Source organism: Tachyglossus aculeatus, chromosome 5 (assembly GCF_015852505.1).
Source record: "Tachyglossus aculeatus isolate mTacAcu1 chromosome 5, mTacAcu1.pri, whole genome shotgun sequence".
In the NCBI taxonomy this organism is placed as follows: domain Eukaryota; kingdom Metazoa; phylum Chordata; class Mammalia; order Monotremata; family Tachyglossidae; genus Tachyglossus; species Tachyglossus aculeatus.
This window is the reverse complement of record NC_052070.1, coordinates 58,934,260-59,036,499: the sequence shown is the minus strand read 5'-3', so window position 1 is coordinate 59,036,499 and position 102,240 is coordinate 58,934,260. Positions and strand designations below refer to the sequence as shown.

General features: G+C 46.1%; 2 protein-coding genes and 2 non-coding genes across 5 annotated transcripts; 2 read left to right on the top strand and 2 right to left on the bottom strand.

The window, feature by feature from the left end:
- Positions 1-11,558: 11,558 nt before the first annotated feature.
- Positions 11,559-21,816, bottom strand: LOC119928613 (phospholipase A2, membrane associated-like). 2 transcript variants are annotated; one of them, XM_038747020.1, is made up of 5 exons: positions 21,765-21,816; positions 16,602-16,652; positions 15,592-15,736; positions 14,673-14,779; positions 11,559-12,070 (listed from the first exon to the last, which is right to left on the bottom strand). In XM_038747020.1, exons 2-5 carry the CDS (start codon positions 16,639-16,641, stop codon positions 11,928-11,930), a joined length of 435 nt encoding a protein of 144 aa, XP_038602948.1. In that variant the 5' UTR covers positions 16,642-16,652; positions 21,765-21,816; the 3' UTR covers positions 11,559-11,927. The 2 variants fall into 2 exon arrangements, with proteins under 2 accessions (XP_038602948.1, XP_038602949.1); XM_038747021.1 differs by lacking the exon at positions 21,765-21,816 and adding an exon at positions 19,700-19,718.
- A 146-nt stretch (positions 21,817-21,962) lies between these two features.
- Positions 21,963-80,598, top strand: LOC119928789 (neutral phospholipase A2 agkistrodotoxin-like). The gene is made up of 7 exons (XM_038747305.1): positions 21,963-21,972; positions 22,572-22,603; positions 23,349-23,431; positions 69,965-70,017; positions 72,064-72,208; positions 75,616-75,713; positions 80,333-80,598. The coding sequence occupies exons 1-7, from the start codon at positions 21,963-21,965 to the stop codon at positions 80,503-80,505; spliced, it is 594 nt and encodes a 197-aa protein (XP_038603233.1). The 3' UTR covers positions 80,506-80,598.
- On the bottom strand, positions 55,506-55,643 carry LOC119929009. Its single transcript, XR_005451153.1, has one exon. It is a non-coding gene; the product is annotated as a small nucleolar RNA SNORA7 (small nucleolar RNA).
- Positions 80,599-83,356: 2,758 nt separating the features above from the next.
- Positions 83,357-83,494, top strand: LOC119929284. The gene has a single exon (XR_005451416.1). It is a non-coding gene; the product is annotated as a small nucleolar RNA SNORA7 (small nucleolar RNA).
- The last annotated feature ends 18,746 nt before the right edge of the window (positions 83,495-102,240 follow it).

Here is a 102,240-nt window from a genome sequence, read left to right as displayed (position 1 = left end):
CTCTGTATACTTTTCCAGTCCTTAGTACAGAGCACTGCATACAATAAGCACTTAATAAATATTATTACTGCCGTTGCAACCTTCAGAAATGTCCACATGTTTTAACTGCAGATCCCTTCAGTTCTGGGCTGAGAATCTAGAATTTCCTGTCCTTCCCAGGGATATTTTTCTTCTTTCTAGGAGGGAAGAGGAGGGAAAAGGAGTTGGCAGATATAATGGCAGAATCTTCACCATGTCTTTTATACTCACCCAAGCATTGAGTATAAGGTTCTGCATATAATGAGTGCTCCATAAAGACCATTAATTAACTGAGAAGCAGCATGGCTTAGTGGAAAGAGCATGTACTTGGGAGTCAGAGGACCTGAACTCTAATCCTCACTTCTTTACTGTGTCCTTGGACAAGTCACTTCACTTCTCTGCTTCATAGAGAAGCAGCGTAGCTCAGTAGGAAAGAGCCCGGGCTTTGGAGTCAGAGGTCATGGGTTCATATCCCAGCTCCACCACTTGTCAGCTGTGTGACTTTGGGCAAGTCACTTAACTTCTCCGGGCCTCAGTTCCCTCATCTGTAAAATGGGGATTAAATCTGTGAGCCCCACGAGGGACAACCTGATCACCTTGTAACCTCCCCAGTGCTTAGAACAGTGCTTTGCACATAGTAAGCACTTAATAAATGCCATCATTATTATTATTATTATTATTATTATTATCTTCAGACTGTGGATTCAATACCTGCTTTTTCCCCTATTCAGGCTGTGAACCCCATGTGGGACCTTATTATCTTTTTTTAATGGCATTTATTAAGCACTTACTATGTGCAAAGCGCTGTTCTAAGCACTGGGGAGGTTACAAGGTGATCAGGTTGTCCCATGGGGGACTCACAGTCTTAATCCCCGTTTTATAGATGGGGTAACTGAGTCACAGAGAAGTGAAGTGACTTGCCCAGAGTCACACATCTGACAATTGACAGAGCTGGGATTATCTGTAAATCAGGATTAAGACTGAGAGCCTCATGTGGGACATGGACTGTGTCCAACCTTATTATCTTATATCTGCCCCAGCGCTTAGAACAAATACCATTAAAAAAAAACATTTAATATAGTGTTCCACACCCAGTAGGCTCTCAATAAATGAATTTGATTGATTGATTGATCTATTGAACTTGAGACAAGTGACTGATGTTTCTCCATTCTTTCTTTGTTTCAGTAATTTTTATGAACTGTTATTGGCTCCCTCCTTTTCCCTATCCTAGGGCACTGAAAAATGATCCCTAATTATTTTTTTTAGAAAGGCAGAGTGGTCTTGTGGAAAGAGCCCAGGCCTGGGAATCGGAGGACTTGGTTTCTAATCCCAGCTCTGCCACCCATCTGCTGTGTGACCTTGGGCAAGTCACTTCACTTTTCTATAAAATGGGCACTAAGACCATGAACCCTATGGGGAACAGGGACCGTGCCCAAGATAATTATCTTGTATCTAACTCAGCACTTGTTGCAATGTCTGATACAAAATGGGGGTTTAACAATTGAAAAAAAAATCTATCATACACACAGGTCAAGTGTGTTTGCCTGGAAGAAGCTTATCAGTCCACGGGCGCTTCATCATCATCATAATAATGATAATGATGGTATCTGTTAAGCGCTTACTATAATAATAATAATAATGATGGCATTTATTAAGCGCTTACTATGTTCAAAGCACTGTTCTTTAGAGACTTCCCGTCTCTAAATACGATTGAATGAATGAATGGGGAGGTGATCAGGTTGTCCCTCGTGGAGCTCACAGTCTTAATCCCCATTTCCAGATGAGGGAACTGAGGCACAGAGAAGTTGTGACGCCCCAAATCACACAGCTGACAACTGGCGGAGCCGGGATTTGAACCCATGACCTCTGACTCCAAAGCCCGGGCTCTTTCCTACTGAGCCATGCTACTATGTGTGAAGCACTGTTCTAAGCACTAGGGGGGGGGAATGCAATGTGATCAGGTTGACCCACGTGAGGCTCACAGTCTTAATCCCCATGTTACAGATGAGGTAACTGAGGCACAGAGAAGTTAAGTTCTCTATCATGTGATCAGTAGGGGGCACCACATGGCCACGTATTTATGTTCACTTCAAAATCTGAATGCCTTGCTTCCTTCTGCTTCAAATTCCCTTCCTTTAACTTATCAGTGTTATCTGTGCTTAATAGTACTCGAAACCACGTTCAGATACTCTAAGAGTAACATAATTCTTTCTATAACACTAACACTTGTCATCCTGGCGTGGTGCCTGGAACTCTGACCACGAAAGGTGCCAGAGGAGGCACAGCGGGGAGAGACCAAAGGCCCACAGAGGCTGGAGATTTTTTAACAATCAATTCCATCATAAATGCTGTTCTCGGGGTGGGGAAAGGAATCTGCTTGGATAATATAACTCCCAGTGGGGTCACAGCTGGGATACATGCACTGTCAGGAAGTGTCTGGATGTGGAGATGCAAATTCAGAGCAAGAGGAGAGATTGAAATTTCATCACCACATCCATTCCCCCGCCCCCCTCAATCTGTTTCCCTCAATCAATCAATCAATCAATCGTATTTATTGAGCACTTACTGTGTGCAGAGCACTGTACTAAGCGCTTGGGAAGTACAAGTTGGCAACATATAGAGACAGTCACTACCCAACAGTGGGCTCACAGTCTAAAAGGGGGAGACAGAGAACAAAAACCAAACATACTAACAAAATAAAATATATAGAATAGATATCTACAAGTAAAATAAATAAATAAACAGAGTAATAAATATGTACAGGCATATATACATATATACAGGTGCTGTGGGGAAGGTTAGGAGGTAAGATGGGGGGATGGAGAGAGGGGCGAGGGGGAGAGGAAGGAAGGGGCTCAGTCTGGGAAGGCCTCCTGGAGGAGGTGAGCTCTCAGTAGGGCCTTGAAGGGAGGAAGAGAGCTAGCTTGGCGGATGGGCAGAGGGAGGGCATTCCAGGCCCGGGGGATGACGTGGGCCGGGGGTCGATGGCGGGACAGGCGAGAACGAGGCACGGTGAGGAGATTAGCCCTCCTTCACCCTGACAACCCCTGTGACTCTTATCAACTGCTCCGGCCGCTTTCCCTGGACCAATCAGCCATGGCATAGTGGATAGAGCAGGGACCTGACAGTCACGAGGTCATGGGTTCTAATCCTGAGTCATTCATTCATTCACTTGTATTGATTGAGCACTTACTGTGTGCAGACACTGTACGAAGCGCTTGGGAAGTACAAGTTGGCAACATCTAGAGACGGTCCCTACCCAACGACGGGCTCACAGTCTAGAAGGGGGAGACAGACAACAAAAGGGGGAGACAGACAGCAAAACAAAGCATGTGGACAGGTGTCATCAGAATAACTAGAAATAAAGCTAGATGCACATCACTAACAAAATAAATAGAATAGTAAATATGTACAAGTAAAATAAATACAGTAATAAATCTGTACAAACATATACCCAGGTGTTGTGGGGAGGGGAAGGAGGTAGGGCGGGGGGGGATGAGGAGGAGGAGAGGAAAAAGGGGACTCAGTCTGGGAATCCTGGTTCCACCACTTGTCTGCTGTGTGACCTTGGGTGAGTCACTTCATTTCTCTGGGCCTCAGTTCCCTCATCTGTAAAATGGAGATTGAATCTGTAAGCCCCACACAGGACAGGGACTGCATCCAACCTGATTTGTTTGAATCCACCCCAGCGCTTAGTACAGTGCCTGGCACATAGTAAATGCTTAACAAATAGCATAATTATTATTATTATTATCTGCTTGCCTTCCCTCCCTAAGATGGAGCCTGGTGGGTAGGCGTGGGGCTAGGTGGTCCTGACTATAAAGCTGAAATGGATCCCTGAGATAGAGGGAAGAAAAGGCAAACACTTGAAGTCAGCATCTAATAATAATTATAATAATACTATTTATTAAACATTTACTCTGTAGCAAGCACTGTATTAAGTGCTGGGGCAGGTATAAGATAACTAGTTCCCACATGGGACTCCCAGTCTAAGGAGGAGGGAGAACAGGGATCATATCCCCATTTTTTATATGAGGGAACTGAGGCACAGAGAAATGATTTGAGTTGCCCAAGGTCACCTAGCAGACAAGTAGTGGAGCCAGGATTAGAACCCATGTCCTTTGACTCCTAGGCCCATGGCCTTTCTGATAGGCCACATTCACTCATTCATTCAATCATATTTATTGAGCGCTTACTGTGTGCAGAGCACTGTACTAAGTGCTTGGGAAGTACAAGTTGGCAACATTGCTTCCTGAGGATTTGTGTAGGAGAACCTCCTGGACTTTGATCCACAGGAAGCCCGGAAGTCTGCTCCTCTAGCCACTGCCCTATCCCTGCTTTGTGGCTTTGGGCCTCAGTTTCCTCATCTGTAAAACAGGAATTAAATACCTGATCTCCCTCACCCTTAGACTATGAGCTCCATGCAGGACAGGGACTGTGTCTGATCTGATTATCCTGTATTATCCCCAGCACTTGGTACAATAGTAAGTGCTTAATAACCATCACAATTATCGTTATTATCCCTATTGTATAGCATTGTCCTTATCTTTTATTGGGTATTTTTTAAAGGCTTACTATGTGCCAAGCACTGTACTAAGTGCTGGGATCAATACAGTACAACTGGCTTATACCAATCACAGTTCCACTTGGAATAATAGTAAGTGCTTAAGAAATGCCATATTAAGAAGTACTGGGGTAGGTATAAGATAGTAGGGTTGGACACAGTCCCTGCCCCACATAATAATAATAATAATAATAATAATAATAATAATAATAGTATTTATTAAGTGCTTACTATGTGCAAAGCACTGTTCTAAGCACTGGATAGGGCTCACAGTCTGAATCCCCTGAACTTCTGAATTCAGTTTGAATATTAGACTGTGAGCCCACTGTTGGGTAGGGACTGTCTCTATATGTTGCCACCTTGTACTTCCCAAGCGCTTAGTACAGTGCTCTGCACACAGTAAGTGCTCAATAAATACGATTGATGATCCCCATTTGACAGATGAGGTAACTGAGGCCGAGAGAAGTGAAGTGACTTGCCCAAGATCACACAGCAGACAAATGGGGGAGCTGGGATTAGAATCCATGACCTTCTGATTCCCAGGCCCATGCTCTATCCACTAGTCCATGCTGCTTCTAAGAGGGAGAACAGGTATTTAATACTCGTTATACAGATGAGAAAACTGAGGCCCTGAAAAGTGACCCACTCAAGGTCACACAGCAGACAAGTGGTGGGGCTAAGTCTAATCAATCAATCAATTAATGCTTAATGTGTGCAGAGCACTACACTAAGCATCTGGGAAAGTACAATACAATAGAGTTGGTAGTCAATTCCTGCTCACAAATGTCTGTCTCTCTCTGCCTCTCCAGGGAGAATAGGCATTAAAATAAACTTGTCTTGTTTTATGCTGTCGAGTCATCTCCGACCCATAGCAATGCCATGGATACATCTCTCCCCGAACTCCCCACTTCCATCTGCAATTGTTAGTAATGTATTCATAGAGCAGAGCATGTATCCATAGTGTATCTGTTAGTGTATCCATAGAGTTTTCTTGGTATAATATGGAAGTGGTTTACCATTGCCTCCTTCCACATATTCAACTTGATTCTCCACCCCTCATTCTCTACCGTGCTGCTGCCCAGCACGGATGAGTTTTGACTTGCAGCAGATTCGCTAGCCATTTTCCAAACTACAAATGGATTGAGTATGCCTCTGCTTGACTCTCCTTCCCATAGTCAATACTGGAATAGTACTGGAAACTCTCCAGGTGCAACCCTGAGAGGGGTAAGATAAAGTGCAGATGTACAGATTCATCCTCTAGACTGTAAACTCATTGTGGGCAGGGAATGTATCTACCAACTCTGTTATATTGTACTCTCCCAAGTGCTTAACTCTCTCCCCCTCCACAAAGTGAGCTCCTTGTAGGCAGGGAATGCATCTGTTTACTGTTATACTCTCCCAAGTACTTGCTGCCAACTTGTACTTCCCAATCGCTTAGTACAGTGCTCCGCACACAGTAAGCGCTCAATAAATATGATTGAATGAATTGAATGAATAAATGCACACAGTAAGTGCTTACTATGTGCAAAGCACTGTTCCAAACACTGGGGAGGTTACAAGGTGATAAGGTTGTCCCACGTGGGGCTCACAGTCTTAATCCCCATTTTGCAGATGAGGGAACTGAGGCCCAGAGAGGTGAAGTGACTTGCCCAAAGTCACAAAGCTGACAGTTGGCGGAGCCGGGATTTGAACTCATGACCTCTGACTCCAAAGCCCGTGCTCTTTCCACTGAGCCACACTGCTTTTTGAATGCTTATTGTGTGTAGAGTACACTCTCACCTTCCCACCCTGGTTTCAATCAATCGATCAATCATATTTATTGAGCGCTTACTGTGTGCAGAGCACTGTACTAAGCGCTTGGGAAGTACAAGTCAGCAACACATAGAGACAGTCCCTACCCAACAGCGGGCTCACAGTCTAGAAGGGGGAGACAGAGAACAAAACCAAACATAATAACAAAATAAAATAAATAGAATAGATATGTACAAGTAAGATAAATAGAGTAATAAATATATACAAACATATATACAAACATATATACATATATACAGGTTTCCTCCTCACTAGGTCACCAGTGAGCTTGAATTCTAATCCCCTAAACACTTCACACTCTCCCTTCCTCCTCTTCCCATAACACTTCAGTGCATATCTTTAAACTCAGTTGTTTCTCTCTATCGAAGATACTTATTGAGCACTTACTGAGCGTAAAGCACTGTAAACCTCTTGGTCTTGTCTTATGCCATCGAGTTGTCTCTGACCCACAGTGACTCCACGGACACATCTCTCCCAGAACGCCCCGCCTCCATCTGCAATCATTCTGGTAGTGTGTCCAATAGAGTTTTCTTGGAAAAAATACGGAAAAGGTCTACAATTGCCACCTTCCGCACAGTCAATTACCTGCCATTTATTTTAGTTTCTGTCTCTTTCCTCACACCCCTTCTAGACTGTAAACTCCTTGAGGGTAGGCTCTTAGTACAGTGCTCTGCACAGACTAAATGTCCAACAAATACTATTTTGATTGATTGCTCTTTGCTGTGTCCTGACTCGCTCAGCATTGTCAGGGCCCAGAACCCCCCATCTTTCATGGTAACAGTGAAAAATGGTTTCTGACTAATAGCTGTGGTCTTTGAGCTGGAGAATGCACAATAATTGTGGTATTTGCAAAGCACTTACTATGTGCCTGCACTGTACTAAGCACTGGGGTAGATCCAAGATAATCAGGTTGAACACAGTCCCTGCCCCTCATGGACCTCATAGTCTAAGTGGGAGGGAGAACATGTTTTTAATCCCCATTTTACAGATGAGGAAACTGAGACCAGAGAAGTGAAGTGACTTGCCCGATGTCACCCAGGAGGGCATGTGGAAGAGCTAGAATGAGAGCCCAGGTCCTCTGAGCCCCAAGGCTGTGCTCTTTCTACTGGGCCATAAATCTGCAGGGAGAAAAGTCCTCCTCAGCCAGCTCAGGTAGGAAAGAGAATTTTAACACACTTTTGGAGACACTACCAATATAAGGGAGGCAATTTTGCTGAATTGTATTTTTCAAGTGCTTAGTACAGTGCTCTGCTCACAGTAAGCACTCAATAAATACAATTGAATGAATTGAGTGAATTAAGAATGTAGAAGCAGTGTTGTCTAGTGGATAGAGCATGGGCCTGAGAGTCAGAAGGACCTGGGTTCAAATCCTAACTCCGCCACTTGCCTACTTTGAATCAATCAATCGGTGGTATTTACTGAGTCCGTACTATGTGCAGAGCATCCTTCTAAACTCTTCTGGAGAGTACAATAAAAGATAAATTAGCAGACACATATCCTGCCCACAGTGAGTTTACAACCTTGGGAAAGTCATTTAACATCTCTGAGCTTCAGTTATCTCATTTGTAAAATAGGGATTAAGACTGTGAGCCCCATATGGGACATGTACTATGTCCAACTTGATTAACTTGAATGTACGCCAGCACTTAGTATAGTGCCCTGCACAAAGTAAGTACTTAACTAATAACATAAAAAAAAAACCCTCACTGCTTTTAGTCTCAAATCCCTTCTGGCCCAAAGCCTGTCTATTTCCACACAGTCCACAGGTCTTGGAGAATATGGAGGTTTCAGTTGCACCCCTGGAATTTCCCCCTCTAAAATCCCCTCCATTTCAACAGAGACCAAGCCCCTCCATTTCAACATTGACTCCTGCCATCACCAGCCAGAAATTTTCCAACCTGTACTTTCACAGTTTTTTTAGTGATCCCCAGGGCCTGGCTTTCTGCCAGGGATGATTTCCAGCTAGCACACCCCAACATTGCTCCAGTAAAACTTGTGGAGTTTTAGCCTTCTCTCTTTTTATCCTTCTCTCTTTTTCTCCTTCCCTCTCTCTCTCCTTCCTTCTCTCTCCTTCCCTCTCTCTTTCTCCTTCCCTCCCTCTCTCTCTCCTTCCCTCTCTCTCCTTACCTCCCTCTAATTCTCCTTCCCTCTCTCTCTCCTTCCCTCTCTCTCTCCTTCCCTCCCTCTCATTCTCCTTCCCTCCCTCTCTCCTTCCCTCCCCCTCCTTCCCTCTCTCTCTCTCCTTCCTTCCTTCTCTCTCCTTCCCTCTCTCTTTCTCCTTCCCTCCCTCTCTCTCTCCTTCCCTCTCTCTCCTTACCTCCCTCTAATTCTCCTTCCCTCTCTCTCTCCTTCCCTCTCTCTCTCCTTCCCTCCCTCTCATTCTCCTTCCCTCCCTCTCTCCTTCCCTCCCCCTCCTTCCCTCTCTCTCTCTCCTTCCCTCTCCCTCTCTCCTTCCCTCTCCTTCCTTCCCTCTCTTTCCCTCTCCCTCTCTCTCCTTCCCTCTCCCTCCTTTCCTCACTCTCCCTTCTTCCCTTTCTCCTCCACTCTCTCCCTCTCCCTCCCTCCCTCTCTTCTTCCTCTCTCTTTCTCCTTCCCTCTCTTCCCCTCCCTCCCTCTTTCTCGCTTTCTCTTTTTTTCTCTCCCTTTGAAACCAGCTCCTTCCCCCTCCACATGGCATCTCCTAAACTACTCTGTCATGGCCATCCTTGGCATTTCTCCCTCATGGCAAAACAATTTTTGGGCAACAGCTGTTGATTTCTTGTTTCGTTTGGACCCCCTTCTCCCCTGACTCCTGACCCAGCCCTGTCCCTACTTTTCACATGCCACAGCTTGAGTTTGGCTGTCTAAGCCACTCAACTGGCTCTGTACCCCACCTAATCAAGGTTCCTGCTCGAAGACCTGAGGAAATTCACAAGTCCGTCCTCTACCACCATGCCAGTTCTGACCTTCAGTGGACTGTATGTATCTGTAATTTACTAATCTATTTATATTAATGTCTGTCTCCCCCTCTAGACTGGGAGCTCACTGTAGGCAGGAATTTGTCTATTTGTTGTTATAGTGTACTCTCCCAAAAGCTTAGTAGAGTGCTTTGCCCACAGTAAGCACTCAATAAATGCAATTGAATGAATGAATGAATGAATGAATGAATAAATGAATGAACAGGCCAGGAGTCTGGAATACAGTCCTCAGCTCTCAGCCCCTTTGAGAAGATCCCTAAGAGGTCTGGTGAACAGCCATAAGAGCGAGGTTTCGGGGAGCCCAAAGTCAAACTAAAGCTGACCTAAGTCTAAACACTTGGGTGGAACTAGATTCATTCATTCAGCTCTCCATCCCCTCGCCCCCTCCTACCTCACCTCCCATCTCTCCTTCTCCAGCCCAGCCTGCACCCTCTGCTCCTCTGCCGCTAACCTCCTCACTGTGTCTCGTTCTCGCCTGTCCTGCCGTCGACCCCCGGCCCACGTCCTCCCCCTGGCCTGGAATGCCCTCTCTCCGCACATCCACCAAGCTAGCTCTCTTCCTCCCTTCAAAGCCCTACTGAGAGCTCACCTTCTCCAAGAGGCCTTCCCAGACTGAGACCCGTTTTTCCTCTCCTCCTCCCCATCCCCCCCGCCCTACCTTCCCCCCACACAGCACTTGTATATATTTGTACAGATTTATTACTCAATTTATTTTATTTGTACATATTTACTATTCTGTTTATTTTGTTAATGATGTGCATACAGCTATAATTCTATTTGTTCTGACAGTTCTGACACCTGTCTACATGTTTGGTTTTGTTGTTTGTATCCCCCTTCTAGACTGTGAGTCCACTGATGGGTAGGGACCATCTCTATACATTGCTGACTTGTACTTCCCAAGTGCTTAGTACAGTGCTCTGCACACAGTAAGCGCTCAATAAATACGATTGAATGAATGAATATTGAGCGCTTCTGTGGGCAGAGCACTGTGCTAAGCACTTGGAAGAGTACAATATAACAATAAACAGACACATTCCCTGCCCACAACTAACTCTTGAGGAGTCAGCCATACCAGGGGGTAGGGGGGAGCTGAAACCCCTTCCTGCTCCTTGGATTGGGAACAGTTTGCCTTGGATTCAGCCTATGCTTCCTCCTCAGACTCTGGCTAGTCTAGAATCGCCCACCCCACTTCTCAGAGTGATGCCGGCAACTTCCTCTCCTCTCCCTTCCTGAATCTCTCCAGAGTTTTCCCTTGGTGTGAGTCCACCTCGGACTCCCGCCTCACCCCCATTCAATCATACTTACTGAACGTTTATTGTGTGTGAAGCATTCGTTTGTTCATTCAATCTCATTTATTCGATCCGCCGCATGTCTGCTGTGTGACCTTGGGCAAGTCAATTAACTTCTCTGAGCCTCAGTTACCTCATCTGTAAAATGGGGATTACGACTGTGAGCCCCATGTGGGACAACCTGATCACCTTGTGCCCCCCCTCAGCACTTAGAACAGTGCTTTGCACATAGTAAGTGCTTAACAAATGCCATCATTATTATTATTATTTATTGAGCACTTACTGTGTGCACAGCACTGTACTAAGTGCTTGAAGCACTGTACTAAGTGCTTGGGAGAGTTCAATATCATAATAAACAGGCACCTTCCTTGCCCACAGCAAGCTTACATTCTGACCTTCTCAGCCAAGGTTGCGGCTCAGGACTTCCCCCCGCTCCCCGTCTTTTAAGACTTCTGAGCCTAATCTCCACAGTTCGAGCCCACGTGCCCCCCGGATTCAGAGATGCCCAAAAGACTCAGGGGATGGGAGCTCTCATGGTCACTCACCTCACACCCTCACTATGCCTTCACTGCTGGGCTGGTTTCCAGGGACTCTGGACCAGCATACTTCTGCCCTTATATTCATTCATTCAATCGTATTTATTGAGCACTTACTGTGTGCAGAGCACTGTACTAAGCACTTGGGAAGTACAAGTTGGCAACATAATTATATCTCCTAGGACATTCCCCATGTTGCATCATTGTAACTTCGTACAACAAATTCATCCTATTAAGAGTCCCCATTTTTTCCCTCTGTGGAAGGCAGGAGGAAGAAAGGCCTAGGTTTTGCGGTAGATAAACCCACCAGGCCTCAGATCCATCCTCAAAGCAAGCTCCCGGGCAATTCCTTCCCTAAGGACGCACACATATACACAAGGACTGCTGCTCTGTGATTTTATTTCGAGAAAAGACACTGTACAGAGAGGTAGAAGGGGAAGGGAGAGGGAGGTAGGGGTGAGGCTTGATGGCAAGGGTGTTCCTCAGGGTCATGCTTGGAAACCGGTCCCCGCTACCCCAACCCCAAAAGGCAAATCTCCTGGCTTCAAAAACAGTCACAGAAAGGAAGGAGTGGGATTGGATTTCAGGGGAGCCTGGTTGAAGTAGAACTGAATCCTTGGGATCATCAGTGGGGGATCACCATTGGGGAATCGCCAAAGGGGAATACTCGAGGGTGCAGAGCCGGCTGGGACCTGGAGCCTCTGATAGCTGGTCCTCTCGACTCTGCCTCCTCTCCCGGGAGAGGGGGTTCTCAGCAGGAGGGATCTCTTCCTGAGCACTGCCAGTTTGGGAAGTATTTTAATCTGTCATTGTAGCTCCTCAGGTTGCTCCGCATACAGTAGGCAGCTGCTTTGTCACAAGCACAAAGCATCCTCTCACACGAGGTTCCCCCACCTGAAACACAGAGAGCCCTGTAGGTAGTCATTCGTTCATTCAGTCCTGTTTATTGAGCACTTACTGTGTGTAGAGCACTGTACTAAGTGCTTGGGAGAGTACAATGTAGAAATTAACAGACACATTCCTTTCCCACAACCAGGTAGGCATACCCACTGAGTGGAGAGGTGGCTAATATATGTTGGAATTTGCAGAGAGAAGTATGGAGGTGGAACAGGAGAGCAAGAGGAGGCAGAAAACTACTCCCAGGTTTTGTTTTCTTAATTCTGTTTGATAAAAATAATAATAATAATAATGGCATTTATGAAGCGCTTACTATGTGCAAAGCACTGTTCTAAGCACTGGGGAGGTTACAAGGTGATCAGATTGTCCCACGGGGGGCTCACAGTCTTAATCCCCATTTTACAGATGAGGAAACTGAGGCACAGAGAATAATAATAATAATAATTTTGGTATTTGTTAAGCACTTACTATGTGCCAAGCGCTGTTCTTAGTGCTGAGGGAGATACAAGGTAATCAGGTTGTCCCACATGGGGCTCACCGTCTTAATCTCCATTTTCCAGATGAGGTAACTGAGGCACAGAAAAGTTAGGTGACTTTCCCAAAGTCACACAGCTGACAATTGGCGGAGCTGGGATTTGAACCCATGACCTCTGACTCAAAAGCTCGTGCTCTTTCCACTAAGCCATGCTGCTTCTCTAACCATGCTGCTTCTCTTTTGATAAGTGCTTGCTCTGTTTCAGGCACTGTGCTAAGCGCTGAAGTAGATACAAGATAATCAGGTTGGACACAGTCCACGTCCCACATGGGGTTCACAGCGTTAATCCCCATTTTACAGATGAGGTAACTGAGGTACAAAGAACAAAGAAGTTAGGTACAAAGGTAGGTAGGTAGAAGGTACAAAGAAGTTAGATAACTTGCCCAAAGTCACACAACAGACAAGTGGCAGAAGCATAATTAGAAGCCAGGCCTTCTGCGTGGCTCAGTGGAAAGAGCCCGGGCTTTGGAGTCAGAGGTCATGGGTTCGAATCCCGGCTCTGCCACATGTCTGCTGTGTGACCTTGGGCAAGTCACTTAACTTCTCAGAGCCTCAGTTACCTCATCTGTAAAAAGGGGATGATGACTGTGAGCCCCACGCGGGACAACCTGATCACCTTGTATCCCCCGCAGGCACTTAGAACAGTGCTTTGCACATAGTAACCGCTTAACAAATGCCATTATTATTATTATTATTCTACAACTCCCCCTTCTAGACTGCGAGCCTGCTGTTGGGTAGGAATTGTCTCTGTTGCTGAATTGTAGTTTCCAAGAACTTAGTGCAGTGCTCTGCACACAGAAAGTGCTCAATAAATATGATTGAATGAATGAATGAATGAAAGTCCTCTAGCTCCCAGGCCTGTTCTCTTTCCACTAGGCCAGTTTGGGATCAAATCACCGCACACGCTCACGAGGAATACTCTGGCATGCTTAGGAGCTTCCAAGTTGGTGGGCCAAATGGTGGGAAGATTTAGCTCTGCCACCTCCTGACTTCTACCAGCCTTACCCAGCGTCTCCACCTTCTCCAAGCCCTGCCCTGGGGTGGAACATGGAGGTAAAAAAGAGGTCACAGAAGTCACAGAAGAAAACAGAGCACAGGAGACGGGGCCGTTAGGGGCCTGGCGATGCTGAGACGCGACGCGGCAACCCTTCGTCAATCAATCAATCATCAATGCTATTTATTGAACGCGTACTATGCGCAGAGCCCTTGAATAAGCGCTTGGGAGAACCATCACCGTGATAGTCCTCCGGGACGGCCCTGTGAACTGAGGCCTTGGAGGACGCTGGTCCCGGGATTAGCAGGGAAGCCACCTCATGGCCTAGTGCTTAAGACCATGCGCCTAAGAGTCAGGAGGACCTGGGTTCTAATCCCACCTCTGCCACTTGTCTGCTGGGTGACCCTGGGCAAGTGACTTCACTTCTGTGGACCTCAGTTACCTCATCTGTAAAATGGGGATTAAGAATTGTGAGCTTCTTGTGGGACAGGAACTGTTTCCAACCCGATTACCTTGTATCTACCCCAGCGCTTAGTGCAGTGCCTGGCACATTCATTCATTCAATCATATTTATTGAGCGCTTACTGTAGGCAGAGCACTGTACTAAGTGCTTGGGAAGCACAAGTTGGCAACATATAGAGATGGTCCCTACCCAACAGTGGGCTCACAGTCTAAAAGGGGGAGACAGAGAACAAAACAAAACATATTAACAAAATGAAATAAATAGAATAAATACGCACAAATAAAATAGAGTAATAAATTCATACAATCGTGGCTCAATGGAAAGTGCAGGGGCTTGGAGGTCAGAGGTCATGGGTTCAAATCTTAACTCTGCCAATTGTCAGCTGTGTGACTTGGGCAAGTCACTTCACTTCTCTGTGCCTCAGTTCCCTCATCTGTAAAATGGGGATGAAGACTGGGAGCCCCATGTGTGGCAACCTGATCACCTTGTATCCTCCCCAGAGCTTAGAACAGTGCTTTGCACATAGGAAGTGCTTAACAAATGCCATCATCATCATCATCAAGTGCTTAACAGATAGATACCACCATTATTATTATTATGATCTTACCACAGGTGACGGTGCCGGAGCTGTATGAATATCTGTACCGATCGGTTTTGATGCGGCACCCTCTCTTCTCCGCCCTTTTGTAGCAGCAGTCGTGGGTCGCACAGCAGCTGCAGTGGGTGGAGAACAAAGTCTGACCCTTGGCCATCCCTCAGAGAAGAAAGAAGACTGTCCCAAACGCCCAACCCTGACACGCTGTAGTCTCCCCCAGGCTCCGGCCCCTCTCTCTCTCTGGCCAGTGGGGACTGTGCCAAGTGCCGCCTCATTCATTCATTCATTCAATCACAGTAATTGAGCACTTCCTGTGTGCAGAGCACTGTACTAAGCGCTTGGGAAGTCCAAGTCAACAACATATAGAGACGGTCCCTACCCAACAACGGGATCACAGTCTAGAAGGGGGAGACAGACAACAAGACAAAACAAGTAGACAGGTGTCAGTACCATCAGAATAAATGGAATTAGAGCTATGTAAACATCATTAATAAAATAAATAGAGTAATAAATAGGTACAAATATACACCAGTGCTGTGGGGAGGGGAAAGGGGTAGGGCAGAGGGAGGGAAGGGGGGTGATGAGGAGGGGAGAGAAGCAGAGGAAAAGGGGGGACTCAGTCTGGGAAGGCCCCCTGGAGGAGGTGAGCTCTCAGTAGGGCTTTGAAGGGAGGAAGAGAGCTAGTTTGGTGGATGTGTGGAGGGAGGGCATTCCGGGCCAGAGGTAAGATGTGGGCCAGGGGTCGACAACGGGACAGGCGAGAATGAGGCACAGTAAGGAGGTTAGCGGCAGAGGAGCGAAGGGTGTGGGCTGGGCTGGAGAAGGAGAGAAGGGAGGTGAGGTAGCAGGGGGTGAAGTGATGGAGAGATCACCGGCTCCTCCTCATCCCTCCCCGCATCGAAGCAAGGCCCCGTGAGGAGCAGCCACTCACCGGTCTGTGGCATCTTTGGGCGTCCCTCTGCCACCCCAGCCGCAGTGGCAGCCATAGGTAGAGTAGTCGGGCACGGCGTTCCGCCCAGTGACCTTCTTAATCATATCCTGGAACTCCAGCAGGCTCCCCTGGACCATGAACATTCCTGCAACACAGCCCCGCCCATTTCAGGGGAATCTGAGTCTTTGAGGGAACCCCAAGGGGTCTTTGTCACTGACACAGATCTCCCTTTGGGCTGTAACACCTCTGAAGACTGCCATAGTTCCCCATGCCCCACATTTTCAGCCTCGTTTTTCCAGGTGATTTGTGCGGGGAGGCCATGGGGAGGGTCTTCCCCATTCTCACACTGAGAAGCAGCATGGCTTAGTGGATAGAGCATCGGCCCGGGAGTCAGAAGGACCTGGGTTCTAATCCCCGTTCTGCCAATTCCTTCATGTGAGCTTGGGCAAGTCGCTCAGTTTCCTCAACTGTAAAATGGGGATCCCGTTCTCCCTCCTACTTAGACTGTAAACCCCATGAGGGAAAGGGACTATGTCCAACCTAATTAACTGGTACCTACCCCGGCAACTTAAAATAGTATTTGACACATAGTAAGCACTTAACAAATACCATGAAATAACATAAAAAATCTGTGTGGAGCCCTACACAGCTCCACATCCAGTGTGGGAGCTCACAACAGAGCCCCAGGGTATGGGAGGGCTCAGTCTCCAGGGGAGGTGGGCATCGTTGCCACCGGGAGGGAGAGAGGCCCTGTGTCTGAGAGCTGGACTGTCAGCTCCCCTGGTCTAGATGTCCCAGAGGACACAGGGTGGACACAGCCCCGGGGGACGGACTCCGATTCTAGGTCCCTCAATCTATTGATCAATCGATCATTAGTATTTGTAGAGCACTATACTAGTCCCTTGGCACTGTACTAAACACTTGATCTGATCAGTGTTTACTCCTTCTTGGCAGGGGTCAGTACTGGAGAGGGGGCCCAGAGAGGTGGGGGTGTCCAGATCTGTGCTTACCGTAGACAACCAGGACGGCAAGGATCATGAGAGTCTTCATGGTGGCAGATTCTGGAGAAAAAACAAAGCGAACACAAACGTCCTTCAGTGGATACCAAAACCTAAGCAGGAGGGCAGGGCCACTGGGCCAACCTGGCCCTTCCTGCTCTCGTCTTCTGTGGCCTCGGCACCTCTGGGTCTGAAGAAGAGGATGACGGCTTTGTGAAAGCTTCCTGTGGGAGCAGAGTCCTCGGGGTCTGAGGCTGCTTGGTCGGGGAAGGACAAGGCAGCTGTGAGAATGTGTGGTGGTTGGTCGGTTTATATATATATACTTGCATCAGTGTGCGAATGGGAGTGTGTAGAAATGGGTCACACAAGCACACACGTCAAGAGCACACTTGAGCGCACATGTGCATACATCCCCTCCCCCTATTCCCCCCCTCCGGTGCCACAGGAATCTTTTGTCTCCACCACAGAGCAGGAAAACAACCAGGGCAGAGAAACAAATTTGCCAGCCCTCAAGGTCTGGGACAAGGGATGTTAGTCTGAATTCTGAACAAGATAATAATAAAAATCATGGTACTTGTTAAACACTTACTGTGTGCCAGACACTGTAATAAACGCTGGGGTGGATGCAAGCAAATTTAGTCGGACATAGTGCCTGTCCCATGTGGGGCTCACAATCTCAATCTCCATTTTAATAATAATAATAATGATGGCATTTATTAAGTGCTTACTATGTGCAAAGCACTGTTCTAAGTGCTGGGGAGGTTACAAGGTGATCAGGTTGTCCCACGGGGGGCTCACAGTCTTCATCCCCATTTTACAGATGAGGGAACTGAGGCCCAGGGAAGTTAAGTGAGTTGTCCAAAGTCACACAGCTGACAAGTGGTGGAGCCAAGATTTGAACCCATGACCTCTGACTCCAAAGCCCGGGCTCATCAGGTAACTAAGGCACAGAGAATGAAGTGACTTGCCCAAGGTCACACAGCAGATAAGCGGTGGAGTCAGGATTAGAATACATGATCTTCTGACTCCTGGAGCCGTGCTTTAATAATAATAATAATTATAGTATTCATTAAGCACTTACTATGTGCCAGGCACTGTACTAAGCACTGGGGTGGATACAAGCAAATCGGGTTAGATGCCGCCCCTTGTCCCCCGTAAGGCTTGCAGTCTCGATCCCCATTTTACAGATGAGGCAACTGAGGCTCAGAGAAGTGAAGTGACTTGCCCAAGGTCACACAGCAGACAAGTGGAGGAGCTGGGATTAGAACCCATGACCTCTTGAATCCCAGGAGTGTGCTCTAGCCACTACGCCAGAGCAGAGACACCTCTGTCTGGTCCACACTGAGGGGTAGTGGGTTCTCCTGAGAACCTTAAAGTCATAACTCTCCCAAATGGTCAACCAACAGGTCAACCCTGCTTTCTTGTTTTGTGTTCTTGGTAATGTGAGTTTGTTGATGGAAAAAGTAGCCCCCAGGCAGCTACACTTTCACCAGGAAGCGTGGCTATAATATAGCCTCCTCCATGCCAACTCCCTAGAGAAATTTCATCAACCCCAACTCAAATATCAACCCACTCAGAAAGAATATTCACTCACACCCCAGTCTCACACTTAGTACAGTGCTCTGCACACAGTAAGCGCTCAAAAAATACGATTGATTGATTGATTGATTGATTTCCCACATCCTCGTCCTTGCGGGGTGAGATTTCTGGGCTGACGGTCTGGGCTCTCTGGCTTGCTATGTTTTCCCTTAAATTTAAAATTCAATCTCAGAGTTTTCCTTCATGGAACCCCTGCTCTGGGGGAAGATCCATGAGGAGCATGTCTGAGGAAAATCCTTGAGAAATAGCATTAATTTAGAAACACACTGGGAGAAGTGACAGCCTCTCTCCTTGGTGTCCACATGATCCTGGACACCAAATGCTTAGTACAGCACTCTGTACCCAGTAAGTGTTCAATAAGTACCATTGAATGATAATGTGCAGGTTGCCATTTCCTAATCATAAGGGCATTTAGAAGTCACTTAACTTCTTTTAACTTAATGATTCGCTTGCCTCATCTGCAAAATGGGAATTAAGGCTGTGAGGTCCATATGGGACAGGGACTATGCCCAACCTGATTATCTTGAATCTATTCCAGCGCTTCCAGTGCCTGGCACGTAATAGGTGCTTAATAAACACCATTAAAAAAAAGTTAACTATCAAGTAGATTTGCATATGTAATTCCCAAATGTGCATTCTTTCCTGGTATTTAGTACTGTGCTCTGCACACAGTAAGTAAGTATTAAGTACTATTTATACTACTACAACTAGCGATGGTGTTGAGAATTAATCGGGAAGGTTTGATGGTGGTCAGTTGTCTCCCACAGCTCAGATTGTCCTGGTTTTGATCATCTCAAACCTGGTGGGATTCCCTTAATTTCTCAGCCACATACAGCCTGCTCCATTCCAACCTCTTAGAGAAATGGTATAATTTTATAACCCAACGAGATGAGTGACCAACCCCTCCCTAATTCCCCCTGTCTTTTCTTCCTCATTTCAGGCAATCCATTCTCTTTCCATCCCACTTCCTTCCTTTTCTGCTTTTCAGAGGCTACCAGAGGTTGCACGTGATTTCCACAAAGATGTGGAGTCTGCTGCCATCCTCATAGCCAACAGGATATCGATTACATCAACCAGTCTGTGAGAGAATTATTATCATTTTCATTATCATTATTATTGTTATTATTATTTTATTTGTTAAACATTTGCAATATGTCAACCACTGTTCTAAGCTCTGAGGCAAATGCAAAGTTAATCAGTTTAGGCACAGTCCCTGGCCCACATGTGACTCACAGGGAAGGATTTTACAGTTGAGGAAACTCAAGCACAGAGAAGTTAAATGACTTGCCCAAGGTCACACAGCAGGCAATTGACAGAGCCAGGATTAGAACCCAGGTCCTCTGAATCCCAGGCCCGTGTTTTTTCCATTAGGCTAGGCTGTTTCTAGGGCTTGGGTTATGTTTAGGATTAAGGCTAAGGTTAGGATATCTGGTTAGAAAGTCCCTGAGCAATCAAACAATCAATCAATCAAGTGGTATTTATTGAGCACTTACTAAATTCAGAGCACTTACTAAGTGCTTGGGGGAGAGTAGTCGAAATCCCGTAGATGATCCCTGCTGACTAGGGGTTTACTGACTAGAGGGGAAGGCAGATAACTGCAGATGGATTATATGCATAAATGCTGTGGACCTTGGGGAGGGGTGAATATCAAAGTGATTAAGGAGAACAAACCCAAGTACACAAGCTTTGCAGAAGTGTGGGCTTAATCAGGGAGTGAGGGTTTAGTCTGGGATTTTAGAAAGGCTTTGAAGATGGGGAGAGAGGGTAGTCTGTTGGATATGAAGAGGGAGGGAATGCTATACCAGAGGGAGGATGTGGGCAAATTCTCATTGCCTGGGAAATTAAGCTGCTTTTATTTGAGGCTTTAAGAGACTAACTATTCAGTCCATGTCTCCCCTCTCCTCAAGAACCTCCAGTGGTTGCCCATCCACATCCACGTCAAACAAAAACCCCTTGCCATTGGCTTTAAAGCATTCGATCACCTTGACCTCTCTGATGCCTTACTACATCCCAGCCCACAGACTTCACTCTTCTAAACCCAACCTACTGGATCTGATCTATCTCACTGCTTTCCCTTTGCTCTCACCCAGCTTCTGACCTGAAACTCCCTCTCACTTCATATCCATCAATCGCTTTCCCCTCCTTCAAAGCCTTACTGAAGGCACATCTCCTCCAAGAGCTCTTCCCTAAGCCTTCATTTCCTCTTCTCCCACTCCCTTCTGCATCACCCTTATGCTTGGATTTGCCCTCTTTATTCACCCTGCACTCAACCCCACAGCATTTATGTTCATATACTTAATTTAGTTATTATGTTAATGTCTTTCTCCCCCTCTAGAATGCAAGTTTACTGTGGGCAGGGAACATGTCTACCAACTCTGTTGCACTGTAATAATAATAATAATAATAATGATGATGATAGCATTTGTTAAGCACTTACTATGTGCAGAGCACTGTTCTAAGCGCTGGGGGGATACAAGGTGATTAAGTTGTCCCACGTGGGGCTCACAGTCTTAATCCCGATTTTACAGATGAGGTAACTGAGGTTCAGAGAAGTTAAGTGACTTGCCCAAGGTCACACAGCAGACATGTGGCGGAGTCAGAATTTGAACACATGACCTCTGACTCCAAGGCCCGTGCTCTTTCCACTGAGCCACACTGCTTCTCACTGTACTCCCCCAAGCACTTAGTTCAGCGGTCTGCACCTGGAAAGTTCTCAGGAAATACGACTGGTCGATTTTGATTTTGATTCTGATGGATGTAATTCATTCATTCAATCATATTTATTGAGCACTTACTTTGTGCAGAGCCTGGACTAAGCGCTTGGGAAGCCCAAGTCGGCAACATATAGAGATGATTCCTACCCAACAACGGGCTCACAGGCTAGAAGGGGGAGACAGACAACAAAACAAAACATGTAGACAGGTGTCAAAACCATCAGAATAAATAGAATTACAGCTATAGGCCCATCATTAACAAAATAAATAGAGTAGTAAATATGTACAAGTAAAATAGAGTAATAAATCTGTACAAATATATACAAGGGCTGTGGGAAGGGGACAGGGCCAGCGGGGGGATGGGGAGGAGGAGAGGAAAAAGGGAGCTCAGTCTGGGAAGACCTCCTGGAGGAGGTGAGCTCTCAGTAGGGCTTTGAAGGGAGGAAGAGAGCTAGTTTGGTGGATCGTGGCTGTCTAGACTATGGGAAATCAGGGAGCCAAACAGGGCTGAAAGGCTTTCCTGCTCCTTGGATTAAGATCAGTCCACCCTGGGGCCCAACCTTCACTTCCTCCTCAGACTCTGTCTTGTCTAGAGTAACACCCACCTCACTTCTCAGAGTGAAGCCAGAAACTTCCTCTTCTCTCCTTTCCTGGGTCTCTCCAGAGTTTTCCTGGGATTCCACGTCAGACCCCCACCTCACCCCCACCTTGCTCAGCCAAACTCCAGGCTCAGGACCTCCCTCTACCCTCCTGAGACCTCGGAGACTTGCCACTCCAATCTGAGACCAGTTGCCCCCAGGTTCAGAGGTGCCTATGAAAAGCAAGAAAGACTCAGAGGATTGGAGCCCTCCTGGACACTCACCTCTTTGGCCTCACAAAACTTTTTCCGCTGGGCTGGTTTCCAGTGACTCTGACCAGCATCCATTCGCTCTTATATAGTCTTCTCAATCCCTATCCAGAGACACTCCCCGGGTTGCACAATATTTACTTGTTTTGATAAAGTGTTTGGATTTGAATTCCCCATTTTTCCCCATCCTGGAAGGCAGGGGAATAAAGTGAGATGACTTTCCGTAAGTAAACCATTTAATATTTAAATTTGTGGCCCAAATAAACTCTCCACCACTTCATTCTTTTTCCATTTCATTTCATTCTTCATTCCATAAAAACAGCCAGTGTATTTGATTCAGAGCCACGGAATTCCCTAAATTTGGATCCAGCAGGCATAGAAAATGATCAGTTTGTCTGGCTGAAGCCCAGAGCTGAGAGTGGGGTTTTTTTTTGGATTTTTTGAATGGTATTTTAAAGTGCTACTATGTACCAGGCACTGTACTAAAAGCTGGAGTAGACATACTCTAATCAGGTTGGACATAGCCCAGCTCCCACTCGGCACTCACTGTCTTAATCTCCAGTTTACAGATGAGATAACTGAGGCACAGAAAATTGAAATGACTCACCCAAGGTCACACAGCAAATAAGTGGTAGGGACCATCTCTATATGTTGCCAACTTGTACTTCCCAAGCACTTAGTACGGTGCTCTGCACACAGTAAGCGCTCAATAAATACAATTGAAGGAATGAATGAATGGTGGGGTCAGGATTAGAACTTTAGTTCTTCTGACTCCCAAACTCACGCTCTAAACACTAGGCCACTCTGCTTCTTGTTTTGAAGGATTGGAGGACACTGAAGAAAAGGGGGTCACGGTAATTTGGGATCATTTTTTTATTGTATTTGTTAAGCGCTTATTGTTTGTAAAGTACTGTTCTATGCACTGGGGTAGATACAAGTTAATCAGGCTAAATACAGTCCCTGTCCCACATGGGGCTCACAATCTAAGCAGGAGGGAGAACATGTATTGAATCCCCATTTTTGCAGTTGAGGAAACTGAGGTACAGAGAAGTTAAGTGATTTGCCCAAGGTCACACAGCACACAAGTGGCAGAGACAGGATTAGAACCCAGGTCCTCTGGCTCCGGGGTCCATGCCTTATTTAGTAGTCAATGCTGCTTCCCTGCTTTGGTTAGGGCCAGAGATTTTTTTTTGCATCAGGTAGCCGGGAAAATTTGATCCATAAGAAAGTTTTGATATAGCTCATGAGAGGTTAGATTTCCACTTCTATCTAGGATTTGTCAGATTCTGAGTTTGGTATCCTGTTCTGGGTTAGACAATCCGGACACTCTGGCTGGGTTTTGGCATCATGGAGACTTTGGAAAGAGTGCAGAGCTCCAGGAAGGGGTTGACAGGGTTAGAAACTTAGAACCAGTAGTAGATTTAGTGGGAACATTATGGCTTTATTCTTGGCCTCTTCTCTCAGCCCAGCTCCAAACTCTGCAGCAAAGCCACTTCTCCCCAAAAAGAGATAATGATGTGCTTCAGGGTTCTCTCTCCCTCCTCTCTGGGTCTCACGGTGTCTCTGGCCTCTACTTGGGTCTGTTTCTCTTTTCTGTAGGTCTGCCTGTCTGCCTGCCTTTGTCTGTCGTGGCTGGCTGAGTCTGAGTATTGGTTGCTGAGACAGTATACCTACGCTTTACGGTAATAATTAATAGTAATTGGGGTATTTGTTAAGTGCTTACAATGTGCCGTGTACTGTACTGGCACTGTACATTCATACATGAATACTGTATATTCATTCGTGTACTGTTACAAGATCATCAGTCCCTGTCTCATATGGGGTTCACAGTCCAAGTGGAGGGAGAACAGATCATGAATCCACATTGCATAGATGAGGACACTTGGGCGCAGAGGAGTTAAGTGACTTACCCAAGGTCACACAGCAAGTAAATGGGGAGATGAGATTAGAACTCTGGTGCTCTGTCTCCCAGACCTGTGATTCGTCCACTAGGCAGGTCAGTCAGTCAGTCAATCATATTTATTGAGTGCTTACCATGTGCAGAGCACTGTACTAAGAGCTTGGGAGGGTACAGTATAACAATAAACAGACATATTCCCTGCCCACAGTGAGCTTACAGTCTTGAGGGGTAGACAGACATAAATATTAATAAATAAAACAGATATGGACATAAATGCTGTGGGGCTATGGGGGAATGAATAGAGGCCTTCCCAGATCGAGCCCCCTCCTTCCTCTCCCCCTCCACCCCCTCCATCCCCCCAGCCTTACCTCCTTCCCTTCCCCACAGCACCTGTATATATATATATATATATGTTTGTACATATTTATTACTCTATTTATTTTACTTGTACATATCTATTCTAGTATTTTATTTTGTTAATATGTTTTGTTTTGTTCTCTGTCTCCCCCTTCTAGACTGTGAGCCCACTGTTGGGTAGGGACCATCTCTATATGTTGCCAACTTGTACTTCCCAAGCTCTTAGTACAGTGCTCTGCATACAGTAAGCGCTCAATAAATACAATTGATTGATTGATTGAATAAAGGGAGAAAGTCAGGATGACGCAGAAGGGAGTGGGAGAAGAGGAAAGGAGGGCTTAGTCAGAAAAGGCCTCTTGGGGGAAAAGTGCCTTCAATAAGGCCTTGAAGGGGAAGAAGCAGGCCTCACTGCTACTTGGTGCCTCTGAGTGCCTGAGAAGGGAGACTGTGGGAAATCCAGACCGAGGGGACAGAAGTAGCTCAAAAGAAAATTTGGATCCTGAGATCCCAGTGGTGCTTCACGGATATCCAGGACCAATGATTTGCCAGCCACAGACCAGGTTTCATTCATTCATTCAGTCCTATTTAATGAGCACTTACTGTGTGCAGAGCATTGTACTAAGTGCTTGGGAGAGTCCAATATAGAAATTAACAGACACATTCCTTGCCCACAACGAGTTTACCGTCTAGAGGGCAATGATGACGTCCGCATGTGGCGAGCAGACCAACCTGAGAGGAATGAACAAAGCCACAAAATGAACCCAGAGTTCCCCAAAATTCCATCCCAGTCTGGGTGAACCCAGGAGGGATACACGAAGCGAACGTGGTGTCCATGACATCACTCACTGACAGGCTTTCAGACCGACATGCAAACGGATAATAATAATAATAATAATGGTATTTGTTAAGTGCTTACTATGTTCAAAGCACTGTTCTAAGCACTGTGGGGGATGCAAGGTGATCAGGCTGTCCCACGGGGGGCTCACAGTCGTCATCCCCATTTTTCGGATGAGGCTCAGATAATTTAAGTGACTTTCCCAAGGTCACACAGCAGACATGTGGCAGAGCAGGGATTAGAACCCATGACCTCTGACTCCAAAGCCCGTACTCTTTCCACTGAGCCACGCTGCTGCCCATGTAGACTATCACTAATGCTATGGGGCATGGCCTAGGGGATAGGGTGTGGACTGGGGAATCAGAAGGACCTGGGTTCTAACCCCTGCTTCACCACTCGTCTGATGTGTGACCTTGGGCAAGTCACTTAACTTCTCTGGGCCCCAGTTACCTCATCCGTAAAATGGGGATTTAGACTGTGAGCCCAATATGGGACTGTGTCCATCCTGTCCAGCACCTAGTAAGACCTTCACAAATCTCATTTAATGAGATAAAGACAGATGAAACACAGAGCTTATTCAGACAGGAGAACAAGAGTCAGACAGGGACATATGGCCACCAAACATAGCGTAGTCTTTATGTTAGAACAGTGTGTACTTCTGCAACTGTCCCATATGTTTGAGAGTTCTACCCTCCAAAACAAATGGTTTGTGTAAGTATAATCACGTATTTACAGAGATTTTATCATAAACTGGAGTCACAAAGAGCAGAACAAAAGAAAGGGATTAGGTCTCTTAAAAACAGCAATCAATTTCAATAGACTGTTTGAGGTTTATGTGTAGCAGTTTATGTGACACTTTGCCTGAAGTCAGCGGGATTGGCTAACTGCCCTATCAAAGACCTTTTCCTGCCCAACCTGCTGGGAATGAAACCATGGAACTCATTTATCCTCAGCACTCCAGCCTCTCCTGATGTAATTTACGCTATTAGTTCATTAAGGGGATTCAGAGCATTATTCATTCATTCATTCATTTCGATCATATTTATTGAGCACTTACTCTGTGCAAAGCACTGTACGGAGCACTTGGGAGAGTACAATATAACAATAAACACACACTCCCTGCCCACTGTGAGCTCAGTCAAGAGAGCTCACATTATTGAGCAGTACAGAAGCAGTATGGTGTGGTGGATCCAGCGCTTAGAACAGTGCTTTGCACATAGTAAGTGCTTAATAAATGCCATCATTATTATTATTACTATAGAACACTGGCCTGGGAGTCATGGGTCGTGGGTTCCAATCCTGCCTCCACCGCTTGTCAGCTGTGTGACTTTGGGTAAGTCACTTCTCTGTGCCTCAGTTCCATCATCTGTTAAATGGGGATTGAGATGGTGAGCCCCCACCTGGGAAAGGGACCATGTCCAACCCAAATTTGCTTGCATCCAACCCCGCACTTAGTACAGTGTGTGGCACATAGTGAGCATTTCATAAATAGCAAAATATAGATTATTGCTTTTTATGGAGCTTTGGACCTGAACTTTTTAGTATTCTGATATAGAGGTGTTCCTCTGAAGAGCCCCAAACCATACAGGAACAACTTCAAGCAGATATGTCTAGCAGGAGTGCTTCTAAATTATTCTCTTGTGATTTGAAAGAGCGAATGGGCTTCCCTAAGTGCTTAATTAACTTCCAAGGAGAATCTTATGAGAGTTGGGCTCACAGAATCCCAAGCAGTGTGGCTCAGAGGAAAGAACCCGGGCTTTGGAGTCAGAGGTCATGGGTTTGAACCCTGGCTCTGCCAACTGTCAGCTGTGTGATTTTGGGCAAGTCACTTAACTTCTCTGTGCCTCAGTTCCCTCATCTGTAAAATGGGGATGATGACTGTGAGCTCCCTGTGGGACAACCTGATCACCTTGTGTCCTCCCCAGCGTTTAGAACAGTGCTTTACACATAGTGAGTGCTTAAGAAATGGCATTATTATTAGTAGGGGAGGTAGTAGTAGTAGAGGTAGTAGCAGGAGTAATAGTAATAATAATAATAATAATGATGGTATTTGTTCAGTGCTTACAATGTGCCAAGCACTGTTCTAAGCACAGGGATAGATACAAGGAAATCTGGTTGTCCCACATAGGGCTCCCAGTCTTAATCCCCATTTTACAGATGAGGTCACTGAGGCATAGAAAAGTGAAGTGACTTGCCCCAAGTCACACAGCCGACATAGCCTGCTGTTGGGTAAGGACCGTCTCTATATGTTGCCAACTTGTACTTCCCAAGCGCTTAGTATAGTGCTCTGCACACAGTAAGCACTCAATAAATACGATTGAATGAATGTGGCGAGTCCGGATTAGAACCCATGACCTCTGATTCCCAAACCCATGCTCTTCCCACTGAGCCACACTTCTTTTCTAGTAGTAGTGCTTGAGAGTCTTCTGCCTCCCAAAGGGCTGCCATTAAGTCTTTCCAGTGCAACGGAGTTTGAACTTATTCATAAAGGAAAGGATGTACCTTTTCTGGGGCCGGTTTCAGATCCCAACCATTCATTCATTCATTCATTTATTCATTCATTCATTCATTCAATCGTATTTATTGAGCGTTTACTGTATGCAGAGCACTGTACTAAGCGCTTGGGAAGTACAAGTTGTCAACATATAAAGACGGTCCCTACCCAACAGTGGGCTCACAGTCTAGAAGGGGGAGACAGAGAACAAAACAAAACATATTAACAAAATTAAATAAATAGAATAAATATGTACAAATAAAATAAATAAATAAATAGAGTAATAAATACGTACAAACATATATGCATATATACAGGTGCTGTGGGGAGGGGAAGGAGGTAAGGCGGGGGGATGAGGAGTGGGAAGAGGGAGAGATGAAAGAGGGGGCTCAGTCTAGGAAGGGCTCCTGGAGGAGGTGAGCTCTCAGTAGGGCTTTGAAGGGAGGAAGAGAGCTAGCTTGGCGGATGGGCAGAGGGAGGGCATTCCAGGCCAGGGGGAGGACGTGGGATGGGGGTCTATGGCAGGACTGGCAAGAACGAGGCCCGGTGAGAAAGTTAGCGGCAGCAGAGGTGCGGAGGATGTGGGCTGGGCTGGAGAAGGAGAGAAGGGACGTGCGGTAGGCGGGGGCGAGGTGATGGACAGCCTTGAAGCCCAGGGTGAGGAGTTTTTGCCTGATGCGTAGGTTGATTGGTAGCCACTGGAGATTTTTGAGGAGGGGAGTAACATGCCCAGAGCGTTTCTGGACAAAGACAATCTGGGCAGCGGTGTGAAAACCATCTGTTTTGTAATAGTATTTACTGGGCTTTTATCAATCAATCAATCAATCAATCAATCATATTTATTGAGCGTTTACTATGTGCAGAGCACTGTACTAAGCGCTTGGGAAGTACAAATTGGCAACATATAGAGACAGTCCCTACCCAACATTGGGCTCGCAGTCTAAAAGGGGGAGACAGAGAAAAAAAAAACAAAACCAAACATACTAACAAAATAAAATAAATAGAATAGATATGTACAAGTAAAATAAATAAATAAATAAATAGAGTAATAAATATGTACAAACATATATACATATATACAGGCACTGTGGGGAAGGGAAGGAGGTAAGATGGGGGGATGGAGAGGGGGACGAGGGGGAGAGGAGCTCCCCCTACTCTACTGTGTGGGTAGCATTTTACTAGGTGTTTGGGAGAGTGAAACAGAAACATAACACAAATTATGTGCCCTCAAGGAGCTTGCATTTTAATAGGGGAGATGGACAGAAATGATTTGCAGAAACAGCATGGCCTAATGGAAAGAGCCCAGGCCTGGGAGTTAGAGGTCCTGGGTTCTAATCCCAGCTATGCCAAATGTTTGCTGTGTGATCTTGGGCAAGTCGCTTAACTTCTCTGGGCCTCAGATCTCTTGTTCTCCCTCCTACTTAGACTGTGAGCCCCATCATCATCATCATCAATCATATTTATTGAGTGCTTACTGTGTGCAGAGCACTGTACTAAGCGCTTGGGAAGTACAAGTTGGTAAGATATAGAGACAGTCCCTACCCAGGGACTGTCCAATCTAATTCATTTATATCTACCCCCGTGCTTATATAAGTGTTTGACACGTAGTAAATGCTTAACAAATACCATTAAAAATACATAATGGGAACAGAAGGGAAATCAAGGTTATAACAGGTAGTAGTACAAATATGTAAGGATGAACAACCCGGTCCAGAAGTGATTTCTTTTATATCTAACCTACATCTCTTGCTGCAATTTACATTCTGTCTTAAATGGGGGTGTAGAGCAGCTAATCGGAGTCAACCTAATAACCCAACTTTTAACACCTCTTCTCTCTCTTTCCTCTTTTTGTCCCCTCCCGGCATCTATTAGCAATATAATATGAAATGTTGTCCATTTGAGGTTGGACACCCTGACCTGAAGAAGGAGCCCTTGAAAAACTCAAAGTCAACAGCAGTGATTTAGTTTTGGATGGAGTCAGTCCAGTACTTTCTGAGGGTCAAGTGGGTGAGATCTGAGCTCAGCATTCTGGGATTGGGCAAGATTTTTGGGAAGGGGAGAAATCAGGGCTGGAGAGAGTTGGGAAATAGCCGCAGAAGTGGGGGATCAAATCATTTGGACAGAACGCACCTCCCTCCCCAAGAGTGAGCGGAGACCCCAGGGCTGAGCCTTGAGGACACACTATCAGTCCAATGTCAAAACACTGGAGAGAACCAGAAACTGGTTCTGGGAAATTGAGTCATCTCCCAGTGTAGCTGGCCAAATGTCCACACCCTCTCCAGGGGGGTCAACCTTAGGGCAGAAGTCCTGCTTACTGGATCAATAGGCAGAGGAAACAACAAAACAACTCAGGAGGACCAAAAGTGAGGTCCCTTCTGGGCCTGGATTTTAACCTTCTGTCCCCTCATCAATCAATCAATCAATCAATCAATGGTATTCATTGAGCCTTACTGTTTGCAGAACACTGTACTAAATTCATTCATTCAATCGTATTTATTGAGCGCTCACTGTGTGCACAGCACTGTACTGAGTGCTTGGGAAGTACAAGTTGGCAACATATAGAGATGGTCCCTACCCAACAGCGGGCTACTAAATGCTTGGAAGAGTTCAGTGGAGTAATGGACACAATCCCTGTTCTCAAGCAGCATGGTGTGGTGGATAGAGCCCAGGCCTGGGATTCATGGGTTAGAATTTGAACAACCCACCTCTGCCACTTTCCTGCTGTGTGACCTTGGGCAAGTCACTCAACCTCTCTGTGCCTCAGTTACCTCCTCCGTAAAATGGGGATTGAGACTGTGAGCCCCATGTGGGGGGACAGGGACTGTGTCCTGTGTCCTTGATTTGCTTGTATTCACCCCAGTGCGTAGTACAGTGCCTGGCACATAGTAAGTGCTTAACTAATGCTAGTAGTAGTAGTAGCAGTAGTAGTAGTAGTAGTAGTAGTAGTAGTAGTAGTAGTAGTTGTAGTAAGGCTTGGAAGCTGGGCTGGGTAGTGGACTGCTGGATATGATGGGGAGGGTTCTTTCATTCATTCATTCATTCATATTTATTGAGCACTCACTGTGTGCAAAGCACTTTAATAAGCATTTGGGAGAGTAGTTCCAGCTAGTCTTCCCCCGGTGTGGGGAACTTACCTATTTGCAAGCCGCCCTTTTAAGAGGGTGAGTTTTGTGGCATTAAAACCAGCAACATTCCTCGCACCACAGAGGGGGACACAGTGCTGAAAAGAGAACAGAGACTGTTAACACAGCTATGGAGTCTTGGATCTAGAAGAAATTGGGAAGCAGGTCCCAGCGGGGAGAAATTAATTCTACTCTGCCTTTCCATTTGATTTCTTCTGGGTTTGAATGACCAGTGATTACTGGATCAGTGTCCATGCTTGCTGAATTCCTTCTAGCGTAAGGCTGAGCACACTGTAAGAAGGGATTGGGGGATTGAAGGGGTGGGGGTGATATTCATCTCACCCACAGCCCCACAGCACTTACATACATCGGCAACATTGATTTTGATAGATTGTAGACTAGGGAATGTGTCTACCAACTCTGTTGTATTGTACTCTCCTAAAAGCTTAGTACAATGCTGTGCATCTAGTAAGTCACTGATTTATTGCAAATACAATTGATTTATTCAATGATTGAGAGAGAAAGCCACCACCTTACAGTGCTTGGCGCATAGTAAGCACTTAACAAATACCATTCTTCTTCTTCTTCTTCTTCTTCTTCTTCTTCTTCTTCTTCTTCTTCTTCTTCTTCTTCTTCCTCCTCCTCCTCCTTCTTCTTCTTCTTTCTTCTTCTTCTTTTCTTCTTCCTCTTTGTTCTTCTTCTTTCTTTCTTTCTTTCTTCTTCTTTCTTCTTCTTCTTCTTCTTCTTCTTCTTCTTCTTCTTCTCCTTCTCCTTCTTCTTCCTCTTCTCCTTCCTCTTCTCCTTCTTCTTCTTCTTCCTCTTCCTCTTCTTCTTCTTCTTCTTCTTCTTCTTCTTCTCACTATCCTTCTTCTCCTTCTTTCTTTTTTTCTTCTTCTTCTCTTCTTCTTCTTCTTCTTCTTCTTCTTCTTCTTCTTCTTCTTCTTCTTCTTCTTCTTCTTCTTCTTCTTCTTCTTCCCTCCTTCTACAACCCAGCCCTCAAGCTTCACTCCTCTAAAGCCAACCTTCTCACTGTGCCTCAATCTCACCTATCTCACGGCTGATCCCTATCCCACATCCTGCCTCTGGCCTGGAATGCCTTCCCTCCTCAAATCTGACAGACAATTACTCTCCCTGACTTTAAAGACTTATTGAGGGCACATCTCCTCCAAGAGGCCTTCCCAGATTAAGCCTTTCTTTTCCTCTTCTCCCACTCCTTTCTGCACCGCCTTGATTTCTTCCCTTTGTTCTCCCCCCCCACCTTTCCAGCCCCACAATGTACATATTTGTTATTTATTTATTTGCACTGAGGTCTGTTTCTCTCCCTCTAGACAGTAAGTTTGTTGTGGGCAGGTAATGTGTTCTATGAATACGAATGTATTTCATTCAATCCAAGTTTATTGAGCGCTTACTGTGTTCAGCGCCCTGTACTAGGTGCTTGGGAAGTACAATTCATAAAGGAAGAGGATGGAGAGGATCTTGAGATTCTCCTCTAGGCATATGATTAAATGTCCTGAAGCTAATAAGATGAGAGCTGGAGGAGTTGGTATTTTCCAGAAGGGGACCAGAGGTGATGGCCAATAGGCTAGAATTTTTCCATTCACGCCGTTTTGGTAGAGTTGTGTTCTCAGCACTTTACGGGATGACATTTCATTTCAGACTCAGGGTTGAGTTGCACAGAGCCACCAGAAGAACATGTTGTTCTCATCCTCCCCCCTAGCAGGAAGCACAGAACTTCCCTCGGTTTCCTGGGACAACAGTGTTGAACAATCCTCCTTGCTCTGGCTGAGTCCTTCCTGCTTAATAATAATTATTATGGCATTTGTTAAGCGCTTACTGTGTGCCAGGCATTATACTAAGCTCTGGGGTAAAATGAGGATTAGGACTGTGAGCCCCATGTAGGGCAGGGACCGTGTCCAACCAGAAAACTTTGTATCTACCCCAGTGCTTAGAACAGTGCCTGGCACATAGTAGGCATTTAACAAATACCATTAAATAAAAAAGAAGGGAGAGTGAGCCAGGGAAAAGTGGGATTAATTGGGGATGGCTTCTTGGCAAAGATGTGACTTTAATAATGTTTTGAAGGTGAGAGAGTGGTGATGGCTTAGGGCCAGAAACCAAAGAGCCCAGTGAGGAGAGGCCTTGGCAAACCATCAGGGAAGAACGGAAGCCAAAGCAAACACTGCGGCTTTCAGTTTGAAAACTGCACCAGATGCTTCTTCCAAATGCCCAGTTGCTTCCATCTGGCTTGACGAGCCCTTCCTGATGCACTACTGATGATGTGGCAGCAGCAGGGAATGTGTCTGTTCCATTGCACTCTCCCAAACGCTCAGTTCAGCATGTTGCACAGAGTAAGCACTCAATAAATACCACAGATTGATTGTCTGATTGATCTGGGTCGCTGCTGGAGTCACAGTGGGGAGAAGCAGGGTCAGGAGGCTGGAATACAGTGATAGTCTGGGATGAAGGAACAGAGTTGGGACTAGGGAAGCAGTGTGGCCTAATGGAAAGATCTTGGGCCCGAGAGTCAGAGGACCTGGGATCTAATCCTGGCTCTGCCACTTGTCCACTATCTGACTTTGGACAACTTACTTCACTTCTCTGTTCTCTTTCCCACTTACACTGCCAGCCACATGCTGGACCTGGTAATTTCAAGTTTACCCCAGTGGTTATAACACTGATTGGTACATTTTAAACATTTAACAAATTCTACAGTTATTATTATTATTACAGCTCAGAATAGAGGTGGAATGGTGGAATCTAGAAAAACCTCCTCTCAGGAATATGGTGGATCAGTCAATCAATGGCATTTCCTTTCATTCAATCGTATTTATTCAGCACTTACTGTGTGCAGAGCACTGTACTAAGCGCCTGGGAAGTACAAGTTGGCAACATTATAGAGATGGTCCCTACCCAACAGCGGGACTTGCAAAGCTGGGAAAAGAATCCCACTCGCTCAGTTTTGTGGAAAAGTCTTTAGGGGGACCGGATCGGAAAGCAGCGTGGCTTAGTGGCAAGAGCCCGGGTTTGGGATTCAGAGGTCATGGGTTCTAATCCTGACCCGGCCACTTGTCAGCTGTGTGACTTTGGGCAAGTCACCACTTCTGGGCCTCAGTTCCCTCATCTGGAAAATGCGGATGAAGATGTGAGCCCCACGTGGGACAATCTGATGACCTTGTGTCTCCCCCGGTGCTTAGAACAGTGCTTAGCACATAGTAAGCGCTTCACAAATACCACCATTATCATTATCACCTCCGTGGGCAAGTAGCCTCTCTTGGAAGCAGCGTGGCTCAGTGGAAAGAGTAAGGCCTCTGGAGTCAGAGGTCATGGGTTCAAATCCAGGCTCCACCAATTGTCAGCTGTGTGACTTTGGGCAAGTCATTTCTCTGCTTTAATTCTATTTGTTCTGACGATTTTGACACCCGTCGACATGTTTTGTGTTGTTGTCTGTCTCCCCCTTCTAGAGTGTGAGCCTGTTGTTGGGTAGGGACCCTCTCTACATGTTGCTGACTTGCACTTCCCAAACACTTAGTACAATACTCTGCACACAGTAAGCGCTCAATAAATATGATTGAATGACTGAATTTACTGAGCACCTACCCTGTGCAGAGCACTGCTCTAAGCCATGAGGACCTTGGGTGTTATTCTGTAAATTATTTTAATGCTGTCTCCCGCTCTAAACTGTAAGCTCTCTGAGGCCAGAGATTAGGTCTGCCAACTGTGAGAAGCAGTGTGGTCTCCCGGTAGATAGGAAGTGAGAAGGACCTGGGTTCTACTCCCAGCTCCGCCACTCATCTGCTGTGGGACTGTGGGCAAGTCACTTCAATTCTCTGTGCCTAAGTTACCTCATCTGTAAAATGGGGATGAAAGTTGTGAGCCCTATGTGGGATAGAGGCTGGGTCCAATCTGATTAACTTGAATCTACCTCAGCACTTAGAACAGTGCCTAGCACCTGATAAGCACTTAAATAACACCATAAAAGAAATGCCGACTCCTTCATATGCCTGTTGTGTGATCTTGGGCAAGTCACTTAATTTCCCTGGGCCTGAAAATTAAAAAAATGCCATTAAAAAAATGAAAAAACTCTATTGTATAGTACTCCCCAAATGTGGAATATAGTGATTTGCACACAGTAAGCACTCAGTTAATGAGATCCTCCATTAGATTATCAGCACTGTTATATTTTTATGATATTTATTAAATATTAAATGCCTACTATGTGCCAGGCACTGTACTAAGTGCTGGGGAAGACACAGGTTAATCAACTATAATAATAATAATGATGGCACTTATGAAGTGCTTACTATATGCAAAGCAAACTATGACACACTCTCTGTCTCACATAGGGCTCACAGTCTTAATCCTCATTTTACAGATGAGGTAACTGAGGCACAGAGAAGTTAGGTGACTTGCCCAAGGTCACAAAGCAGACATGTGGCAGAGCTGGGATTAATGTACTCTCCCAAGTGCTCAGTATAGTGCTCTGCATACAGTAAGCATTCTATAAAAACTATTTTAAAATGGTATTCGTAAAGCACTTACTACCTGTCAAAAACTATTCTAAACACTGAGGGGCAGGTACAAGTTAATTAAGTCAGATACAGTCCCTGCCTCACATGGGACTCACAGGTAATGAACAGGTCTTGAATCCCCATTTTAAAGTTGAGGAAACTGAGGCATAGAGAAATTAAGTGGCTTGCCCAAGGTCACACAGTAAGTAATTGGGCAGAGCCAGGATTAGTCCTCTGACACCCAGACCTGTGCTCTTTCCACTAGGCCATTCTGCTTCTGATTGATAAATACCAATGACTGATTGATTATTATTTCCTTGGGCCACGAAGATTTGTTAGCAGGCATCCTCGAGTGGGAATTCTATATCTCGGCAACCACCTGATCAGAGAGAGGTGGGAGCTGGGAAGGGGGAGAGAACATATATTCAGGGGAAACTCCTCACAGGGAGAATTGAGCTACTCTTGCTAAGTTTCTGACTTCAGTCTAAAGAAACTGTCCATCATCCAGGCTAGAGGACAACTGGGATTTACCTTTTCCAGGGAATATCGATAATAACGATGATGGTGGTCCTTGTTAAGCATGCACTATGTTCTAAGCACTGGTGTGAATACAAGATAATCAATCAATCAATCAATCGTATTTATTGAGTGCTTACCATGTGCAGAGCACTGTACTAAGCACCTGGGAAGTACAAGTTGGCAACATATAGAGACAGTCCCTACCTAACAGTGGGCTTACAATCTAAAAGGGGGAGACAGAGAACAAAACCAAACATACTAACAAAATAGAATAAATAGAATAGATATGTACAAGTAAAATAAATAAATAAATAGAGTAATAAATATGTACAAACATATATACAGGATAGATAATCAGGTTAGACAGGGTCCCTGTCCCACAAGGGGCTCAAGTCTCAATCCTCATTTTACAGATGAGGCAAATGAGGACCAGAGAAGTAAAGTGACCTGCCCAACATCACCCATCAGACAAGCGGAGGAACTGGGATTAGAACCCGTGACTTTCTGGCTCCCAGGCTGGGTCTCTATCCACTACGCCATGCTACTTCATCAGTGAGGGAGGGGAGACCTCCTAAGCTTCTACGCTGTGATCCCATTGTTGGGTAGGGACCGTCTCTATATGTTGCCAACTTGTACTTCCCAAGCGCTTAGTACAATGCTCTGCACACAGTAAGCGCCCAATAAATACAACTGAATGAATGAACTGAATAAGCTAAGTTAGAAGCAGGATAGGTGGGGGGAGTCTGGTCTAGGAAGTGAAGCTTCCCTGACTTTCTCTATCCAAAGAGCAGTTACGTCCTTGATTATTTCTCTCTGAACCTCAGCGATAACTTTGAGAGCCGGCCAGCGTATCATTTCAGACTCCTAAATGCCTTAGTTTCCTTTGGAAAAACACTTTCCCCCCCAGCAGCCATGTGCTTTTCAGAAAATGCTGACCTAGAACAGCGTGGCTCAGTGGAAAGGGCACAGGCTTTGGAGTCAGTGGTCAGGGGGTTCAAATCCCGGCTCCGCTAATTGTCAGCTGTGTGACTTTGGACAAGTGACTTAACTTCTCTGTGCCTCAATTACCTTATCTGTAAATGGGGATTGACTGTAAGCTCCCTGTGGGACAACCTGGTCACCTTGTAACCTCCCTAGCGCTTAGAACAGTGCTTTGCACATAGTAAGTGCTTAATAAATGCCATCATTATTATTATTAACTCAGTCAATCAATAGTATTTACTGAGCCTCTCCTGATTGCCTACTTGGAGGATACAATGGAAAGAGTAGACATGAGCCCTGCTCTCAAGGAGCTTACAATCTAGTAGGGGAGACAGAAACGTAAATGAATTTTACAACTAGGAAGATATAGCTTAGTGGAAAGAGCATGGGTATTGGAGCCAGAGGATCTAGTTTCTAATCCCAGCTCCTCCACTTGTTTGTTTACATGACCTTCACTTCTTCTTCCTCTTCAAATGCCTTCCAGTCATTTCCACCCCATAGTGTCTTCGTGCACACATCCTCCTCAGCACATCAGATCTTTTGTCATAAAGTTGTTCTAGTATATGTATACATAGTCTTCTTGTAAAGATATGTCATCCCCCTGGCCTGGAATGCCCTCCCTCCGCACATCCGCCAAGCTAGCTCTTTTCCTCCCTTCAAAGCCCTACTGAGAGCTCACCTCCTCCAGGAGGCCTTCCCAGACTAAGCCCCCTTTTTCCTCTCCTCCCCATCCCCCCGCCCTACCTCCTTCCTCTCCCCAAAGCACCTGTATATATGTATATATGTTTGTACGTATTTACTACTCTATTTATTTTACTTGTACATATTTATTCTATTTATTTTATTTTGTTGATATGTTTTGTTTTGTCATCTGTCTCCCCCTTCTAGACTGTGAGCCTGCTGTTGGGTAGGGACCGTCTCTATATGTTGCCAACTTGGACTTCCAAAGCACTTAGTACAGTGCTGTGCACACAGTAAGCGCTCAATAAATATGATTGAATGAATGAATGAAATGTGGTTTACTATTGCCTTCTTCCATGCAGTAAAATCTTGAGTTGCTTCCACTGTCTTTGATCAGCGTTTTGATCACTCGATTATCTGCCTTTGACTCTTTCCCATACGGCTGCTGCCTAGCACAGGTGAATTGACTTTGTCTGACACTTTGGCTTAGCCCTTTCCTTTATGGGTAAAGCGCTTAGTACAGTGCTCTGCACACAGTAAGCGCTCAATAAATATGATTGAATGAATGAATGGGTAGCCTCAGAGAAGCAGCGTGGCTCAGTGGAAAGAGCATGGGCTTAGGAGTCAGAGGTCATGGGTTCAAATCCCGGCTCAGCCGCTTGTCAGCTGTGTGACTTTGGGCAAGTCACTTCACTTCTCTGTGCCTCAGTTACCTCATCTGTAAAATGGGGATTAAGATCGTGAGCCCCACATGGGACAACCTGATCACCTTGTATCCTCCTCAGTGCTTAGAACAGTGCTTTGCACATAGTAAGCACTTAACAAATACCAAAATTATTATTATTCATCAGCATATGTAAACAATAAGACCTCGATTCATAGGAGTGACTCAGTTACCTCATCTGTAAAATGGAGCCCCATGTGGGACAGGAGCTGTGTCTAACCTAATGATTTTGTGCTACCCTAGTGCTTAAAACAGTGCCTGGCACATAGTAAGTGCTTAACAAATACCATATAAAAATATAAATCCACATTAGTGGTACGGGTAGTAGGGTGCCACTTCAACAATCAATCAATCATTTTTATTGAGCACTTATTGTATGCAGAGAACTGTATTAAGTGCTAGGGAAAGTGCAATATAACAGGAGCCCGTAAGAAGCTTGCAGTCTGGACGGGGAGACAGACATTGATATGACTCCTTCCCTTCTCACAGCAGTCTGGGAGTCAGAGGACTTAGATTCTAATCCTGGCTCTGCTAATTGCTTGCTGTGTGACCTTGGGTAGGTCACTTAACTTCTCCGTGCCTCAGTTCCCTCAACTGTAAAATGGGGATTAAACACCTTTTCTCCCTCCTACTTTGACAGTGAGACCTGGGAGGGCCAGGGACTGTGTCCTATCTAAGTAACCTGTACTACCCCAGTACTTCAAACATTGCTTGACACATAGTAAGTGCTTAACAAATAACATAAAAATCAGTCATTCATATTTATTGAATATTTACTGTGGGCAGAGCATTCTACTAAGTGTTTGGGAAAACGCAATATGAAGGAGTTGGCAAGACTTGTTCCCTGCTCACAAGGAGCTTTCAAGGCACTTATCTACATCTCTTTATACTAGGTTAGAGCTCGGGTTTGGGAGTCAGAAGGTCATGGGTTCTAATCCGAGCTCTGCCACTTGTCTGCTGCGTGACTTTGGGCAAGTCACTTCACTTCCCTGTGCCTCAGTTCCCTCATCTGTAAAATGGGGATTAAGACCGTGAGCTCTGTATGGGATAGGGACTGTGTCCAACCAGGTTATCTTGTATCTACTCCAGAACTTAGAACAGTGCCTGGCACATAGTAGGTGCTTAACAAATACCATAAGGTTGGGGTTTTTTTAGGTTGCTTCCCCCTACCTGTAATTTTTTTAAGAGTCTGTCTTCCTTGTAGAATGTAAATTCCCTGAGGGAAGAGATCTTATCTAATAACTCTACTGTGCTTTCCCTCCCTTCAAAGCCTTATTGAAGGCATACGGCTTCCAAGAGGCCTTCCCTGACAAACGCCTCATTTTGTCTTCTCCCATTCCTTTCTGCAACACCCTGATTTGATAGCACTTATCTGTAATAAATCCATTACTCACTTATTGATATTAATGTCTTCCTTCCCTTCTAGACTCTAAGCTCCTTGTGGGCAGGGAATGTGCCTACCAATTCTATGGTATTATACTCTCCTAAGTGCTTAGTACAGTGTTCTGTACACGGTAAGTGCTCAAGAAACATGATTGATTGATGGATTGAAAAACTCCTGGTGTAGTGCTCTGCACAGAGTAAGCTCTCAATAACTACTACTGATTGATTGATTGATTGATTGATTAAGTGCTTATGTTGGATAAAAGGATTCAAGTGGCAGCTAGAGGAAATAAAGTGAGAAGGTAAGAGATTACTGGGAAAAACTCCCAGGAGGAGATAAGGACTTTTGAAGATAGGAAGGAGGAAAGAGTTCAGGCAGGGGGAAGTGTGTGAACTAGAGGTCTACAGCTTTAGACTGTGAGCCCACTGTTGGGTAGGGACTGTCTCTATATGTTGCCAACTTGTACTTCCCAAGTGCTTAGTACAGTGCTCTGCACACAGTAAGTGCTCAATAAATATGATTGATGATCGATGATGATGGGTAAAGATGAAAGGAAGGCACAGTGAGTAGATTAGCTTTAGAGCTTGTTAGCTGGATATGTTGTACTCTCCCCAGCACTTAGTACAGTATTCTGCACATAGTAAGTGCTCAATAAATATGACTGACTGACTGTCTGAGAATAATATTAGGAACTGAGGTAATGGGAGGTGAGTGAATCAGTAGGAGGGAGAGGGCTGATTGTTTTAAAGATGTTAATGCGGAAATTTCCCTTGATTTGGAGAAAAATGGGCAACCACAGGAGGTTTAGAGGGAGTAGGGAGCGGCAATAATTTTAGAGATATGGTCTGGGTAATAATTGTGGTATTTCTTAAGCTCTCAACCATGGGCCAAGCACCATTCTCAATTCTGGGGGAGATACAAGATAATTGGGTCAGACATAGTTCCTGTTCTACACAGGGCTCACAATATAAGTAGGAAGGAGAACGGGTATAGAATGCTCATTTTGCAGATAAAGTAACGAGGCTCAGAGAAGTGAAGTGACTGGCCTAAGATCACACAGCAGGCAAGTGGTCAAGCTAGGATTAAAACTCAGGTCCTTTGACTCTTAGACCCGGCTCTTTCCACTAGGCCTTGCTGCTCAAGAATGAATTATGGATTGAAGAGGGGAGATACTGAAAGCAGAGAGACCTGTGAGGAGGCTCGTACAGTAGTCATTCCAAGATATGACCTAGAAAAGTGTGGTGGCCATTTGGATGGATAGGAAGGGCTAAAAGCAGTATGGCCTAGGGGGTAAAAGAATGGGCTTGGGATAGAGAAGCAGCGTAGCTCAGTGGAAAAGAGCAAAGGCTTTGGAGTCAGAGGTACTGGGTTCAGATCCCAGATCCACCAGTTGTCAGCTGTGTGACTTTGGGCAAGTCACTTAACTTCTCTGGGCCTCAGTTACCTCATCTGTAAAATGGGGATTAAGACTGTAAGCCCCCAGTGGGACAGTTTGATCACTTGTAACCTCCCCAGTGCTTAGAACAGTGCTTTGCACATAGTAAGTGCTTAATAAATGTCATCATTATTATTATTACTATTTTTGCTGCTGCATGTGGGAACTCACAACCCATCTTTTTCATCTCTCTCAGTAAACATAATTCACACAGGCAATTCCACACCTCTACCTCTCAATCGATCAATCAATAGTGTTTACTGTGTGAAGAGCACTGTACTAAGTGCTTGGAAGAGTATACTATAAGAGACACATTCCCTGCCCACAACGAGTTTACAGTCTAGAGAGGGAGACAGCGATATAAATAAATAAATTATGGATATGTACATCAGTGCTTTGGGGCTGAGGGAGGGGTGAATAATGGGAGCAAATTCAAGTGTAAGTACAATGAGGAAGGGAGCAGGAGAATTGGAAATAGGGGATAGTCAGGGAAGACCTTTTGGAGGAGACGTGCCTTGAATAAAGCTTTGAAGGTGGGGCAATCGATTGTCTGTGGGATATGAAAAGGGAGGCCATTCCAGGCCAGAGCCAGGATGTGGGTGAGGGGTTAGTGGCAAAATAGACAAGATCGAGGTACAGTGAGTTGGGATGGCATTAGAGGAGCGAAGTGTGAGCCCTGGGTTGTATAAGGAAATCAGAGAGGTAAGGTAGGAGGGTCAAGGTGACTGAGTGCTTTAAAGCCAAATCTAAGGAGCTTTTGTGTGAGGCGGAGGAGGATGAGCAACCACTGGAAGTTCTTGAGGAGTGAAGAAACATGGGCTGAACATTTTCGGAGAAAAATGAGTCAAATATGGACTGTAGTAAGGAGAGACAGGAGGCAGGAAGGTTAGCATGGAGTAATTAAGGAGCAATAAGATAAGTGCTTGACATGGCAGCAGTTTGGGTGGAGATGAAAGGGAGGATTTAGCGATGTTGTGAAGGTTGAATTGATATAATTTAGTGACAGATTAAATACATGAGTTGAATGAGAGAGATGACTCAATGATAACACCAAGGATATAGACTTGTGAGACAGGAAGGATGGTGACGCTGTCTACAATGATAGGGAAGTCAGGGGAAGACAGAGTTTGGATGGAAAGATGAGTTTTGGACATGTTAAGGGAAGGGAAGGCAAGGGAATGTGTCTGATTATTGTTATACTGTACTCACCCAAGAGCTTAGTACAGTGATCTGCACACAGTAGGTGCTCAGTAAATATGACTGAGTGAATGAATGAGATTAGAAGGGGACCCAGAACTGAACCCTGAGGTACTCCCACAGATAGGGACTGGGAGGCAGAGGAGGAGCCTGCGAAAGATACGAAAATGGACGGGCCAGAGAGATAAGAGAACCACGAGAGGACAATGTCAGTGAGGCCAAGGTGGGATAACATTTCCAGGAGAAGGTGGTGTTTGACAGTGTTGAAGACAGCCGAGAAGTTGAGGAGGATTAGGATGGAGTACAGGCCATTGGATTTGGCAAGAAGGAGAGCATTTATGAACTTTTAGTAGGAAATTTCTGTGGAATGAAGGGGGCAGAAGCCAGCCTGGAGGTGTCAGGAGAGAATTAGAGAAGAGCAACTTGAAAGAGTGGGTATAAGCAACTTGCTCAAGGAGTTTGGAAAGGAAGGGTAGGAAGGAGATGGGGCGATAACTGGAGGGAGCCATAGGGTCAAGGGAGGCTTTTTTTAGGAAGGGAAGACATGAGCATGTTTGAAAGCAGTGGGAAAAATGCTTATTGGAGAGTGAAAAGTTGAAGAAGGTGGTCAGGGAGGGAAGAAGGAGGGGGCAAGTGCTTTGATAATGTGAAGGGATGGGGTCAGATGCGCAGGTGGAGGAGGTGGATTTTGAGAGAAGGCAGGCGATTTCTTCTTGAGCTACTGCTAGGATAGTAGGAGGGAGGAATTGGAGAGGAGCAGGGGAGATTTTAGGGAGACCAAACCTGATAGTTTAAATTTTCTCCACAAAGTATGAGGTTGGGTAATTCATTCATTCATTCACTCAATTATATTTATTGAGCGCTCACTGTGTGCAGAGCACTGTACTAAATGCTTTGGAGAGTACAAGTATAGTCTTATTCTCACCCCATAGTAAATATAATACCTCTTGGAAATGGTACAGAGGGGTCCATGAATTAGACCCTAAGATCATTTCGTTTTATAACAGACAGCCTGGTTTTCAGATAGTCTGTCCTTTCCTGGTAAGAATTTGGAATCAGATCCTTTTTTTTAAACCAGTATTTATTAAGCACTTCCTATGTGCCAGGTACTGTACTAGGCAGTGGGGTAGATACAAGTCCAATCAGGTTGGACACAATAATAATAATAACGTTATATATTAAGCGTTTACTATGTGCCAAGCACTATTCTAAGTGTTGGGTAGATACAAGGTAATCAGGTTGTCCTACGAGGGGCTTATAGTCTTAATCCTCATTTTACAGGTGAGGGAACTGAGGCACAGAGAAGTTATGTGGCTTGCCCAAGGTCACACAGCAGACAATACATGCGTACATGTCCCACATGGGGCTCATAATCTTAATCTGTATTTTACACATGAGGTATCTGAGACTCAGGGAAGTGAAATGATTTGCCGAAGGTCACACAGCAGACAAGTGGCAGAGTAGAATTAAAACCCAGTTTCCCTGACTCCCGGGCCCAATCTCTGTCTACTGGGTCACGCTGCTTTTATGTCCTGCATTCAACTTTTCAGCACCACGGCTCCCACCTCTGAGTTCCGCAGCTCAGACACAATGCCTGTGTTCACCAGGACCTCAGAGGAGAAAGTAACAGCTCTGGAGCAGAGGGACTTAGGAAAATCGTTCTGGTATGGGTGAATTTGGTGGTAACCAACCGAACCTGAGTGACATCACATGGGTCTTGAGGCCCTTTTCTTTGGGGTGACAGGGCTGACCACTTCATTGTCTTCCCACCACCAGGATGTCCCAGACCCCTTACCATCCTAAATCCCCTCTGTGCATCTCGTTATCAGACAGGAAATTCTTCTCAGGAGCTTTTCCTGCCCTGCAGTGGCTAAACAGAGCACAGAGAAGTAGGCTTCAGATCCTGCCTTTGGGCCCCTGACAGGAAGTAGCCAGGGCTACCTAATCCCTTTGGGGCATCGAACTGGCTGCCTCAACATAAAGGACCCCAGGCAGAGAGTGTGGTGGAGGTGGGGGGAGAAGATATGACCATATATTCATTCATTCAGTGGTATTTATTGAGTAGTGTATAAAGCACTCTACTAAGCACTTGGGAGAATACACTGCAACAACAAACAGACACATTCCTTGCCCACAAAGAGCTCACAGTCTAGAGCGGGAGAACCGACAATAGACTGTGATTGATGCTGTTCAAGATTCCTAAAAGGAAGACGGGATCCAGTGAATCTGAGAAAGCCCAAGCACAGGCTGACAGAGACCTCATCAAGAAATAGGGTGGCCTAGTGGAGAGAGCTCAGGGATGGGAGTCAGGAAAGCTCGGTTCAAATCCCTGCTCTGCCACTTGCTTGCTGTCTGACTTTGGGCAAGTCACTTCTCTGGATCTCAGTTTCCTCATCTGTAAAATATATGATGTTACCAGGGCTTCTCAGCCTTAAATCCCAGACAAAAGAGCCCCCCGCCTCCAGAGACACTTTAGGAATGCCCAGATCCGGTCCAGCCTCTACTTGGCCCTAAAAGTCTTCCAGATCTCCTGTTCTGATGCTGGATTTGGGACTCTTTTCTACTCAGGGCTCCCCATGTTCCTGAACCCCTGTCTCTGCCACAACTCTTTGACTGTTTATCACCCATTCTTCCTCCCCCTTAGGCTCTGAGTCCCATGTAGGATAGATGGAGACTGTGTTTAATCTGGTTGAGGCTTATCTACATAGTGTAAGTGCTCAAAAAGCACCACCATAATTATCAAAGAGGGCTAGTGAACTAACTGAGCTTTCACAGACCCAGGACCAGCCCTACCTGCAGGGGGGCTGCTGTGACCCCAGGAAAAGACAACCAGCCCTATTTTTTTAGGTGTTTGTTAAGCACTTAAGTACTAAGCACTGTAGGGAGCACTGGGGTAGGTACAAGTGAATCAGACTGGACACAGCCCATGTCCTACATGGTACTCACAGTTTTAATCCCCATTTTACAGAGGAGGGAACTGAGGCCCAGAGAAGTGAAGTGACTTGCCCTGCAGGAACATCAGCATCCTGGAGAAATCTCTTCTCCGGGCTCAGTGGGGAGGTGTGGAACTGAGTCATCTTGGCTGGGGAAATAAGAAAGAAGCAGAGAAGTAATAGAGAAGCAGCATGGCTCAGTGGAAAGAGCATGGGCTTTGGAGTCAGAAATCATGGGTTTCAATCCTGCCTCTGCCTCTTGTCAGCTGTGTGACTTTGGGCAACTCAGTTAACTTCTCGGGGCCTCAGTTACCTCATCTGTAAAATGGGGACTAAGACCGTGAGCCTCATGTGGGACAACCTGATAAACCTTGTCTCTACCCCAGCGCTTAGAACAGTGCTTAGAAGCGCTTAACAAATACCATCATTATTATTATTATTATTAAAAGGAGGCCATCTGATGTGTCTGGTAATATTATCTGGGGACAGCAATCATATTAATTCAGTATTTACTGTACTAAGCACTTGGTAGAGTACAATAGAACAGAGTTGGTAGACATGTTCCCTGCTCACAAGGACCTCTGTCTAGGGGAGAAACAGACATTAATATAAACAAATGAATTATGGATATTTCCAGAAGTGCTGTGGACCTGGGAGTGAATAAAGGGTGCAAATCCAAGTTCTAATTCCTGCTGTGTGACCTCTAGCAAGTCATTTCACTTCTCTGCACCTCAGTTCCCTCATCTGTATAATGGGGATTAAGGCTTTGAGCCCATGCGAGGACATAGACTGTGTCTAACCAGATTACCTTGTATCTACCCCAGTACGTAGTGCAGTGCCTGGTACCTAGTAAGTGGTTGACAGATGCATAAAAAAATAGAAGCTATACGGTGGAAGTCACTTGGAATATCCTGTCTTCTGGAGGATTGGGAATCCCGACCTTTCAGAATAATGGCCTTTATGGCCTTGTTCCTGAAAGCAGTTGACGGGGAACTGAAAGTGGTTCATCTGTCATCAACTGTCAGTTAAGACACTCCTTCACACCCAAGGAGTAATTACCATCAGCCTCATCATCATGTCATACAAAGACCAATTTTATATTTTGTTACTCTGGGCACTGTATGGTAAACCGACACTTTGGCTTTTGAATCTATTAGGGGGTTGAAAGACAGTTAGTACTTTAGGTTGCGGATTCCGTCAGAGCCACATGTGACCTTGGTTTCCTCAACTATGAAAGAATTGACCCAGTGCTTAGCACAGCTCCTGGTACATAGTAAGAGCTTAACAAATACTACAGAAAATGACCCACATGAGAGTGAGGAGGGATCTTATCCCAGGGTGCTTCACAAATGAGGTAGTAGGGTGAGCTAATCTTGGGACTCAGAAGGACCTGGGCTCTAATCCAGGCTCTGCCACTAGTGTGCTGTGTGACCTTGGGCAAGTCACTTCACTTCTCTGGGCCTCAGTTACCTCAGCTGTAAAAAGAGGTTTAAGACTGTAAGCCCCACGTGGGACATGGACTGTGTCCAACTTGATTAGACTGTATCTACCCCAGGGCTTAGTACAGTGCTTGGCACATAATAAGTGCTAACAAATGCCATAAAAAAGGGTCATCTCCTGGATGAATAAGTTCCTCTACATGAGGCCATCATGCTCCAGTGGGCATTACATCTCCTCCACCTCAGCTGCACGGGCTAGGGAGGTAGGAGGGCTATTTCTGGTGAGGAGTCCTTCAGATTTCTGTGAGAAGTGCTTACAGAAAGGACAAAACAGACAGAATTCTTAACGGAAAAGTACGAGCTCTTTATTTCTTCCTGGCACAAGCTCAGTTACACATGCATCGTTGTTATACCTGAGCCACTAGTGCACAACTTTGATTTCCAGCTAGAGTTTTCAAGGAGGGTGGGAGTAAGAAATTCCTAAAGCAAAACTCTGTATCTTCCCTTCCCTGGAGCAGTTTCCCAGGGCTCACCGAGTCAGCCCGTTGAGAAACAATGTAGCCTAGTGGCTAAAGCACAGGCTTGGGAGTCAGAAAGGCCTGAGTTCTAATCCTGCCTCCTCCATTTGTCTGTTGTGCTACCTTGGGGTCACTTCACTTCTCTGTGCCTCAGTTACCTCATCTGTAAAATGAGGATGGAGACTGTGAGCCCCACGTGGGACAGGGACTGAGTCCAACTCAGTTTGCTTGTAACCACTGTGGCACTTAGTACGGTGCCTGGCATGTAGTAAGTGCTTAACAAATACCATTATTATTATTATTATTATTATTATTCTCTGTGCCTCAGTTACTTCATTTGTAAAATGGGGATTAAGACTGTGAGCCCCATGTGGGGCATGGACTGTGTCCAACCTGATCATTTTGTATTGACCCCAGTGCTTAATGCTTTGCCTAGCACATAGTAAGTGCTTAACAAATACCTTTTAAAAAATAAAAAGTTCCTCACTCTGTCTCAGTGGTCACAGTACAGGCCTCTCCAACACCAGGCAGCTGGCTTGGGTCCCAGACCAGCTAGAAAATCCTTGCTTCCTCAGCTACAAAGATTCTTCAAGTTCATTCCATCCTTTTTAACCCATTCCTCAGTCTCTGGTTCAAGCAATGCCAGACTGATCCATCCCACCTTCCTGCTGACCACAGTGGTCAGCAAATTGCTCCTTAGAAGGTTCATCTTTGTCACCTAGCAATGAGGCAAAAATCCGCTGAGGTTTTGCATGCTGCACCTTGCTAGGCTATGTGACGGTTAACAGTGGCTTATCAGAAGTTCAGAAGTCTGGAGGTCAGTGGCCCTGGACACAGACACAGAAACAAAGGCTGTTTGTTCATTCATTCATCCATTCATTCGTCCATTCATTCATTCATTCAATGGTGTTTATTAAGCAACTGCTATACACAAAGCTCTGGACTAAGCATTGAGAGCAAAATCAACTTCAAAAGTAAGACACGGCACCTGATTCCCAGAGATCACAATCGCAGAATAAGGGAGGAAAAAGGGAACTGGCTATAGATAGGTTAGAAAAGATAAAAGAATAAAAATGCAAAAACAACATAAAGGAAAAGGACAGTGGGAAATGTAATAACACCAATAGAGTATTATGGTTAGAGTGACAGATTTTCCCGGAGGGTCGCTGGCTAACAATTATAGCCATAGCCACATCTTTCCAATCAATCAAACAATTAAATGTGTTTATTGAGTGCTTAATGTGTGTGGAGTACTATACTAAGCTCTTCCCAGGGTTTTAAAGACAGAGAAGGCCTCATGCTGAGGTTGCAACTTCTCCTTGTGAAAGTGGTGCAGAGCAGGCTGATGGGAACTTCCAGTGGCATGTAGGCAGGGTAGCTTCTCTCCTAATAATAATAATTATAGAACCTGTTAAGCACTTACAATGTGCCAAGCACTGTTATAAGAGCTGGGGTAGACACAAGATAATCAGGTTGGACACAGTCCCAATTCCACATGGGGCTCACCCTCCTAATCTCCATTTTCCAAATGAAGTAACTGAAGCACAGAGAAGTGAAGTGGCCTAAGGTCACACAGCAGACATGTGGTGGAGGAAGAATTAGAACCCAGGTCCTTCTGACTCCCAGGGCTGTGCTCTATCCACTTAGCCCACACTGCTCCTGAGCATCAGGCCTCGAGCTGGTGGAGTAGAGACCCAACAGAGCCTCTCTCAGTTGCTGCCCCTTTTCCCTGCTGTGGTTTTTTTTTCTTTTTCTCTTAGACATTTTCCTACTCCGTGGCCAAGTAGTCTTTCTGGTTGGGGAAAAGGGCTGGGAATTTCCCGGAGAGGAGCGGTTTGCGTTACGGGCTCAGAATTTCCTGGAGTCTTTCCGTCCAAGAACAACGCAAATTAAGCAGGATTGCAGTCTTTGCGGCAATGAAATCATGACTAGACTGTGAGCCCCGTGTGAGACAGGGCGAGACTGACTAACTATCTTGTATCTCAGTTCCTGGCACGTACTAAACACTTATCATTATTATCATTTATTTAGTAGTAGCAATAGTAGTAGTAGCAGTGGTGATGGTAGTAGTAATAGTAGTACTTGTACATATCTATTCTATTTATTTTATTTTTTTTAGTATGTTTGGTTTTGTTCTCTGTCTCCCCCTCTTAGACTGTAAGCCCACTGTTGGGTGGGGACTGTCTTTATATGTTGCCAACTTGCACTACCCAAGCACTTAGTACAGTGCTCTGCACACAGTAAGCACTCAATAAATATGATTGATTGATTGATTGATTGATTAATAATAATTATGGCATTTGTTAAGCACTTACTGTGTGCTGGGTACTGTACCAAGCAGTGGGGTGGATACAAGCAAATCAAGTTGGATACAGTCCCTGTCCCATGTGGGGCTCATAGTCTCAATCCCCATTTCACAGATGAGGTAACTGAGGCACAGAGAAGTGAAGCGACTTGCCCAAGGTCACACAGCAGGCAGGTGGCAGAGCCAGGATTAGAACCCATGGTTTTCTGACTCCAAAGCCCATGCTCTTTCCACTGAACCACGCTGCTTCTCTGTATTCATCCCCCCTCCAATTGATCCAACAGAGATCAATTGGCATGACTATGGGATCTGAGTGAGGAGAGGTCTGAATCAGATGTCTGAGTTGAGAATGTACAGGAAGTTGACTCTCTTAGCTACACTCTGCCCTGAGGCTCAGATTAGAATGTTTTCCGTTGACTCCTGTCAGAAATGTCTTACCTTGCAAGGAAGGATGCAGGTTTGTCATTCATTCATTCATTCAATCATATTTATTGAGCGCTTACTGTGTGCGGAGCACTGTACTAAGCGCTTGGGAAGTACCAGTTGGCAACATATAGAGATGGTCCCTACCCAACAGCGGGCTCACAGTCTAGAAGATGATGAAATTTACAGTGTGAATGGATTCATTTCTAAGAAGTATTCAAGCTAAAAAAAGTATTTTCATTACCGTTGGTAATAGTTTAGAAAATTCTATTAGGTGGAGTGCTATTAACATGTGAATGCATGCACTGCTCTATTAATAAATGCCAGAATAACCTATTTTTCTACAATGCCATTGACAAATAAAGAAAAGTATTTTGGGTAACAAGTTTTAGTTGCTGGTAAAGAAAATCTTCAGTAACAGGTATTCATTTGACTCAACACAAAATATGCCCCAGTAACCCCAAATGCTGAAATGGCCACCAAGCAAGGTGGAAGGGAAGCAAAGGATTCTGATGACCAGACTTTAAGCTCCTTGTGAGCAGAGAATGCGTCTACCAATTCTGTTGTATTATACTCTCCCAAGCACTTAGTACAGTGCTCTGCACACTGTAAGCACTCAGTAAATGCCATTGATTGATTGATGTGTTTGCTGCAGATAGAGCCATCCAAGATGGATGGAGAGAAGGAAGTGGGGCAAAAGATTACTCTAGCTAATGTTGCTACAACTGTTGCAAAGTTGTGGGAACTTACGATCTCTGGAAACCGTTTGCCAGGCAGATTATGCCCAGTAGTCTGGAAGGCATAAACATATCCTAGACACACATGTCTGTCTAATTCTCAAACACTATTCCTCAGGCACAAGTCTCAGTGTTTCTCAGCACAATGCCCCTTTAACCCTCAATGGTCCTTGCATCCCACTTCTCTCCCAGATGCCGATGGCTTCCATGCCCCCTGCCACTCTCTTGCCTGGAGCTCAGCAGCCCAGATTGGCAGCAGGACAGGAACAGCCTTGGCCATTCGCTATTCAGCTTTTGATGAAACAAAGGAACAGTGTGGCTTAGTGGAAAGAGCTCTGAATTGCTCCCTTTATTCATCCCCCCTCCCAGCCCCACAGCACTTATGTCCATAACTGTACTTTACTTATATTAATGTCTGTCAGCCCTTTGGACTATAAATTCATTGTGGGCAGGGAATGTGTCTGTTATATTGTACTCTCCCAAGCGCTTAACACAGGGCTTCACACTGAGTAAGCTTTCAATAAATATGATCGAATGAATGAATGGACGGGAGAGAAGAGGAAGGGAATAGAGGGGAGGGGAAGAAGTACAAAGGGAGAGGAGAGGAAGAGAAGGAAGGTCCAATGAGCTAGCACTGGCAAAGATTAGGTTCCCTTCCCTTCTTTCTCCTCCCTGCCCCCTCCCCTCTCTTTGAGGATGCAAGAGGGCAGTGCCCACCCAGCTAGGAAAGGGTAGCAGTGTGTTACTCCCCTCCTCAAAAATCTCCAGTGGCTACCAATCAACCTACACAGGCAAAAACTCCTCACCCTCGACTTCAAGGCTCTCCATCACCTCGCCCCCTCCTACCTCACCTCCCTTCTCTCCTTCTACAGCCCAGCCCACACCCTCCACTCCTCTGCCGCTAATAATAATAATAACGATGATGATGGCATTTATTAAGCGCTTACTATGTGCAAAGCACTGTTCTAAGTGCTGGGGAGAATACAAGGTGAGCAGGTTGTCGCACAGGGGGCTCACAGTCTCAACCCCCATTTTACAGATGAGGTAACTGAGGCCCAGAGAAGTGAAGTGACTTGCCCAAAGTCACACAGCTGACAAGTGGAGGAGCCGGGATTTGAACCCATGACCTCTGACTCCAAAGCCCGGGCACTTTCCACTGAGTCATGCTGCTTCTCCTGGCTAATCTCCTCACCGTGCCTCGTTCTCGCCTGTCCCACTGTTGATCCCCGGCCCACGTCATTCCCCGGCCTGAAATGCCCTCCCTCTGCCCATCCGCCAAGCTAGCTCTCTTCCTCCCTTCAAGGCCCTTCTGAGAGCTCACCTCCTCCAGGAGGCCTTCCCAGACTGAGCCCCCTCCTTCCTCTCCCTCTCCCCCCATCCCCATCCCCCCGCCTTACCTCCTTCCCCTCCCCACAGCACCTGTATATATGTTTGTACATATTTATTACTCTATTTATTTATTTTATTTGTACATATTTATTCTATTTATTTTATTTTGTTAATGTGTTTTGTTTTGTTGTCTGTCTCCCCCTTCTGGACTGTGAGCCCACTGTTGGGTAGGGACCGTCTCTATATGTTGCCAACTTGTACTTCCCAAACACTTAGTACAGTGTCTGCACACAGTAAGTGCTCAATAAATGATTGAATGAATGAATGAATGGCAGCTCCTTCTTGGCCCAGGCCCACTAGCAGAGGGCAGAACCCATCCCCCATGTGGGCACAGCCTGTTGTTCTGGTCAGGTGGTTCTGCTCTCCTCAGCTCGAGGAAGGACGTATAGAATTTATAATAATAATAATAATAATAAAATTATGGTACATGTTAAGTGCTTACTATGTGCCAAGCACTGGGGTAGATACAAGTTAATCAGGTTGGACACAGTCCCTGTCCCACCTGGGGCTCACCGTCTTAATCCCCATTGTACACACGAGGTAACTGAGGCCCAGAGAAGGTAAGTAATTTGCCCAAGTTCATATTTGCCCGAGTCCACACAGCAGACAAATGGCAGAGCCAGGATTAGAAGTGAGGTGCTTCTAACTCCGAGGCCCATCCTCTTTCCATTAAGCCACGCTGCTTCTCAATGTAGTGCTGTGGTGCTGCCTGGCCCGGGGACTAGGGGAGGGTATCTCAGAGCTGAAGCGTTAGGGGATAAGACCTGCTCCTGCTCCTGCCCCTGGCCATTCCAGCTTCTGCCCACAGCCCCCCACCCCAGCTTCTCTAACCCCCGGGCTCCAAAGAGCTGCTGAAACTGTGGGAGGTTCTAGCGTGGGCAGGGATTCCATCGCTACAGCTGACAGGAGGGGCAGGAATCCCTCTCTGCGAAGGAACGAGGGCTCCATCAGGGGCAACCACAACCCAGACCCAGTGGCACAGACACGGTGGCCCCAGTGACATGGCCTGGCCCCTCCAAGCACAACCTGCAAGTTCCTAGAATCCCTCAGGGCCACCTCAGTCCCCCAGGGACCCTCAGCCAGAGGCCTAGGATGTGGTGTTCTGGGGATCACTGTCCACCCACAGGTCTCCGAACAAGCTGCCTACTGCTGAATAGCCACACCTGTCCCCCCTCCCCCTCTCCAACTGTGACAGCCAGACAGAACCCAGTGGTCCAAGGTTCTGGTTTTAGGTAGGTTTTAGGAAGGTAGGTTATGCTACCATGCACAGCACCAGAACTGTAGGGTGCTTTGGCAACAAGCTTCCTCTTAGTCCGGGGATCCTGGGCTGAGGGTTTAAATCCTTCGCCCTCTCACTGACCCCAACCTCCCCTGTTTCGAAAGCCACATTTGGTTTCAAGAAGAGCGAGCTAGGGCTTCTGAGCTATAGGTTACCAACCTCTCACTCAGGACATGGGACTTGGGTCCAGGGTGGGACAAAGTGTGCCCAAGAGCTGGGCAGATGGGCATGGCGTCCTTTCTGTCCCACAGACCGGTAACCTTGACGATAGTCTCGACTCAGCTCTTTCATTTCACTCGCGTATTCAAATCTCGTCAGTTCTTCCTTTACAGCATTTCCAAAAACTGCCCCTTCCTCTTCAATCAATCAATCAATCAATCGTATTTATTGAGCGCTTACTATGTGCAGAGCACTGTACTAAGCGCTTGGCTTCAAACTACTATCACACTGAGCCAAGATCTTATCACACTGAACCTTGACCTCCTTGCTGACTTCTCTGCAACATCTCGCTCTCTTCTCCAATCTATACTTCCCTCTGCTGCCTGAATGATTTTTCTAAAAACCCTTTCAGTCCATGTATCCCCTCCTCAAGAACCTCCAGTGGTTGTGCTCATCCATCTCTGCCTCAAACAGAAACTCCTTACCACTGGTTTAATAGCTCTCTATCAGCTCACCTCCCCCTATCTTACCTCACTAACCTCCCACTATAACCCAGCCCAGACACCTCACTCTTCTAACATCAACCTCTTCACTCCACTTCGGTCTCATATGTCACCCCACCAACCCCTTGCCCATATCCTCCCTCTGGCCTAAAACTCCCTCCTCCTTCATATATCACAGACCATCACTCTCCCCACCTTCAGAATCTAATTAAAATCATATGTCCTCCAAGAGGCCTGACTAAGCCCTCATTTCCCCTACTCCCACTCCCTTCTGTGTCACCTTTGTACCTTAGATCTGTACCCCTGAAGCACTTGATATTCACCCCACCTTCAGCACCACAGTACTTCTGTATGTATACAATCTTGTCTTATGCTGTAGTCATCTCCGTACCATAGTGATGCCATGGGCACATCTCTCCCAGAATGCCCCACCTCCATCTTAATCATTCTGGAAGTAGAGTTTTATTGGTAAAAATATGGAAGTGGTTTACCATTGCCTCCTTCCATGCTGTCATCATCATCATCATCATCATCATCAGTCATATTTATTGAGTGTTTACTGTGTGCAGAGCACTGTACTAAGCTCTTGGGTAGTACAAATTGGCAACATATAGAGACAGTCCCTGCCCAACAGTGGGCTCACAGTCTAAAAGGGGGAGACAGAGAACAAAACCAAACATACTAACAAAATAAAATAGAGTAGATATATACAAGTAAAATAAATAAATAAATAGAGTAATAAATATGTACAAACATATATACATTTATACAGGTGCTGTGGGGAAGGGAAGGAGGTAAGATGGGGGGATGGAGAGGGGGAGGAGGGGGAGAGGAGGGAAGGGGCTCAGTCTGGGATGGCCTCTTGGAGGAGGTGAGCTCACAGTAGGGCCTTGAAGGGAGGAAGAGAGCTAGCTTGGCAGATGGGCAGAGGGAGGGCATTCCAGGCCCGGGGGATGACATGGGCCGGGGGTCGATGGCGGGACAGGCGAGAACGAGCCACGGTGAGGAGATTAGCAGCAGAGGAGCGGAGGGTGCGGGCTGGGCTGTAGAAGGAGAGAAGGGAAGTGAGGTAGGAGGGGGCAAGGTGATGGACAGCCTTGAAGCCCAGGGTGAGGAGTTTCTGCCTGATGTGCAGATTGATTGGTAGCCACTGGAAATGTTTGAGGAGGGGAGTAATATGCCCAGAGCGTTTCTGGACAAAGATAATCTGGGCAGCAGCATGAAGTATGGATTGAAGTGGGGAGAGACACGAGGATGGGAGATCAGAGAGAAGGCTGATGCAGTAGTCCAGACAGGATAGGATGAGAGCTTGAATGAGCAGGGTAGCGGTATGGATGGAGAGGAAAGGGCAGATCTTGGCAATGTTGCGGAGCTGAGACCGGCAGGTTTTGGTGACGGCTTGGATGTGAGGGGTGAACGAGAGAGCGGAGTCGAGGATGACACCAAGGTTGCGGGCTTGTGAGACGGGAAGGATGGTAGTGCCGTCAACAGAGATGGGAAAGTCAGGGAGAGGACAAGGTTTGGGAGGGAAGACAAGGAGTTCAGTCTTCGACATGTTGAGCTTTAGGTGGCGGGCAGACATCCAGATGGAGATGTCCTGAAGGCAGGAGGAGATGCGAGTCTGGAGAGAGGGGGAGAGAGCAGGGGCAGAGATGGAGATCTGGGTGTCATCAGCGTAGAGATGACAGTTGAAGCCGTGGGAGCGAATGAGGTCACCAAGGGAGTGAGTGTAGATCGAGAACAGAAGGGGACCAAGCACTGAACCTTGGGGAACCCCCACAGTAAGAGGATGGGAGGGGAAGGAGGAGCCTGCAAAAGAGACTGAGAATGAACGACCAGAGAGATAAGAGGAGAACCAGGAGAGGACGAAGTCAACTTGAGTCTCCTCCCTCGACTCACTCCCATGTTGCTGCTGCCCAGCACGGTTGAGTTTGGCTTGTAGCAGATTGCCTTCCACTCGCTAGCCACTGGCCAAGATAGGAATGGAATGGATAGTCCTCTGCTTAGCTCTCCCTCCCGTAGTCGAGGCTGGTAGAGTACTGGAAACTCTCCAGGTGTGACCCTGAGAGGAGGTGCAGATCCATAATTTAATTTAATGTCTGTCTCCTGCTCTAGACCTCAAGCTCTTTGTGTGTAGGGAACATGTCTACCAACTCTGTTTTATTGTACTCTCCCAAGTGTTTAGTACAGGCTCTGTATACAATAAGCACTCAATAAATACCATTGGTTGATCGACTGATAATTGACAGACCACCACTCTCCCCCTCTCAAGACCCTACTAACATCATATCTTTGCCAAGAGAACTTCCCTAACACCTCTTTCCCCCACCCTATTTGCCCTCTCCTCTGTGCTGCCTATGTACTGACATTCACCCTACACTCAGCCCCACAGCACTTATGTCTATATCCTTATACTATGCCACTTCTCCTATCTGCAACTTATTTCAATATCTGATTCCCTAACTAGATGGTAAGCTACTTGAGGGCCAGTATTGGTAGATATGTTCCCTGCCTACAACAAGCTTACAGTCTATAAGACAAGCTTACAGTCTTTTGGGGCCATAGTAATCAATCCTTCCAACGGTCAAGTCAATCATCATTCTTTCTACTCTGAAATCAAACGCTTACTCTTATCCTGTACATATGGAATGAATAAATTCAGGTGCATATTATGTCACCTCCTAGAAATGCTCTGGAGGCGTCTTGGCTAACTGGAAATGAGAAGTGTTGACTCGTTGCCCTGGTTTACTGGACTGTGGCTCTTTACTGAGCATTTCCATTCTTCCCCCTGAGAGTCTCCCAACTGTGAGGCTCCAATAAGGGGGAACTAAGTACTTTCTCTCCCACTTGGCATCCAAAGTGGGTTCTCAGACCATTTCCCCAGGGTAGGGCAGAGAGGGAGGATGGGGGAGATGAGCCAGAAAGAACAGCCACTTCCTTGGGGGATGGAGGCAGTGGGAGTCCTTTTGATTTGTCAAGGAAGAAAGATGCTCTGTACAAGTGGTCCTTAGGGAGATCCTACAACTGCCATTCAGCCAGAGCTCATCAGGAGGTGATTGGCTAAAACCGCCCCGGGGCCTGCACTGACATGGCTCTCTGCCAGCCCTGAGAGATAGCCAACGTTGTCTTCTCTGCTCCTCTGTGTCCCAGTGGTCAGACGCCGGGGCAACACTGCTCTGGGTCATCTCACTCCTGATGAGAAAAGCCGAGCAAAGGAGGTGCAGAAAAGGAAAATACTGCAAGGCCGGAGGAGGGGATACAGGCCACCCTCCCTCGCTAGCCTCTGGTCATCCTTTCAGAGCCCCCATCGTGTCCAAAGCACCCCCATTTCCCAGGGTGGCTACTGTAGGCCTCTTCTGTCACCCTCCCAAGGTGATCAGGTTGTCCCACGGGGGGCTCACAGTTTTAATCACCATTTTGCAGATGAGGCAACTGAGGCTCAGAGAAGTGAAGTGATTTGCCCAAAGTCACACAGCTGACAGTTGGTGGAGCTGGGATTTGAACCCATGACCTCTGACTCCAAAGCCCGGGCTCTTTCCACTGAGCCACGCTGCTTCCCCCACTCCCTTCTGCAGTTGTATTTCCTCCCTTTATGCGCCCCTCCCTCAGCCCCACAGCACTTATGTACAAACCTGCAATTTATCCATTTATATGAATGCCTGTCTTTCCCTCTAGACTGCAAGCTCATTGTGGGCAGGGAACATGTCTACCAACTCTTACATTCTATTCTCCCAAGCTCTTAGTACAGTGCTCTGCACATAGTAAGCTCTCAATAAATACAACTGATCGATCAACTGACTGACTGAAATTGGGAGAGACAGGAGGCAGGGAGGTTAGCAAGGAAAAGATGCAGTAGCCAAGAAGACATAGGGTAAGTGCATAGAGCAGCATGGTAGCAGTTTGGAAGGAGAGGAAAGGGCAGATTTAAGCAATATTTTACCAATACACTCGAGTTGGTAGACATATTCCCTGCCCAGGAGCAACTTACAGTCTCATCATCCTTTTTATCTCTTTCCCTGTCTCTGTCAGATCACCCAAGTGTGGATTAGTGGCTAGAACACAAACCTGGGAATCAGAAGGACCTAGGTTCTAATCCCTGCTCTGCAACATGTCTGCTGTGTGGGAAAATCATTTAAATTCTCTGTGCCTCAGTTATCTCATCTGTAAAATGGGGATTAAGAGTATGAGCCCCATTTGGGTCAGGGACTGTGTCTAACCTGATTGCCTTGTATCTACCCCAGCACTTAAAACAGTGTTTGGCACACAGTGAATGCTTAAGAAGTACTATAATTATTATTTATTATTATTACCTTCATGAGGCCCCTGAGGTAGGTAATGAAAGAGCACAGGCTTTGGAGTCAGAGGTCATGGGTTCAAATCCTGACTCCGCCAGTTGTCAGCTGTGTGACTTTGGGTGAGTCACTTAACTTCTCTGTGCCTCAGTTCCCTCACCTGTAAAATGGGGATTAAGACTGTGAGCCCCTTGTGGGACAATCTGATGACCTTGTTACCTCCCCAGCGCTTAGAACAGTACTTTTCATGTAGTAAAAACTTAATAAATGCCATTTTATTATTGTTATTATTATTATTATTATTATTATTATTATCTATCCTGCTCCAAGGGCAAAGCCATCATTCATACAATGCTTGAGTTTCTCAGTTCTTATGCTGAAGTTGGCTGGGGGTGGTGAAGGAAGGGTTTATTGGAGGGGGTGGGGAATGAAGAAGGGCACATAGGGTTGAACCCGCCAACAGGATTCAGGAAAATTAAAATTTGATTGCTCCAAATAGTCCCTCTGAGCTTTCCATCTGTCACGTGCCACTACCATGCCTGATGATTTTCAATGTTTTGGTTTTGTTTTATTGCAGCTCAGATAGATGCCAGCTGAGGAGTTGTTTGACATTCTGACTTTGGTCAACTCAAAATCCTCTGGACTGTAAGCTATTCTTGTCAGCGAGTCAGGCTAGGTTTAACTTTATATAGCACTACTCAGCAATAATAATAATAAAGCTACTTGTTAAGCATTTACTATGTGTGGACCACAAAGGTATTTGTTGAGCGCTTACTATGTAAGGAGCACTATTCTAAGTGCTGGAGTAGATACAAGCTAAACAAGTCAAACTCAGTCCCTGGCCACATGGGGCTCACAGTCTTAATCCCCATTTTACAGATAAGGTAACTGAGGCATAGAGAAGTGAAGTGACTCGCCCAAGGTCACACAGCAGACAAGTGGTGGAGCCGGGATTAGAAGATCTTCTGGATCCCAGTCCCCAGATCTATCCACTAGGCCATGCTGCAGATCTACCACAGAGGGGCACTTGGAGACCTAGAAGAGTTATATTTTACTCTCCCAAACGCTTAGTATAGTGATTTGCACACAGTAAGCGCTCAATAAATACAATTGAACGAATGAAAGGGTAGCCTGCAAGACCAGGAAAGGCATAATAGATACTACCATCGTTCAGAACAATGACGATATTAACATTAATAAATAATTGTGGTATTTGTGAAGCACTGAGCAGTAGCGGAGATACAAAATAATCAGGTTGAGACACAGTTCCTGTTCCACCCAGGATTTGCAGTCTAAGAAGGAGGGGAAATATGTCCTGAAATCCCAGATAAGGAAACTGAGGCCCAGGGAAGTTAAGCAACTTGTCCAAGATCACAGAGCTGGCAAGAGGCAGGGCAGGGATTAGAACCCAGGTCCTCTGACTCCCAGGCCCGGTCGATTTCCTCCAGGCCAAGACTGAAGAGAGGAATAATTTCATAATGCCCAAGTACAGTCCATGCAAGACTCTTTTCAGTGGAAACAGGTGACTGACAGAGCAAGAGGAAATGGGTGAAAACTACAGCACAAGGGATTAGGGGCGTTTCCTGCCCGGTTGAGTGATGATAGGAGTGCCAAGTCTTTAAAAACCAGAGAGAAGCTTCTCACCAGCCTCTAGCCACATGGCGGGGTGGCGGGGGGGGGGGGGAAGCCATTTAATAGAATTAATAATAACTGCGGTATTTGTTAAGCGCTTACTATGTGCCAGGCACCGGGGTAGATGCAAGGTAATGAGGTTGGATATTGTCTATGTCCCACGTAGGGCTCACAGTCTTATTCCCCATTTTACAGATGAGGGAACTGAGGCCCAGAGAAGTGAAGTGACTTGCCCAAAGTCACACAGCTGATAAGTGGCGGAGTTGGAATTAGAACCCATGACCTCCGACTCCCAGGCCCATTCTCTATCCAATAAGCCATGCTAGGCAACACCACATTTCTGTTATCCCTTTGTCTGCAACTGAGTTAATAATAATAAGAATAATAATGGCATTTATTAAGCGCTTACTATGTGCAAAGCACTGTTCTAAACACCGGGGAGAGTACAAGGTGACCAGGTTGTCCCACGGGGGGCTCACAGTCTTAATCCCCTTTTTACAGATGAGGTAACTGAGGCACAGAGAAGTTAAGTGACTTGCCCAGAGTCACACAGCTGACAATTGGCAGAGCCGGGATTTATGAGTTATGAGTTCTTGTTACACCCTGAGTTCCCTCACACCAGACCCATAGCCTTCCTCCCTCATCCAGCGTTTCCCAGTGTTTGCGGCCTCAACAGTCGTGGTGATAACAACCCCGGCCACAATCCCACCTGGGCTCTGCCTGCCAATTTCATTCATTCATTCAATTGTATTTATTGCGCGCTTATTGTATGCAGAGCACTGTACTAAGCGCTTGGGAGAGTACAATTTAAAAATAAACAAACATATTCCCCACCCACAAAGAGCTTACAGTCTAGAGGAATTAGGCAGGGCAGATAGGTGGGGGGTGTAGAGTTTCTATGTGGGCACAATCAGAGAGCACAGAAGGGGAGGTAGGTGAGTACATTATGGCCTCCTCTGTTCAATGAAATAATAATAGTAATGATGATGATGGTTCTGGAATGCCCTCCCTCCACACATCTGCCAAGCTAGCTCTCTTTCTCCCTTCCAAGCCCTACTGAGAGCTCACCTCCTCCAAGAGGTCTTCCCAGACTGAGCCCCCTTTTTCCTCTCCTCCTCCCCATCCCCCCAGCCCTACCACCTTCCCCTCCCCACAGCACCCGTATATATGTTTGTACAGCTCTATTACTCTATTTATTTTACTTGTACATATTTACTGTTCTATTTATTTTGTTAATGATGTGCATTTAGCTTTAATTCTGTTTGTTCCGACGACTTGACACCTGTCCATATGTTTTGTTTTGTTGTCTGTCACCCCTTTCTAGACTGTGAGCCCGTTGTTGGGTAGGGACCGTCTCTCTATGTTGCCAACTTGTACTTCCCAAGCGCTTAGTACAGTGCTCTGCACACAGTAAGCTCTCAATAAATACGACTGAATGAATGATGATAATAATACTGGTATTAAACATTCACTTTATGCCAAGATGCACCAGACTAAGTGCAGAAGAGATTCAAAATGATCAGGTCAGGCACTGTCCCTACCCTACATGGGGCTTACAGTCTAAGGAGGAAGGACAACAAATAATCTCCCCATTTTGCAGGCAAGGGCTCTGAACCCCAAGTGGAGAATAAATCACAGCAGACGAATGGCGGAGCTGGGATTAGGACCCAGGTTTCCTAATGCCCAGTCTTGTGCCGTTTTTTGCCAAGTTATATGATTTCTACAAATGTGGTCTGGCCATTGGGGGAGGTTTGACGGCAACCTGACCACCGAAGCTTTGGTAGGCCAGGGAAAAGCCGTGGCCATGGACTCGAGGCGGGTCAACGGGGCAGTGAGATGCCAGGGAAATCGCCAACTGGCCCCGTTAAGGATCTGAGGGGTCTCACATTCCCGACCAAATCATCCAGATGAAGGCAGTTGATTTGCTACCTGATCTTCCTCAACTGCCTGATCCTGAGGTCTGGAAAGTCTAAGTTCACGCGGGATGAAGGATCATAAGAGACAGTCAGTCTGATAGATTCCAATTCCCTCACAAGCTGAGGTCTTGTCTCATTTTCTCTTCTCATGCAGCGGACACCCAAGCTGAGTGACTTAGTGATAGAGGCTATGCTTGGAAGTCAGAAGGAGCTGGGTCCTAATTCTGGCTCTGCCACGTGTTTGCTGTGTGACCTTGAACAAGTCTCTTCACTTCTCTGGGCCTCAGTTACCTCATCTGTAAAATGGGGATTAAGAGCCCCATGTGGGACAGGGACTGTTTCCAATCTGATTAAACTTGTATCTACCCCAGTGCTTTAGAACAGTGCTTGGCACATAGTAAAAACTTAACAAGTAACATAATTATTATTATTAGAACAGTACTCTTGAATGAATTCCTCAGATCTGCACTTGGATCTGAGACCTTTGGGCATCTGGTATTCATCCCACTCTCAATCCCATAGCATCTATGTGCATAACTGTAATTTATTTATATTAATATCTGTCTACCCCTCTAGACTACAAGCTCCCTGTGGCCCCTCCTCCTCCCCTCCATCTCCCCCGCCTTACCTCCTTCCCTTCCCCACATCACCTGTATATATGTATATATGTTTGTACGTATTTATTACTCTATTTATTTTACTTGTACATATTCTATTTATTTTATTTTGTTAATATGTTTTGTTTTGTTGTCTGTCTCCCCCTTCTAGACTGTGAGCCCACTGTTGGCTAGGGACTGTCTCTATATGTTGGCAACCTGTACTTTCCAAGCTCTTAGTACAGTGCTCTGCACACAGTAAGCGCTCAATAAATATGATTGAATGAATGAATGAATGAAGGGAACGTGTCTAACGATTCTGTTGCATTGTACTCTCCCAACTGCTTAGTACAGTGCTCTGCATACCCTAAGAGAAGCAGCGTGGCTCAGTGGAAAGAGCCCGGGCTTTGGAGTCAGAGGTCTTGGGTTCTAATCCCAGCTCTGCCACTTCTCAGCTGTGTGACTTTGGGCAAGTCACTTCACTTCTTTGTGTCTCAGTTCCCTCATCTGTAAAATGGAGATTAAGACCGTGAGCCCCACATGGGACAACCTGATTACCTTGTAACCTCCCCAGCACTTAGAACAGTGCTCTGCACATAATAAGCGCTTAATAAATGCCATCATTATTATTATAATAATAAGCACCATTGATTGATTGACTGATCTGTACCTGAGCCACAGCCTGTCCCCAAATAATTATTTTTTATTCTCCATTTGCAAAACTCACCCATGCAGCTCCATATAGGCTGTTCTCCATCTCTGAGAATGAAGATATAGGCATCTTCTGGTGTGAAAGAATGTGTTAAGGCCACGGATTGCTCTGAATTTATTGAGATTGAGCACTCTGATCAGAGTGCTCTCCTAAGCACTTAGGAGAGTGCAGTAGAATTGTGTTTTTATTTGTTGTGGCCAGGGAATGGGTCTACTAACTTTACTGTACTCCCCTAAGCACTTAGTAAAGTGCTCTGCACACAACACTCAAGAAATATGATCGATGGATTGATTAAGAGTTCACAACTCCTGGGGTTTCTCTCAGTGATCAGCACACTTTTTTGGTGTGTGAAGGAGATACTTTTCCCAGTGGTTGTTGTCTTATGCTGTCGAGTCACGTCCAACCCATAGTGATGCCATGGACACATCTCTCCCAGAATGTCCTACCTCCATCCTCAATAGTTCTGGTAGTGTGTCCATAGAGTTTTCTTAGTCAAAACCCAGAAGTGGTTTACCTTTGCCTTCTTCTGCACAGTAAACCTGAGTCTCCGTCCTCTACTCTCTCCCAGGCCACTGCTGCCCAGCACAGGTGAGTTTTGACCTGTAGTAGCTTGCCTTCCACTCACTAGCCACTGGCCAAGCAAGGACTGGAATGGGTAGGCCTCTGCTTGACTCTCCCTCTCATAGGCAAGACTGGTAGAGTACTGGAAATTCCCAAGATGCGACCCTGAGAGGCCCTTTTCTCTGTTATCTCTGAGAAATTTGGATACTTTCATGAGATTTTCTTCCTTTTACCCCTTCCCCGCAGTCCCTCCCCCTTCCCTCTCCTCTTCCATCAACACTGTCTCTTCCTTCTTGAATATTTCTCTTTTTTTAATGGTATTTCATTCATTCACTTAATCGTATTTATTGAGCGCTTACTGTGTGCAAAGCACTGTAGTAAGCGCTTGGGAAGTACAAGTCGGCAACATATAGAGACGGTCCCTACCCAACAATGGGCTTGCAGTCTAGAAGGGGGAGACAGACAACAAAACAAAACATGTAGACAGGTGTCAGAACTGTCAGAATAAATAGAATTACTGCTACATGCACATCATTAACAAAATAAATAGACTAGTAAATATGTGCAAGTAAAATAAATAGAGTAATAAATCTGTACAAATATGTACAAGTGCTTTGGGGAGGGGAAAGAGGAGAGGAAAAAGGGGGCTCAGTCTGGGATGGCTGCATGGAGCAGGTGAGCTCTCAATAGGGCTTTTAAGGAAGGAATAGAGCTAGTTTGACAGATATGGGGAGGGAAGGCATTCCAGGCCAGGGGAAGGACGTGGGCCAGAGGTCAATGGCGGGACAGGCGAGAATATAGTATAGTATAGGTATTTGCTTACTATGTGCCAGGCTTTATACTAAATGCTGTAGTAGATACAAACTAATCAGGTTGGACACAGTCCATGTATCACGTGGGGCTCACAGCCTTAATCCTCATTTTACAGATGAGGGAACTGAGGCCCAGAGAAGTGAAATGACTTGTCCAAGGTCATTTAGCAAACAAGTGGTAGAGCTGGGATTAAAACCCAGGTTATCCGACTCCCAAGCCCAAGCTCTTTCCACTACCCTAGTAGGCTTTTCAAAAACCCTTGTGGTCATTGAGAATTTGAGCACTATTTTAAAAGATATCATATAGTTGTGTTTGTGTGGACATGTCTATTTTTGGACTCTTGTGGGCAGAGAACATGCCTATCATACGGTACTCCCCTAAATGCTTATTGCAGTGCTCTCACACAGTAAGCACTCAATCAATGCTACTGACTGTTTTGATCACATCTACCAATTCCGTTATACTTTCTCCAAGCCCTCAGTACAGTGATCTGCAAGTAGTAAACACTCAATAAATACAATCGATTGAGTGATTGACTGAAAGACAGGACTCAGAGAAGCCCTCCGGGGGAATAGCACAGGAGGGAAAATAGCACAGGATGATCCTTACAGAATCATCAGAGTCATACACTCCCTGGCTCCACCCCCTCCCCACCCTTTCCCACCTCCAGATCCACCTCCACTCCCTTTAGAAGGCCAGACCGTTCAGTCTGAAACACACTGGACCCTCCTGTCATCCCTAGAAGTTGGCACAGCTCAGCTCTGCCCAGAGGTGATGGGGTCAGGCCCTGCCTGGAGGTAAGGAGGAGAGGAGAGAGGGAAGCGGGACATCCAAAGGAGAGAAGAGACAGAATGGTACAGGAGGCAGGGAACGGAGAGAAAAACAAAGGAAGAATAGTAATGGATGAAAGTTGGAAACCTTTAATTCAAATTTGGGAGGATGGAATGAGCCATTTTGAATTTCCTCCAATGCTCTCAAACCCCTGCAATTCCGAGTTACCACTCAGCTGTCCAATCCTTTGACCGTTCGTTGACTGCATCAAAAAAATCCTACTTCCTGAGTTTCCTGTTAGCCAGCACTTTTGTGGGTGACTTATATTGTCCATCTCCTCCCTGAGGTGTTAGAGTGTGAGTTGACTCTCTCCGTTCTTGAGAAGCTCTGCTTCTGCCCCGCACTCTCCCCGGATGAAACCCTAGGCATAACCAGAATGCAACCGAGTCCTCTTTGGCAGTAGCACTTCCTTACTAGTTGATCATGATGAAAGAAGTCCTTCAGGTTGGCATCCTATATGACCTGGGAGCTTGGGTGGACTTGGCAAAATTGCAGCTTTGAGAAAAATTGCCCACTGCCTACCAAAGGGAGAAAACAGGGGTCAGTTACTAAAAAGAAAGTGTTGCAGAAAATGCATGTTCTAAAAACATTTGGGCCCAATCTTATCCCCACTGACCATCATCTTCAACTGCTCAAACTCCCAATTCAACCTCCCTAGCCCTAACTCCTCATCTCCTTTTAGATCTCAAATTTCCCATTTCCTCCAGGACAACTCCACACTGATGTCCCGTCAACGCAGTCTGTCTAAAATTGAACTCCTCATTTGCCCTCCCAAATCTCTTCTCTCCCCGACTTTCCCTCTTCATTTGACAACATAGTCCCCGGCTATGAAGTCTGCCACCTTGGTTTTATCCTTGACTCCTCCCTCTCAATGCCCAAATTGGGTCTGTCGCTAAATCCTGCTGACTTTTCCTCAACAGTACTTCTGGGATTGGTCCCTTCTTCTCTATCTAAATGGCCTCAACGCGGGTCCAGGCGCTGGTCATATCTCAGTTCAATCACTATATCAGGAACACACAAAAAATATCGGCATTCTCAGCACCCATCAAGGCGACCCCTCCGCACACTGCATCTCCAGGCCCTGGAATCACTCTAATGCCATCTGCGGTCTCGGCTAGCTCTCTCCCTCTCCATCTCCCTTTCCCTCTTCCTCTTTCTCTTTTTCCTCTCCACCTCTCTCCCTCTCTTCCCCATGCTAGTCTCAGATGAAAATGGGTTTACCCTGCAGCAAAAAGGGATGGGAAGGTAGCAGGAGGAGGGAGATGCCTTTGTATATTCTGTTTCTTCACCCAGAGAGGGTGGATAGGAAGAGCTTGCCCATCCAAGCTGTTCACTGGTTTCTGCCTTCTCCACCCAAGGAGAACAAATGAAGAATATTCAGTCCATCCTCTCTGGCATCCAGTCAGCCCTGAGTTCCTGCAGGCATTATGAGTCAGGGGTGCCCACTGGGGAAGCATGAGAAGCAACTTGGTGTTGTGGGTAGAGCAAGGGCCTGGGTGCCAGAAGGTCATGGGTTCTAATTCTGGCTCAGAGACTTATCTGCTGTGGGACCTTGGACAAGTCACTTTGCTTCTCTGTGCCTCAGTTACCTCATCTGTAAAATGGGAATTGAGACTGTGAGTCCTAGGTGGGACAGGGACAGTGTCCAACCTGATTTGCTTGCATCCACCCCAGAGCTTAATACAGTACCAGGCACATAGTAGAGTTTAACAAATCCCTTTATTGTTATTATTATTATTAAAGCTTCTCTGGCTCCTCAAGAAATCAATCAATCAACTGAATTTATTGATTTCTTTCTGTGGGCAGCGCATTGCACTAAGAGCTTGGGAAAGTAAAACAGATTTAGTGGCTGTAATCCCTGATCTCAAGAAATCTGTAATCCAGTGGAATTTGGAATCTCAGGCAGTGCTGCTCCAGTTCAGGGAGATAGGGGCCTATCCTGACCTGAATAATCAATCAATCGATCAATGGTATTTATTGAGCACTTTCTCTGTGAAGATGACTGTACTAAGCACTTGGAAGAGTAGAGCACATAGAGTCTGTAGACATGTTAAGAGCTCAGTAAATACGATTGAATGAATGAATTGATTGAATTGAATGAATTGAATTGAATTGAATTGAATGATTGAATTGAATGAATGAATCCCCCCACCTTACCTCCTTCCCCTCCCCACACCACCTGTATATATGTATATATGTTTGTATGCATTTATTACTCTATTTATTTATTTATTTGTACATATTTATTCTGTTTATTTTATTTTTTTAATATGTTTTGTTTTGTTGTCTGTCTTCTCCTTCAAGACTGTGAGCCCACTGTTGGGTAGGGACCGTCTCTATATGTTACCAACTTGTACTTCCCAAGCGCTTAGTACAGTGCTCTGCACACAATAAACGCTCAATAAATACGATTGAATGAATGAATGAATGAATGTTCCCTGACCACAAGGAGCTTACAGTCTCCAGAAGCAGCATGGTATAGTGGATTGAGCATAAACCTGGAAATCAGAAAGTCATAGGTTCTAATTCCGGCTCTGTCATTTGTCAACTGAGTGACTTTGGTCAAGTCACTTCACTTCTCTGTGCTTCAGTTCATGTCATCTGTAAAATGGGGATTGAGACTGTGAGCCCCACGTGGGACAGGGACTGTGTTCAACCCAATTAGCCTGTACCCACACCAGCGCTCAGTACAGTGCACGGCACACAGTAAAGCACTTACCTAATACCACAGTTATTCTTATTATCTATTTCCAGGATGGTGACCCCACCTTCCTCAATTCCCTCCTGTCTCCCCTCCCCGCTGCCCAGCACTTATTCTGTTGTAGCATCTTTGTATAGTCATAACCTGTGCCCAGACAGAAATGTCTTGTGTGGTGGGCACTCCCTCCTCTGCACCCCTGCCTGGGAGATGGGGCATTGTGGAGACATGAGGGGGTACTGCCAAATTGACTAGCTCTTCTCATTGAAAAGTTACCTAACAATGGCTTCACTGGCACTATCTTCTCCTGGTTCTCCTCCCATGTCTCTGGACGCTCCTTCTCAGTCTCTTTGGTTGACCCCTAAATGTGGACATCTCTCGAGGTTCAGTTCAGGGTTCCAATCCCTGCTCCACTACATGTCTGCTATGTGACCTTGGGCAAGTCACCTAACTTCTCTAGGCCTCTGATACTTCATTTGTAAAATGGGGATTAAGAGTGTGAACTCCATGTGGGACAGGGACTGTGTCCAACCTGAATGACTTGTATCTTACCCCAGCTCAGAGAACAGTGCTTGGCACATACTAAGTATAGTAATAATAATAATAATTTAACAGGTCCAAAACAGAACTCCTCATCTTCCCACCCAAACCCTGTCCTCTCCCAAGCTTTCCCATTACTATAGACAATACCACTATCTTCCTTGTTTCAAAAAGCCTTGACTCATCTCTCCCATTCAACCCACAAACTCAATCTATCACTAAATCCTGTCAGTCCTACCTTGACGACAATGCTAAAATCCACTCTTTCCTCTCCATCCAAACTGCTACCACGCTGATCCAAGCACTTCTATCCTTCCTTGACTGCTGCATCAGTCTCCTTACTGACCTCCCTGCCTCCTGTCTTTCCCCTCTTCAGTCCTTACTTCACTGAGCTCAGATCAGTTTTCTAAGACAACATTCATTCCACGTCTTCCCCCATTCCTCAAGACCCTCCAGTGGGTGCTCATCCATCTCTGCATCAACTCCTTACCATTGTCTTCAAATCACTCGATCAACTTGCCCGCTTCTACCTTATCTCACTGATTTCCTTCTACATCTAACCCACATGGCTTATTTCACCCAATACCAACCTTATCACTGTACCTCGATTCCATCAATCTCGCCACTGACTCTGCCCTGGAATTTCTTCCCTCTTCATATAAGACAGACACCATTCCCCCCTCCTTCAAGATCTTATTAAAATCACATCCCCTCCAAGAGACCTTCCCCATCTAAGCCTTCATTTTTTCTACTCCCTCTTCCTTTTATGTCATCTTTGCACTTGAATCCATACCCTTATGAGAAGCAGCGTAGCTCAGTGGAAAGAACCCGGGCTTTGGAGTCAGAGGTCTTGGGTTCAAATCACAGCTCCGCCAGTTGTCAGCTGTGTGACTTTGGGCAAGTCATTTCACTTCTCTGGGCCTCAGTTATCTCATCTGTAAAATGAGGATTAAGAATGTGAGCCCCCCGTGGGACAACCTGATCACCTTGTAACCTCCCCAGCACTTAGAACAGTGCTTTGCACATAGTAAGCACTTAATAAATGCCATTATTATTATTATTATATGCTTTAAGCATGATATCCACCCCACCCTCAGCCCTACAGTACTTACGTACATATCTGTAGTTTATTTTAATGTCTGTCTCCTGATTTAGACTTTGTAAGTTCCTTCAATCAATCATTTTTTTATTATGAACTTACTGTGTGCAGAACACTATATTAAGCACTTGGGAGAGTACAATAAAGCAATATAACAGAGTTGGTAGACACATTCCCTGCCCACAGTGAGTTGACAGTCTAAAGGGGGAATCATTACACACCAACGTCCTTACCGCTGTGAACAGGTTTGTGGCACATTGTACTGACCTTGTCTACCAATTCGGTTGTATTGAACTCTCCCAATCATGTAATACCATGTTCAGCACACAGTAAATGCTCAATAAATGCCATCAACTGATGGATTGAATTACCCACAGTCCTTGGGATGGGCAGCATGGCTTTGTGGATAGAGCACAGCACTGGGAGTCAGAAGGTCATGGATTCTAACCCCAGCTCTGCCTCTTGTCTGCTGTGTGTTCTTGAGCAAGTCACTTCACTTCTCTGTGCCTCAGTCACCTCATCTTTAAAATGGGGATTGAGACTGTGAGCCTGACGTGGGACAGTGTCCAACTCGATTTGCTTGTATTCACCCCAGCGCTTAGTACAGACTCTGGCACAAAGTCAGCGCTTAAATACCAGCATTACTATTAATCCAGCTTTGCCTTAGGGGTAAGCTAATGGGGCTTTCTTTTTTGTTTCAAAGATCCTGGAATAAGATGGAGACTGTCTTTGTGCTCACACTCCTGGCTGTCTCAGGTGAGTTCCATGAAGGCCCTTACCCAGAGAATCTTGGCATCTTCTCCCAGATCCCTGGCACTGTTCTCACTGGAATCCCAGAGATTCCAGCCTAGCTCAACACCAAGAGAGCGATGTGGGGAATGGAGACTCCATATCAAGCAGAAACTTCTGACCTGAAGCTGTCAGGCACTTAATCAGCTCTCTCCCTCCTACACATTCTAGCTCCCCTCCCACTAATAATAATAACAACTGTAGGTATTTATTGAGCATTTACTATGTGCCAGGAGATGTACTAAGTGCTGGGGTGGGTACAAGCAAATCGGGTTGGACACTGTCCCTGTCCCGCAGGAATTCACAATCTCACTCCCCATTGTACAGATGAGGTAGCTGAGACCTAAAGAAGTGAAGTGACTTGCCCAAGGTCACAGAACAGACAAGTGGCAGAGCCGGGATTAGAACCCACAACCTTCTGACTCCCTCGCCCATACTCTATCCATTATGCCATACTGTATGCATCACTCTTCTCAAACCCACCTTCTCACCGTGCCCTCTCCCTTGCTGTTGATCTCTTGCTCCTGTCCTTCCCCCTGACTGGAACTCTCTCCCCATTCACATCTAATAAAAATAATTGTGGTATTTGTTAAGCACTTACTATGTGCCAGGCACTGTACTAAATACTGGGGTGGAAACAAGCAAATCGGGTTGGTCACAGTCCCTGCCCCACAGGGGGCTCACAGTCTCAATCTCCATTTTACAGATGAGGTAACTGAGGCACAGAGAAGTAAAGTGACTTGCTCAAGGTCACACACACCAGACAAGTGGCAGAGCCGAGATTAGAACCTTCTGATTCCCGGACCCATGCTCTATCCACTACTTCATGCTGCTTCTCTGGCAGACCACTGCTCTTCCCTTCTTCAAAGCCCTTTTAAAATCATATCTGGTCAACATCCCCTAATTCATCTCTCAGCTCTCCACGCTATTTCCCTGCTAAAGCCACACTGGCACTTCTGTGTCACCTAAACATTTGGGTACTCATTTCTACCACCCCCACCCTCCAACCCTGTACATATCTATAAGCTCCGCTGCTTCCTCCTACATGCAATTTATTTTAGTGTCTCTCTCCCCTGCTACATTATTGGACTGTATCCTACCTGATTAACTTGAATCTATTCCAGGGCTTAGAATGGTGCTTAGTCCATAGTAAGTGCTTAACAAGTACGCTAATTATTATTAGATCCTTAAGAACACAGATTGTGTTTCACATATAGTAAGTGCTTAACAAATACCACCATTAATATTGTCATTACTACTAGTTTATTGTACTCATCCAAAGTGGTTGGTTCAGTGCTCTGTAAGGAGCAAGAACTCCATAAATACTATTGATTAGAACTAGATGGAGTAGAAGCAGCGTGGTTTAGTAAGAAGAAACATGCCTAGTGAAAAGAGCACAGGACTGGAAGTCAGAGGACCTGGGTTCCAATCTTGTCTGCTGTGTGACCTTAGGCAAGCCGTCTCATTTCTTTGTGCCTCAGTTACCTCATCTGTAAAATAATAATAATAAAATGAGGATAAAGACTGAGAATTCCATGTGGGATATGGACTCTGTCCAACCCAATTATCTTGTATCTACCCCAGTACTTAGTAGAGTGCCTGGCACATAGTAAGAGCTTAACAAGTACCATTAAAAAAAAAAAAGACGGAGCTGGACTGGCCTAGGAAAAAAGGTAATACTGGGAATTAGGAGATCTGTGTATACAAGGCTAACATGCAAATCTGTGAAGCATTCATATTTTTTCCTTTATTCATCCCCCTCTTAGCCCCACAGCACTTAGGTACATATCTGTAATTTATATTACTGTCTCTCTCCCCCTCTAGACTGTAAGCTTGTTGTGGGCAGCGAATGTATCTATTGTTCTGTTGTGCTTTCCCAAGGACTTAGTACAGTGCTCTGCAAACAGTAAGTGTTCAAGAAATACAATTGACTGACTATACAAAAGAACCGTAGCCTTCCTAGCCCCTGAGCCAGATTGAGATTCTAACTGGTTGGTCTGAGCTGTTTTACAGGGGTGACTGTCGTTCAGGGGAGCATTTTCGAACTTCAAAACATGATCCAAGAATCAACAAACCAACCTGCAGTGCCCAATTACTCCACCTACGGCTGCTACTGTAGCTCGGCCGGACGAGGGCTGCCCCTGGATGAAAGTGACCAGTAAGACCTTACTACGACTCCCGAAACTTCCCACCTGGAGGGACAGAAGGGCTGGGAGCAGAAAATCCAGGGGCCACCCACCCATATACAGAAATAAATAGGAATCCAGGGAGGCTAATGGACTTACCCAAGTAGGACCAGGAAAAGGACATGGATTGGGAAAGGGGTAAAGGCTGTCAGAATTGGTTTCCTTGTGTCCCCTGGAGCAGAGGGAAGCTAAACAGGGAGATGGATTAGCTTTCCACAACCACGTGGGTCTGTCCTGCCCTCACCAGCACAAATGTGTGAGCCCCACTTCCCCACTAAGGGGGAGAAGGGCAAAGCAGACACAGTGATCTTCAAAAAGCCCTTCAGGGCTGCCTTGTTCATTCCCAGCCCTCCAGGTAATAGAACACCTAAGTCACCCAAGGCACTAAGAGGCACAGGTTGGGCCACAAACAAGATTTGAAAAGAGACAACTGTAAAGCAACGTGGTCTAGTGGAAAGAGCACTCACCTGGGAGTCAGAGAACCTGGGTTCTAATCCTAGCTCCACCGTTTGTCTGCTGCATGACCTTGGGCAAGTCAGTGAATTTCTCGGGCCCTCTCCTAGCTCATCTGTAAAATGGGGATTAAGACTGTGAGCCTTATGTGGGACAGGCACTGTGTCCAACCCAATTTTCTCGTATCTACTCCATTATTTACTGCAGTGTCTGGCACACAGTAAGTCAATCAATCAATCAATCAATCAATCGTATTTATTGAGCGCTTACTATGTGCAGAGCACTGTACTAAGCGCTTGGGAAGTACAAATTGGCATCACATAGAGACAGTCCCTACCCAACAGTGGGCTCACAGTCTAAAAGGGGGAGACAGAGAACAGAACCAAACATACCAACAAAATAAAATAAGTAGGATAGAAATGTACAAGTAAAATAAATAAATAAATAAATAAATAGAGTAATAAATATGTACAACCATATATACATATATACAGGTGCTGTGGGGAAGGGAAGGAGGTAAGACGGGGGGATGGAGAGGGGGACGAGGGGGAGAGGAAAGAAGGGGCTCAGTCTGGGAAGGCCTCCTGGAGGAGGTGAGCTCTCAGCAGGGCCTTGAAGGGAGGAAGAGAGCTAGCTTGGCGGATGGGCAGAGGGAGGGCATTCCAGGCCCGGGGGATGACGTGGGCCGGGGGTCGATGGCGGGACAGGCGAGAGCGAGGTACAGTGAGGAGATTAGTGGTGGAGGAGCGGAGGGTGCGGGCTGGGCAGTAGAAGGAGAGAAGGGAGGTGAGGTAGGAGGGGGCGAGGTGATGGACAGCCTTGAAGCCCAGGGTGAGGAGTTTCTGCCTGATGCGCAGATTGATCGGTAGCCATTGGAGGTTTTTGAGGAGGGGAGTAATATGTCCAGAGCGTTTCTGGACAAAGATAATCCGGGCAGCAGCATGAAGTATGGATTGAAGTGGAGAGAGACACGAGGATGGGAGATCAGAGAGAAGGCTAGTGCAGTAGTCCAGACGGGATAGGATGAGAGCTTGAATGAGCAGGGTAGCGGTTTGGATGGAGAGGAAAGGGCGGATCTTGGCAATGTTGCGGAGCTGAGACCGGCAGGTTTTGGTGACGGCTTGGATGTGAGGGGTGAATGAGAGAGCAGAGTCGAGGATGACACCAAGGTTGCGGGCTTGTGAGATGGGAAGGATGGTAGTGCCGTCAACAGAGATGGGAAAGTCAGGGAGAGGACAAGGTTTGGGAGGGAAGACAAGGAGCTCAGTCTTCGACATGTTGAGCTTTAGGTGGCGGGCGGACATCCAGATGGAGATGTCCTGAAGGCAGGAGGAGATGCGAGCCTGGAAGGAGGGGGAGAGAGCAGGGGCAGAGATGTAGATCTGGGTGTCATCAGCGTAGAGGTGATAGTTGAAGCCGTGGGAGCGAATGAGGTCACCAAGGGAGTGAGTGTAGATTGAGAACAGAAGGGGACCAAGCACTGAACCTTGGGGAACCCCCACCATAAGAGGATGGGAGGGGGAGGAGGAGCCTGCAAAAGAGACTGAGAAAGAACGACCGGAGAGATAAGAGGAGAACCAGGAGAGGACGGAGTCTGTGAAGCCAAGGTCAGATAACGTGTGGAGGAGAAGGGGGTGATCCACAGTGTCAAAGGCAGCTGAGAGGTCGAGGAGGATTAGGACAGAGTATGAGCCGTTGGATTTGGCAAGCAGGAGGTCATTGGTGACCTTTGAGAGCGCAGTTTCCGTGGAATGAAGGGGACGGAAGCCAGACTGGAGGGGGTCGAGGAGAGAGTTGTTGTTGAGGAATTCTAGGCAGCGCGTGTAGACAACTCGTTCAAGGAGTTTGGAAAGGAATGGTAAGAGGGATATGGGACAATAACTAGAAGGTGAGGTGGGGTCAAGAGAGGGTTTTTTTAGGATGGGAGAGACATGGGCATGTTTGAAGGCAGAGGGGAAGGAACCAGTGGAGAGTGAGCGGTTGAAGATGGAAGTTAAGGAGGGGAGAAGGGATGGAGCGAGAGATTTCATAAGATGAGAGGGAATGGGGTTAGAAGCACAGGTGGCCGGAGTAGCACTTGAGAGGAGGGAGGAGAGTTCCTCTGAGGATACCGCTGGGAAGGATGGGAGAGTAGCAGAGAGTGTTGAGAGCCGGGGGGTTGGAGAAGGGGGGAAGAGACTTTGGGGAGGTCGGACCTGATGGATTTAATTTTGTTAATGAAGTAGGAGGCCAGATCGTTGGGGGTGAGGGAAGGAGGAGGGGGAGGAACCGGGGGCCTGAGAAGGGAGTTGAATGTACGGAAGAGCTGGCGGGGGTGATGGGCATGGGTGTCAATAAGGGAGGAGAAATAGTTTTGTCTGGCAGAAGAGAGGGCTGAGTTAAGGTAGGAAAGGATAAACTTGAAGTGAACGAGGTTGGCATGGTGTTTAGACTTTCGCCAGCAGCGTTCGGCAGCTCGAGCATAAGAGCGAAGGAGGCGGACAGTGGCAGTGATCCAGGGCTGTGGGTTAGTGGTGCGAGAGCGGCGAAGGGAAAGGGGAGCGAGCGAGTCTAGCTGAGTAGAAAGGGTAGAGTCCTTAACAAATACCATAAAAAACCCTCTTCAGCTCCTCCCCCAGAAAAGATTCCACAGAATTCAGCAGGCAATCAATCAATCAAAGGCAAGTATTCCAATGCCCCTGGCCCTGGGAAATGACACCCCCCCTCCCTTTTTCTAATGGTATTTGTTAAGCACTTACTACGTGCCAGGCACTGTTCTAAACGCTGGGGTAGATACAAGGTAATCAGGTTGGACACAGTCCACATCCCACATGGGGCTCACAGTTGCAACCCCCATCCACACTCCCGGATCTTCCCCTAAGGCCTCAAGTTCCACTGGTGCTTTTATTTCATCCCCAGACTCACCCTGTTCTTCCTCTGCCACCAGATGCTGCCATAATCACACCTGTTGCCATTCCCAGATTCACAATTGCAAACTGGACTCCCCCTACTCCTACATCTTCTCAAAAGGAATCATCACATGCAGTAAGTCGCTCTTGGATCAACCAATCAATCAACGGTATTTATTCAGCGCTTATATACATAGAGCACTATACTAAACTCTTGGGAGAGTACAATGCAACAGAAGTAGGAGACCCATTCCCTGCCCAAAATGAGCTTACAGTCTAGATGGGGTGACAGACATGAATACAAATAAGTAAATCACAATATATAGTTTTAGATGTACATGAACCCCCTTTTTCCTCTCCCCCTCCCCATCCCCCCACCTTACCTCCTTCCCCTCCCCACAGCACCTGCATATATGTTTGTACAGATTTATTACTCTACTTATTTTACTTGTACATATTTACTATTCTATTTATTTTGTCAATGATGTGCATCTAGCTTTACTTCTATTTATTCTGATGACTTGACACCTGACCACACGTTTTGTTTTGTTGCCTGTCTCCCCCTTCCAGACTGTGAGCCCGTTGTTGGGTAGGGACTGTCTCTATATGTTGACAACTTGTACTTCCCAAGCGCTTAGTACAGTGCTCTGCACACAGTAAGTGCTCAATAAATACGACAATGAATGAATGAACGAAATGCTGTGGGGTTGGGGTGAATAGCAAATGTCCGTAAGTCACAGGTCCAAGCGTGTAGATCTCGCAGAGGGAGGAGGAGCTGGGGAAAAGAGGATGTAATTGGGGAAGGCTTCTTGGAGGAGATGTGACTTTAATAGGGCTTTGAAAGGGGAGAGAGTGGTGGTCTGGCATATATGAAGGGGAAGGGAGTTCCAGGCTAGGGAGATGATGTGGAAAAACAGATGGTGGTGAGATAGATGAGATTGGGAGATAGGGAGTAAACTGGCTCTAGAGGATTCGAGTGTGCAGGCTGGGCTGTAGAGGAAGATCAGTGAGATGAGGCTCAGTATCTGAGTACTTAGGCTGAGAATAATTCCCCAGAGGTTTTTTTTTATTTTCACTGCCACTGTGCTCTCCTCATCTTATTATTTGTGGTGACTCTGCTAATCAGCTCTCGGAACAGAGTGTCTAGATTGTGTCCAGCCTGATTCACCTGTATCTACCCTGGCGCTTGTAAGAGTGCTTGACACATAGTAAGTGCTTAAAAGATACCATAATAATAAAAGCAAGCGCTTAATACAGTGCTCTGCACACAGTAAGTGCTCAATAAATATGATTGAATGAATGAATAATAGGTTATGACATCACCATCGATCTCAATCTGTATCCCCAGTTTGATGACCCACCCAACCTCTTCCACCCTACAGTTCTACACTTTTTACCATCTTTCTATCAATCTTATTGACTAAGCACTTACTGTGTGCAGAGCTATGTACTGAATTGTTGGGAGAATACAAGATATCAGAGTTGGTAGACACACTCCCTGTCCACAATGAGCTTACTCTCTAGAGTCTAGAACTTACAGTCTCTGCCCATAGGCCAGATAATATGATTGGCAAAGGTCATAGATATGAATTTTGCCATTGTGATTACTAGAGTGAAGAGGAATCAGGATTTAGGGGAGCTAGAGGCTGGGAGGTGGCTTGGCTTCCTGCTAATAGGCCAGAAAGCCACCATTTGGGGGTCTCCTCGGCCTTGATTGGAAACCAACAGATCTTACAAGAGATCCAGAGTGAGTGAGGGGCCATCTCTATTGCCCACTTAGTGTTGGCACCCATGAGAGAGACCCTGGGGATCATACCTACAAGGAGCCATGAACCCATTTCAGAATCACCCCCAGAGAAAGTACCCAGCAACCTTTCTTTAGCAGTGAAACCTCCATGGAAATTGTAGTTTTCGTAGTTGAGATATCTCTTCAGAGAAGGGGATTCCATTCCTCAGCTTACTTAAAGCTCAATTAATAGTACTTTTTGAGCATCTACTGTGGGTTGAGCATTGTACTAAGCATTTGGTCTAGGTAGTACTTGGGAAGCACTGTAGCCTAGTGGAAAGAGCACTGGCCTGGGCATCAAAGGATCTGGGTTCTAATTATGTCTGTGCCTCTTGCTCACTGTGTGACTTTGAGCAAATCACTTAACTTCTCTGGGTCTCAGTTTCCTCATTGGTAAAATGGGGATTAAATCCTACTTCCTCCTACTTAGATTGTGAACCTCATGTGGGACAGGGACTGTGTCCAACCTGATTATCTTGTATCTACTACAGTGCTTAGTTCAGTGCTTGGCACAAGGTAAGCACTTAACAAGCACCATGATTAGTATTATCAGGTAGATATGGTCCCTGCCCTTAAGGAATTTTCAAATGAACTGGCAAAGCATGCATTCATACATTAGTTATAATTAGTGGGAGGAGGAAAGATAGATTCAATTGGAAAAGCAAGAAGGATAGCAGAATCTAGGAATAAATAAGTGAAAGAATAATTAGAGTATATAGGTCAATATGTACATAAGGGCCACAGGAAGTGCCAGAGTGAAAGGAAATTGGGGTGAAGAGCCCTGAGATGGTAGAATTCAATGAAGAAGAGGCTTCCTGGAGGAGGTGGGATTTCAGGAGGACTTTGAAGCTGGGGAGAGTTGCGGATTGCCAGATTTTAAGGGAAGGTGTTCCAAAAAATGGGGAGGAAAAACTGAGTGGGTGTTAGCAGAGTAGGCCTGAACCTGTGAGAGAAGTCAATTTCAGGGCATCCCATGCTCACCCAATTCCACCCCAAAACCTAGAGGGATGGAATCCGGCCAGCTTTGAGATTGCAGCAAGGAATAGACTGGACCTTTGGGCTCCCTTCCGTGATGCTAAGCACCAGATGTATTAGGGCCCTGATGACTTTGCTTGCACGGCAGCTGAGTACAGTAATTTGCACACAGTAAGTGCTCAGTATATACGATTGAATGAATGAATGAATTCTGCTCCCATCCTCACCCTACCAGCTTCCCTCTACAGCGAGAGCCTCCGAATAGCTGTGCAGTGTGAAGCTGGGCAGCAGCTGAGGGGAGGAGCTGGAGATCTTGAGTGACAGAAGGAAATAACTCCAGGGCCAGCATCTCAGATACTTAGAAGGGTTCATCCTTTGTAGTGTACTCTCCCAAGTGTTTAGTACAGTGCTCTGCACACAGTAAGTGCTCAGCCTAGTGGAAAGAGCACTGGGCTGGGAGTCAAAGGATCTGGGTTCTAATTATGTCTGTGCCTCTTGCTCACTGTGTGACTTTGAGCAAGTCACAGCTTCTCTGGGTCTCAGTTTCCTCATCGGTAAAATGGGGATTAAATCCTACTCCCATCACCGTTGATGATGGTGATGATGAACACTGTAAGCCTTTAGACTGTAAGCTCGTTGTGGGCAAGGGAATGTGTCTACCAGTTCTGTTGTATCGTACTCTCGCGAGTGTTTACAACAATGCTCTACACACCGAATGCGCTCGATAAATACCATTGATTGATCATGGGCAGAGAGTGTGTCACTTGCTTGTGGTATTTACCAATTCTACTGTATTGTACCTTCCAAGCCCTCAGTACAATGGTCTGCACACAGTAAGTATTCAATAAATGCCATTGACTGATTGTACATCCCAAGTGCTCAGTATAGTGCATTGCATCCAGTGGGGGCTCAGTAAACATTGCCACTATTTACTGATCTATTACTTCTTCACTGCTCGGGGTTCATTCGTTCATTCAATTCAATCATATCTATTCAGCGCTTACTGTGTGCAGAGCAGTGCTTTGCACATAGTAAGCGCTTACTAAATGCCATCATTATTATTATTATTACAAGTTGGCAGCATATAGAGACGGTCCCTACCCAACAACGGGCTCACTGTCTAGAAGGGGGAGACATACAACAAAAGAAAACATGTGGACATATGTCAAGTCATCAGAAAAAGTAGAAGAAAAGCTAAATGCACATCATTAACAAAAAGAATAGTAAATATGTACAAGTTAAATAAATAGAGTGATAGGTCTGTACAAACATATATACAGGTGCTGTGGGGAGGGGAAGGAGGTAGGGCAGGGGGGATGGGGAGGAGGAGAAGAAAAAGGGGGCTCAGTCTGGGAAGGCCTCTTGGAGTTGGTGGGAAGCAATCACTAGAGAAGAAGGAGGAAGAGGAGTGGGACGAGGAGGAGGAGGAGAAAGAGGAGGAGGAGGAGGACCAGAAGAGAAGAGACGCAGAAGGAAAATGAGGAGGAGCAGGATAAAAAGGGGGAGGAGAAGGAGAAAAAAGGAGAAGGAAAAGGAAAAGAAGGAGAACATTTATTTTAAGTGCTTATTATGTGTGAAGCACTGCACTAAGTGCTTGGATGGATATACATTAAGCAGATCACATGCAGTCCCCATCCCAAATGCAGCTCACGGTCTAAGGTGGAAGAACAGAAGTATTGGAACCCCCATTTTACATATGAGGAAACTGAAGCACAGCGAAGTGAATTGCCTTCCCCAAGGTCACACAGCAGGTAAGTGACAAAACTCATATTAGAACCCACCCACCACGAAGAGTGCAGCCTAATTACCAACCAACCCCTCATTCTTCCCCCATCAGGCAATATATACAGGAGGCAGAGAGAACATGCAGCTCAGTGCCTGAGGTTGACACCTTCCTGCTCCTCCGTAGACTGTGGAGGCTGATTCCTCTTTCCCCAGCATGTTCCTCTCCTGGATATTCACCTCTGAGCCCTGCTCTGCTTCTGTCCCGGCAGTTTCGGAAGACCCTTGTGAGCAGCAGCTGTGCAATTGCGACAAGATAGCCACCTACTGCCTGACACGCAATCTGGACTCCTACAACAAGCTGTATCGTTACTATCCCACACAGGAGTGCGTCGGAGCAAAGATGGAGTGCAAGAAGGCCTGGGACCCAAGCCCCTCTCCTTAAGGAAAATACGTCACTCCAGTCCCCGCCCCCCCACAAACTACCCACTTTGGTCTTCCTTCCTCCTCCTGTTTCCCATGCCCTTCTCTCTCACTCCCCTTGTTCCCTGGCTTTTCGGTCCCATCTTCTCTCTTCTTCTTCTGATGGGCTGGGAACATGCCTACCAACTTTACTGCACTGTATTCTCCCAAGCACTTAGTTCTGCTCTCTGCCTAAAGCAAGCACTCAATAAATACCATTGATTGATTGATTGATTCTTCTGGCTCTTCTCGGAGTCCCCAGGGCCTGCTCCAGCCCCTGGGATCCTTCCCCAAGGTCTGTGCTGTTTCACGCCCCAGGGGTCACTTCTTCCTACATCTCTTCTCCACTCAGCTTCCCTTTGGCCTTCCTCCCTTTCCCCTCTCTGGTCTCCTCTCACACTCATGGTTTCCTCAGGAAATCTCCCGTCCCAGCTTCTACTCCCCATCCTTCCCCACAGTGAGAAACGGCAGGACGAAGCACAGGCCTGAGAGTCAGAAGGATCTGGGTTCTAATCCCAGCTCCGCCATGAGTCCTTAGGGAAGTCACTTCATTTCTCTGGGTCTCAATTTCCTCATCTGAAAAATGGGCATGAGGACTGTGAGCCCTATGTGGGTCAGAGGCTGTATCCAACCTGATTAACTTAGATACCCCAGCGGTTAGTACAGTGCCTGACACATAGTAAGTGCTTAAGAAATACCATAAATAAAAAGTCCCCTTCTCAAAGCACATTAACACTGGCAGAATCAGGCTCTTCAGGCCTCAGCTCCACCCTAGTTATAAGTCCCAGGGATTCTAAGTCATTCAATCAATCAATGAATGGTATTTACTGGGTGTTTACTGTGCATAGAGCAGTGTACTAAGCAGGATAGACTGGGTTTGGGTTGGGATCATAGCTGTGTTGGATTCCTCTTGGAGGTTTTTCCTTATTGGTCCAGTCATTCTTGGCCTATTGTGAGAATCCGGGGTTGGGGGGTGGCCTGGGCCAGTTCTGGACCCCGGAGGGCAGGGGAAGAGAGAGAAGGGGAGGGTAAAAAGGTTGCATCACTATTACATTCATTCAATCATATCAATCATATTTATTGAGCGCTTACTATGTGCAGAGCACTGTACTAAGCGTTTGGGAAGTACAAGTTGGAAGTACAAGTTACATCAGCCAGGCATAGCCCCAGGGGAAATTGCAGGCTGAATCTGGTCTAATACAGCATGGGCCTTGGAGCCAGAAGCACCTGGGTTCTAATCCTGGCTCCGCCACTTATGCGGTGCATGACCTTGGGCAAGTCATTCACTTCTCTGTGTCTTAGTTACCTCATCTGTAAAATGGGGATTAAGACCGTGAGCCCCACGTGGTTAGGTTGTATCTACTCCAGTGCTTAGTACCATACCTGAATAAGTGTTTGTTAAGCACTTACTATGTGCCAAGCACTGTTCTAAGTACTGGGGTAGATACAAGGTAATCAGTTTGTCCCACGTGGGGCTCACAGTCTTAATCCCCATTTTACAGTTGAGGTAACTGAGACACAGAGAAGTTAAGTGACTCACCCAAAGTCACACAGCTGATAAGTGGCATAGCTGGAATTAGAACCCACAACCTCTGACTCCCAAGCCTGTGCTCTTTCCACTAAGCCACACTGCTTCTCTAAAACCTCCCTGAGATGAAGATCTCTTTTGGCCCATTCACATGTTTCATCGCCCTGGTAGTCACAAAATTCTTCCTAGTGCCCCACAAGAATATTTCCACCTTCCTCTTGTCTCCCCATCTAGATTGCAAGCTCACTGAGAACAGAGAACAACATGTCTACCAATTCTGTTGTAGTGTACTCTTCCTAGAGCTTAATACAGTGCTCTGCACAGTCAGCGTTCAATAAATGCCATTGACCAAGTGATTGACCCTCAGAGATCACAGCAGACCAGTGTAGACATCTTCCCCAAACTTTAAGATACATTTAAGCACTCCCTGTCTCTCCTTATCTTTTTGAGACTTAAGTCTTTTTTGTTAGTGTCTGTTTTTCCTCCTTTCACCATTACTGTTGCTCTGCTCTAATAAAAACAGTATTTTTAAGCACTTACGTGCCAAGCACTGAAGTAGATACAACACAGTCAGATCAGACACAGTCTCTATTCCACATGGAGCTTAAAATGTAAGTGTGGTGGGGAAGGGAGTAAAAAGCTATTTAATCTCCATTTTGCAGAAGCAGAAACTAAGGCCCAGAGAGGTTAAGTGATTTGCCCAAGATCACACAACAAGGAAGTGTCAGAGCCAGGATTAGATCCCAGATTTCCTGATTCTTCACCCCAAATTATTTCCATTAGTCCACGATGCTTCTCTGGACTAGCTCCAGTTTCTCTGCATCCCTTTTAAAGTTCAGTGACCCTAGCTAGGTATATTACTATACTATGGGTCAGTTCAGGACTCCAACTTGCCATTAAGGATCATGTTTCCTGCCTTGTTTCCTGGGCTCATTCTCTTCAGAATAATAATAATAATAATGGTATTTGTTAAGTGCTTACTATGTGCAAAGCACTGTTCTAAGCACTGGAGAAGGCAGCAGTCACAGCGCACAAGTCATGGCAGGAGTCAAGGCTGAGTCCAGAATCAGTTTAAATTCAATCAATCCATCAGTCAGTCCACCTATGTGCAGAACACTGTACTAAGTGCTTGGAAAAGTACTGTACAACAGAATAAGTGCAATTACTGCCTACAAGATGTTTAGAGTCTACAGGCAGGGACCGACATTAACATAAATTACATCTAGGTTAAGTGGCTATGGTTCCTTTTCTTCCCCATCCAAACTACATCCCTACACCCACTGAAATATACCCCTACCACCAGTTTCCCCTCTCAGGGTCGCACCTGGAGAGTTTCCAGTACTCTACCAGTCGTGACTACAGGAGGGAGAGTCAAGTAGAGGCCTGCCCATTCCATTCCTAACTTGGGCAGTGGCCAGGGAGTGGAAGGCAATCTGCTACAAGGCAAAATTCACCTGTGCTGGGCAGCAGCAGCATGGGAGAGAGTTGAGGATGGAGATTCGCTTACCGCGTGGAAGGAGGCAATGGTAAACTGCTTCCATTTTTTTCCAAGAAAATCTATGGATACGCTACCAGAACAATTGCAGATGGAAGTGGGGCAGTCTAGGAGAGATGCGTCAATGGCGTTGCTATGGGTCGGACAAGACTCGAAAGCATAAGACAACAACAACAACACCCACTAATTTCTCCCCAGCCCTTTCCCCACCAAAATGCGATCTCCTTCTCTCTCTCTGCGGCCACAGGTCTAAATTCACCCAGAATACCTTTCTTACTCGTCCCTCTCTGGAACATTTCTTCTCTCTATCTGCATGAAATGATCTGGGTTGGTAAATGGAATGGGACTGAGTTTAGGGGAAGCTGTGAGGCATCTCAAGAGATGACCTTAGAATCCCTGCTGGGAGTCCAAGCTTAATTCAAATGTGCCTCATTAATGAAACCGTTCCTGTTTGGCTCATCCCCTTAGCTGTGGTAAGCTGCAAGCCAGAATGGTGTCCCCAGTAAAATAAAAAGGAAGTGCTCAGCTCAGGAATCCTAAATTCAAGTCTCACCTCCACTAGTGATTCACTGAGGAGTCTGGGCCACTTAACCTCCCAGGGCCTCTCTCTCCCCGTCTGTAAAATGGATTGCTAATGACACTTGCTGGCCAAGCCCGTAGGATGAAAGGAACTTTGATCTGTGACATGTGATTACCATCACGTGTGAGGGCCCTTGACTCAGAAACTGAGGCTCCAGATGTGTCAGCGCTTGTTGGGGTTTTTATATTGTGTTAAGGCTGATTAACCCCAAATTGTGCCCACAAGTCACAGGAGTAGCTCACTAAGTCAAAGAAAATTCCTAGGTCTCCTCCATCCTTGCCAGTTGTGTGAACAGGGGTAGTGAATAGAACATTTGTTTTATTATTATTATAGTCAGTCAATTGTACATATTGAAATTTTAGTGTGTGCAGAGCACTGTACTAAGCACTTGGGAGAGTAATAATAATGATGGTATTTGTTAAGAGCTTACTATGTGCCCAGCACTGTTCTAAGCACTGGGGGGGGGGGGGGATACAAGGTAATCAGGTTGTCCCACGTGGAGCTCACAGTCTTAATCCCCACTTTACAGATGAGGGAACTGAGGCACAGAGAATAATAATAATAATAATAATAATAAGGGCATTTATTAAGCGCTTACTATGTTCAAAGCACTGCTCTAAGCGCTGGGGAGGTTACAAGGCGATCAGTTTGTCCCACAGGGGGCTCACAGTATTAATCCCCATTTTACAGTTGAGGGAACTGAGGCCCAGAGAAGTTAAGTGACTTGCCCAAAGTCACACAGCTGACAAGTGGCAGAGCCAGGATTAGAACCCATGAGCGCTGATCCTGAGCCTGTGCTCTTTCCACTGAGCCATGCTGCTTCTCTGCCCACAAAGAGCTTAGAGTATAGAGATAATAATAATGATTATTAAGTGCTTACTATATGCCAGGCACTGTGCTAAACCCTTGGGTAGAGACTAGATAATCAGAACGGGCACAATCCCTGTCCCACATGGGGTTCACAGTCTGAGGGGAGAGAGGACAGGTATTTAATCCATAATTCACAGATGAGGAAACTGAGGTGTAGAGAAGTGAACTGACTTATCCAAGGTCACCCAGCAGGTAAGTGGTGGGGTTAGAATTAGAACACAGGCTCCTGGCTCTTAGCCCCATGGTCTTTCCACAAGGCCAGGATCTCCAGGCCCACAAATCTGATCTCCAACAGAGAGGGGTCTACCAACAGCCACGAGAAGAAGAGTGGCCTAGTGGATAAGAGCCCAGGCCTTGGAGTCAGAAGGACCTGGGTTCTAATCCCGACTCCATCCCGGGTCTGCTGTATGACCTTGGGCAAGTCACTTAACCTCACTGTACTTCAGTTACCTCAACTGTCAAATGGGGATTAAGACTGTGAATCCCATGTGGGACAGGGACTGTGCCCAATCCATTTTCTTGTACTCACCCCAGGGCTTAGAATGGCGCCTGTCAATCAATCAATCATATTTATTGAGCACTTACTGTGTGCAGAGCACTGTACTAAGTGCTTGGGAAGTACAAGTTGGCAACATATAGAAACAGTCCCTACCCAACAGTGGGCTCACTGTTATATAGTATGCACTTAATAATAATAATGGTATTTGTTAAGCTCTTACTATGTGCCAAACACTGTTCTAAGCACTGGGGTACATACAAGGTAATCACGTTGTCCCACGTGGGGCTCACAGTCTTAATCCCCAGATGAGGTAACAGAGGCACAGAGAAGTTAAGTGATTTGCCCAAAGTAACGCAGCTGATAAGTGGCAGAGCAGGATTAGAACCCACGACTTCTGACTCCCAAGCCCGTTTTCTTTCCACTAAGATACGCTGCTTCTCTAACAAATGCTACAATTATTATTATTATTATTAGCCATAGGCAACACTCACTCTTGTGTCCAAGAGCTAGTGGACCCTGAAAGATTGTGGATGGTGTGAAGCAAACCAGACCCATCCTCCATTTTCTGATCAAAAGTTCTTTAGCTGGAACGAAGTGGTCCCCAGTGTCTTTACACTGTGTTTCTGGCCCAAAACAGAGGAGCAAAGTGCATGCTGAGTGGAGGGATGGAGTGAGAGCGTATCACTCTGGCCCATCCTCCCCCTGGGTCACGCTTGCTGTCATCCAGACTGAGCCCCCTTTTTCCTCTCCTCCTCCCCATCCCCCCCCACCCTACCTCCTTCCCCTCCCCATAGCACCTGTATATATGTTTGTACAGATTTATTACTCTAGTTTACTTGTACATATTAACTATTCTATTTATTTTGTTAATGATGTGCATTTAGCTTTGATTCTATTTATTCTGACGACTTGACACCTGTCCACATGTTTTGTTTTGTTACCTGTCTCCCCCTTCTAGACTGTGAGCCCGTTGTTGGGTAGGGACCGTCTCTATATGTTCCCCAGGCGCTTAGTACAGTGCTCTGCACACAGTAAGCGCTCGATGAATACGATCGAATGAATGAATCCAAACAGGGAAAAAGCTGGAAGAGAGGTTGTGGTGGTAGTGGCAGAGAGTATCTGAGCAGAGAGCAGAAGCCGGAGAAAGCCGGAGAGACACCCAAGGTGGTCCGGCGGTCCGGCCCCACTGGCTTGAACGCCAGGTTGTTGACCGTGGCCCATTGTCCTGCATCAGGGGTCTTCCCGGGAATGGAGCAAATGTGGGGATGGGGGATGTCCACCCTGCTGACCTTGAGTACGGGCATCTCAGTTAAGAATTTTTTCTATCTACCGCAAGGGGAGATGGCATTTCTTCGGCAGGCACGCTTGCAAAGGGCTTTGGAAAACAGAACCAGTCCCTCTAGACTGTAAGACTGAAGCAGCGTGGCATAGTGGATGGAGCATGGGCATGGGAATCATAAACCCATGGGTTCTAACCCCGGCTCTGCCCCTTGTCTGCTGTGTGTGACCTTGGGCTAGTCACTTCACTTCTCTGGGCCTTCTAGACTGTGAGCCCCTTGTGGGCAGGGATTGTCTCTGTTGCTGAATTGTACTTCCCGAGTGCTTACTACAGTGCTTTGCACACAGTCAGTGCTCAATAAATACGATTGGATGAATGAATGAGTGAATGGAACTCATTCATAAAATGGGGATTAAGACTGTGAGCCCCGTGTGGGGCGGGGACTGTCCAACCCGATTTGTTTGTATCCACCCTGGTGCTTAGTACGGTGCATGGCACACAGTAAGGACTTAACAAATATCATTATTATTATTATTATTAATCATTCTAAGCTCACAGTGGGCAGGGAATGTGTCTATTCATTGTTATAGTTTATTCATTCATTCAGTCAGTCGTATTAATTGAGCGCTAACTGTGTGCAGAGCACTGTACTAAGCGATTGGGAAGTACAAGTTGGCAACATATAGAGACGGTTCCTACCCAACAGTGCGCTCACAGTCTAGAAAGAGGAGACAGAGAACAAAACAAGACATATTAACAAAATAAGATCAATAGAATAAATATGCACAAATAAAATAAATAGAGTAATAAATTTGTACAAACATATATACATATATACAGGTGCTGTGGGGAGGGGAAGGAGGTAAGGCGGGGGGGATGGGGAGGGGGAGGAGGGGGAGAGGAAGGAGGGGAGTTTACTCTCCCAAGAGCTTAGTACAGTGCTCTGCCCACACTAAGCGCTCAATAAATACTATTGACTGACTTTAAATTACACGCAAAAGGGTTTTCATTGCCTTGCCTATGTGTATTGCAACTAGGGATCATGTTAAGAGTAATCGATCAATCCATATTTACTGAACACTTACTATGGGCAGGGCTTTGTCCTAAGAGCTTGGGAGAGTATATAGCTATAATTCTATTTCTTCTGATGGTATCGACACCTGTCTACTTGTTTTGTTTTGTTGTCTGTCCCCCCCGCTTCTAGACTGTGAGCCCATTGTTGGGTAGGGACCATCTCTATGTGTTGCTGATTTGTACTTCCCAAGCGCTTAGTACAGTGCTCTGCACACAGTAAGTGCTCAATAAATACAATTGAATGAATGAATACTATACGACAGAGTTGGTAGACACGTTCCCTGCCCACTGAGAGGCAATAAAGGAAAGTAGTTAAGCAGCCAACAGGGCCAGCTCAGAAAGACTGAACCTTCACCCTAAAGGTTGCTAGGAGAGCTGTCAGTGTTTAAACAGGGTTGGGAGAGCTGTAGTACTAATTTGCTGTGTGACCTTGGGGAAGAAATAATAAGAATGATAACAGTAATAATAATAATATTTGTTACTGTGACAATCAGGTAGTCAATCATATTTTTTGAGTGCTCACTGTGTCCCTTCTAGACTGTAAGCCCAACATGGGCAGAGATTGTCTCTATTGCTGAATTGTACTTTCCAAGAGCTTAGTACAGTGCTCTGCACACAGTAAGCACTCAATAAATATGACTGAAAGAACGAATGCAGAGTACTGTACTAAGTGCTAGGGAGAGTACAATATAACAATAAACAGGCCCAGTCCCTGCCCATGATGTGCCAGACACTGTACTAAGCATTAGAGTAGATACAAGTAAATCATCTTGGAGCAGTCCCTCTCCCACATGGGGCTCATAGTCTTCATCCCCACTTTACAGGAGAGGTAACTGAGGTCCAGAGAAGTGAAGTGACTTGCCCAAGGTGACCCAACAGACAAGTGGCAGAGCTGGGTCTAGAACCCAGGTCCTTCCGCCTCCTAGGCCCGGGCTCCATTCACAAGACATCCTCTGCTCAAGAGGGTTTAGGAAATCAACTGGGAGGTGGCTAGAACAACAGTGAAGAGAAGAAGAGGACTGTGAACAAGTGGTTACGGCCTGCAGGGAGCCCAGCCAGAGAAACTGGGGAGAGGAAAGAAGCTGCAGGAGGTGAAACCACAGGGGTCACTTTGGATCCTCATTGATGACTGGGCAGCCTCAGACCCACGCTGGGTAACAGGCCCTCTCCAGTTAATTAAAACTGTAAATACTGACTCATCCCTGGCCACCCAGCTAAGGAGTAAACCCACCTGGGTATTTAACTTTTCAGGGTGCAGGACAGGGAACCACAAGGAAAACTGGGCCTCTTTCTATTTCTCTTCTTGCTCATCTTCCCACCGCATCTCATCACCCACGACCAGAATGAAGAGCCTATGTCCCATCTCCTTCGTTTTCCTCCTGGGTAAGTGATTCTGCACTGGGCAGGTGTCTCTACCGGCCTCTCGGGGCTCCAGTGATGCCCAGATCTCCCAAGGGCACAAGCTTTATTGGAACAGGAGCTGTTGGTGGAAGTAAAGATTAAAGGGATCTGGCTCGCAGAGGGGTGTGGGAGCATGTCTTACCAGTTGGAAAGAGTTGGGAGTTCTCTAGAGATGGTTTCTTGAGCCACTGAGACTGGATACGCTTAGAGTGTTGAGAAAACAGTTGTCAATCAGGTATCGGGGTCACAGGTGATGGTGTTGAGGAAACGGATGTCAGAGTGGGACCCAGGGTCTGGCTTTTCATGGAAGTCCTGGCCACAGAGATATAGAGGTACAGAGACACCGAGATGCAAATGCGCAGACACACAGAGGCAAAGAAGCATGGGCACAGAGGCACAAAGAGACGAAGACAAAGAAACACAAAGACACACAGGCACAGAAGCATGGAAACACAGAGGTATAGAAGTACAGGGATACAGAAATAGAGACACAGACACCCAGAATCAAGGCTACAAAAGAACAGAGGAAGGCACTGAGGTGTAGAGAAAGAGAAACACGGACAGTTGTGTCAGAGCTACGAAAGAAGAGACAAAGACACAGAGATGCAGGCACCCAGAGTCAGAACTACAAAAGAACAGAGACACAGAGATACAGAGGCACAGTATCAACAATCCAGAAGAACAGAGGAACAGGGACCCAGAGATAGTCATAGACACAGACTCCAGAGTCAGAGCTACAAAAAAAAGAGTCACAGAGATAGAAAAACAGAGACACAGGCGCCCAGAGACAGAGCTACAAAAGAATAGAGGCACAGAGATTTAGGTTTAGAGACACAGAGACACAGGCAGCCAAAGTCAGAGCTACAAAAGAACAGAGACAAAAGAGATAGAGACACAGAGCCACAGATAGAGTCAGAGCTACCAAAAAATGGAGGCACAGCGGTACAGAGATAGATACACAGAGACACAGAGTCAGAGCTACCAAAGGACAGAGGAACAGAGATATAGGTTTAGAGACACAGACATAGACACCCAAAGTCGGAGGTACAAAAGAACAGAGACAAAGAGAGACAGACACAGAGTCAGAGCTACAAAAAAACAGCGCCACAGAGTCCGAGCTACAAAAGAATAGAGGCTTGAAGAAAACAATTCAGAAGAACAGAGGCACCAAGATGCAGATCAGAGGTGCAGAGACCAGAAGTCAGAAGAACAGAGGCCCAGAGGCCCCAAGATGCAGCGACGCAGTTCCTTTTGGGTTGGGATGGAGTCTGAGGGGGGAAAGGAGGCTGGGGCCGAATCCCCAGGCTCGGGGGGCCGGTGCGGTCTGCACCATCTCTCTCTTTCCAGCACTGTCTCTGGCTGGCGGGAATCTGCTCCAGTTCGGAATTATGATTGAGAAGGTGACAGGGAAACTGGCTGCACTGCATTACAATGACTACGGCTGCTACTGTGGCATTGGCGGCTCCAAACAGCCAGTGGACCAGACCGACTGGTGAGTCTGAGGGAGCCTTCCCACAACAGAGCCCGGGGGCTGGCGGGTTCGATGGGGGTTCCTTGGTCCCCTGGGAGACTCCCCCCAGCCCCTAGCTGGGTTGCTATGGTACTGGTCACCATGAAGCCGTTGCTTTGGCAAATGATGTCCCTGAAATACTGAGATGGATTTAGCTCTTCAAATCCAAGACTGGATCCAGACTTTAAAAAAAAAATGCTATTTGTGAAGTGCTTACTACATGCCAGGAGCTGTACTAAGTGATGGGGTAGATCCAAGATAATTAGATTCCCTGACCCACGTGGGCCTCACCGTCTTAGTCCCCATTTTACAGATGAGGTAACTGAGGCCCAGAGAAGTTAAATGACTTGCCTAAGGTCACATAGCAGGCAAGCGGTGGTGCCGGAATTACAACCCAGGTCCTCTGACTCAGAAATGCCTCTGGGTTTGCTCCCAGACAAGAGGTGCGGGGGCTGTAAGAATGGAGGAGAGGGGGAATAGCAGAATACTGGTCCTCGATGTTGAAGATTCTCCAGGAAAATCCCAAAGCCACCTCTGAATCCCCGACCAGTTCCAGCCTCACCCAAGAGGGCAGAGGAATCAGCATGACTTTAGTCAACAGGGTTGCCTTCTCTCCATGTTGGTCAAGCGGCATTGTCGTAGCTTCCAAACATTCAGCCGGGGAAGGCAGAAGGCACGCGAAGTTCACGCCAAGATGGTGCAATCAGTCGATCAATCAGTTTTATTTATTGAGCGTTTACTATGTGTAGGGCAATCAATCAATCAATCAATCATATTTATTGAGCGCTTACTGTGTGCAGAGCACTGTACTAAGTGCTTTTAGACTGTGAGCCCACTGTTGGGTAGGGACTGTCTCTACATGTTGCCAACTTGTACTTCCCAAGCGCTTAGTACAGTGCTCTGCACACAGTAAGCGCTCAATGAATACGATTGATGATGATGATGATGCTTGGGAAGCACAAGTTGGCAACATATAGAGACAGTCCCTAACCAACAGTGGGCTCTCAGTCTAAAAGACTGTACAAAGAGCACTGTACAAAGCCTTGGGAGAATACAGTACAGCAGACTTAGCAGCCACATTCTCTGCTCATAATGAGATCACAAGTCTAGCGGGGGAGACAGATATTAATATGAATAAATACATAATCTCCCTAAATTTCCTGAGCAGTGATTCCAGATGTGTAACCTGCAGCCCAACAGGGCACTGCAAAGCAGAGAATCACTTGGGTGAATGTATCATTGCTGCATTGTTGCTCCCTAGCTTAAGCGGTGAATCTACACCCAGGGCATGCTGGAGCACAGGAGTGTCAGTCAGTTAAAGAAGCGGCATGGGGTAATAATAATAATAATAATAATAATGATAGTATTTGTTAAGCACTTACTATGTGCAAAGCACCATTCTAAGCTCTGGGGAGGATACAAGGTGATCAGGTTGTCCCACGGGAGGCTCACAGTCTTCATCCCCATTTTACAGATGAGGTAACTGAGGCACAGAGAAGTGAAGTGACTTGCCCAAAGTCACACAGCTGACAATTGGCAGACCTGGGATTTGAACCCATGACCTCTGACTTCCAAGCCTGTGCTCTTTCCATTGAGCCACTCTGCTTCTCTTGGGTATTATTATTATTATTATGGTAGTTGTTAAGCGCTTACTATGTGCAAAGCACTGTTCTAAGCACTGGGGGGATACAAGGTGATCAGGTCGTCCCACGTGGGGCTCACAGTCTTAATCCTCATTTTACAGATGAGGGAATTGAGGCACAAGGAAGTTAAGTGACTCGCCCAAATAGAGCATGGAACTGGGAGTCAGAGGGTCCTGGGTTCTAATCCTGGCTCCGCCACTCTGCTCTGTGTCCTTGGACAAGTCATTCCACTTCTCTGTGCCTCAGTTACCTCATCTCTAAAATGGGGATTGAGACTGTGTGCCCCATATGGGACAGGGACTGTGTCCAACCCCAGTGCTTAGGACCGTGTCTGGCACATAGTGAGTGCTTAATGAATACCATAATTATCAGTCAATCATTTATCAAGGGCTTACTGTGTGCAGAACACTCTACTAAGCATTTGGGGGAATACGATATAATAATAAACAGACACATTCCCTGCCCACAACAAGCTTACAGTCTAGAGGGACTTCTTGGCTGGTGCCAGAGAGGAGCATGCCCTCAACTCTGGGGTCTCCAGACATGCTGCCAGTCTCCCCAAGAACCTAAAAATGCTCTCATGCTCGATTCCACCACCCCCATCCCTCCCTCAGGTGCTGCCATGCCCATGACTGCTGCTACAAACGGATGGCTGAGCTGGGCTGTGACCCCAAGATAGAAAAGTACGATTTCTCAGTCACCAGGAACAGCATTGTCTGTGGTACGTGGAGACATGTCATAACTGTCCTGTGAGTAGTACACTGGTGTTAGCTCTTCAACAGTGGGAAAGAGAAAATACAGGTATGTGCCTACTGGAGTCTGCATGTATGCAGAAATATGGGCAACAGTTTTATGTATGTCAATGTACAGATGTGTGTAGGGAGTGTGTGGCATTTGAAAGTTTGGGGGCATGTGTCCATGTGCCTTTTGTCATTACAGATAGCGTGTGTGTGTACACCTGGTTAGATTTTAATCTGATGGTGGATTCCAGCCCAAGACTCCATCTACTTTCCCCAGTCCACTCAACTGTGTGGTACAGAGGTTCTCTTCAAGGTGCAGAGGCTTTTTCATGGGCTGGGAGCCTAGACGATGTCATTATCCTAAAAGACTCTGGGAAAAAGAAGCTCTGGGGGAGAGTATCGTTTCATTCATTCATTCAATTGTATTTATTGAGCGCTTACTGTGTGCAGAGCACTATACTAAGTGCTTGGGAAGTGCAAGTCGGCAACATATAGACACGGTCCCTACCCAAAAACAGGCTCACAGTCTAGAAGGGGGAGACAGATAACAAAGCAAAACATGTAGACAGGTGTCAAAACTGTCAGAATAAGTAGAGTTATAGCTATACGCACATCATTAATAAAATAAAGAGTAGTAAATTTGTACAAGTAAAATCAATAGAGTAATAAATATTTACAAATATGTACAAGTGTTGTGGGGAGAGGATGAAGGTAGGGTGGAGGGGGCATTGGGAAGGAGGAGAGGAAAAAGGGGGCTCAGTCTGGGAAGGCCTCCTGGAGGAGGTAAGCTCTCAGTAGGGCTTTGAAGGGAGGAAGAGAGCTAGCTTGGCAGATTTGAGGAGGGAGGGCATTCCGGGCCAGGGGAAGGACATGGGCAGGGGGTCGATGGCAGGACAGGAAAGAAGGAGGCCCAGTGAGGAGGTTAGTGGCGACAGAGAAGTGGATGGTGTGGGCTGGGCTGGAGAAGGAGAGAAGGGAAGTGAGGTAGGAGGGGGCGAGGTGATGGACAGCCTTGAAGCCGAGAGTGAGGAGTTTTTTGCCTGATTCGTAGGTTGACAGGCAAACTCTGGAGATTTTTGAGGATGGGAGTGACATGCCCAGAGCATTTCTGTACAAAGATAATCCAGGCAGCAGAGTGAAGTATAGACTGAAGTGGGGAGAGACAGGAGGATGGGAGATCAGAGAGGAGGCTGATGCAGTAATCAGTCGGGATAGGATGAGGGATTGAACCAGCAAGGTAGCAGTTTGGATGGAGAGGAAAGGGAGGATCTTGGCGATGTTGTGAAGGTGAGACCGGCAGGTTTGGGTGACAGATTGGATGTGTGGGGTGAATGAGAGTCCTGCATGCTGGGAGAACAAGAGGGGATCTGTGGTTGTGGTTGAGTAGGGGAGGACATTGCTCAGCTTCCCTGACTGGAGTGAGGCAGGGCCTACAGGACTGGGAGAATCCTGGAGTCAGGACTTGGACAAATCGTGAGAGGAGAAGGGACTGGATGTGGAAATCCAGGGACCACCAGGAACCCTCACGGGGCAGGCCTGGATAGAGGAAAGTTTGACATTCCTTGCCCATCCAGAGCCACCCTGAAAGATCTGTTCAATTCTGGATTCAACCCGGACGGAAGAGGCCCAGAAAGGCAGGTCACTTCTATGGACGATCCACTCCAGAGGTGCCCAAAGGTCCTGGAGTTGTCCCCTTTCTCTTTCTTGGAAGTCAGGCCCAGTCCAATCCAGAGCAGAACCAGGCAGGCTAGAGGAGGGTCTTTGAGACCACCCTGGCTCTGTAGCAGTAGGAAGGGGCTGCCTCAACCCTGGTCACCTGCTCGACTAGGGTTCCAGCTTTCTTCAGTGGGACAATCACCGCACCATTTTCACCTGTGGAGTGAGATACTTCCTAGCCACTCTCTCTCCTCTTCCCAAGGGATTCAGAGGTAGTTTCAGATGGAAAAAGAATGGGCTTTCGGGCTGGCAGACACACCAGTGAAACATTTGCTCCCAACTGGCTCCATGCTATGCCCCCAGCCATGGACATGGATTGATCAGGTTTGGGAGCAAGGGATAGGGCAGGGCCAGGGAAATGCAACCAGTCACTCTTCCATCCTCTTCCTCAGTCCTGCTTTGCCCCGCCAGCTCAGTGGCTGGGAAAGCGGAAGAATCGGGGAAAAATCATTTCCTCTTGCCACCACGTGTCCTGGAATTAGAAGTAACAGACATAATCGTAACCATGGCATTTATGGAGCTCCTACTATATGTAAGGAACTCAGTGTTTGAGACAAAAATGAAAGGGGGAGGCAGACTCAGAAATATTCCAAAGTGGTTTCCCTTCCCTGAGGACTGTCCTCATGAAGCTGCAGGTAGGGAGACTTGCGGATGCCCAAGTAGATCATCCCAATCCCGGGCCTTACTCCTCATTCCCTCTGTCCCTTTCCAGCCGGCAGGACAGACTGTCAGAGACTGACTTGTGATTGTGATAAGACGGCGGCGTTGTGTTTCCGAGGCAACGCCAGCACCTACGACCAGAAGTACGCCCACTACCCCAACAAGCTGTGCAAGGGTCCCACCCCACCCTGCTGAGAAGGTGATGGGGGTGGGATCTAGGTGGATCAGGCCCTTCCCAGTTTCCCCAGCATTGAACGCCCATCGGTCAAATCACCCCAGCCTCCAAAAGAAGCCTAGCTAAGCTCCGGTGGCAAAAATCTGAAATAAACCTGCTTTGGGAACACTCTGGATTCTTCTTTCCCAGGATCTACCTCAGCGTCGAACATCCCATGGTGTAGTGGCTAAAGCACCGGCCTGGAATCTGAAGGTTGTGAGTTCTAATCCCGGCTCTGTCAATTGCATGCTGTTTGACCTCGGGGAAGTCACTTCTCTGTGCCTCGGTTACCTCATCTGTAAAATGGGGATTGAGACTGTGAGCCCCACATGGGACAGGGACTGTGTCCAATCTGATTTTCATTCATTCATTCAATGGTATTTATTGAGCGCTTACTGTGTGCAGAGCACTGTACTAAGCACTTGGGAAGTATACGTTGGCAACATATAGAGATGGTCCCTACTCAACAACAGGCTCACAGTCTACAAGGGAAGACAGATAACAAAAGAAAAGATGTGGACAGGTGTCAAGTTATCAGAATAAATAGAAGTAAAGCTAGATGCACATCATTAACAAAATAAATAGAATAGTAAATATGTACAAGTAAAATAAATAGAGTAATAAACCTGTGCAAACATATATTCAGGTGCTGTGGGGAGGGGAAGGAGGTAGGGCAGGGGGGATGGGGAGGAGGAGAGGAAAAATATCCACTCCAGTGCCTGGCACTTAGTAAGCGTTTGACAAATACCATTATTATTATTATCCTCAACCGTCTCCACTGACCCCTCAGTTACCTCCCAGGCCAGCTCGTGACCCAAAAGACAGAGTCAAGCCTATAGCTGAGGCCACCCAGGAAGACTGATTTACGAGTCCTGGTAATGAAAGAGCTGTCGCCTCTGCCTCTTTCATCCCGGGAAAGGAACAAACAAACTGAGGGTTATTAGAGCCCAGTGATCACACACCCTGGGAAGGGTTAATTGACGGGACATTGGCTCAGAGCCCCAAATCTGGGGCCGAGGGTTGGGGGAAGGGTCCGAGATGGGTTTCTGGAGAGGAAAATTCAAAACCCTGCTCATACTGTCCCTCTGACCGCAGGCTTTCGGAGACTGTTTCAGACCACAGTCTGCCCACCTTGATTATCTTGTATCCTTCCCCAGCGCTTGGCATATAATAAAGCACTCAACAAATACCACCATGATGATAATTGTCGAGAATTTTAATAATAATAGTAATTGTATGTGTGGCATTTATTAGTGCTCACTAGGTGCCAAAGCACTGTGCTAAAGTTAGAGTAGATAAAAGATAATCAGATCGGGTACAACCCTTGTCCCATGCAAGGCTCATAATCTGAAAGTTAGGAAGAGTCCATATCTTGTCTCCATTTCATAGATGAAGAAACAGTCACAGAGAGGTTAGGTGATTTGCTCAAGGACACACAAGACTGTGAGCCCGTTGTTGGGTAGGGACCGACTCTATATATTGCCGACTTGTACTTCCCAAGCACTTAGTACAGTGTTCTGCACACAGTAAGCGCTCAATAAATACGATTGAATGAACAGCCCAGTGGCAGAGACTTGTGTATGTGTGTATGTGTGGTATTTGTTGTGCTGAGTGTCAGGCACTATACTAAGCTCTGGAATGGATACAAATAAATAAAGTTGGACACAGTCCCTGTTCCATGTGGGGCTCACGGTCTCCATCCCTCATCTTATAGATGAGGTCACTGAGGAACCTAGAAGTGAAGTCATTTGCCCAAGGTCACACAAAGTAGACAAGTGGTGGAGTCAGGATTAGATCCATTCATTCAATACATTCTATCATATTGACTGAGCACTTACTGTGTGCAGAGCACTGTACTAAGCGCTTGGAAAGTACAATTCGCAAATGTTCTAGTTGAGACTGGAACATGGGTCTCTTGTCTCCTGATACTATATATTTTCCAAAAGGCCACTCTGTTTCCTTCAGAGGTTGTGCTTGATCAGATGACAACTCATCTCACTGCTTCCCTTCCTTCCATCCTAATCCATCTCCTATTGGATCTACCCCATCCCTTACTCTCCTGCGACGCTGTGACAACAAAGACGCAGGGAGGAGCCTCCCCTGAGTCATTTCCCATCCTTGGGACTATCAAGTTCCTTCTCTTCCAACTGAACCTAGAAAAACAAAGTACCTTGCCTACAGCCCCAGAGAAGCTGCCGTTTTTTCCCAGTGGAGAGGGCTTTTCTCCTTCACCGTCTCAAGGCCACCTCCCCAGTTCAAACCTACTGTGTGCGGAGCACTGTACATAGTGCTTGGGAGAAGGCAATACAGCAATAAACAGACACATTCCCTGCCCACAACAAGCTTACAGTACAAAGCTCTTATTTTGTGCAGGCACTATACTATGTACTTGAGAAGATAGAAGAAGAAGACTTGAGTTGATAAATATGTTCCCTGCCCACAAGGAGCTGATTCGGAAACAGTGATTCAGGAGAGAAAGCCTCTTTCTACGTTTTGCTCCCAGAAACCTATTGGACATCCTCCCTAGGCCATCTTTATCTTTTTTATTCTTTCTTTCTTTCTTTCTTTCTTTCTTTCTTTCTTTCTTTCTTTCTTTCTCTTTCTTTCTCCCTTCTTTCTCCCTTTCTCCTTTCTTTCTTTCTCTCTTTCTGTCTTTCTCTTTCTTTCTTTCTCTTTCTTTCTCTTTCTCTTTATCTTTTTCTTTCTTTCTTTCTTTCTTTCTGTCTTTCTTTCTTTCTCTTCTTTCTTTTTTTCTTTCTGTCTTTCTTTCTGTCTTTCTTTTTCTTTCTTTCTTTTTCTTTCTTTCTTTTTCTTTCTTTCTTTCTCTCTTTGTTTCTTTCTCTTCTTTCTTTCTCTTCTTTCTTTCTGCCTTTCTTTGTCTTTCTTTCTTTTTCTTTCTTTCTTTCTTTCTTTCTTTTTCTTTCTCTCTCTTTCTTTCTTTCTTTCTTTCTTTTTCTTTCTTTCTTTCTTTCTTTCTTTCTTTCTTTCTTCTCATCCCCTCACCTGCAGAGTCTAGCTACTGATGCAGTCAAAGTCCCTTCCAAGTTTTATGCACTCTCGTTTGCATGCATACAGTCTCTGTCTTCTCCACTTCCTCCCCACCTCTCCACAAGTCCCCAACAATAAAGCGTCAGCTGGAACATGCTTGGTAAGAAGAAGGGTACAGTCTTAATGTATTTTTTGACATTTTGCTTAATGATCTATTTTTATGGTTTTGTTAAGCGCTTGCCACGTGCCAGGTACTGTTCTAATCCCTGGGGTAGAGACAAGGTAATCAGGTTGGACATAGTTGATGTCCCACATGGGGATCCCAGTTTTAATCCCCATTTTACAGGTAAGGTAACTGAGGCATAGAGACTTGTCCAAGGTCACACAGCTGACAAGTGGCGGAGCCAGGACTAGAACCCTGGTCTTTCTAACTCCCAGGCCCATACTCTATCCAGTAGGCCATGCTGCCTATCTAATAATTGTAGTGTGTGTTAAGAGCTTAGTATGTGCTAAGCTTCATACTAAGCACTAGGATAGATACAAGATCATCAGATCCCACATGGAGCTCACAATCTACGTATAAGCAAGACCGGGCATTGAATCCCCATTTTGCAGTTAAAGGAACTAAGGTGCAGAAAAGTTAAGAGAGTTGCCCAAGGTCTCCAAGCAGCTAAGTGATGGAGCCAGGATTAGAATCCAGGTCCTCTGACTCTCAGGCCTGTGTTCTTTCCACTAGGTCATGTTGATGACAAGCTGAGGCTGAATGTAGAACATTCAGTGGAACAACCTCCACTGACCCATCTCATTTTAGAGAGGAAAGGCTCCGCTAGTCCAACACATCAGGTCAGAATGGCCCTTCTAGACTGTGAGCCCCCTTCCAGACTGTGAGCCCGCTGTTGGGTAGGGACCGTCTCTATATGTTACCATCTTGTACTTCCCAAGCGCTTAGTACAGTGCCCTGCACACAGTAAGCGCTCAATAAATACGACTGAATGAATGAATGAATGAAACAGGGATCTTTCTTCAAGACTGCTGCTGTTCTGCAAGTTCTCACAAGGGATAGGACTAGAAGCCAAGTAGAGATGGAATTTTGACACCCCAACCTACCCATATTCCCTTCCCTGCTCCAAAATAGGGGAGGCAACTCCAGAGGCTGCTGGGAAAACACTCACAATCAAACTCTGACCTAATCACATTTTTTTCTAATGTAGGGCCTGCCTCAATATCATTGCAGGAAGTAAAATGAAATCCCTCGTACAGAAGTCTCGGCATAGTGGATAGAGAAAAGGCCTAGGAATCAGAATGTCATGGGTTCTAATCCCGGGTCCACAACTTGTCTGCTGTGTGACCTTGGACAAGTCACTTCACTTCTCTGGGCCTCAGTTATCTCATCTGCAAAATGGGAGTTGAGAGCGTGAGCCCCAAGTGGGACAGGGACCATCCAACTCAATTTGCTTGTATCCACCTCAGGGCTTAGTACAATGCCTGGCACATAGTAAGCACTTACAAACACCATCATAAGTCATATGAAATTAGGTTGCATCAAAGGCAAAGCAGAGGCTCAATAAATATAGTACCCAGGGCTCCATCAAGATAAACAGTGAAGAAACTGACTCCTGGAAAGATATCAATACCTTCAGGGTAAATACAGCAGAAAAAGTACTGCAGTGAAGCAGTCGAAGAGTCAAGTAGGGGACAGATAAACCTTTTTCTTCTTGTTTATTATTGTTTTCTTCTAGACTATAAACCCCTTATGAGCAGGGAATGTTTACCAACTCTGTTGTTTTCTACTCTCCCAATACGTACAGCATGTAGTACAGTGCTCTACATACAGTAAGTGCTCAATAAATATCATTGATTGACTGATTTTTCAATTGTTGTTTATCCTATCGTAGTCCTTTGCTGAAGTTTCACTGTACTTGCCCTCACAATAATAATAATAATAAAAATAATAATTGTGGTATTTGTTAAGCACTTACTAGGTGCCAGGCACTGTGCTAAGCACCTGAGTAGTTATAATACAATCAGAGGAGATATGGTTCCTATCTAAATGGGACTCATAGTCTAAGAGGGAAGGGGATCAGATATTTAATCAGCATTTTAAAGTGAGGAAACCGAGGCACAGATAAGTCAAGGGACTTGCACAAAGTCACCCAGAAGGCAAGTGGTGAATACTGTGCGTTTCTAGACTGTGAGCCCACTGTTGGGTAGGGACCGTCTCTATATGTTGCCAACTTGTACTTCCCAAGCACTTAGTACAGTGCTCTGCACACAGTAAGTGCTCAATAAATATGATTGATTGAATGAATGAATGAATACTGTTCTAATCCCTGGTGTAGATACAAGGTAATCAGGTTGGGCATAGTCAATGTCTCACATGGGGCTTCCAGTTGTTCCCAGGAGTTCGGACCCAGGTGTTCCGATTCCCAGTCCTGTGTTTTTTTCACTGCACCATGAGAGCATAAGCCACTTAGAGGGGGTCAAGGAATTCTTGCCCGGCATTATTACAGCATTTTGCACAGTGTGACTGCTTATTAGGTGTTAATACTAATTGACTGATGGTTAAGCAAAACTATTAGCTGAAGAGAATAGACTGAAAATATCACAAAGAACAAGAAAACAGAGAAACTGCAAAACTTTCTTTGCTGGAATCAATAATAAGTGAAGAATTAAGGCACTAGACTTGGGTGACTGCTTTCACTCAGGCAGTCTACAGTGTTTCCACAGCGGGGCTGGCCAAGGAGCTCATGGCAGGACAACAATGGTGATGATATTATGTTAAGCGCTTACTAGGTGCCAAGCACCGTTCTAAGCGCTGGACAAAAGACTTCCATAGATAGATGTTCATCACTTCATGCCCAGAGAATAGAAGGGTTAGGTGAGTAGGGAAGGAGTGTGACCTAGTGGATAGATCAAAGGCCTGGGAGTTAGAAGGATCTGGGTTCTAATCCCGACTCAGCCACTTGTCTGCTGTGTGACCTTCACTTTTCTGTGCCTCATCTGTAAAGTGGGGATGAAGACTGGGAGTCCCATGTGAGACAGGGACTGTGTCCAACCCCATTTGCTTAGTACCCACCCCAGGGCTTAGTATAGTACTTGGCACATAGTAAGCACTTAACAAATACCTTTTTTTTTAAAAAAAAGTGTTTCACTCCACCACTTCTTTCGAGTTCACATTCCCGGTTAAGGCCCTGAGTTTCTGCTTTCTGCACTCAAATGGGGTTGAAACCTATTGCTTAACCTGTACTGCCCTTAGGAAAGATTGGGACATCAATGTCAAGTTACTAGCATGATAAGGAACTCACTGTTCCGGGATTTTTCATTGATCACTGAGTCATTGATTCCTGCCTCCCTGGAATTCCACCAGAGTGCGTGTCTCATTTTACTGGGTTTCCTGCTAGATGTGGGAATTTACCCAAAACGTACAGCTTCTGGCCAGGACAACAAAGATCAAGACTCTTTCCTTGACGGTCAGAGTTGAAATAACAAGTCGGAGTGCCCAGGGTAAAAGCAAAGCATCA

Bases quoted from the DNA above. Each gene is read 5' to 3' on its own strand.
- LOC119928613 (XM_038747020.1), bottom strand. From the start codon at position 16,641: ATGAAGACTCTCATGATCCTTGCCGTCCTGGTTGTCTACG. The intron at 15,737-16,601 runs GTAAGCACAGAT...GCTGTGTTGCAG, and splicing joins TGCCGTCCTGGTTGTCTACG to GAATGTTCATGGTCCAGGGG. The intron at 14,780-15,591 runs GTGAGTGGCTGC...CACCCACTGCAG, and splicing joins CCCAAAGATGCCACAGACCG to CTGCTGTGCGACCCACGACT.
- LOC119928789 (XM_038747305.1), top strand. The intron at 23,432-69,964 runs GTAATAATTAAT...TTTGTTTCAAAG, and splicing joins CAGTATACCTACGCTTTACG to ATCCTGGAATAAGATGGAGA. The intron at 75,714-80,332 runs GTAAGTCGCTCT...CTGTCCCGGCAG, and splicing joins AAAAGGAATCATCACATGCA to TTTCGGAAGACCCTTGTGAG.